General features: G+C 37.0%; 6 protein-coding genes and 1 long non-coding RNA gene across 8 annotated transcripts in view; 4 read left to right on the forward strand and 3 right to left on the reverse strand.

The window, feature by feature from the left end:
• Positions 1–12,259: 12,259 nt before the first annotated feature.
• Positions 12,260–13,154, forward strand: LOC123669922. The gene is made up of 2 exons (XR_006745824.1): positions 12,260–12,474; positions 12,948–13,154. It is a non-coding gene; the product is annotated as an uncharacterized LOC123669922 (long non-coding RNA).
• Positions 13,155–21,422: 8,268 nt separating this feature from the next.
• Positions 21,423–33,706, reverse strand: LOC123670259 (retinal rod rhodopsin-sensitive cGMP 3',5'-cyclic phosphodiesterase subunit delta). Its single transcript, XM_045603768.1, has 5 exons — positions 33,398–33,706; positions 32,137–32,168; positions 28,540–28,691; positions 27,262–27,398; positions 21,423–21,576 (listed from the first exon to the last, which is right to left on the reverse strand). The coding sequence occupies exons 1-5, from the start codon at positions 33,466–33,468 to the stop codon at positions 21,495–21,497; spliced, it is 474 nt and encodes a 157-aa protein (XP_045459724.1). The 5' UTR covers positions 33,469–33,706; the 3' UTR covers positions 21,423–21,494.
• Positions 33,707–35,835: 2,129 nt separating this feature from the next.
• LOC123670260 (ubiquitin-protein ligase E3A) lies at positions 35,836–47,868 on the forward strand. The gene is made up of 16 exons (XM_045603770.1): positions 35,836–36,003; positions 36,223–36,436; positions 36,688–36,818; positions 37,254–37,405; positions 39,174–39,356; positions 39,724–39,836; positions 40,000–40,216; positions 40,337–40,506; positions 41,071–41,236; positions 41,465–41,599; positions 41,998–42,203; positions 44,820–45,001; positions 45,571–45,739; positions 45,931–46,098; positions 46,682–46,837; positions 47,426–47,868. Exons 1-16 carry the CDS (start codon positions 35,969–35,971, stop codon positions 47,762–47,764), a joined length of 2,736 nt encoding a protein of 911 aa, XP_045459726.1. The 5' UTR covers positions 35,836–35,968; the 3' UTR covers positions 47,765–47,868.
• Positions 47,869–51,175: 3,307 nt separating this feature from the next.
• On the reverse strand, positions 51,176–52,593 carry LOC123669923. Its single transcript, XM_045603440.1, has 2 exons — positions 52,426–52,593; positions 51,176–51,732 (listed from the first exon to the last, which is right to left on the reverse strand). Exons 1-2 carry the CDS (start codon positions 52,543–52,545, stop codon positions 51,349–51,351), a joined length of 504 nt encoding a protein of 167 aa, XP_045459396.1. The 5' UTR covers positions 52,546–52,593; the 3' UTR covers positions 51,176–51,348.
• A 1,056-nt stretch (positions 52,594–53,649) lies between these two features.
• LOC123669924 lies at positions 53,650–73,444 on the forward strand. Of its 2 annotated transcripts, XM_045603441.1 has the most exons (18): positions 53,650–53,877; positions 55,000–55,011; positions 59,327–59,336; positions 59,983–60,113; positions 60,227–60,332; positions 61,787–61,845; positions 64,430–64,641; positions 64,946–65,044; positions 65,611–65,715; positions 65,783–65,861; positions 67,086–67,303; positions 67,710–67,944; positions 68,107–68,208; positions 68,337–68,471; positions 68,733–69,056; positions 70,123–70,236; positions 70,998–71,144; positions 73,198–73,444. In XM_045603441.1, the coding sequence occupies exons 1-18, from the start codon at positions 53,650–53,652 to the stop codon at positions 73,390–73,392; spliced, it is 2,511 nt and encodes an 836-aa protein (XP_045459397.1). In that variant the 3' UTR covers positions 73,393–73,444. The 2 variants fall into 2 exon arrangements, 1 of the variants encoding a protein (XP_045459397.1); XR_006745825.1 differs by lacking the exons at positions 53,650–53,877; positions 55,000–55,011; positions 59,327–59,336; ... (11 more) ...; positions 70,998–71,144; positions 73,198–73,444 and adding an exon at positions 61,197–61,363 and having other exon boundaries at positions 64,430–64,459.
• A 5,582-nt stretch (positions 73,445–79,026) lies between these two features.
• Positions 79,027–120,779, forward strand: LOC123670262 (phosphatidylinositol 4-phosphate 3-kinase C2 domain-containing subunit alpha). The gene is made up of 32 exons (XM_045603771.1): positions 79,027–79,138; positions 87,608–87,731; positions 88,629–88,754; positions 88,833–89,400; positions 89,888–90,032; positions 91,090–91,268; positions 91,867–91,957; positions 92,310–92,453; positions 95,762–95,850; positions 96,176–96,413; positions 96,920–97,092; positions 97,234–97,441; positions 99,322–99,526; positions 99,872–100,075; positions 100,482–100,600; positions 101,138–101,316; positions 102,018–102,184; positions 103,674–103,807; positions 103,885–103,973; positions 104,284–104,457; positions 106,359–106,516; positions 107,299–107,386; positions 107,458–107,587; positions 107,842–107,997; positions 108,305–108,455; positions 109,121–109,277; positions 111,572–111,705; positions 115,167–115,274; positions 115,526–115,726; positions 118,579–118,772; positions 119,244–119,389; positions 119,899–120,779. The coding sequence occupies exons 1-32, from the start codon at positions 79,027–79,029 to the stop codon at positions 120,160–120,162; spliced, it is 5,355 nt and encodes a 1,784-aa protein (XP_045459727.1). The 3' UTR covers positions 120,163–120,779.
• A 3,892-nt stretch (positions 120,780–124,671) lies between these two features.
• Positions 124,672–125,796, reverse strand: part of LOC123669926 (lipase member H-A-like) — a 6,577-nt gene continuing 5,452 nt past the window's right edge. The window contains exon 6 of the mRNA XM_045603443.1: positions 124,672–125,039. Within this exon, the coding sequence (XP_045459399.1) occupies positions 124,693–125,039 (347 nt within the window). The 3' untranslated portion in view covers positions 124,672–124,692. The remainder of the gene's footprint in view (positions 125,040–125,796) is intronic.

Consider the following 125,796-nt stretch of genomic DNA (forward strand, 5'->3'; position numbering starts at 1 on the left):
CGGTATATATATGTATGTTCGGGGATAACTCCGTCGTTTATGAACCGATTTTGATAATTCTTTTTTTGTTGGAAAGAAGATATCCCTAGTTTGGTGCCATGATAAGGAAACCAGGATCTGATGATGGGATCCCAGAGAAATCGAGGGAAATTCTCGAAAATCCGCATAACTATTTACTGGGTGTACCGATTTTAATAATTTTTAATTTAATGGAGATCTGATTACAACTTTTGGAGTAATCTTTGACAATGCGTATTTGCTTTACTATTTTTTCGTCTACCTACGTTGTATTACTTGTCGATATAATTGAAGTCGGTTTTTCTTCGTTTGCCTGCAAACACAATTATTATTTTGTGTTCAGGTAATTTGTATTTTTTTTTAAGAAATACAAAATATTTAAATATTACAGACTCAGGGACTCAAGCTCTGGAGCAGAAAGAAACCAGCTACAATAATATATTTCGTTATAAATTTTATATAGAAAAGAAGCTGGTTAAACTCTTGCTAACCTACATTCTTTAATTACGTTTGTGGACTTTATTATATATCGAATAAGGTTTAATTTTATTTGAAATAAATCACAGTTGTAAAAGGCAATGTTTATCAATAATTATGTAGACAGTTAAAGGCAGTAGTCGCTGCTTCCACCTCCAGAGTTTTCATTAAGGAGCTATATTATATTCCCTTTAAGAAAATAGTAACTTACTAACATTTAGTTTAGCCACGCCCCTTGACAAAAAGAGTCACAACATCACATAGTACTTTTTTATAAGTATTTTTAGTATACTTTTACAGTTCAAAGCGATATGTCTGTACTTTTATCAAATTTATTCGGTTTTAACTTCCTTATCAATTTCTGATACATGTGTATAAGTAATATACAAGGTCCATCTTATTTTATTATAAGTTATGTAACATGTAAACAAAATAACGTCAGAATAAAGTTGTTAAGTTAGTCAAAGCACAACATTGTATTCGGAAAAAATAAATACACTTTATGTTATTGTTTTTACACGTAAGTACTAATAATATGCGTATTTAACAGTCAAGAATAAGATAATTATCATTTTAAACAATTATCTGACTCTTGTTTTGATTATATCTTTTACCAAAAATATAATAGCCCAGATGCGTAAAACAAACGCAAAACACTTTTACAGTTCAACAAAAAACAAAACTTAACATTAAATACAACACTCATTATACAAAACACCAATCGTGTAAGCAAATCATATGTAACGCTCGATAAACAATATTTATTCAGAGATCATTTTCGGGCACTCAAATAATAATATCTATATAAATATCACTAATGTCATATGTCTCGCTATCACGGGAATTATGAATGAAGCAGACTGAGATAAGGGGTTATATTGTAACCGTTAATGTGTTTTGTCAATTTGACCAGCTCGAGTGGAGCAGTAACATATAGGAAGACCATTAGGATGTCAATATGTCAGATACGGTCGACTTAACGCTAGAAACGCACTCTCGTTATCGGACGCAAGTTGCAACCGCAATAATAGGAATTGATACGCTGAGTATAGTGTCGTATCGGATGAGGAAGATTCGAACATTCACGTCTCTGTAATTGGAGTTTACTCCTTAAGTAACGACATAAGATACAAACACAATATGGGAAGTTCATCATTCATCATCATTTCAGCCTATCATAGTCCACTGCTAGACATAGGCCTCTACAAGCTCACGCCAAAAATGGCTTAAACTCATGTGTTTTACCCATAGTCACCACGCTGGGCACGCGGATTGGTGACCGCAGGGCTGGCTTTGTCGCACCGAAGACGCTGCTGCCCGTCTTCGGCCTGTGTGTATTACAAAGCAGTTCGACGGTTATCCCGGTCCATCAGTCGGCTTTTTAAGTTCCAAGGCGGTAGTGGAACTGTGTTATCCCTTAGTCGCCTCTTACGACACCCACAGGAAGAGAGAGGGTGGCTATATTATTTACTACCGTAGCCACACAGCGGATGATGGAAAGTTCAATTCTGTGAAACAATGAAACAGGAGTGAAGATATTGATGTAATAATATACCAGCGTTTACTGTACCGATACCACTAATAAGCATCAATTTAAGTTGCTCGAATCAACACTAATAAAGCATGTATGAGTAATATCAGGCTATATTATGCCTTATTTGCTGTTATTTTCTAAACACGTAATACGCTAAAACATAATTAGAACAAGATTTTTGTATCAAACTGTAATAAGCACAGTCTACTCGTATGTGAGTATTTTAATTGACGGATCTCTATCGTCTGTCTTTTCGTCGTAATGCCTTACATCATTCAGAGGCAGTCAGCGTATGTCGTATTCAATAGTCGCGTAATTCCAATTCAAATAATATGTTTCGAGCTTAACGCTTTATCAATACTTTTATACCAAAAATAGAATATCGCGAGCCTACGAGATGTTTGAATTAACATAGTATAAATTCTGTTTTGATATCGCACTCGAATATATTTTAATTGTTATATTACGAGAATGATGCTCAGTATATTTTTAGGTAAAAAAATATATTTGTACTATTTCGAATTGTTGTTATGTTTAGTGAACATCGGTTTTTTAATGTTTATTGCTTAATTTTTTTTAAACATTCCAGCTTTAGTATTATATGTCGTATGTTTAACTGAGGTAGGGTACAGCAGGAAATATCCTACGCTAAATCTGGAGAGCTGCTTCAACTGGTGTTGCTGGCGTCTATAAGCTACAGTAATTGCTTACCACCAGGTGAACCATACGATTGTTTGGCTTACGCATTATACGAAAGTCGATTTTTTTTAAAGTTAATAAATAATAAATGTATATATTTTACTGAAGCTAGATTTATTTACAACATAGCAAAAATAAAACAAAAAACGGATAAAAATATTTATTGCCTTACGTTATTTTCTTACATAGGTGACATTAATTTGCGCGAACGGCTCATAAACATAAGACCTATAAAAACACGATGAATGAACTCAGCGCGTCCGCAATTGATAAAACTTAATAGTGAGTTTGAATGGGATCGTGCATCTGCTGCGCCAGGTGCGCCCGCGACCCAACCGCTCAGGCGAAACTGCAAAGTTTTTGGGACCGATAACATCTTACAACCGGGCTCCGATTGAGCCCTAGCCGCTCAATGAACTGACTGTTATGCACCTGCGCTGTAATGCGACTATTTTGTCGCCGGAAATTGAGACTTCTTATAAAATTTCACATTCACATGTCTCAAAATAAATACCATCTAATTGCACTCGCCGCTTCACCGATCGTATATCCGTCATTCTTAAACACTATCTTAAAGCTACCGGTCTCAAACTATGTCGTCTAGGCTTAAGAAAGTAGGTAATAACATGGATCATATCGCTATTCTGATCTAGCCGCTGCGGTTATCACCGCCAATAGTCAGGTAAACGTCATTAAGACTGAATAATGGTCGCCGTGGAGCTGTACGGATAGCTTCGCGCACGGGTTACTATTTTTACGTGGCGTAAACTTAAATTAATTAGTAGCCGTCATTTAATCTATGGAGTGTAGGTGCGTTCCCACGCTGCGCCCGCGCGGCCGGAAACCGCCCCCTCCCGCGCCGCTAAGCCGAGCCCCGTTCCGTCGCTCACGCACGCTCCCTACGAACTCATCACACTATTCACACTCAGCAGCCGAACCGAACTAAAGGCACGTATGGCGAAATAGCTACCTATCTATTCACCGGCCGTAGGCTTTTGTTGATATTAGGCACACTACTTCCGTTCGAAAGATCCCATCCGCCCGCGTGCGTTACTTCGTTACCGTAGTTACATTGTCCAATGCACTCATTGACAGGGGTCCGGAAAGTATGAAATAATTCTTCGAATTATCGCTCCTTTGTAACGTCCTTCCGAAATCCGATTCACATTTCCTGTATCCGATTTTTTAGACTCGCAGTTTAAGTTTGGTCACGTACAAGCATCTGTCATCATCAATGAGTGATATCCGTGTGGGTCATATATTTAAATTAAGGATGTCTCACGTAAAAATAATTTGAAGATTATGGTTCTCGCATTATAAATCAAATATGGCGTGACATGGAAAATAATAAATATTCTTATTAGACGAACATAATTTACAAAAAAAGTACTTATGTGCATTAAAAGCTGACATAATAAAAAAGTAAAAAATAGTGAGTAAGTTATCTTTTCTAAAATAAATTTTTGTGTCATAATTATATATTTTCTTAAAACTACTTTTTTCGTATTTAATCGGTGTGTTGTATCAGTTTTTATTCTCATAAGAGATATTTAATAATACAACATGCGACTAGCTCTATCGAAAAATAGATTATTTTATAATGTTAACTAAACGATGTAGTGTGAAGTGTATGGGACACTTCCGAAAGAAAGTTCTGCAATATGCAAATATGTTGTTGTAGATTTCATAAAAAATACAAAAAAAAATTGATTTTAAGCATTTATACATCAGTGATGTTTTGAAGTAAACGCCAAAGTGTTCGCCATCGTTCCATTAAAATGCAATAAAACTCATTATTCAAATTACGTTAAAACCTCATATCATTAATCTTATTGGTTACGCTACGATTTCTAACTTAAGTGCTTATATTAGTTACTCATTTAGTTGGTTTATAAAGATAAAACAAATTGATATTAATCTTCGATAAATAGTTAACTTTATACTTCATACGAAAGGGTTTTAAAAGCTTTGTTATAATAGGCAAATACGAATAACTACTTATTTTAAGTTATGTGAGTTTTTACCCTTAAAAGTAGGTGTATAAATTTATTGTAGGCATTTGAAAAAAGGAATAAAAACACACGTTATCAAAAGTTCAAGTCTTGAAATGGTAAAAATGATGACTTCGTTATTAAAGCCACGGGAATACATAAGTTGTAAATAGTAAACAAATATTAAATATTGGTTATTAAGTTTAAGTGTGTTTTCATTTATAACATGGTAAAAGTTCCAAGTAAAGAGACAAGCACTTGAAGTGTTTTACCAGCGGGAAGTCCAACGGAAATCGGGAACGAGATCGACGCCGTGTGAACTGATCTTGCCAAAGTAAATATTGAGCATGCAACGTAAATACTGTTGAATTTTTCTTAGAATATTTTAAATATTGTTTATTTCTTCGAGTGATCAACACAAGTGGGCGTTTTTGTGTACATAATTTACCGTAAATCTTTAGTTATTACGGCAGATTATAAGACTGTAATATTAAAATTATAAAAATAACAAAGTTTAATCCACCTTTCTTCTTTGCTGCGATTAGTGGACGTAAAATCTACCAAAACATGGATGTAGGTAACGATGTTCTCTGATGTAAATAAGAGTGTTATGAGTGTTAAACTATTTATTTATCTCTGGCATCGTAACCTATAAACTGATAAAAGTTCTTTATTAAAGAAATTGTTTACTCAAGATATTTTATTTTATTTTATAGAAGGTCTCTTCTTATGATTTTCTTTTTTTGTAGTTGAATTAAATACATTGTTATAAAATCTGGTGTAATTGTTAACCTTATTCGCTTCACCACACTGCTCCAATGCGGGTTGTCGGATATATTCCCTGCTGTAAGTAACGATCGCTATCAGGTGTACATGATAACAACCGGGACTGACGGCTTAACGTGCTCTCCGAGGTACGGTGGGAAGACCCACGAGGACTGCACAAACGTCCAGACCACAGCAAACATTTGTATGACAAATACAAATGTTTTTCATGTGCGGCGATCGAACCCGCAACCGCCAGCGCGACAGCCACAAACCAATGCTGTGACCGTTGAGCCAACGCGTCGTCACTTAAATATGTATTTACGCTTATTCTAGTATCCTACAAATATTTGGTAATTGCGAAAGTTTGTGATGATAGATTGACTGTTTAACGCAAATCTTCTCAACTGATTGTAATGGAACTTGACACGTAGACAGCTAGAGCTACAGAAAACACATACCTATATATCATTTTTTATCCCTAAATTATCATGTAATTAAAAATCAGTTAGTTTATTACATTTATTTTATTTAAAAATGATTATGTAATGTAGTGCTAATTCGAATCACAGTCGGTTGTTTCAAATTTCAAGCTCACATTTGCTTTTTACAATGAAAAAGTAATTGTATTTAAACACTAGTTTCAAAAAGCAGTCTTCTATTAAAGATAAGATACTTGAAAGTAGTGACAACTAGTCCGGTAGCTATTTGGAATAAGTACATTAGAAGACTATTAAATAAACCATTGTGGCGATGATGTACCATTGATTGGCTATTATGGCTCAATTACCATACCAGTCTGGAACTAGAAAAGCGCGTCGATTGCTTATCAAAATATCAACGTGGTTATCGCAAGTATCTTGTAATAATCATTAACACTAATCGAAAAATTATTGTAATTTATTTCACTGCTCGTTCTTCTGTTAACTTTCCGAAGGTTACGTAAACGTGGAGAAATAGTATAAATAAAATATTCCAATTAAAAAAAAAATAATGTTAAAAAAATTATTTTCAAAAACTACAGCAATTACTTATTTATTTAATTATTATTTTTTATACGTGCATTTTTAGGTATTAGGATTTTTGATGCTTCCTTACTTACTATTTTTGGTTTCTAATTAACAAAAACCGCCTCACACACAATAACATTCGTAAAAAGAAACTCTGTGTCGGGGGTACAAAAAACACAAACTCACACAATCATTTATAAAGCTTACATAAGTTTATTATGCGTGGGGGTAAGTAGTATTCACGCGTGGGGTTCGAACTTGCGACCACTCATATCAGTAAGTTACTGTAACTGCTATGCAAACGTGTCATCATGAATTTGATTGATTACATAAAATACTTATATTGATTAATTATACAAAAAAAAAGTTAATTAAAAGAGTTTTAAACCAATAAATAATAACATATTCATTGATTATGAAACACAAATTTATAAACAATAAAATTTATTATCAGTTAAGTCATACATACAAATAAGTAATTAATTAAATTCAAGCTGCATTTATAATATAACTATTCGCCTCATAGAACTCAACTCGCTTAAAATAAAATAACGTCTAGAATCAGCCGTAAGATTTCGTTTATGTTTTTAGTTTTAATGTACCATTCATTACGCTGACATTGAAATAAAATTAATTACTATGCCGTATCTCTACTATTGATTGTATCAGTTTTATTAATTGCCATATTCGTAATGTTTTCACACAATTTTGTATCATTAATCTTGTAAAGTTTAATTGTTCGTTTATGGTCACATGGTATTTTAATTATTCTCTTTAAAATAAACTTACCTATCTGATTATCGGTATGTTGCATTTTTGTATGCGTCTTATGTTTCGTATGCGGTTTAACGGTCAAAAAAGGAGGTTACTCAACTCAATTATATATATATATATATACATCCAGATGTATATTGACGCCAAAAATGTATATGGATGTATATATATATATATATATATATACTAGCTGACCTGGCGAACTTTGTACCGCCTTCTTTATTTTTTTCTTAAATATAATAATTAATATATCAAAATAAAATATAGCCTATCTTTCAAGTTGGATCGAACTGCACATGGTGTGCGAATTTTATTATAATCGGTTAAGTGGTTTAGGAGTCCATTGAGGACAAACATTGTGACACGAGATTTATATATAATAAGATATACGGTCGAGTTGAGTAACCTCCTCCCTTTTTGGGAAGTCGGTTAAAAAAGTCCAAAACTATAATGCCGAATTCTGTATGTTAGGTTTTGGAATTAGATTTTGGACTACATTGTATAATCGTAATTGAAGCCAAGACTGTTTTTTTTTTTTTGTATATTGTTTTTGTTACATAGTATTACTAACTAAATATATAGAAAATATACTAATTCATGTCGTGCGATCTGATCTTGTTTGTCTATGCTTATTATTTTGGCTGTTATACACGAGTACTAAAATTATCAAAATTCAAATCTGATGAATTGGTGAGACAAACCTAGTGAAGTATAAAAATATAAAATTTGGTGGTAGTGTGTACGAAGCCGTGCAAAGAACGGAATGTATGGGCAGGTGTGCTCCAGCCCGACGATGATATGAACGTTGACATGGCGTTTGTAAAAATACTATTATTTTATTATATTCATTAATTATAACACAATTAAAAACTATATTACATAAGATATGTAATTAAGAAACATTACATACCTACTTAAACATTATCGCATAATATTTATTAGACAATTTAATTGTGCATAGGTATAGTTTTTTATTATATTTTAGCTTTAAAATGTTGAATATATTTTAAGTACTTGAAAACATAATGTAAACCGATGTTTAAACTTGGCACTATCTGATATCGATGCTACTTTTCATCTTTTGAACTATACGTCAGCCACCGTTATTTAAAAAAGTGCCTGATTTTCGTACATTTTGAGTTGCTTATAAATGTAAGACCGCCAGTTTTATTATGAAAATTACATTCATAGCATTCTTTTTTTTACTAATGTAGTATGTGAATTTTAATTAAATCATTATACATTTTTTATGAATAACGTTATAATTATGTTATTTATTTTAATTTTTAAATTTAGATGTACGAAATATTTAAACATTATTTTGTACGTATTAAAAGATGATGACACAATGTTATTTCTTACATAACTATTACAAAAACTATGTTTTTTATAAAATATAATATACATATATTTTAACAATTATTTTATGTTCGTTGATATACGTAGTTGCATTATAATATTTTACACTTTGTACGAAATATATATTAATATTCGACAAATATACTCTTAAGTATGTTCGGAAGATTGCCGGTGGTGGCTGAATGAGGATTGCGGATAACCGGTATGTTTGGCGCAAACTTGCGGAGGCCTATGTCCAACAGTGGACTGCGATATTCTGAAGTGAGTGATATTTTTAAGGAAAAAAAAAGTGTATAAGAAATCGTAATAGTTAACACTGTCAGTATCGGACTGCGCTTAACAAGACTTCAGTCACAAATCTGCCGATCTGAAGTAATTTAATCTTAGATAAGCATAATATATGACGTTAGAACAATAGTCAATAGCAATTTGGAGCCTGAGGGTTTTGTTTACTTAAGTGAAAAACTAAGTAAATAATTAAATTATGTTTTAAGTCGTATCCGCTTAAATCCACCGTGGGCAGATTTCGAGAACCACATGTCATTTCCTCTGGTACCATATGCGGGGTAGGGGCGGCCGAGACGTTCACAATACTCGCAAGAACACTTATACACGTAGACACGAAGGGGTGAATGCAAAAAATACGCCCGCACATTGCTTTGTATTAATTTGATTCGAAGCTGTACATAATTATACTGCTTTTATATGGTTTGTGTATAATTCAATTTGGCCAAATATGCAAACGTAGTTAAATATCCAAATTTTCGTATAGTTTTTGATTTTTGTGACTTCATTCATTCTTTAGGCTTATTAATTTCCAATGTCACCAAAAGAACACAAAAGGATTTTCCAATGCCTCGTTTAAATTGTCCGTATACTCGACTATTCGTTCCTTAGATTTTTTGTTTAGTTACCAATAATAGAATTTTTGAGCCATTTTGAGCCATTCAATTCAGTAAAAATAACAAAGCTCCGGGAATAGACGATATCCAAGGCGAGCTTATGAAGTATGCCGGAACTGATTTCAAGAAGGAGTTTCACCACCTGCTTCTCCAGATTTGGAATAATGAAAAAATGCCTGATGATTGTAATACATCTGTTATCTGTCCCCTACATAAGAAAGGCGACATATTGGAGTGTGATAATTACTGAGGCGTATCTCTCTTGAACAGTGGTTATAAAGTTTTTGCCAATATCCTTTTTAATAAACTAAAGCCATATGTAGAATCCAGCTTGGGGGAGTATCAGTGTGGGTTCCGTCCAAACAGGTCCACAGCAGACCAAATCTTCTCACTTAGGCAGATCCTTGAGAAAACGTTTGAATACAACGTGAACACTCACCATCTTTTCGTAGACTTTAAGGCTGTCTATGACAATGTGCACAGAGGTTTTCTGTACCAGGCTATAATGGAGATTGGCATTCCAACAAAGCTCGTGCGCCTGACGGAGATGACTCTTAGAAACTCTCAGAGCGTTGACAGAGTTCAAACAAGTGTATCAGAACCGTTCAGAACCAATGACGGCTTAAGACAGGGGGATGCGCTCTCGTGCCTACTGTTCAACATCGCTCTCGACAAGTGTATTCGCGACTCAAAGATCGAGACCAAAGGCACTATCTACCACAAATCCGTTCAAATTCTAGGGTATGCGGATGACCTCGATGTGATAGGAAGATCTGTACCTGCAATGGAGAGTGCATACCTTGCTCTTGAAAAATCAGCTGTGGAGGCCGGTCTCCAAATTAACATGGCTAAGACTAAGTACCTGAAAGCATCAAAAGACCAGCAAACCCTACTACAAGGAGTTAATATTGGCAATAACACCTTCGCTAGCGTCAATGATTTCGTATACCTGGGATCCTTAATAACCGATAACAACGATGTGTCTTCAGAAATAAGTAGAAGAATAATGGCGGCTAACAAGTGCAACTTCGGACTACTAAGATACTTACGTCCGAAACTCCTTTCAAGAAGCATAAAACTTCTCTTGTACAAAACCTTACTAAGGCCCATACTCACCCATGGTTCCGAATGTTGGGTGCTGAGCAAAAAAGACGAAAATTCCTTGTTGGTATTTGAGCGGAAAATACTAAGACGCATTTTCGGAGCTGTGATGGAAAATGAGAGATGGCGAACGCGTTAAAACCACGAGCTATACCAAATGTACGATGAGCCAAATATAATTAAGACCATAAAGATTGGACGCCTGCGTTGGGCAGGGCACGTGTTGCGAATGGACGAGGCCAACGTACCCAAGCGCCTTTTAGAAGGCCGACCGGAGGGCCGCAGAAGTCGAGGCAGGCCCAAGCTCAGATGGTTGGACGGCGTCGAACAAGACATCAAGATCTTGGGAATAACAAGTTGGAGAAGGAAAGCCTCTAACAGATCGGACTGGAGAGCTTTGCTGGACCAGGCTAAGGCCCACCCGCGGCTGTAATGCCTCAGATGATGATGAATAATAGAATTTTATTATTAATACCGATTTAAATGTTTAATTGATACACCGAATTGACACTATTATAAGTTGTCAGAAAACTAACATTTAACGGCACCATTCTGTTGACGAGAATACAGAAGCAAGATCAAATGATATAATTGAAAGTAGATATACTTGAATTGAAATACCAAATCTCCATTATGACCCTTATTGACAATGCAGTGCTAGGGCAGTAGGATCCTACTCATTTTTGTCCCAAGGAAACCTTGCAACAAGTGTAAGAACATTTTTACCCACAACGTTATAAACTTTAGTTACCCATAATGGGAATTGCTTTATGTAAACAGTCTCGCGATTATATGTACATTCATGATAAATATAAACATAAATATAATCGGTACAATAAACAATTAGATGCTCTATAAATAACAATAAATTAACTAGTCATAACAAGTCAAGGCATGATATCGTTGTTTTTAAAAACATTATCGACATAAAACAAGTACCTATTTAAATTTTACCTATTCTCTACGTTAAGTGTACAGACAAGGTTTGGCTATAAATTCTTTGAATCCGTATGATGTACAAGTATAATAACGTCAGCGGCAGTGCTGACCGAACGATTCATATCAATTCGTATAATTCGCAAAACAATAGCATTGTCAGTGATTGAGTACTATCGCGTTCGAAGCTAGGTTATGAGTTTATACGAGTCAAGAAGCCGAGCTGTCTATTTAGTACTTCACTCGTGACAGGAATAAACTTTATTATCATTATTGTAGCGACCATTAGAAATTACTGTCCTTTAACGAAAACTGTGGTATTTTAAAAACGATTTCACTATAGAGATAGTAATAAAAATTTATATACAAACCAATTATTAAAGAAAGTATTTAATATAGGTTACAGTATCTTCTTTGTGGAAACGATAAATAAAATAAAATAAAAGTGGTAACGGTCGTAGTAATTTAAATTCCTTTAAAACAAAAATTGTACTTGTAAAGTAGAGTACCTCGAGGTATTGGTGCTTACTTAAGCGTTAAGTGTAGTAGTGAAAAGCGAACGAATTGTTCCAGGACATTGCGAGGGCGAAGCACAAGCGCGAACATTAGCATTCAGCAGCATGCACACGCCGGAAGCCGCGCTCGGGAACATGGCTGCCCACTTACATCCAAGATGGCGGCGCACATACAATGAATCAATAATTAACAATAAACGATTTCATATTTCAAATCCATCGCGCCTTATAAACAAGATGTGATGTAAGCTGGGCCAAACGTGGACCGTTGCCTTCCGAATGCGCAGTAGCTATCCTTGAGTGTCCATAAGGGCCATGGAAACTCATCTTGCATCATTATTATTAAGGACCTGTTCGGTTTGATGGGAGGTCGTCGGAGGTACCTCTGTACGTGTAGGTAGCATTTTTATGTCTGATTGTCTTCGTTCTTTGAATTGATGGTAATCATTATAGTTTTAAATCATCTTGATCGATTGCTACTTTTAGTCAAAGATTTGCATATTTATTAATATCATAAACTTGAATTTATATCTTATTTTTTTATTCTTTAAATTACTTTAAAGACCTACCTTCATGTGTTATTATGTATTAATGATAATAACTCCTTTAATAATATTTTAAATTAGTAAAATTTAAAGATGTACATACTATGTATACATATTATGTATTATGAAGATACTGTTTGTCTCTACACCTAACTTCATACCTGATTTACTTTTTTGTGTCTGTCTAATATTAATACCCACTAGTACCTAAAAAATTAATGGTTCTAATTGAATGGTAATTTGTTAAATAGCGTTGCTTAATTTATTAAACGGTTAATTTTTTTTTAAATTTGTGTAAAATTTGTATAAAATTTGTTACAGAATTTTTCCTGACGTTACCTCTACACGACTAAATTGCAGTTTGCAAGAACAGTAAACCTTAGTTATATTTTTCAAACATAAAATGTATTGGCAAAATATACACAATGAACGATGTCCAGCAAGAAATGTTATAAAATGTTGCCCAGTGTTATCACGGAGCATAACGTGTTTTTCTTTAATATTTATTAGAAATTATTTGATGATTAATTTGTTTTACAATTTATTTATTTATTTATTCTTATAAAGGTACTTCAACGACTTATTCACTATTAACAATACAGGGTTCAAATACTTATAAAAATAAGTTACAAAAAAGAACTTTGTTTGTCTTTGTTGTCGTTACATCAATAACATATTAAAAAACAAAATCCAAAACCAAAGAAACAGCAAAAGCGCTTAATTAGAATAACTTAAGAATGTAGTCAACGAGTGCATTACAAAAGTTTGAATAAAAATAAAAACATAATACCGAAGATATAAAAAAAAAACAATAAAATGAGACATACGTAGCGTACGTATACGCATTGTTTTCATATTTTGTTTCCGCATTACTTAAATAACAGTCGCTTTTAAAAATATAGGTATGGGTAAGAAACAAGTAAGAAGCTTGACAAACATCAGTCCTTTATTTCTGTAACGTCTGTCAATAATTTGTTAACAATTAACAGACACTCCAAATAATTCATTATTACCAGACACAAAAATCGTTTACTCGAAACGGAGTTAAAATTAGAACGTTTTGTACAAATTTTGATGTGTAACAAAGTAATAAGTACATTAGGACTCTGAAAATATGTAGGTATTCAGGTAGATAGACAAAAGTCTTACAATACAAAAATTAAACAAATTTATGTACTTCTTACTTATTTTGTGCCCTGCGGTCACCAACCCGCCTGCCCAGCGTGGTGACTATGGGCAACACACATGAGTTCACGCATTTTTGGCGCGAACTTGTGGAGGCCTATGTCCAGCAGTGGACTGAAATAGGCTGGAATGATGTACTTCTTATTGGGAAGTGATAGCACGATGGTATGTTTCTGTTTCTCCAATATGTACTGCAAAGCTGTCCGTGATTCCTTTCTTACTAAGCTAAGATACCGGAGGTAATCGCAGCTACCCATGCGCGTCCAGTTTTTACAGGCACCCGCTAAACGCTCCATTGCGTCTCCTCCGAGCTTGTCACGACGTCCACTACCTTCGACAACGAATCATAAACATCAACTTTTTTGTAAGCACTCTTTTTGCTGAGCCTCGTGTTCCGCGCCGACGAGCTCAGATTTATTTTAACTTTTATTAACGATATTGTTTTAGACTCTATTCTAGATTTGGTTATGCTTCAGGATTAAGAAACTTTATAACCGTGCTTCCTGTCCTTATATTTTTTGTCCTATTATTTCTGTTTTATATTTACTGCACTGTATTATATAACTCTATGAATAGTCACTGTTGCTTTGTAGAAAACCTGCTTTATCTCATAGTTGTTAAGTTCACACAAAGAAAGGACCAAATAATAATTAGTATGTATGTATGTGTTAACATTATTGTTAGATTAATATCTATTCAGGCTATTATTATTTTCCACCCTTCAAATTGTGTTACTATGTATATAATTACATAGGTATATTATAAAAAAAAAACCTTATTTACTAGCTATACTTTTACGCATATTTGACTTGAATATTTGTTTTTTATTCTCGATGTTTACTTCTCTTTGCTCTATCCGTGTAACTATTATTTGGTCAAAAAACTTCGTCTCCGGCAAATAGTGACGTAGCGGTCGTGACGTTGGGTGGTTGCGGGAGGGGCGGAGGACGCTGACCCGCGGCCGATGCGCGCGCGCAACACACCCGCACTGATATCCTGGCACATTATATTTATTTCATTTTTTAAGGGAACTCTTTGCTTGCATAAGACACTAATCTTGTTCGATAATCGAATTTTTTAATAAAAGTAAAAGTAAAACCAACATTATATTGTACATTAAACACACAAAAATTTACAGATAACAACGTTAGTAAGAAAGTTTACAACGGGACAGTATACGTGTATACTTGTTTTATTAGTTATTAGTACAGCTTGCCAATACGCAAGAGTCCCTGTAGAAGTTAGTAAAGTTGTATAAAAAGGGCAATATCAGTGTAATAACACAGCTTAGCCTCTTACGAGCGGTATAAGCGGAAGTCATTAAAATATGAACTAAAATAGTTAAATTTACATACTTGTTTACTATAACTTATCTAAATCTTATTATCATTTTAGAAATTAATATCGACCAATGAGATAAATGACACCTAATTGATTTATTACTTCACCAGTTCCGCTACTACCTTGGAACTTATAAAGCCGACCGATGGCGGGATAACCACCCAACTGCTGGCTTTGCAATACACAGGTCGAAGACGGGCAGCAGCGTCTTCGGTGCGACAAAGCCAGCCCTGCGGTCACCAACCCGCCTGCCCAGCGTGGTGTCTATGGGCAAAACACATGAGTTCACGCTATTTTTGTCGTAAACTTGTGGAGGCCTATGTCCAGCAGTGGACTGTGATAGGCTATAATGATGATGAATGATGAATTGATTTATTATAGTTTTAAAATTCCAATGGCGATATTCCCAAGGAAGTAACAAAATGAAAACTTGGTGTTTGCCATTAGTTCACAATACTCATATAAATTTGATGCTAAATCTTATAAGTCACAAAAACCGTGCTAGACTTCTATGTCAAAAAAAAGCTGTGTAAATAGTCAAGTCACTGGTTAAATGTAATGCCGTCAAAAAACCTTGGGACACTTTTAGACAATGAAAGATTTAGAATTGGTTGGGAGCCCCACTGTCCTTTGAACACAGATGTCCGTGCGGTAACGAGCTTGATACTTTCGGACTACGCGGCCTTGCCTGCAATAAGAGTTGAGGTAAGTTTTCCCGCCACGGTTCCATAAATGAAACCATAAAAAGAGTTCTTGCCAGCATCGACGTTCCTACTCTTACCGAGCCTACTCGAATTAGTCGCGATGTTGGCAATAAACTTGTGTATTGACGTTGGTTCCCTTTGAAATCGTTGACACACTTGCTTAGTCTCATGTCAGGAAAACAGCCTCATAACAGGGAGCCGCTACAGAAAAAGCTGAAACGACTAAACGCCACAAATATTCGTCACTAATTCCAAATTCCATCTTTGCGCCGTATGCAGTCGAAACACTTGGATCTTGGAGTAGCAGTACTAGAATTTTTTCAAAAGAGGTAACCTCTTCTTATTGCCTCTACTGGTGACAAGAGGGCTGGTGCCTTTTTTGCCCAGAGAGTCGGTATAGCGATTCAACGGGGAAATGCTACCAGCTTTCTCAGCACTATTCCACGCGAGCATGATTTATATCGTGACTATCTGTAAACATAATTAGTTCTTTAGTTCTTAATTTGTGAATATGTATAATATTGTAAAACTCCGAAATAAATGTTTGAAGATAAAAAAAAACAAAGTTTGTAAAGTGATAACGAATTGTTGTTGTGTTGTACGTTTTAAATATTCATAAACCTTATTCACTTAATATAACCTGTATATATGTACCACCTGTATAATATCCGACAAATATGTGAAGTATATTAATTTCACGATGTCGCTTAGATATCGTTTACTTTCGAGTCTATTAGTGGAATAAATGAAATAAATTTTGTTACATCAAATAGCTTTATACACAGATAGAAAAAAATTCCAACGGTTTTTTAATCCCAGCACTTTCTCGCATTTCACTTTTCGAACACTACATCTCTATTAACGTCGCCAGCAATTTACATTAACTTTAATTAAAGTAGCGAGTAATCATGTTTTTATTTTAAACATGTTCAAAATTGCCTTTTAAGCTACATGGATCCAAATTCGATCAAGCCATTTACATGTCAACGAGGCAACAGTATTAATTATTCATCACTAATTAGCTGTTGGTGCGGCGCAGATCAGAGCTACTCCTGCCGGAAACAGGAAGAGGGCAATCAACATAGCTAAAAATATCACACATTTGGTGTTCATCCGGCAAGCTATACGCCACGTTGGCGTCACTAAGGCTAAATTTTCGTTCCTTATATTTTGTTTTATCTAGATTTATCGTTCCTGTAACGTGTTCTCCTTTTTGAGATGTTTTAGAGCTACAACTAGATTAGTAAAATATATATTTGTATAATACATAACAAAAAAACTGTTAGTCATGGTACGGGTTCAAAACAATAATTTACAGTAATTTTGTTATTATGTTAACCTATATGTTAATTTTACAGGAATGTAGAATGTAAATTTATGTAGAAGAACCCAATATTTGATGAAGCTTATTACGTATACAAAATAATCGTAAGTCACAATAGCCGTTACTTATTTTAGCTGTTAAACTTCATGATATCATACGGTCATGTAGCGGAACATTAACATTGAACATCACAAAAATAAAACTGTGATAGTCGAATAAATAAATGATCTTCATTCCTTTAAAAACTTCTCTAGTTTTGGGTGTCTTCTCTAAATGACATAGTTCTATGCTGTAAATCTCCAGTGCAATTGATTTACCTAAATGACGAAAAATTAGGTAATATTCAGATAAATTATGTAGGAACATAATTATCTTAGAACATTTTCTCACAATATTCATATTTTTCGGACCACCTGATAGTAGGCGTTAACCATAGCCCTTGCATGACTAGTAGCATCATTAAAAGCATGTTTCGTAAACGTGAATTTTAATCCGAGACCTTTCTGTTAAGATCCATATAACAAATAAAATTGTGTATTATCAAATCATATAAATAACTCTTAATCGGTTATTTTCTATGTTTCGATAAGACCGTTACAAAGTGTCTAAATTGAAGCGAAGCAGTCAAAACTTGACCGATGAAATGGAGCGATACGTGTAATGAGACATGTTATCGTTCTATTATTATGTGTAATAGATAGTAACCGATAACATCGACCTTCCTATCGAAAAAAGCGTTCGATATTTATCGGAATGTCATCGTAATAATTATTATTTATTGGACGGTCAGTATGGGTGACATTACGATTCCCGGCAAGTATGCGGCTAGCACTCGCCGGTACATAATTATATAATTTCTATTATTTATATGCGGAGCCGGTACGTGTGCCGCGCATCGAAATGACACGGCTTCCTTCGTCGGCCCTGTACGAAGAAATTCGATGGCGAGTTCTCGCTAGAGAGGATGTACGGCCCGCCGCCAATGATTTAATTCACAAAAAGTTCCTGTCGTGAACGTCCCTAGTTTTTCCTGCAGGTGACGTCTTACTAGTTACCACGCTCTCCGCTTCCTCTATGGTAATATTGATAAACGTGTCAGCGTACTAATAAGATTCAGCATCGAGTCACGACGTATCGATACCGTCGATAACTAGTACTAGTTCCGATCAATAGCTTAATAAATCTTATACATATATATTGTAGGTATCATAATAGTTTTACGTACCTCTACATCAAATCATTATTACACTTTTTATGACAACTACAATGTAAGTCATTCTTTTAATAATAAGTAAACAATTATACAACATTGGATTTGCAGATCGTAGTATACGGTATAACATTAAAAAAGTACAGTGTAAAATATATGAAAAATAATTAATAACCATTATTCGAGCAGAACGGTCACTTGGTATGAGAGGATAATCTCAGTACCAAAAAATGAGATTTTTTGCTACTTTTATTATATTTGTTGCTGAATTTGGCCAGTATGTAAATAGATTAAACCACAAATTTCTTGGATGAACCAAAAGATTTTGGATGTCTTCGTATATGGGAGAGGTATATGTTCACATATTGATAGTGAATGATAACTAAACATGACAAAATCATATTTTCTGAAATAAGACGATGACTGTGTCATAAATTTTCGTTCGCGTCAACACCGCTGTACGTCTCTGCTATCGGGATGGATGCGGTCACGTGGTGCGGTGCGCAGTGTGCACTGCGCACGCCGGTTGAGTGACGTTTCATTGTAATTAGTAAAAAGAGACAGAATGCTATTCTGTGTTCGTTGCATAGCACACCCATCGGTCGTCATGCTTCTGGCGGCCGTAAATTGAAAAGAAGAGCGCAACCATTAAGCCTACGTACCCCCACTACTGTAGTTGCACGACTTGTGTATAAGACCGTGGTATCAATTTTTTACTTTTAACAGTAGAGTACAGTAGGTAGTCTGTATTTCATTGTACTTACCATTTTAAGTATTTAAATCAATATTTAAAAAATAACGTTAAATACCGAATGCTAACCGACGAATTAAAGTTGTGACAAACTTTACAACTTTTTTTGACGTGACAACGTCTAATAAATCGATAAACGCCGGCGGCATACACGAAAAAGGATTACTCTTTGTAGCGTTACGTTCATTGTCCCGTTACGCTCAGTGATAGTATAATTATTAAATATAAATAGATACGTAGACGTATAGACCAATCGAGTGGAAGCCGTCCACTCGATTGGTCTATACGTCCGAGGAGACGTTTTGTTATAACGTTGTCACGTTGAACTATCGTCAGTAAACCAACTTTACAGACAACCAATTTCTTTTTACTTGGAATTCAAAGAAGACCTTAATTATCTTATCATCTCATCAACTAGAACAAAAAAAGTGTATTGGTTTAAATTTATAAGTCACTAAAATTTCTATCAATTCTCTGCTTATGTTGTTCATTCAATAAAATAGTACCTGGATGACCGAACTTAGCTCGGTAAGTTTTTTTTGGTAAATCTTGTGTTTTGGTCATTATAAGAAATAAATACAAACTTTTTTTAAATATACGAATTAGATACGTTGATAAAGGGTTCTCAATAAGTTTTTCTCACAAAAAAGAAAATTGAAAAAGAAAAGGCAAATTGGTAATTCTATCGATATTGTAGCAGTTTATCGTCCCCGAAACCCCCCACATACTAAATTTCATAACAATATTTGAAGCCGTCACGGAGATTCAGATTCATCATTACAGCCTATACAGCCCACTGCTGGACATAGACCTCCACAAGTTTACGCCAAAAATAACGTGAACTCATGCGTTTTGCCCATAGTCACCACGCTGGGCAGGCGGTTTGGTGACCGCAGAGCTGGCTTTGTCGCACCGAAGACGCTGCTGCCCGTCTACGGCCTGTGTATTTCAAAGCCAGCAGTTGGGTGGTTATCCAGCCACCGGTCGGCTTTCTAAGTTCCAAGGTGGTAGCGGAACTCAGAAGCAGAGATTCAGAGTATATCTATCTATATATATACACACACACACAAGAATTACTCGATTATTGATAGGTATTAGATATTAATAAACATAAAAAGTATTTACATCTGTTACATTTAATTTCTATTTCTCGAAGAAAATAAATCAAAATATTCATGAACTAAATAAATTTTTATTTAAACCAAATTATACACACAATTTAAATTTACAAAATGGAATTAACTTAACCATACGACCACGTACATTACGACTAAAATTATGAATTATTATGAATAAAAATATAGAAAATTATTTTAAAATTGAGAAATAAAAAAGGGACACAATAATACAAAAATAGTTTTTAATGTAAGATTAAAAGTGGAAAAGTGTTATTTCTTAACTTTAACATTGTATATAGAAATTACGCTTTATTAGCACAAGGTAATATTAATTGACGACATCGTGAATGATTGGAGTATTAAAATGTGCTGAATGATTCATGTTTTTAATTGTCGTATGAAAGTTGCATGTTTTGAAAGAAATATTTGACATTAATATCCTTCAATAAGCCGAGTTACCAACTCCTTTAGAAGAGGTTTTGTCCAACAGTTGGATATTTATAGCCAGTTACAGTAAAATGGTTATAGTGTCTTATATAGAAGTTGTACAAATGTGTACTAAGCCCACATATACAATTATATATACAACATGCGTATATAATATATAATCTACTAATCACTAATATAATTTACTAACATTCGAAAAAGTCTTTATTTGGACTTTACCTACAGCAAGTACACCAATTGAGCGCTGTACTTAATATGTTGATTTTGCCGACGATTTTAAAGTTAACAGATAATAGAAAAAAGATAAATAAAAAAAAAAAAACGAAAAAAAAAACCACAAAGTAGCAAAATTTGTTATTGAATACAAATGTTCAAGGGTTGAGATTAGCATATTTAATATGGTATTTTTATAATTATTACTACACCCTGTCAAAACTTTTATATTATCTATTAAAAGCTAAGAATATTTTTAAAAAAATTATAAAGATCGCAATATTATTTTTAAAATTACAATATACCCTCATAGAGCAATATATCCCATACACTCAATACTGACAGATGATTCCTTAAATATACATAAACACCAAAAATGCATATGAAGGGAATAGTACAACATTTTTTACACCAAGAGTGTGCATTACATTCAAAACATGACTAGACTTGTTTTCATTATAATATTAATATAGACATCAATATTATTAATTAAAACAATCAACTTGTGCCCGTTAAATGCATGTATTAAAACATTAAATCACTATATAAAATAAATGCTTATCATTTAACTGAGATTAAACGTAAAACAGTCGAACTCGTGACTTCGTTATCAAAATATCTCCGTCGAAGAATTTCGTTTCAATTACGACATTTCCACTGAAATGAAATAAAATAAAAAATGTTTTATTATGGTTACACTAAATGTAATAACGAGGGGTCAGATGCCTTGATGCATAAACAACCTATAAAAACCTCTGCCTACCCAAGTGAAATCAAAAATGTTAAGGAAACTGTACGGTCCAGCCGCACATAAACATCGCCCAATCAGCATTTTACACTAGTTGCAATTTATTCATCATTACAGCCTATACAGTCCACTGCTGGACATAGGCCTCCACAAGTTTACGCCACAAATAACGTGAACTCATGTGTTTTGCCCATAGTCACCACGCTGGGCAGGCGGGTTGGTCACCGCAGTACTGGCTTTGTCGCACCGAAGACGCTGCTGCCCGTCTTCGGCCTGTGTATTTTAAAGCCAGCAGTTGGATGGTTATCCCGCCATCGGTCGGCTTCTTAAGTTCCAAGGTGGTTGTGGAACCTTGTTATCCCTTAGTCGCCTCTTACGACACCCACGGGAAGAGAGGGGGTGGCTAAATTCTTTAGTGCCGTAGCCACACAGCACTGCAATTTATTAGCTACATAAAATCAGTTCACGTATCATCATCATACAGCGCGTTTGTGAATTCACTTATAGCAATTAAATATTACAAAATATATTTACATTTTTACTTTTATTTTTACACGTTATATTTATATCAGCAAATCAAGTGTAACATACAGAAACATTCAGATCTTTAATGTGATATTAATTATTATTTCACAGCTTAATTCTAGCGATTTACATTAACATAGTATTGTAGTAAGCGCCACCTACTGTCAGCCTTGTACGGTAGCTTAAGATCACTTTTTTTAAATGTAGACAGCAGGGGCGGCTCGTCCTAAAGAGCGCTGGTGCAGTGCACTCCTACTCCAAATATAATCACCTGTGTAATTTTAAATCCTATATTTCTTTATATTAAGGACTATACTATACTACATTAAATTATTTCTATTCTGATATGCCTATACAATAGTGTATTATATTACGTACATTTGGCATTAAGTTGTACGACTGAAGCGCCAGTGATTGCGTTAGAATGAAACGAAGTTTATTACGATTCCTAGCACTATATTCAATGAGTGCGAAAGAGACAGGAAGACACTAAGTAAAAGATTTTCAGTCGCTCAGCGCGACGTTTTAGTTCCGCCGGGCGTCTTGCGGGGACAGGCGGCTTGCGGGGTGTGTCAAGCGCTGCGGGGATAAGATGCGCTGTTGCCGTTCTTATGTATACAAACAAACGTGTCGGCTTTCTCAGTTATATAGCAGTTATTTATTTTTATTAGTCCAAAAAACCGACCACAAAGGTTTAAATACAGACATATAAAGTAAAGTACAAAGTGTATGTATGTACAATTAAGTCTACTTACTAAAACAGGTAACTTAACTATTCAATATAAAAAAGGGAAAATTCATTACAATAGAAACTTCAAAATACTGTAAAGCAATGTACGATCTAAACACTGAGCTCATTATACAGCTTATTTTTTTTTAGATATGTATAACGTCTCTTTCTATTTGCGAAAAACTGCAGTCTGTACAATGGACTATGTCTACCAAGATTACTTTTTATTCTGGGCAAACTAAATGTCTTACGGTTATATGTAAGCGGCAACCCTGCCTCTTCCTTACCATTTTATAGTAAGAAAGACGAGCTTCATATGTAAACAATTCTTTCTACTTGAAGTCTCCGTAAGCTAGATGGAAAAAGAAACCCCTTTTGGATTCTTTCAATTCTATCGGAATAAACTAGATAACCCGGGCTCCACACAACACTCAAGAAGGCTACGGACAATACAGATAGAAACTAGTATCGATAAATTGAAATTGTTGAACATTTTCATCTGTCTGTAAACTAGCCCCGATAATTTAGAAGCTTTGGTCGTAACGTTTTCAATATGTTTGCGAAAACTTAAAGTTGAATCTATTATAACGCCAAGATCCCTTATACAGTCAACTTCGGTAAGGTCTATATTGTTTATTTTGTAAGCGTAGTTAAACCGGTGTCTCTTATTTTTAGTATGAATTTTATATTGTAACATTTATCAATGTTTATAATTATCATTACAGCCTATACAGTCCACAGCTGGACATAGGCCTCCGCAAGTTTACGCCAAAAATAACGTGAACTCATGTGTTTTGCCATGCCATTAGTCAGTCACCACGCTGGGCAGGCGGGTTGGTGACCGCAGTACTGGCTTATTCGCACCGAAGACGCTGCTGCCCGTCTTCGGCCTGTGTATTTCAAAGCCAGCAGTTGGATGGTTATCCCGCCATCGGTCGGCATCTTAAGTTCCAAGGTGGTTGTGGAACCTTGTTATCCCTTAGTCGCTTCTTACGACACCCACGGGAAGAGAGGGGGTGGCTAAATTCTTTAGTGCCACACAGCATTTATCAATGTTTAAAGACATGCCATTTCTGATGCACCAGGAATTAACGGCATCTATGTCACTCTGTAGTGCACGTATATCATGCTAGCAGTTAATAAATCTTTAAATCGTCAGCAAACAGTTTCATTTTAGAATGTAAACAATGTGTTAAGTCTTTAATAAAAATTAAGAAGAGAGTGGGACCAAGATGCGAACCCCGTGGGACACCGGATGCTACTTATAAGTTACAAGTTGTAACGGTGTACGGTGTGCTTTTAAATAAGAAATAAAAATAATTTGTGCGCGACATTTTGTGTTAAAAATGGAACAAAACAGTGTATTTTTTATAAAAAATTGTGAAAAGACTCAAAATGTGCCTCGAACTGAAATTGTACTTACTACTTACTCAAACATGTAGTACGAAAACTAAATATTTTACGCTAGTTTTTAAATCCGAACAATATTTCGAAGACCTTTGGTTGTGTAGATGTGAAGAAGGCAATGACGCCGCGTTGGCGCAAAGGTCACAGCATGGATTAAAAATCGTCTTTAACTTAATAAAATAATAATAGGACACACATTGTAAATTATTATTATATAAGAACTACCAACACGCGTTGGCGCAACGGTCACAGCACTGGTTTGTGGCTGTTGCGCTGGCGGTTGCGGTTTCGATCCCCGCACATGATAAACATTTGTATTGGCCATACAGGTGTTTGCCGTGGTCTGGGTGTTTGTGCAGTCCTTGTGGGTCTCCCCACCGTGCCTCGGAGAATACGTTAAGCCATCGGTCCCGGTTGTTATCATGTAAACCTGATAGCGATCGTTACTCATAGTAGGGAATATATCCGCCAACCCGCATTGGAGCAGCGTGGTGGATTAAGCTCTGATCCTTCTCCTACATGGGGAAAGAGGCCTATGCCTCTATAGATCATGTATCTGGACGATCAGGATAAATTGAAGCATGCCAGATCCGGCAAGCTCTATCAGGACCAGGTCTGGTCCAGACAAGGATAGCCTGATGTAAAATATAATCAAGTATGGTAAGGCATACTGGATCTGGACCCAATCCGGTCCAGATAAAGACAACCTAATGTAAAATATAATCAAGTATGGTAAGGCATACTGGATCAGGACCCGGGAGTGATAGCGATCGTTACTCATAGTAGGGAATATATCCGCCAACCCGCATTGGAGTAGCGTGGTGGATTAAGCTCTGATCCTTCTCCTACATGGGGAAAGAGGCCTATGCCCAGTAGTGGGATATTACAGGCTAAAGCGAAGAAAGCAATAAATGATTTTGTTTTCCATATCTGGTGTTTGGAGCTGGCGAATCTGCATGGACGGAATAGAGTTTCTATACAAATAAATCAATGGTAAGCTCTAGTTTTTCGTGTATTTTTTTATGTGAATCTCTATCAAAAAATGTCACGAGCCGCCTCTGGTAGGCAGCACAGTTATTATTAAGTCACTGTTCGTTCTCATTGTGCGTGGAATGGAGAGGTGCAACAGTAAACAACGAGGATATAAGATGAATTTTTAAGAATTTGGAGACTAATTTAAAAAGACGTGTTTTTTATATATAAATGTAAGCTGATATTTTAATACAAAGATGTGACGTTGACACTTTCCACCTACCACAATGTGTGGGTACACGTTGTGGGTCTAGCCCTCGAGTTTTGATGTAGACTTATATTCCCAATTTGCACATATGGGGTTGTAGTTGACAATGAAAGATGCAAGATTCGCCTCCTCCGTCATCAGAGCTGGCGCAAGTAAGTCATTCTGGCTTCCAACTTTTAGATATGCCGCGCGCTATCTCACTACTTACGGAAACTCCATCTGTATCGCATCGGGAATCGAATCCAGATACAAATCCAGGGTATTTGACGGAAGCTGATCCAGTGTCGAACCAAAAGGATCGTGCTCTTGACGAGAACATCCTAGAAATTCTAGACGATGTACCTACATAAGAAACCATTTAAGGTAAAAATATACATAAAGACTGGCTGCTAGGTCGTAACAAATCCTCAAGCACTATCCTCTTAGGGAAGTTATTACTTGTAAAAAAAATTACAGATAAATATATTCGATTCCCGGTATTTTAAATCCGGAAGCAAAAGTGACAGTGCCTGAAATACTGACTCAAAGAGACACTACCATGTTACAAAAACAAAATTATTTGGAATTGCTGTGGTTGCGTTTTTCTTAAAGTTTCTGAACTTTTGAAACTTTTAGAGCCTTTGAGTATCAGATATATCAGGTCATGGGATCAAAGATAATCTGTAATATACGCCGCGTTGCTACTATCGATACAATTAAAAATAGTGTAAGATGGAGTCATTCGTCATTAGTCTTTGCTTTGATTTTATAATAGAGAAAATTATGACGAAGCAATATTGGGTTACATTCTAGTAAGCTGTACCTAATAAATTGATTATATTTTGTATTGAATGTCAGTTTATTTTCTACATTCTGTCACATTCATTTAAATATATATATATATATGTAGGCATTTCATTTTATGGAATGTACCTTTAAACATCCTACACTATGTTAGTGTAAATCGCTAGAATGAAGCTGTGAAACATGATATTTGATATAATGCACTAGTACAGATTGTAGCTTTAAAATAATTTGAAAAAAAAAACCAGTAAAACTGAATCAGTAACATTACTGTATTAATATCTTAATATATATTATATTACGCGTCGCGTTCTTTGTCCGCGATGAACTCCCTAAACTACTAAACCGATTTTAAACAAATTTGCACACCGTGTGCAGTTTGATTCAACTCGAAAGATAGGCTATATATTTTATTTAGATATAAATAATTATTATATTCACCAAAATAAAATAAAAGGCGGTACCTACGAAGTTCGTCAGACCAGCTATTTGTTTAGAAATATTTGGTTCTAAGTATATTATCTATAATTAAGTATTTAGTGATTTAAAAATACACAACTATAAGTGATATACTTGTATATGATGATATACTTGTATATGATGATATACATGAACTAATATTTTCAAAATCTTATATTTTTTATAGTCTAAGGTCTAAAGGCGTACCTACCCTCAACTGTTCGGTTTCTATTTGATCTACTAAATGAAGACTATATCACATTAAAACTGAGTAGGTACAGAATCAATTAAAATTGACAAATCAATTGATATTTAACACTACTCAGAGCAGTGAAGAATTGAACAGAATTAGGTCTATAGACCTTGTATTGATATTTATCATTGATAATTTATTACTCTAAAATGGGCAAAGAAAATAGAATATAAAGATTTTTTTTCCTAAAAGCTTACTTTAACACATTAGCTGGCATCATCTGTGACTCGGGTGCCGACTCTATGATAGACTGCCAGGTGTTGGTAGAATTAGGGATCACGTAGCCAAACTCGAAGAACCATTCCTCTAAACATCTTCCTTTGAATAATATTTTCTGAAATGTGGAAAAAAATAGGTTTTTAAATATAATTCTTTTGTGTAAAGCAATGAGGATTAACATGAGCTGTGCTAGAAATATTATCAGTATTTATAACAAGTCATCATCGGTATAAAGAGAAAGAGTTTACTAGTCGCGACACACTGATGTATTTTAGTACCTTTTAACTGTATTGAATACAAATAAGTATTTACTAGAACTTTATTACATATTGTTTCACATGCTAACACAGCATTTAAATGTTTGTAAACTATCCCTATGGATTTTATTTATGAAGTTTTTTGATAAAAAGACACACCATCAACAAAATTCGAAGACGCGGAACGGTCACAGCACTTGGTTTAAGTTTGTATTGACCATAAAGATGTTTGCCGTGGTTTGGACGTCCATGCTTGTGTATTGTGTATTTCCGGACCCCCAGCACGGGAGTTAATTCTAGTAAGGACCGTTGAATATCAGTAACCATTAATTTTTAAGAAATGTAGTGAAAATGAACAGAAATGCACAGAAAAACACAGCCAAATATCTGGGAATGCATTTGGTCAGAAGACTTACTTGGAACGATCATATCAAAGGAAAAAGAGGAACATGCGAAGAGAAAACTGGGAGATCTGTATTGGCTTATCTTATATATATAAAATTCGCGTGTCACAATGTTAGTTAAAATACACGTCCGAAACGGCTGAACCGATTTTTATGAAATTTTGTGTCAATATCGGGAGAATCGGCCAACATCTATTTTTCATATCTCTAAGTTATAAGAGGGGGGGGGGGGAGGATTAAGAGGGTTAATAACATACGGGTACAAAAAAGACTATACGAACACAAGAATAAACTGGTCACATATATAGGCTTAAGAGGCATAGGTTGACTTTTATTTAAAATACATACAAAATAAAAATAAAAAATAAAATAAAATATAATACTTGCGGCAAGACTCATTCATAGGAGTGGAGATCAGAGATTCATAAGATTTAAATCAATGGAGTTATCAATCCATAAAAGAAACGAATAGAATCTGAGAGAAATCTGATTATAGCAAATAGCTGATCGCAGATAGATTGATGATTAAAAAAAAAAATTAAAATATTTTCTTGTTAAGTTTATAACTTTTAATTTGTAATCAAGGTTTTCTAACCTGTTCCAAACGAAATTTGTCCATTGATTCTACCGAGCTGAAGTTCATCTCCCGAGACACAACTCTACACTTGAGAATACGTTTCGGCACTCGAGCCTCATGTTCCACATCCGGGTTTGACATGTCTTCATTGTGCTGCCACAGAACTTTACCTATAACATTTAAAATAAAAGAAAAACATAAACAATTAAAAATAATAAGTATTCATAATAATCCTTACTAATATTATAAATGTGAAGGTACGTTTGTTTGTTACGCTTTCAAGCAAAAACTACTTAACCGAACATCATGAAACTTTGTACACATATTCTTGGAGGTATTAGAAGTAACATAGGATACTTTTTGGAGCGAAGCCGCGGGTTAAAGCTAGTAATAAATAAATAAATCTACAGCGTACACAGAAATATGTCTGTTCCTAAGGTAAGCAACTTAATGCTTGTGTTGTAGGTTACAGCCAATCGATATATACACATTGTTTTTTATAAGCATACATTAAAATAATATTTAAAGAAATATTACTATTACACCCAGACTCAGGGCAGAAATCAAACCACCCGGAACAGAAAGTAGGGTCACTACAAACTGCGCTAATGGGCTAGTCAAAAAATGCATGTCAATGTTTTGGTTTTGTATTAAAAGTGATGGTTGCTCTAATGTTCATGCATATGATTCTATCTCGGGATAAATTAGATAAATTAATCTATATCAATTTATCTAATTCAATATTAAATCTAATCTAATTCAATAATTAAATCTAACTTATGCTGTTTTTTTTTTTTTTGATATACTTTTATTTCATATTTACTATTTGATTATTACATGTTGTGATTACCTTTAAAAAGAAATACAATTAAACTTCTGTAATCAGTTGTGTAAAATAATTCTTTTGTTTTTATTGTTGTAATTTCTGTTGGTTATCCTAATAAATAAATAAATAAATGTTTGTATAGGTCACAGGTTTGCATTATGTCAAAATCTTGACAAATGTTTGTTTAGGTCATACGTTTATATTATTAAAATCGAATTATTTTCCATCACAGAAGAACATCTCTGTTCATCTAAACTCAGATGCACAATTAACCGGCCACCTATCTAAATTGCGATATTTTTTTAAATGTTTTCAACTCAACTTGCACTTTGAGTGCTAGTCGCAACTTTATAAATTGGTATACCTACAATAAACAAAGCAATCGCACACTCTTTTTGTTTGATTTTGTACTTTTTATTCAACAATAATAAATTTAATCGTAATTTGATATTCCAGCTTCACATTTTGTAAGAGGGATACATTAGTTTTAAAATGTTGTGATGCCATTCCTTCAATTTAAATCAAGGGTACCGTGATTTCATTTAAACTAAAAAATGCCGCATGGACGCAGTTGGCACAACCAGGAATGTGGCACTTGCGGACACTAGGTTTAGCCAGTGTTCAGCAATGACCATGTTCATCTTGGAATTCTGATCTAAACCTGATTGACCATGTATGGAACCTCAAAAGATGGATTCGGAGTCGTACAACGAATCTTACAACTATGAGCCCCGATGCAAAATAGATCGTCTAGTGTGAAATTTTCTCTGTGAGATTTTTTTCTAACTTAATTATTTTTGTATATCTATGTTGTTCTACTATCGCATGTCGCGTTACTTATGCCATTTTTTACTTATGAACCAATAAACTATTTTAGCTTTTTAAATTTATACATATCCTGTTTTAAATTCGAAGAAGTTATAAGCAAAATCGTTCGTCTAATTGTTAATCGATGCAAAAGAGTTCGTCTATCGGTGATTACTCCTTCTTTGTATAATTATGTTGCATAATTTAAATTTTTAAAATTCTGTGTCATTTGTCAAGTGAGACAGTATAAATTCTGAAAATTTCAGTTTTTTCATTAGTTTTCAAATAACAATGGGTCGTGGCAAACCCGTGTGTGAAGAGCTTTGAAAGCGAATAGTTTGTGGGGTCGCTGCTGGCAAATCACGTTACCAAATATCTAAACACTTGACACTTCCCAGGTCTACAGTCCAATTTAGCATTCAGCACTATAAAAACAATAGAACGACTTCTTGTTTGAAGAAAACTGATCGACCACGCATCACAACTTCAGCAGAAAAGAGAATCCTACAGAAAATCATGAAAAATAATCGTCGTGCGCGAGCTGGAAATTCACGGTGCAATGGAAGGACATGATTCACAAAGACGTCTCAGTTGATACTTGCAAAAGAGTCCTAAAGAGAATGGGTTAAGGATTTTACACCGCTAAGAAGAAACCACTGACTGCTGTACAAAAGAATCATTTAAATTGGACTTCCGATCAGTGGCGTAGTATCATTTGGAGTGACGAGTCCAAATTTGAAGTGACAGTCGGCGATAAAAGGAAAAAAGTGATTCGGAACAAAAATAAGACATTTCATACTGATTGTCTCAAACGCAAAGTGAAGTTTCCGGCGTCTCTTATGATATGGGGCTGCATGTCTGCACAAGGTCTTGGTCGTGTGCAGTTTGTGGATGGTTCTATCAATTCTGCAAGGTATCAAAATCTTTTGGAAATTTACTGCCCTCTATTCCGTAACTCAAGCATCAAGATTCTTTCATTTTTCAACAGAATGGTGCTTCCTGCCATACTGCAAGGACAACAAAGACGTGGCTACTGGCGAAAAGCTAGGGATGCTTGCAATCGAATAGCCATCTAACAGTCCGGACTTGTCGCCGATCGAAACCCTATGGTGGAAAATGAAAAAAGTTCTCCGAAAAAATCCATCAAGATCGAAGAGCGACTTAAAGGCTAAACTCTTGGCTGTCTGGGAGTCAATTACTCCTGAGGAGTGTGCAGCGTTGGTTGCAACCATGCCTCTTGAGAGCAAAGGCGACACAACTAAGTGGTAGACGAAATATTTTGCGTGAGTGACAAGGGTAGACGAATACTTTTGCGTTGTTTTTTTGAATATTTTTTAAATTTATGTTATGTAAAGTCATGAAAGAATTTCAGTTATGTTAAAATAAACTTTAAAATGTTCTTCAAATAGTGGTTTACTTTTTATTAAATGTCTTAATTATTTTACCAATATTTACTTTCTATATTTTACGCTTTGCACTACTTTCCATACTAGACGAACTATTTTTGCATCGGGGCTCATATGTGAGTGGCAGAAGATTCCACAAAGTGACACCCAAGACAATGGACTGGCTTCCAAAGCGATTGCAGGTGTTCATTTAAGACATAGAAGGAAATGCACACTATTAAAATCAATAAATTATTTCACAATTTTATTTTAAATTAATATTTTACTGATTTTTTTTACCTTTTAAAAACTTCCAAATATTTAATTTGTTTTTGCAAAGTTTGTGAAATGTTATATTATAATAAACAAAATTAAATTCGCATAGAATTTTGAAGAAACCGAAAAAAGGTAGGTTGCTGTTTAATTGTACCACTTTATGGCTATAAACATTATAACAAACCAGCTTACAATCACAAACACCCAAAAGACGAAAAAAGCTTTGTGACAACCTTACTATTAACATTAAAATTAGTGGGTACATTTGCATTTTACTGTTATTATTTTTATGCTTTAATAATCTATGTTTGAAAAACTTACCACTGTCCACATCTCGTAGATTCATATAATTGCTGTAACAGAAATATTCAAAATCAAATTCAAAATTGACTTTATTCAAATAGGCCCGCCCCATGAACACTTTCGAATCATCATTTTACAAATTAAAACTTTAATGATATTATTATGTTTGTAAAAGTAAAGCTACCATCGAGTCGGAATGTAGATTCTGCAGAGAAGAATCAACAAGACACTTCACAGTTACTCTTTTGAAAATGATATATAAACTTTACACTAGTACAAAATTAGTAATATCTTGCATGAAATGAATACAGTAGCAACTATGTAATCCTGCACTGAATAATACACTTTATTTATTACATTATCATAAAGTAAGATAGAAATATTGATAAAACTATTATAAAAACTATAAAACAAAGAAAAAGATTTCATAGGTGTAAGTTTTAAACATTTCGTAAATTCATATTTTTTATTATTTATCAATAAAATATTTAGAGCATTTTTTAATAGCAAAAAGAGATGATCCCTATGGTTTTTGGTGACTTTTTTAGTAACTGTTTAACGATCGATTGATGTGTAGCAACAAGTGATATGTAGCTTAAATTGCTGTTAATTGTTACTGTTTTAATATACTGGTACATTATTTAAATCAGCTCTTAGTTATTATTAACTGATATCAAAAAAGGAGGAGGTTTACAATTCAACTATATATTGCTTAAGATTTGTTAAACAATGTCGATAATTGCTATTCTGGTCCCCTTTATATTAGATTGAGATTACACAAGAACTTTTTAAGTTATATTATAATAATACATGTTATAATTATGTGTAATTGACTGTTTTATTAACTACCTACGTTGCATTACTTGATCATAATTTTTGGTTTGTGAGCAAATGCAATTATCATTATTTAGCAACTCTTTAGGTGTAGCAATTTGAGTAGTTGGCTACCAACATGTGATTAATCGCTTGATTCACGCTCAATGAAGCATTTGAACACAAAGTGGAAATTAATTTAGCCGGATACCAGATACCGGAAATTCCGCCATTCATGTAGGCGGATAGCCAGATATTCGCCAAATATATACCTATAAAGAAACACATTATAATGGAACATTGCTGTTTAGATCCAGGTTGTTATCATAGGGACCTGAAAACACTGGCATAGTCACCACACATTATTGCAATATTTTGCTTCAGCCTGTAACATCCTCCTGCTGGGCATGGGCCTCTTTCCCCGTGTAGGAGAAAGACCAGTATGTACCAAGTATTGAAAGCTTACATTTGAAATCCATCAAGTATTGATTTTGTTCGTTCTTCAACAGATTGTTCAAGCGGCTGAAGCTCCGTCATTTTTCTAATACAAGGTAAAAAATTGTGAAAATATATGCCTAGAAATATGTTTGCTTACAGAATTTGGATAACGTAACTAAAACACTAAAGAACGAATTAAACCGTGCACAGAAGTTAATTTTTTAAAACAATAAAGTTACAGTATGTGTTTACAAAAACCTGATCTTAGCTACAATCTTGCTACAATCTCAGATTTTACAAACTTACAAACATAAGGTGAGACGGTGACACCTTGGTGACAACTGACACTTCATCGTGTGTTATTGTTTCCCAAAAATAGTTATCCCCACGACTAAAGTCAAAAACTCCTAAAACGGGTTAAGCCACTTTGAAAAGAATATTTTAAGAAAAAATAAAACAACAAACTAATAATAACTAGTTATAAGTAGTATTTTAGAATGTATTTTTTTAATATTCTTTACAGATATAATAAACTACTAAACGAAATAAGAAAATTAAAACAATATAATATATTTGCAGTATATTGTGTGAACAAACAATCAACAACAATGTAAGGTAACACAAGACAGTTATCGGGGGGAGGGGGGATGGTGATGGACTTCTTAGCATTAAATGATTTCATCGTGCGGGTGCCGGGTCCATCGTATGACAGAGGGAGAAACTCAGAGCAGTTCCTAGGACTTGCGACCTAGGTGAAGGTTTAAGGAGGCCCCCTTTGAGACACAAAATTAATTATTTGAAATAGTCTAGGATAAGCTACTAGCAGGATACAACAAGTACATCATGATAAGCCAGAGCCAAGACCTTAGCCGCGGTTGCTCCGGTCGTTTTATACACGTCAGAATGACTCGAGTAATAGAATGAGTGAGGGTAGGTGAGTATCGAACAATGCGCTAGGTGGCGCGATCGGTGCACCTGTTGTTTATAAATTCCTTACTAATTGCCTACGACAGCGCAGGTGCCGACAAATATAAAAAATAAACCAATAAAAAAATTCAATCACAACAAATACCTACTTATAAATTTGCTCATTATTTTATTAAAATACACACAATGAAACGAAAATAAAAACCACATCTTACTTGAAATTGATAATACTCGAAATAACTATTAAGCAAATAAACAAACTTGTCTGTTTAGTGCTGCTCTTTTTTGAGTTATTGAGTATCTTATTCAATACAGTATCTTTATGTACCATACTATGCTCATAAATTGAACTGATATGCTCTTGAGGAAACAAAATTCTTTAAACCTAACTCATATATAACTCATTACATCAAATACAATTCCGCTTTTTATTTACTTACAGCTAAAAAAAAATTAACGTTGTAGGATATGGATTACGCATTTTAAATAATGCAGTATTTGAATGCAATGTGAATGAAAAATAATGCTGCTTTCAAGTAGTGTTATATTCTTGTTGTTAGTAAGGTAGCCATTGCTCTTGGGTAAGGGTCAGAGATAGGATCACCAACGTGCTTGCAAAGCTTCTGGTATTGTAAGCGTCATTAACCTACGGTAATTCCTAACTATTAGGTGGCCATATACTTGTTTGTCGACTTAATTGTTTAAAAAAATTATTATAACATGACCGCTTACTTACTCCCAAAATTTGGAAAAAAATTGCTAAGCTAGAAACCCACTTTTAATTTCTCGCAACAGATAAAAACAAATAAATATTCTGTACTTTGAAAAGTTTGAAAGATATTTTCATTTCAGTGAATTTTAATATTTTAATTAAAAATATTACGTCATAAAAAATAAATAAATAATTTACGAGCCACTAACAATATCACTTAGGGCCTGTTTTACCAGAAGTGGAAAAAGCTATTTGACGGATAACGATACAAATAAAATTTTGTGATTAATATTTGCGAATAGAAATATCTCATAAATATAGTAGAATTCGATATTAAAAAAGAATAAGGAATAAAAAACTTTACTGTCAGATGCCGTCATCCGTCCAATTACCAATAGCTTGAATCAGGCCCTTATGTACACCTTACTGACTTTGATGAATAATATGACACAAAAAATGTTAAACAGAACGCAGTTATGAAATATATGCTTCCATTTACGGTAATTTGAAATTTATGAATTTTATTATGATGCAGTTTTATTATAACAAGATTAAAAAATTCTAAATTATTATAAAGAATTTGAGAAGTTTTTTATTTTGTTTACTAAATTATGTTTATTTTTTACTTTACTTTTATTATGTGTCATTGTCTTAGATTAAATATTCATCATTTTTGCGAAATATGAATTGCGTAAAACTACACGCAGTTACAAAATGGTTGACAGATTGTAAAATGAGAACAATTGGGGCTGTATGGATTATAGTCCTTTGCCTTTCCCTATTGGGGATAAACTTTAAAACAACTGAGAACAATTGGTATTTTTTTGTGTACCTGCCTAATTTGTTTTGTAAAAACATTGTTTTAAAATTTGAGCAAATAACGAATGTTTGGTCCAGTGTCATTACGTTATATATATTAGACGATTAGAAGCTATTAAGAACATATAATCATTTATTTCTATGAACTCAAAAAGCGAAACTGACGAAGCTTCAAGGTAAATAAATTTGTCATTTTTTATTTTCTTTATTTATTCAAAATCTTAAACGTTTCATACATATCGTAGTGACTTAATCAAAGTATGCCTATTAACATTGTTTATTTTATGCGTAGCTGATACAAATCATTCGAGGTTATGCATTACTTGCCAATTTTGATCTTTGTTGACAACGATCGCAAATCACACGAGACCTTGGCTTAAATTTTACTTTTTCAGGGGGAGCGAAGCATCATCGTCGAATAATAGTGCGACCCCAAATAATTCCAAGGATCATTCGTCAGTAGGTTTATGCGCCGGTTCAGGCTCGAGCAATCCTCACATTATGAAACGTGCGGCTGCGAGACAATTGATTGAGAGATATTTTTACCAGTTGCTAGATGGTTGCGGCAACCCTAACTGTGACAACAAATATTGTGCTTCAAGCGGAGAGGTCATCTTGGTCTTTTAAAATATTTTTTTTTATTATTAACAAGTAGAGTTAACTTAATTAGTGGGTTAATTTAATAAACAATTAAGAAACCATTTAAGATTGTATTGCAAACAGTATTTATTAGTTAAACTTAATGGCTTTAAATCATTTTACCCAAAGACCTATAACATCATAATGAATTAAGACTAGTCAAAATACATATTATAAACACTTATCGGATATAGGTTAAGAATATATGTGCATTATTTTAGGCAAGAAATTTAACACCAAATGAAGCAGCAGCGGAGGCAATCAAACTTTTCTATAAAGAAGCTCAATTGTGTGACACTCTTCCTAACAAAGTTCCGAGGACAGAAGCAAGTACATGTGATTCCAGCGCTAGGTAAGCTCAGCATTGCCTTATTTTAACAGTGTGATGACAGTAAAACATAGTGTTTTAAATTAAATATACTAATAAAAGGCTTTAATATAATTATCTTAAATTTAGTATAAATGTAAATTTGTAGTGTCTGTTTATGTCATAATTTAGTACCAGATTTATTGCACACGTTTGTATTTATATCTGGGTCTGGGTATCTGAGTCTGGGTGTAATATTCGTATTTATATATCTACATATGTAATATTTCTGTGTATATTTAGCTATAATAGTCGGTTGTTACCTATACAGAAGCATTAAGTTGCTTATCATGGGAGCAGACGTTTGTATGTATGCTATAAGATATTTATTTATTTATTTATTTAATATATGTTTATTTAAATTCAATATCAAGAATTTACTATTACAAGTAAAGTTATAAGAACACAATTTTGTTTCAGCACAAAAAATTCTAACGTAAAAGACAAATCTAGCGGAGAAAATAAGGAATCTGATTCGGCGTCGTGTAGCGTATCTGCATATAACAAGGCAGATAAACCTGAAACTAGTCATAATATATCGCACGGGGAAAGTGAAAAGGTTATTTATGATAGTAAGTATTCTATTAACACATACACACATACTTAACGTGTAATGTTTTCCTGGTAGAAAAACAAAATTAATTAATTTATGCTAATTTTAAAGTTGAAAAGTATGACGCATTTTTTATTAACCGACTTCCAAAAAAGGATGAGGTTCTCAATTCGACTGTAATTTTTTTTTTTATGTATGTTACATCAGAACTTCACCGGGTAGACCGATTTCAACAAACTTTTTTTAATCGAAAGGTGGTGTGTGTCAATTGGTCCCATTTAAATTTATTTGAGATCTAACAACTACTTTTTGAGTTATATCTAATAATGCATTTTTACTTGACACTTTTTTCATTGACCTACGTTGTATTATACCGCATAACTTTCTACTGGATGAACCGATTTTGATAATTCTTTTTTTGTTGAAAAGGAGATATCCCTAGTTTGGTACCATGATAAGGAAACCAGGATCTAATGAAGGGATCCCAAAGAAATCGAAGGAAACTCTTGAAAATCCGCAATAACTTTACTGGGTGTACCGATTTTAATAATTTTTAATTTAATCGAAAGCTGATGTTTATCATGTGGTCACATATAAATTGTATCGAGATCTGATAACTACTTTTTTGAGTAATCTTTGATAACGCGTAGTAACTTGACTATTTTTTCATTGATCTATGTTGTATTACTCGTCGATCTAATTGAAGTTGTTTTTTTTTTTTCGTTTGCGAGCAAACACAATTATTTAAATCTAATTTATATTGAATGCCTGCAAATATAATCTAATGGGGTCTCGAATGAAAGCGCATCACGTGCACATTACAAAATAATGTGTTCAATGAAAATCGGTTGAGCACTGAAAAAACTGTGGGGGTAAAAGTGGGGAAATTACCCAATATCTGCAGATATATGTGGTGGGGAGAAACAAAATCTACATTATAATAAGTGTACCTATAAAAAGTAGAGAGTAAAAATTAAATTAAAAATTTAAGAAATAAAGTCTCCAAACCTAACAATTCAATGACAAATAGTTAAAACTAACCTAACTTTACTAAGTAACATAGATGAATTTAAAAATAAAATTAAGAAATATAAAATTACTTCAAAATGTTGCGTTTCGGATACGACCGTCAACGACGTCTGCCCAAATAATAAGGCTCGGGTAAAAGTCTTAGGTAAGTTAGGTTATATGATTAGGTTATGTGATACTAATGAAAAAATAAATATTAGGTAATAAATTAATAGGAGCGGTCCCCCAACGCGATGTATTTTTTTTAGAATTATTAATACTCGTACATACTTGGTACTTTAAGATTGAGTTTCTTTAATTATTTTTTCCTTTTTAAAGGCAACTCAGGTTATTGTCGGGTTTTTTTTTTTTAATTTTTGATTTAATTTTTATGCTACAAAAGTATTAAAAAGTTCATCACAAATTTTTTTTAAATATTTTTTTTTTTTTTTGTAAATGTTTTTGTTATTGTTTTGCTCCCAATAAAGATTGCAAATTGGTTGTTTTAACTTTACATACCCTGTACCAACATATTTCACCGTCGTTTCACTTGGTAAATTTTATCTAGTAATAAAAATATATAAATTATTACCATTAAATCTTACACAGAACTAAATTATTCAACTTAATAATGGACAAATGGTATTTAATTTCAAGAAGTTAATCATATATTTAGTTGTTCTAATGAGCATAAGTGAATAATGTTTCAACTAGCATTATATTTTACAACTTGTTAGTTTTTAGTAGAAATAGAACAGTGATAAAATTCTACCTTCCAGATGGTTCTGTGTTAACTGAAGAACGTATATACGAATTATGTGACGAGTGCCTTCAAACGAAAAATCCTGAACCTTTAATAAGAGTGTTAGGTGAAGCTTTTACACAACCCACAATATTATCAAAATGTTTTCAAAGGAAAGTCAATCAAAGTGACACTGGAAATGCTGAGAAAAAAAAATTAGGTAAGTTTCTACTTGGTTTTATAATTAATTTGTATTAAATACAGGCATGCATTGAATGAAGACTTATTATTTTATAGTCAACGTAATAGTATAAAATGCCTTCTGACTCTGATTTTATGAATGCCTTCTACCCATAAAGTAAGAAGTTTAGTTTTTTAGTACAATGATTTCTTCTATTTCTCATATAACCAATGAAAGATTACTTATAAATCTCATAAAAAATGGTAGGAAATATGTGGAAGTAAAATTATTGTTATTTATCACTTTCAAAAACGAAAAATAAACCAACACTTAATTATAATTAACCTGTGTTATTGACCAATTGCCTTGGACTTTTATTAAAAATGAATTTTAAAATACATTTTAGGCAAAGAATCAAAAGCAATGTGTTCGAGTGATCCAGATAAAGATGTGGACAGTGTAATGGGACCTGGGTTAGATGTAGCATCATGTCAACGAGCATTGCAATACCTTACCAAAGTATGTTTATCTTATATATTATTTTTTTAAACATTAATGAGCACAAAAGCTTCGACCCTGACGATTAATGAAGAATTATTATTTTAAAATGAAAGATAAAAATAATTAAAAGTACTAACACAAAAAAAAACAAATAACTTACTATCAGTACTTAATTAAACAGGTGCCATCAGAATACTATAGCTCAGCGTTTGTGATAGCACTAACAACGCTAGCAGAAAACATAGAAATTGATCTCCGAATAGCAAAAAAAATGAGCATGGAAGATGTAGTTCACTGCTTTGTAATAGCATTTGAAGTGCCCGATTTGGGTTGCAATGACTATTTGGAAATTGCATTGCCAGCTCTGTGCCATGCCGCTCAACATTTGTCAATTAAAGGTAATGTAACTTGAAGTATAAGATTTAGAGCCCTTAATTTATAGCAACATCTGTGATCTGGCAACATAAGTTGGTCTTTAATATGTAAAATACATTACAATATTATTTTGTATGTTTTAGCTCAAGCTAAATTAGCACGTCTGTGGGGACAACACTGCAAAGAAAGCCTCCGTCATATTTTGGAAACCATTCAGCAGTTAATCACATTAAGAGTTATATCAACGAATTATTCTCGAAATTTCCAAGTTCAAGATGACGATAGTGTGACTATGGCTACGAAACTAATGAAGGTGATTTTTTTTTTATTTTTCATTATGTTACAAATTCTGAACTCAATTATCAGAATCAATAATTAATATTATAGTATCTTTCTTGTTAAACTAATTGAATAGCAAACAATAGGTTTTCAAATAAATTATGATGTTATTTTATTTTATTTTATTTTGTTTTATTTGGGAAACATACAATTTTATATTACATTATTATATTATGACTAATTACAATAACTGAAATCAATAAAGTTTCCACAATTAACTAATACATACTGCAGCACTATACATTGCGCACTGCATACAGCAAAATACATTGTTTTATGCATGGGATTACTTTTGTTGTAAGGGATTACAAACTTTTTTGCTTAATACTATTTGTGAACCTGGTAAAAATAAAATACAATTAATAATTACATTTGCTTAGAGAAATTTATGATATTAGTAATAAAGAATAATTTTGACTTCTATACTTAAATATAATATTGGAAGTGTTTTTTGTTTTAACCAATGATTGCATCAATTTACAAAATGTTCTATACGTTTTAAATTGTATATAAATAGATGTTTTCTTAATTATTACAGATAGTTTATTACGCAAACATGTTAGCTGGAGTGATAGAACCAAATTTACGAGAAGAGCCAATAGTGTTAACGAATCAGTTAGATCCTTTGGGTGACGCTCTGGATCATTTGTATCCCTTGTCATCGATGAAAAATTTTAAAGGAACACAGCAAGATGATCCCTTGGGTAAGGGCATTAATAACTGTTATGTTTAAGTTAATTATTTTAAAAATTATTGCCATCAACCATCAAATTTTAATAACTTTCTGAAAACCAAGGATCTTAAAGCAACTATTGCATATGTTTAAAAGATTTTAATGATATTTCAAATTTGAAATCGGCTTATATTTTATATATTTTCTTATTTACTTTTTATTCAGATCAATAACTAATTGAAATGTGTTTTTATTTTAGCTACGGAATTAGATATAAATGTATTAGACGTTAGGAAACCTTATTTGCCATTTGAGGAATTCTACAATGAACCTCTTAGTGATACTATAGAAATGGATATTGATTTAGCTAATTGTAAAACTGAACTAGCTAATGGTAAGTTTTATTTTAGATATATTTTACTTAACATCTGATTGTACCATTGACTATTAGTTTTGTTTATAGTATTGAATTTTTTTGTCAGTCTTCCATATCTAAATAGGATACTTAATGCCATCTAAATGCATATTTTGCAAGTCTTACAGAAGACTGCAGCCAAATGACTGTTCTCAAGTATTTTTGTTTTTGTAGTGGTAAGCTCTTGGATAGGGTTAGGGGTAGGATTTGGCAACGCACTTGTGATGCCTCTGGTGTTGCAAGCGTCTACAGGCTATGGTAGTTGCTTCACATTAGATGGGCTGTACATTTATTCACTATAATCAGACGTTAAAAACATTTTTTTTTTTTTTAAATATCATTGACTTTAGTAACTTATTAAGTTCTTTAACTTTCAGCTGGTAGAAAATTTTCTTTCCTGAAATATCCATTCGTTCTGACGCCCGCTACAAAGTCCCTCGGCCTGTACTACGAGAACCGCATCCGCATGTACTCGGAGCGGCGCGTGTCGTTGTTGCACGCCGTAGTGGGCGCCGCGCCGCCCATGCCCTTCCTGCGCCTCAAGGTGCGCCGCTCGCACATCATCGACGACGCTCTCGTCGAGGTACGTTCGCACCGCACTACCGCACTACCGCACTACCGCACTACCGCACCTAGGAACCGCATCCGCATGTACTCGGAGCGGCGCGTGTCGTTGTTGCACGCCGTAGTGGGCGCCGCGCCGCCCATGCCCTTCCTGCGCCTCAAGGTGCGCCGCTCGCACATCATCGACGACGCTCTCGTCGAGGTACGTTCGCACCGCACTACCGCACTACCGCACTACCGCACCTAGGAACCGCATCCGCATGTACTCGGAGCGGCGCGTGTCGTTGTTGCACGCCGTAGTGGGCGCCGCGCCGCCCATGCCCTTCCTGCGCCTCAAGGTGCGCCGCTCGCACATCATCGACGACGCTCTCGTCGAGGTACGTTCGCACCGCACTACCGCACTACCGCACTACCGCACCTAGGAACCGCATCCGCATGTACTCGGAGCGGCGCGTGTCGTTGTTGCACGCCGTAGTGGGCGCCGCGCCGCCCATGCCCTTCCTGCGCCTCAAGGTGCGCCGCTCGCACATCATCGACGACGCTCTCGTCGAGGTACGTTCGCACCGCACTACCGCACTACCGCACTACCGCACTACCGCACCTAGGAACCGCATCCGCATGTACTCGGAGCGGCGCGTGTCGTTGTTGCACGCCGTAGTGGGCGCCGCGCCGCCCATGCCCTTCCTGCGCCTCAAGGTGCGCCGCTCGCACATCATCGACGACGCTCTCGTCGAGGTACGTTCGCACCGCACTACCGCACTACCGCACTACCGCACTACCGCACCTAGGAACCGCATCCGCATGTACTCGGAGCGGCGCGTGTCGTTGTTGCACGCCGTAGTGGGCGCCGCGCCGCCCATGCCCTTCCTGCGCCTCAAGGTGCGCCGCTCGCACATCATCGACGACGCTCTCGTCGAGGTACGTTCGCACCGCACTACCGCACTACCGCACTACCGCACCTAGGAACCGCATCCGCATGTACTCGGAGCGGCGCGTGTCGTTGTTGCACGCCGTAGTGGGCGCCGCGCCGCCCATGCCCTTCCTGCGCCTCAAGGTGCGCCGCTCGCACATCATCGACGACGCTCTCGTCGAGGTACGTTCGCACCGCACTACCGCACTACCGCACTACCGCACTACCGCACCTAGGAACCGCATCCGCATGTACTCGGAGCGGCGCGTGTCGTTGTTGCACGCCGTAGTGGGCGCCGCGCCGCCCATGCCCTTCCTGCGCCTCAAGGTGCGCCGCTCGCACATCATCGACGACGCTCTCGTCGAGGTACGTTCGCACCGCACTACCGCACTACCGCACTACCGCACTACCGCACCTAGGAACCGCATCCGCATGTACTCGGAGCGGCGCGTGTCGTTGTTGCACGCCGTAGTGGGCGCCGCGCCGCCCATGCCCTTCCTGCGCCTCAAGGTGCGCCGCTCGCACATCATCGACGACGCTCTCGTCGAGGTACGTTCGCACCGCACTACCGCACTACCGCACTACCGCACCTAGGAACCGCATCCGCATGTACTCGGAGCGGCGCGTGTCGTTGTTGCACGCCGTAGTGGGCGCCGCGCCGCCCATGCCCTTCCTGCGCCTCAAGGTGCGCCGCTCGCACATCATCGACGACGCTCTCGTCGAGGTACGTTCGCACCGCACTACCGCACTACCGCACTACCGCACTACCGCACCTAGGAACCGCATCCGCATGTACTCGGAGCGGCGCGTGTCGTTGTTGCACGCCGTAGTGGGCGCCGCGCCGCCCATGCCCTTCCTGCGCCTCAAGGTGCGCCGCTCGCACATCATCGACGACGCTCTCGTCGAGGTACGTTCGCACCGCACTACCGCACTACCGCACTACCGCACCTAGGAACCGCATCCGCATGTACTCGGAGCGGCGCGTGTCGTTGTTGCACGCCGTAGTGGGCGCCGCGCCGCCCATGCCCTTCCTGCGCCTCAAGGTGCGCCGCTCGCACATCATCGACGACGCTCTCGTCGAGGTACGTTCGCACCGCGCTACCGCACTACCGCACTACCGCACCTAGGAACCGCATCCGCATGTACTCGGAGCGGCGCGTGTCGTTGTTGCACGCCGTAGTGGGCGCCGCGCCGCCCATGCCCTTCCTGCGCCTCAAGGTGCGCCGCTCGCACATCATCGACGACGCTCTCGTCGAGGTACGTTCGCACCGCACTACCGCACTACCGCACTACCGCACCTAGGAACCGCATCCGCATGTACTCGGAGCGGCGCGTGTCGTTGTTGCACGCCGTAGTGGGCGCCGCGCCGCCCATGCCCTTCCTGCGCCTCAAGGTGCGCCGCTCGCACATCATCGACGACGCTCTCGTCGAGGTACGTTCGCACCGCACTACCGCACTACCGCACTACCGCACCTAGGAACCGCATCCGCATGTACTCGGAACGGCACGTGAAGTGCGACAATAAAACGCTTCCTATGGATGACAGTTCCTTCTAATGTAGCCCAAATGAGTGTGTGGCCCTTATATCCATTTGTACTAACCACTATTTCTCTTAAAACCACCATTTCTCCCAAAGATACGAGCTTTTATATTATATGACCTTATTAAATAGTTCTTTCTTATTCCAAAACCACTAAAATGTAAAATATGACGATGTTATTTTAGCTGGAGATGATAGCCATGGAGCGTGCACTGGACCTCAAGAAGCAACTAGTGGTGGAGTTTGAAGGCGAGCAGGGAGTGGATGAAGGTGGCGTAAGCAAAGAGTTCTTCCAGTTGGTCGTCGAGCAGATCTTTAACGCGGACTACGGAATGTTCACGCACAGAGCCGACTCACAGACCGTCTGGTGAGTATTCATACAATGCTCCAATTTTGTTGCATAAATATTAAAGAGCCCTACTAATAGTTTGTCATTACATCACAATTGTAAATTTTTAAAGTTGGCTTTCAACTGTTTCAGTATGTAGAAACTGTCAAAAGCTTACATCGTGATTTGACTAATCGACTACTGAGTTTAGAGCGGATCTAACGGCACAGATCAGTAGGTTTTTAAATATTTGTAGAGGTAGTGGAAAACTAAGGTAGGGCACAGCAGGAAATGTTCTGCTCAAAATATGGAGCAGCCCGACTGAGGTAGGGTCGGCAACGCGTTTGCGATGCTTGTGGTGTTGCAAGGCGTTTATAAGCTGCGGTAATCGCTTATCATCAGGTGAACCGTACGCTTGATTGCCGACCTAGTTACGTAAAAAAAAAGTGAAAATCTGTTCAAACATTCGTATCCGACAATTGTACGGTATGGTGATGGTACAAGTAATACCTTTATTTAAGTCTACCAACATTGGACAAAATGGTGACAGTCTGAAAGTGTATTATTTCCTCTATTTTTATACAACTTTGGACTTTTTTTAATTCTAGGTTTAACCCCACATCGTTTGAAACGGAGGCTCAGTTCACACTCATCGGTATAGTTTTAGGACTAGCTATATATAACAATATTATATTAGCTGTTAATTTCCCCATGGTCGTGTATAGAAAGTTAATGGGGAGAAAAGGATCTTTCGAAGACTTGTCAGACTGGAATATGGTAAATTAATTTTTATATATTTCAAAATAGAATATTTTGTCTTTTTGAATGACCTTGATATCAAACATAAGTAACTAAAATATACAATTACTGTTTGTAGTAAATATATTTTAAGAATTTACATAATTAGTAGGATTATCGAAATTATTTATTGAATTTAATATAACTAACTGTTTACCTGTCTTTTCCAGACTTTATATAATGGTTTAAAGGACCTATTAGAGTATACAGGTAGTGATTTAGAAGAGGTATACTACCAAACGTTTAGGATATGTTACACAGATGTGTTCGGTAACAACATATTTCACGATCTGAAAGAGAATGGCGATGATATATTTGTAACTCAAGAAAATAAACAGGTGAGCTTGAAACAATAAGTAAATTTAATACGTTATGAGTTTTCAATGATGTAATGTTATCTAGCTATTCCAAAATATACTAAAGTTTTGTTTCATTTTCAATTTTTAAAATATGTAATTAATTCTGTTGCATATTCGTTTTTTATCTTTATAATAATAACTAATCAGTTTGATAAAGTTTGTTTTGCACTTGAAAATTAGTATTGTATAACAACATCAATATCATTTTTCAAGAATTTGTGTTTTGAACTTGCCAATCGTCTTTTAAAAAAATCCTTTATTGGCATCAAAAAAATTACAGAAATAGATCTGATGCATTTGAATTCCCTGTAAAAGAGCAAGGGGTTTCTACTTTTTACCCCACTCAAAATGAGGTGTTATATGTGTGTGACCAATGTCTGTCTGTGGCATCGTAGCTCTTTAAAGTTTCCTTACGGTGGTTCTTAGCATTTTTTTAGAGTATCAACTCTTTTTCCAAAATGAAGTAGAGCATAGTCAGCATAAAGTATAATATTATTCTGTAAAGGGTTTTATAATTTTTTAATTTTATAGTTATTGTTATCGTAATCTTAATCTTTTCTAGGAATTCGTGGACCTGTACGCAGATTTCCTACTAAACTCGTCGGTAGAGACTCAGTTCAAGGCTTTCCGGCGTGGTTTCGCGATGGTTACAGATGAGAGTCAGCTCGGTGCACTATTCCGCCCCGAGGAGGTCGAGATGCTTGTTTGCGGAAGCAAGGTTAGCCTAATTCCCCTATATGAGACGTTCTATGTTTGTTCCAGTAGCGGTTACCATGTGTTTTTTTTTACACAACTAGGTCTACAAACAAGCGTATGGCCCAACCCCACTGGTATGTGATTACCGTTGTTAACTGGTAAGTGGTTACCGTAGCCTATAGACTCTTGCAACTCCAGAACCATTTTAAGCCCGCTGCCGACCTTACCTTGATCTTAGTACGCACCGCAAAAATTTGGAATGCCCTTCCGGCTTCCGTTTTTCCAACTATAAGTATACTATGAGATACCATGTGTTACCGTGTGGACATATTCCTTTTTTTTTTTTGGTTCCATATTTTGGATTCCTCTGGCTAGAAAGCGATGTTTTTCCTATTTATAGTATTAAGTAACATAGGATATCAGACAGATTAAATAAAAATAGCTTTAAGGTTTTTTGTTATACATATTGCATTATAGGCTATAATTTAAGCATGTTTAATGTGAACATTATTAAAGTTTTGATATGGGATCTACGAATCAAAATATAGCAGGGGGTGTATTATTATTTAATGATAAAATTCAACAAAAATAAATTTTAATTACATTGCAGAACTTCGATTTCAACGAACTAGAAAAATCTACAGAATATGACGGAGGCTTCACCGCCGAATCACAGACTGTAAAAGACTTTTGGAGCATTGTTCACGGCTTATCACTAGAGGATAAGCGAAAGTTACTACAATTTACGACCGGTTCTGACAGAGTGCCGGTGGGTGGCTTGAGCCACTTAAAGCTAGTTATAGCCAGAAATGGACCGGACTGCGACCGGTTACCGGCTGCTCACACTTGCTTTAATGTCTTGCTGCTTCCCGAATACGACAGCAAAGAGAAACTACAAGATAGACTGATGAAAGCGATTAGTTACTCCAAAGGCTTCGGATTACTTTAACTTTCGTTTAAGCCCTGAACAAAACAGTAAATGCCTATTGTTGTAAAGCCACTTTTTGGCGGCTATGTATCATTAATGAATAAAGTTTGTTTTATTTATACAGATATATTTGTTTTATTCGATATTATTTCGGTCCTTTAATTAAGATAACCATTAAGACATTAGACAATAACATGACTTAGGATAATTATAAACAGGTAATAAAACTTTTAAGCGCCACGCCTCAACCCCATTCCCGTACCCTGTACGCTAAGGCATAAAGTAAACAAAAATAACTACGAAGAAAATAGTGTTGCCAAGAGTCGTTATCGAGTACCACACAGTGACTTGTTTTTGTTGGTTTTTATGCGGTAAATGACTACTTATATAATCTAGAAAGGTTTATTCTTTCAATATTTTTCTTTTGTTATCTTGCACTCGTTATATATACTTATAATAACATAATAAAAAACAAATATTACAAAAAATCGTAGTAAAGCACAACACTATTCTCTATCGTCATGACGTCACTGTCACAAATGGACGACTACGGGTTTTATCTATGCGTTGCCACAAACCTACCCCCCCTAGCCGCAAAATAATATGTAAAAAAAAATACTAATCGATAGATTTTCAATAGTTCAATTCAACTACGTTGTCCTTTTAAATTGCTCACCTTAAATTATTTAATTAAAAATCAAAAAAGTCGTTGAAAAATATTCATTATCAATAATTTTAAACTCCTATATCTTTTGATGTATACAATATTTTAAATTGCTCAAAGTGTTAACAAACTGCTCAAGTTGAATTTATAATTGCTCATATACAGTTTGGAACAGCTCCACTTTCCTTAATTTTTAAATAAATATATATAGGTTGAACAAATTTAACGTTTATATCTTAAGACTGGTGAGCGCTGCGCATGCGCATAGACAATGATGCGAAGCAAAAAACTAAAATATATTTATTTCAAAATCCGCGTGGCATTAAAAAAAAATTGTTCAGTTCGCAGAGTTACAAATAAATAAATTGCTAGAGTAAAAGTAGCCTAAGTTATTCTTTATTAGATAAGGTATCTGCCAGTGAAAGTCCCGTCAAAATCGGTCCAGCCATTTCAGAGATTAGGCGGAACAAACAGACAGATAGACAGACAAAAATTGTAAAAAAGGTTCTTTTGGTATATGTACAGTGTATACGTTGATATGCATTTAGTAAAAAGCGGTTTTTTTTATATTATAAACAGACATTCCAATTTTTTTTTTTGTATCACTTCAGCCTATCGCAGTCCACTGCTGGACACAGGCCTCAACAGTTCGCGCCAAAGATGGCGTGAACTCATGTGTTTGCCCATAGTCACCACCCTGGGCAGGCGGGTTGGTGACCACAGGGCTGGCTTTGTCGCACCGAAGACGCTGCTGCCCGTCTTCGGCCTGTGTATTTCAAAGCCAGCAGGTTGATGGTTATCCCGCCATCGATCGGCTTTTTAAGTTCCAAGGTGGTTTGAAACTGTGTTATCCCTTAGTCGCCTCTTACGACACCCATAGGAAGAGAGGGTGGCTATATTCTTCATTGTCGTAGCCACACAGCAAATATTTATTTGTATGTATAGATGTATAAATACTCCTTATACCTTACTCACCAACAGGAACACAACACTGCTTGAAAGCATTATTATTTAGCTATGATCTTCTGTAAGGTCGAGGTACTACCCCAGTCGGGCTGCTCCAATTTTTGAGCAGGAAATTTCCTGCTGTTCCCTACCTCAGTCAATGATGAGCAAAATGGATGAGCTAGGCTAAATGCTGGGGGCCTAACTCAGTCCTCCCTACGAGTCAGTCTCGCTATGAACTTGGAAATAATTGTGTTTGCTCGCAAACGAAAAAAAAAACCGACTTCAATTACATCGACGAGTAATACAACGTGGATCGACGAAAAAGTAGTCAAGTAACTACGCGTTATCAAAGATTACTCAAAAATTAGTTATCAGATCTCAATAAAATTTATATGTGACCACATGACAAACATCAGCTTTCGATTAAATTAATAATTATCAAAATCGATACACTCAGTAAAAAGTTATTGCGGATTTTCGAGAGTTTCCCTCGATTTCTCTAGGATCCCATCATCAGATCCTGGTTTTCTCATATCATGGTACTAAACTAGGGATATCTCCTTTCCAACAAAAAAAGAATTATTAAAATCGGTACATCCAGTAGAAAGTTATGCGGTATAATACAACGTAGGTCGACGAAAAAAGCGTCAAGTAAAAACGCATTATTAGATATAACTCGAAAAGTAGTTGTTAGATCTCAAATAAATTTAAATGGGACCAATTAGCACACACCACGTTTCGGTAAAAAAAATTTTGTCGAAATCGGTCCACACGGTCAAAAGTTCTGATGTAACATACATAAAAAAAAAGAAAATACAGTCGAATTGAGAACTTCCTCCTTTTTTGGAAGTCGGTTAAAAACGAACGATGTTGTTTAGAATTATGTTTACCTACTAAGGGAGTTGCTGTATTTCCTAATGGGCGCGTCCCCAGGTGGCGGATAGGAGAACGCCACTCGCCAGTGCTAGCGCGATCCTATCTCGACCCACTCAGATGGAGGTCTGATCACATGGGGCGGTTTTTAGTCACTAAGAGTCTGACGTACCCTCTCCGGTGCCCGCGCGCTGGTAGGATTATGGTTATCTTTTTTACACTGGAAAAAGCCCTTACGCACTAGCCCAGCCGCCCTTAGGCAACGGGAGTGTGGAGCTCCCAGCACAGCCAGAACAGAACACGCCAGACTACCCACTAAAAACCAGCGGTGCCCTCATCGTCGTAGTGGGACGTCACGGGGTCGCGTTAGTATGCAACAGTGTCAACCGTTTAGTTGTGTCCATAATGTCCGCAATGTCACAGCTGAACAAAGGCCTAAATCTACCAGAAGCCTAATCCACTACATTTATTCAATTTGTTTGACGGTATTTTCCCAGCCAAAACTATCAATTGTTATCAAATGTAATGTGAATTGTGATGGCCTACGTGAGATTTATCTATATTTTTAACTATTATTTATAATTTATACTAGCTGACTCGGCAAACGCTGTCTTGCCGCTAAACGCTATCTAAAAATAGGGGTTGGTGGTAGAAGGTTAAAAATTTAGAGTTGTATGTATTTTTCAACGCCAAATCATAATAAAATAAAAAATAAATAATTTATCTAAAAATTAAAAAAAAAATTAGGGGTGGACTACCCTTAACATTTAGGGAGATGAAAAATAGATGTTGTTCGATTCTCAGACCTACTCAATATGCACACAAAATTTTATGAGAATCGGTTAAGCCGTTTCGGAGGAGTTTAACTACAAACACCGCGACACGAGAATTTTATATATTAGATTTTTAAGCTAATCTTAAAACAAGTAAAACAAAACAACTTGAAATTTGCAGTAATGGTTTATTTAAAATATCATTTGATTATAATTTTATTCATATGAAGTACTTTCTTAGTTGGTATAGCTGACTCTTTACAAATTGCATAATTGAGTTTGAATCGAATTTTTGTCCCTGAAATTATTGTCTCTAAGAACCACAGCAAGTAAATAAGGTTTGTTGATTAATAAACGATATCATCTTTTGTACCTTGCTGTATAGGTTTGAATTCTCCTTTCTTATAATCTCTCTTTTTGCCTATTTTCTGTGACGCTACCTCAGAGTTTTTCGACGACATTTTTTTGCTTAGTTTAGGTTTCATAGATTTTTTTGTAGACACACTGGTAGATGTTCGTTTAGTTTTATTTGGTGATGGATACTTATTAGTTTTGGTACTTTCTTTTGGATCGTCTTGCATTTCAGATATAGTCACTCTAGCTGTTGTGGTCACATTATTTGAAGACAGCATGCTTTTTGCTTTTTGAATATTCTTTTTAATTTTAATTTGTTTCTTTTTAACTTTTGGTTGAAGTAGATGTGTGGGTGGTTCTTTTTCTTGAGCTACCATCTGAAAAAATACGATAAACCATTTTGTAACTAAAAATTCGCAACGTTTATTTGTAACAAAAAGAAAATAAATAATATATTTAACACTTTTTCCTTTTAACAGCAAACAGTTAGTTCGTCGAGTATTTATCGCCTAAAATATCATGATGATTGGTAAAAATGCTTGGGTTCGCTTACATCATAGATCTAAATTCTAAACCGCCTACTCATAAAATAAATACGAATTTTTTTGAGGATGGATTGATATTTATTATTCTTTCAGGCTAATTAAAACTTCTGGAAGTCTTTTTCTTCTTAATTTTGAAACTACATATTATGACTGTTAAAAAGTAAGTGATACAAAAAATCAAAATTTTGTATGGATTCGTTAGCTATTTAGCTAAACGCGCAGTCTCAGCTTATAATTAAAATTTGCATGCTGTAGGAATGTGTAATAACTGATAACAATGTACAAAATATAAAAGTGGTATACAGACAGCTAACAATTGTCAGCTACGATACATCCTTGCATCTTCTAGCAAAGGAATATGAAAGACTGATATTATTGATTAAATATCAAAATTTTACATTTTAAATGAATGAATCTGTACATCTTTGTTTGTATACGGGCTTACACAAGTTACACATAGAAATAAAGTAAATGGATTGAATCGTTTTGGTCGACTGTTGCCTTATTAGATAAATATTTCGTAACCTGTTCATAAAATAAATCGTCTGCGTCTTGACGATCGCAAAAATCCAACAACTTATTGCAAACGGCTCTAAGGTTTTTGATTCGCTGTCTTTTCTTTTTTCCTGCTGTACTTTGATCCATTTCATCTAAACGCAGTGTTCTAAAATTATATCACAATTATAAAATATCAAGACTAAGATATTCTCTGAACTAAATAACTAGTAGGTACCTATTTAAATTAATTTTTGCTCTCAAATAAATTAATTAGACCAATGAGTTTATAGTTATCAAGATAAGTACATACTTTATAATTTTAGGTTTGTTTATAAAATCATCCTTTTCGTCAACGTGCATAGACGTTTCCCAAATATTTTTGAAAAGTTTTCTGCGTTCAGCATAGCTTTCTTCCTGCGTCAATGGCTGGTCCATTTTGTTAAAATTATTTAAAATCTTCTATTGTTAAATGTTCTATTGTAAATGTATTAAATTATTATAGGACATTTTGTCTAGTTTTTTGTTACATTTTTAATTTTATAATTATTGGATTTCATTTGAAGCACTAATTATTTTATTTCCATATTTTGACATTTATATATTTTTCTTTTTGTATTTATGCTCTATACAAGCCATAAGATCTCGGCCTAACTTTTTTTTTACTTATTTGATGTTTAATCAGGTCTTTATAAATATTATTTCTATTTGTTAATTAAATATTTCAAATCGATGTCTTTTCAAATTTTAATCTTATCCTGAGATATTTATTATAACTAAAAGTGACAAATTATTAAAAATATTTTTTCATGTTAAGATTCCAATCAAAACTTCTCAATTACAGTATCTTAAGGACGTCGTAAGCGTAAGTAGGTAATAGTTAGAACTAAACAGCATAAACCTTTAATTTCTACTGCTTAGCTTCTATCATCTACCTACTTAATGCCTACGACCTCCCGCAACAGGTTGGATGCCGTGACGAACGGCTGATATTCTCTGCTTCAGTAAGGTTTAGTTGGCACACAGCGTTCAAAGAAATAACGCATTGTGTATAACTTTTACATTTTCTTTAATAGGTATTTTTTGTGAAAATAATGTTAACATCATTTAATATCCCTTTATTTAAAATAAAAGAACATGAACACATACAAACGAAATCTATTTTTTAATCCTCTTATATTATATTATACTTAATAGGTACATTGAAATCAATGCTATTAAATAAAATGTAATTAAATTTAAAGTGGTGCCAAAATGGTGAACACTTATGACCCGAATGCTTTGTGGATTGCGCTTAGCGAGCACAGCGACGGAAACCTATTTACAGTGTATCCAAAGCTGTTGGCTGAACTTCTTATACAGGAAGATGCTGCGAGACTTGAAGGAGACACAAGTGAAGCTGAGAGACTCGTTTTACCGAGCGACAAAGAATGGAGGCTCACACAGTATTTCAATTTGGTGGCTATGCAGAAGATCCTTGATGCTGACCTGCAAGTATTACCAATAATTAAAACATTCGAGATCACGTTTGCATTTCTTTTAAAAATAAATTAAGCTTATTAGTCTATAAATAATAGTAAATATCCATTAATTTTATGCCCGTCTTACAATTAGTAGACTTCTTTGTTATTGTTAGAAAATACGTTCGTGCGAATATTTAAAACCAGTGATATCTTGCGATACAATGAATCCAGTCGAGATACGTAACAATGAATGAAAATTTATGAAAATGTCTTTAACTAACGTATCTGATAAAATTTAGGAAACCTCAAAGATAAAAAATAAACCATAATTATATTTTAAGTGATAGTGTCATTAAATCTATCACATCTATTTAAGGACCCATCATTACCCGTAATTTGCTGAAAATATTTATAAGCAATTATTTTATAAAACCTTGAAAGTTAAATATTACAAAAAGGTCCATCTATATCTATCTACATCTATATTTCGCGAGATTTTTAAATATTTAAGTATATGAGATTACTACATTCTACGAGTTGTCTGAAAGACACGGGTAAATAGACGAAAGACTGCCCCGTCTAATTACTACGGAAATTGTAATTTGTCTTAAGCCTAATTTTTTTTGTGGTGAACAATACATTTTCATATGATGTACTTAAAGAAATGAATACATAAAATATATTCCTAGATCTAATAATACCTGCTCGATTGCCTACCCTAAAAGATTATTGTGGTAAAAATTTTCGGCGGATAGTTTTATAATAAGAAATCGATCAAATGATACTATTAAGGTACTAAGCGAAAATAAAATAAAAGTTAAAATGTTTTGTTTTATACATAAGCAGGCTCAATAGTTCAATAATAAGATAACAATATCGAGTGTTTCGCAACGAACTAACAAGTTAACATATTCAATTCAGTAATATTGCTGCGACCATGAACTTGTTCCAGTTATAACTTTCCACATATTGCCATTACGTGGATACATGAACGTAATTCGCATACGTCGCTCGATAGACGTCATAAGGACTTGTATTGATTTAAGTAAGTCATTATTATTATTTTAGTAAGTCTCTCTTTACGATATCACTGAACGAATGAGTACCTAATAAAAATTTATTGCCAAAAAGAATGTAACAGATAAATGACGATGTACTTGCATAATTGTGTTTGCTCGCAAACGAAAAAAAAAAAAAATCGAATTTAATTACATCGACAAGTAATACAACGTAAGTAGACAAAAAAACGTTCAAGTAAATACGCGCTATCAAAGATTACTCAAAAAGTAGTCATCATATTTAAATAAGACTACATGACAATCATTAGCTGTCAACTAAAATAAGAATCATCAAAATCGATAAACCCAGTGAAAAGTTATACGGTTTATTACAACGTAGATTAACGAAAAAATAATCAAGTAAATACGCATGATTAGATATAACTCTTACTACTACTTACTACGCACTCAGATCTCAGTTAAATTTAAATAGGACCAAATGACACGCAACACCTTTCAATTAAAACAAAATGCATCGAAATCGGTCGACCCAGTCAAAAGTTCTGATGTAACATACCTACATAAAAAAAATACAACCGAATTGAGAACCTCCTCCTTTTTGAAAGTCGGTTAAAAAATAAAATTGTTTAGTGCTGCTGTTTTACGTCCGTCGCGGAATTTCTACTGGAAAGATTTAAATTGTTTATCCAAAGTTTTGTTACTAATATACTTTGTCCTTATCTTAATAAGAATAGTTGCGGTAAATTCATTAATTGTTATTGTTTATTAAAGTTTTAAAATAAAATGATTTTTATACGCCCTATTTTCTAATTAATAATCCCTTAATATTCTATTGCATGCAAGCTACAGGACTAGATATTTATTTATATAGGTCTGACTAGACTGAGATTCCCAAAAAATATATATAAATGTTTTTGTCTGCATACAAGACATATTATGGAAAAAGACATCTATACGAATATTATATTATAATGGAAAGTTATGGATGGATTTTTCTTTTTTTTGCTTAAACGCACTTATCTCAAGAATAACTGGTTGGAATTGAAAAATTATTTTTGTCTTCAATGGTCCTCGCTAAATGGACTATTCAACACAAAAATAATGGTGTTTTGGCGAGCTGACGTGTTAGCAAGTTGAGTCGTGTCGTTAGTCGTGTTGGTGTGATGGCGTGTTGTCGTGTTGGCGTGTTGGCGTGTTGGCGTGTTGGCGTGTTTGCGTGTTGGCGAGTTGGTGTGTTGGCATATTTGCGTGTTGGCGGGTTGGCGAGTTGGCGTGTTGAGGTGTTGGCGTGTTAGCGTGATGGCACGTTGGCGTAATGGCATGTTTGCGTGTTGGTGAGTTGGCGAGTTGGCGTGTTAGCAAGTTGGCATGTTGGCGTGCTGGGATATTGGCGTGTTGGCCGCGTTATTTGGGTGTTTTGTGTTTTGTATATTTTAGGTAACTACTTCCAGAAAAGCCCCAGCCTTCATATTTAGTATCATTATTAGTAATATATGTATATTGCCTTCACACACTCAGACTCAGTACTCAAGAAATTTAATTGAGATCTGACAAGTACCTACGTACTTTTTGAGTTATATATCATAAGTCGTATTTATTTGACCATTTTTTCGTCGCATTACGTTGTATATACCCTACAAATTTTCAGTAGGTGTATCGATGTTGTTGATTCTTATTTCAATAAAAAAGCTGATGCTTGAATTGTCTTCCTATCTAAATTTGATCAAGATCTGTAGTGCTATTCTGTAAGAACATTTTCGTGTCACGACAGCGGAATCCGCGGTGAGATATCAAATTGGTATTCATTAAAACTCGACAGTCCCGTAGCGCCACACTTGTGAGTGCGGCGACGAGTCGAACCCTGTTGCGTGAGAACGTTGGCATTAATAATATGAATTCGGTATTCTGTAAGGGGATTTACCGCTTCATTCATCACAATTCGACACTTGATTCGACACTTGACTTCATGCACATAATCTAAAATAAAGCCATAAGAAAAGAATATCGATAAAACAAACACAGCTCTAGATTGCCGCTCTTCGATTCGACACTCACTTCACTTCACTTGTGCGTACCGAATGTTTACAGAATTCCAAACCAAGGTCAAGTGGGTTCGCTTTCGAAGTGAGCGCTGTCACTCAGGTGAAGCTCGATATCGAAATAGATATTTACAGAATAACCCTGCTGATGACCAGTTTTTGAATAATGTTTAACAACGCTTATTTACTTGACAACTTTTTCTTCTACCCATGTTGTATTACTTGTCGATGTAATTGAAGTCGGTTTTTTCTTCACACAACACAATTATTCATTACTCTACCCCAATTAACGAAAGTCATGTCTCGGACATGTGGACAATATCACGATACGGAGAATAGGATCTGAGCATTAGAAGAATTGCTAAGAAAACGGGAAAAAATATGGTTTATAAGAGCGTCCGTTGCGTGCGCTGCGTAAACGGTTAGAGCTTCCCAAAAATGATGTAAGGCGGAATTGATCACCATTAAAAGTTCTAAAAAAAGTTCGCGACAACACGTCTACCTTTTACGGTAGCAAGTTTTTTTTTTCCTAAAATAAAGCATGATTTGCGAAGGTGGTTTTATAGGCATGATATATACGAGTAGATTCTTATTCAAGTAAGTCCGTTATTCATCACAAGTGCTTTTTGAAAAAAATTGTTGAACATCATTTACATGCATGCATTTAGCCTATAATATCCCACTGCTGGGTATAGGCCTCTTTCTCCATGTAGAAGTATTGGAGCTTCATCATTTGAGTTTTTTTTAATAAAAATGATGCTATAAACTTTGTCTTTTAAAGCATTTAATTTGACCGCAAAATTTAGGAGATAATGTCAAAATCAAATGAAACGACTTCGCAGCGCGCCGCGCTTCGGTGTAAATAACCCGACTTTCACAGTATTGGTTGAAAATGTTTTATTACGATATTTCCTCAAATTAACATGGGTGAAACCTCAGGGCACTGCTAGTTTCATTATAAAATCAACAGAAGATTCACAAATACAAAGTTGCTGTACGTGTGGCGGAGTGGCAATGCTTCAGGTTTCTCTGGCAGATAAAATTTGTCATGAATGACTTCGCAATAGAAATAAGATCCAGAGTCTAACCAACACACTCTTCAAACAGAAAGAATATATGCTGAAATGTAATTGACATGTTTCTGTTTTGAGATGTCGTTTATAACCGCCCTAACTTGTGAGGAATGACTTTTCCTGCGGAAAGTTTAATATAAACATAGTTATTTTGAAGGGAACTGAGGTAGGGCACAGCAGGAATTTCCTGCTCAAAATATGGAGCAGCCCGACTGGGGTAGTACCTCGACCTTACAGAAGATCACAGCTAAATAATACTGCTTTCAAGCAGTATTGTGTTCCTGTTGGTGAGTAAGGTGACCAGAGCTCCTGATTGGGGATTTGGTCGGCAACGCGCTTGCGATGCTTCTGGTGTTGCAGGCATCTATAAGCTACGGTAATCTCTTACCATCAGGTGAAACGTACGCTTGTTTGCCGACCTAGTGATATAAAAAAAGGGAATTTCCAACTGACAGACAGACTTTTCTAAAATCCATTTAACTAATACTTCTTGCAACCTGCAAGTTTTTTACAAAATAAGTCCAGAGGAGTGATATTTCTAATTATAAAGATAATTGAATACTTTACTGTTTATTTCACACAAATAAAATGACAAAACTTTTTCAGCAGTATGAGCAGCCAGTTATTAAAAATAAAAAAATATATATTTGGTCAACGATCTAAGATGAGAGTAAATTATTTAATGTCATTTTTATATCATTTATAAAATCGATTAAAAATATATGTCGAGTGAAAGTCTTTTTTTCATATATTCATAACTAATTTATTACCGATTTTTTTCAGTGAAAAATTTTATATTTAAAGTTTTTATCATACAGGTAATAACGAGACGAGAACATCTGGTTATTTATTAATATGGATTGGAAGAAATAATTCTTTTGAATAATGTCTTACAATATTATTAATGGATAAAAGAAATGATTGATGAACTTCACAAAACAATATTGTAATTATAAATAGTAACAAATCCTACCATTGTTGTTTTGAGTTGTGATACATGAATAGTTTGGTTTAATTTAATTGTTGTAACCTACTTCCATCGTCATACGAGTTGTAGTGTATTTTTACTATTTAAAATAAGATTTTTACTCTTAAGTTTTTGTTTTTCATTTCTACGTTTGTAGCGCTGTATTTTATAGACATTTAATTTATAATTTTTTAAATAGTACTCATATAAATGAAAATCGTGTAAGTTATGGTAAGTCTATAGATTAAGACCTGTCGGGTAAAAAAAAAATTAACCTAAACTATCTAAGCTCAAAATTTGACCGTTTATCGGCGTAATTTTGTTACAAAATTAATTCGACCGGTCTTATGACTATGACTCCGGTCTAAAGACTAGCCAAAGTTATTAATTTCATATCAATTACAATTAAAAAAAATCAATATATAATATTGATAATATAATTATTATAACTTTCCTTCAATAATTGTGTTTGCTCGCAAACGAAAAAAAAAACCGACTTCAATTACATCGACAAGTAATACAACGTAGATCGACGAAAAAATAGTCAAGCAACTACGCGTTATCAAAGATTACTTAAAAAGTAGTTATCTCGATAAAATTTATATGTGGCTACATGATAAACATCAGCTTTCAATAAAATTAAATATTATCAAAATCGGTACACCCAGTAAAAAGTTATTGCGGATTTTCGAGAGTTTCCCTCGATTTCTCTGGGATCCCATCATCAGATCCTGGTTTCCTTATCACGGTACCAAACTAGGGATATCCCCTTTCCAACAAAAAAAGAATTATCAACATCGGTACATCCAGTAGAAAGTTATGCGGTATAATACAACGTAGGTCGACGAAAAAAGCGTCAAGTAAAAACGCATTATTAGATATAACTCGAAAATTAGTTGTTAGATCTCAAATAAATTTAAATGGGACCAATTGGCACACACCATCTTTCGATTAAAACAAAATTTGTCGAAATCTGAAAAAGTAATTAATAAAATACCTATTGCAGGGAAGAAGATGTCGTCAAAGATAACAAGACGATGGAAGAGCCAACTGAGGAATGGGCCCCTTGGAGCCTGGTGGAACCGTGCAAAAACGCAAAAGCACCACCCCCTGTTAGCGTCAAGTCTGCTCCGGGGCCAGTTTGGGATATTGAACAGGTAACTATGTATAAACTCGTATATTTAGTGGATGTTTTCTATGTACAGTGTGGAATTCGTGATCCAAATCGTAAATAAATAATTATGTCCTGTTTTAATTACTCTCTAATTAGGTTTTGAAAGCTGCTCGTCTGCTGTGCAAGCCTCCATTGCATGTAAATTTTGTGGACGAGCAAGAAATGAGATGTGTCTACTCTCTCATCTATGACGTATTCCGATGTAAGAAATAATATTAAATTTTTATTTTAAACATCGATCATTCATTAACATTTCAAATCATATTTAAGACCGATAATAAAATATATCCGTATTTTTAAACGCAATAATACAATTTAACAAACATCAGCTTTCTTACATCTGATTTATGAGTAGTACCGTAGCTTATAGACGTCTGCAACATCAGAAGCAACGCAAGCGCGTTGCCAACCCTATCCCCAATTACCCCCAAGTGCTCTGGTCAACGTACTCACCAACAGGAACACAACACTTGAAAGCAGTATTATTTAGCTGTGATCTTCTCTCTGTGGTACTAGCCCAGTTGGGCTGCTTCATATTTTGAGCAGGATGTTTTTTTTCTGTGCCCCTCTGTACTACCTCTGTTACTGTTCGCAAACGAAAAAAATACCGACTTCAATTACATTGACAAGTAATACAACGTAGGTAGATGAAAAAATAGTCAAGTATATGCGCGTTATCAAAGGTTACTAAAAAAGTAATCATCTTTTCTAGATTTATATGGGACCACAAGACAAGCATCAGCTTTCGATTAAAACAAGATTTATCAAAATCGGTACACCCAGCGATAAGTTATGCGATGTAATACAACGAAAGTTGACGAAAAAATAATCAAGTAAATACGTAATAGATATAGATACAGCTCGAAAAACATTTGTCAAATCTCAATTGAATTCAAATGGGACCTAATGACACGCACCACCTTTCGATTTAAAAAAATATCGAAATTGGTCCACCCAGTCAATTGCGAACCTCCTCTTTTATTGGGAGTCGGTTAAAAATATACTCTTGGCATTTACAGGCAATAAAAAAATATTTATCTACTACAATATGATGTAATATTTGCTTTAGTATTCAGTCATAAAGAGACTAGATTTATTTTTCTGTCGCGTTATTCGAATGTCATTCGTGACTTTCTTGTTCTAAATCACTAAACACGGTGATCGTAAAGCCCTTCATTCCCCCTTCATAAAGTATCTTATATGTGAGTTCCGGATAGGAACATTTCGATACAAGTGAGTGTCATGATAGTAAAGTCGGCGCGTGAACTGTAACTGCTGTGAATTACATCACGCGAAGTTGGAACTATTTTATGAGGCTCCACAAGCATTATTTAACTTTTATCACAGAACGCCTAACTGATTATGCCGTGATAAACACTCGCGTGTGTTTTAACTGTCTTATTCCAATGTAGCGAAATATTTGTTTATTGATGGGTTATTGTATTGGATATAATTAATAGCTTTCTACAAAAAAAAAGCTAAATAAACAGGTACTTAACGATTTCTACATTTGAACCCTGTGACCTCGTCATTAGTCAAAAATAATTATGTTTCGTAATATATTCAGTTTAAAATTTGAATTTGTAAAATGACGATTCAAAAGTGCTCTTGGGGCCAATTTGAATAAAGTTGTTTTTGATTTTGATTGCTTTTCAGATAAAACAATACTAGACCAAGCAATTGAAGACATTGGCTTTTTTGAGGATTTTCCGCAGGTAAAGTATTTTAATTTATTGATTTATTAAAGTGATAAGTAAAAAACATCCGTATGACGAACAACAAAATAAAAATGATATACATATAAATAGTATAAGACGAGAATAAACATGCGACCCTTAGCGAATCATCCACATATGTAAATCAAACCATTAAATTTATAAATATCATAACAGCAACACTATGTTGTACGTGTATGGTTGGCATGTGTGTATTTTAAGGGCGCCTATTTAAAACAAAAGCTCGTGTAAGGTTCGCGTTTTGTTCAGCATCTAGGTCAATCTCATTTACTCGGAAATGCGTGTAATACACATGATATTACGTAATAGTGTTATTTTCCATCAAAGACTTCACTTGATATTATAGCTTCTTGATATTGATATTTTTTTTACTTTTACGATTGTTAGTTTAAACTGTAATTCGTCTAGTTTTTTCCGTATTTTTTCGCTTAAAATATCCTAAAACTGACCTTCATTGCACAACTGTTAAAACTTAAAACCCGTTTAACGGAATACTCCTCGAAATTACACAAATTCGAATTCCATATTTGTTGATAAATTAAGTAGGCCTATTAAGCAATTTTCAATAGCTTTTAATATGAACCTTATAAATCATTTCCTTTAAACGTATCGCCTGACCTAATAACCTTCATACTTTATGTAGAATTTTTAGTTACTTTTTGGATTGTCTTTATTGCGCTCTTGAACTTGGGCATATATTGTTACATATATTGATATTTCTCAAGATTAAAGAAGGAATGTTATTACCGAATGGTAAAATCTTTGGTTTAGACAGATTCGACGAGTTCTAAAAAAAAGTATAGATCATCTAACTTACGAGCTACAACGTTCTCGTGACTGAAACCATTTCTTTTTCTTTGAGGACGCTCACGAAAACGAGCTACGTATTTATGAGGGTTTTTTTCGCAAGTAAACGGTTATTTTCGGCTACAATAGCATTAATATCAGATTGGACGGTTTTGACAAATAATATTACGTTTCGTCGTGTGAAAAGACATTTCGGTTTGAATGCGATTACGTTGATAAGGCGCCATAGCTGCTGCTGTAATTACTTGGAATAATAGCAACTATTATTCACCCAAGAATTTGCTATCAAGCAATAAAACTTCCAAGAAGTTTAATTAATACATAATACACGCGAATTAGAAAAGCTATTTAAATGTTAAAGGTCGTGGATGCAAATTCAGAGGCTCTAAGCTCTAGATATCTGCTAGGTACTACTTTTTTAATAATAATAATAATAAATTTTATATTTGACAATGTAAAGCAATTTACAAATTAAAGTCACGCATTCATGTTAGTGCCGTCCTCCATACGTACCAAGCTTAAAATGCGCTGTAAATGCACCTTCCCGAGTAGAAAAAAGGTCAGGCTCAACCAGATCATGTATCTGGACCGGATCAGGATAGAATAAGGCATGCCTGATCCGGCAAGCTCTATCAGGACCAGGTCCGGTCCAGACAAGGATAGCCTGATATAAAATATAATCAAGTATGGTAAGGCATAGTGGATCAGGACCAGGTCCGGTCCAGACAAGGATAGCCTGATGTAAAATATAATCAAGTATGGTAAGGCATACTGGATTAGGACCAGGTCCGGTCCAGACAAGGCTAGCCTGATGTAAAATCTTACCAAGTATGGTAAGGCATACTGGATCAGGACCTGGTCCGGTCCAGATCAGGATAGCCTGAAAGAAATGACGCGAACTGAGCCTGAATCGCGCTATTAATGTTTTTACGCGCACTTAGTATATATACAGCTATCAGGACAATCTAGCAGGGAGTATTCTACACAGGGGTATTTCTACACAGTGGAGCAGTCGTAAGTAATAGGAAATAGTAGTTAGTAGTTAATCATAAGAAGTTAATAAATAAAATTTAATTAATAATAATAATTAATTAATAACAAAAATAAATAAAAATAATTAATATGTAAAGTAAAAACATAAATAAATAATACATTGGAAAAAATAAACGGAAATAAATATTATAATAATTATGTTAATACATATTTATATCATTTCGCTTTTTTTTTTGTTAAACAATTTTTTCAAAAATATATATTCGTGTTTTTTAAAAGGACCGAACCGAACCCGCTGATCAGGATGAAATGAGATTTCCTGGTCAGGTCCAGATCAGGAAATCTCATCTCATCCTGATCAGGTCCAGACCAATCATCTGCGTTACATGCCTTATCTAGTCCTGATCAGGCATGCCTGGTCCGGTCCTTTTAAGGAAGACGAAAAAATTTCTACTCGGGTTTGTTTTAAGTTTATGAAATTATTTTTCTAATCTTGTATACAGATATAATAACAATTTTGCCACTCTTAGGAAATAACTTTTAGTGATTTTTTGGTTGTTGACATATTAATCGTTTGTGATGACCCCCACAGAGAGTGCCGATTTCTTGATAAAAACTTTCTCGTTTTTTCAAAAATATTAAAAAATATAATTGTGGTTCACTTGTTTCTCTTAGTAAAACATACCTACTGGTATTTGTGTCATTGTGACTAAAGTTTTTAGAAAGTGTTTTAAAATTGTGTCTTCGATTGATTCCTTTACAGTATGTAGTCCACCGCCATACTACGTGGTTATTCCTAATGGAGTTAGCAAGGCGTCGTTGGATGGCTAGAGCACGTGGGGAATTAGAGAGAGCTACGAAACTGCTCAACGAGGCGGGCTGTCCTTTCAAAGAAGTCGAAAATGCAGTTTGGGAACAGAGGATACACTTCGCCGCAGCCATCGCCAGGATACGCATAAAAAATAGGGCTTTCTCGTTAATATCTTTTAAGTTTAAAAAAATATTGTTTATATCCTTTTGTATAAAATAGAATAAAATCAAATTATTTGCAATTGCTTTTAGTTATATCGATTACGTTTTCTTAATCATCAAATTCCATTTTATTTCCAAGTCAGCTGAAGAAAAAACAGGTCTACGTCAAGAAAATGTTAATAAATTCAAGTCAACATGTTTATCTAGCAATGTGTTAGAATAAAATTATTGTGCTCTTAACATTTCTTTTAAAAGTTTTTCATCTAAACTGACATGTTGATTCTAAGATAATTAATATGTTTTTTAGATTGTCGGATCTCTTACCACCTCATTTACGAGAAGAGAGAATTTCTGCATGCGTCAATAAAGATACAGTTACTGGTTGGGTTAATACTTTTAAAGCCAAGTTAGTAAATAAACACTATATTAATATATTATATATATTGCCTAGCCCGTTGGCGCACTTTGTAGTGCTTTCTGCTCCGTGGGTTGTGGGTTCAATTCCCGCCTGAGTCTCGGTACAATATTTATATTTATTTATGTGTGTATTATTTCCATGTATTAAAAAATATTTAGCTATATCAGTCATTGTGTGTATTAGTTGCTTATCGTACGAGGAGACGACTGTGAGTATATGATATAAGATATTCATTATTATTATTTATTAAAAAAAATTAGTAATTCATAGAAATTAGAAAATTATATTATAAGATGAATTTACTGAATTATTGTGTTAAGATCGTCAGAATTAATTTAGTAAAATAACTTTGTAAAAAGGTTGAAAGCTCCTCTGAACAATGATTCGAGACCATTAATCACTGTCAAAGTAATCTAATAAATGTAAACATAAAAAAAAAAAAACTAAAAGTCAAAAGGTGGAGATATAACGTGAAACACATAAAACTATTTATATAAATTGCAATAAGGTATTAAAAAGTTTGGTTTCATTAAAATACTCGTAATTTTTTTCAGAAAAATAGCTTTGCTCATACAAAGACTTAATGATCTGGGTTACTCGTATAGTAATTCACGTCAGCTCTGCGCTGGAGAATACAGATTTGATCGAGTTTGTCCCAGGTACTTACATTTTATTTATTATTATTAAGCGATACAATTAAAAATTTAAAGTAAATATTATTTGTAGGTTTATAACTCTGCGACCACCAGACAACGTAAGTTTTGGACAACTAGATCTTGTAAAGGAAGGAATTATTGTTCTACAGGTAGATAGAAGTTACTATTATTTTACTTAAACTTTATTACATTGTGTACAATTACATCGACAAGTAATATTTGACGACGCGTTGGCGCAGCGGTCATAGCACTGGCTGTTACGATGGCGGCCGCGGGTTCGATTCCCGCTTACGACAGACATTTTTATCGACCATATAGATCTTGGGCGTTGTATTTGTGTATTGTGTGTATTTCCGGACCCCCAACACAGGAGTAAATCCTACTGGCGGATCCGTTGAGTGTGAAGCGTTTATTAATTCTAATTCTAATACAATTTAAGTAGGGTAAAAAAAATAACAAACGCCATAGTCTCCACTACGATTTTGAAGATTCTCCTTGATTTTTCTGGGATGCCATCATCAGATCCTGGTTTCCTTATCATGGTACCACTTTTGGGATATCTCCTTTTTAACAAAAAATAATCAGCGATATCGATTCATAAACGACAAAATTATCCACGAGCACACATAAGAATAATATAGGTATACTAGCTTCTGCGCGCGACTTCGTACGCGTGGAACAGAGGAGCGCGCAATATTTGATCAGTATTTTGCTGCGATGTTATTTTAAAATTGCGATATGTCCTGAGATACTCATTGAAATCGAATTATGTAAAAGGCTATTTTGTTTTAAATTAAATACTTGTGATAAATAACGTATTTATTAGGTAAGGATTAATATCATGTTTATAAAAACAACTTCGCAAATAATGCATTATTTTAGAACAAACTTGGTTAGCATAAAAAAGGTAATAGTGACCCAACCTTAAAAGATAGATATATACTGTCGCGGACTTTTTTTTAGAAATTTTAAAGGTGATTAATTCTTTCATACATGAATTTTGCAAAACTTCAACTGTTTTCACAGCGCACGCAGCCCAAGCTCTCAAAAGGAAAAAACAACCCCCGATTTTGAAACATTATTCATTGGTATTCCGCTCCTTTTCGTCTTACCGTGATGATATATAGCCTATAACCATCCTCGATAAATGGGCTATCTAACAATAAAATAATTTTTCAAATCGGACCAGTAGTTTCTGAGATTAGCGCATTCAAACAAACAAACTCTTCAGCTTTACAATATTAGTATAGATAGATATACGGTCGAATTAAGAAACCTTCTTCTTTTTTGAGGTCGGTTGAAAAAGCGTTTTAGAATTGAGTTTCATTAACGTTTACATTAGTTACGCTATCAGCTTAAATGTATACGGTCAGGAGCGCGAGTTCTGCGAAGGCGCGTCGACACTGTGTAGAGCGTTGCGCGCGAACGCGCTGCGCGGCGTCGTGGCGCAGACGCACGTGTCGTCGCCGCGCTGCTCCGCGTACCTCGCGGCGCAGCTCCGGGAGCTGGCGGCCGTGCTCAAGTCGGAGACCCCGGCGCTGCCGGTCACTCCCGAACTGGGGAAGCTGGTGGTTTTTGGGGCTGGTGATAAGTATGTTGTCTTTTTACTAAATAGTTATTCATTCATTCATCATCATTTTTTTTTTTTGTAATCTTACACAATATACAGATATATCCATACATACTTGAGTGGTCTAATTTAGTAAAATATATTGGTAGACAAGAACTCAAATCAATGATGTTAATTTTTGTTGAACGCTATCTCTAAGCTCTACTGTTTTACAAAGTCGTTTTTATTCCAACTCTTTTTAGATAGATAAACTTAGAACTCTTGGTAACAGTTAATGTAAAAATATAAAATAGTGTAGCATTGTTGCAGCAAGGTATGCTAAGTGTAAATTTACCAAAATTACTGGTATGTCTAAATCTTAAACGACAAGTTGAATTAAGTAGGCGTAAAACTTTATATACTTATAAGAATATAAATATAATTACAGAGTTGGCAGTTACGTGGGTGCCTTAAGAGATTTAGGTATAGATGCGTCAGAATTACCCCAATCGAGTTCTCCAGTTTGTGTAATAAGTGACCCAGTGCACGGTGATAACCCTACTGTCGCCAGCGCATTGGACGGAGTCGTGGCAGTCCTTGCTACTCCGCCTAACTCCTTCTCAGCTGTAACAGACCCCATTGACTTAGTGTGCGGGCGAGGAGGTGACCTGGCAATGCTTGAGGTAAATATTATCTCTTTACTAATATGAAGCATTTTGATTGATTGGTAAGTAACGAGAAAAAGATTGATTTTTAAATCATTAATTTGTTGGTGTAGTGCGTAAGGTTTTAAAATAATTGTAATATAAGTCATCGGCTTGTCTATAATAAAGATATTCTTACAGATTTTGACCGAATCTGAAATAGACTCTAATGGAAAGGCTCGCGTACAATCGATTTTGGAAGAACAAAAGAAAACACTAAAAGTTCTTTTGTCTAAACCTCAGGTATGGTAAAAAATTACTTCAACAATATTTTTTCTAATATTCATACGTTGCAAGATAAAATACTTGACCAAAATATTTGTAGTTGTAGCAATGAACAGATTCTTAAAGAATATTTCTGTATTCATTAGATTCAATTAATCTTGTACGAGACACATTCAGCTCTTGAAGCGGAGAACCAGGCACAAGTGACCCGAGCGGTAGCGGAGGCCAACAGACTCGCGAGAGAGAGACACGCATTGCTCAGAAAGAAGAATAAGGACCATGTGAGGAATAGTTTTTAACACTATTAACAAATGTTAAAATGAGTTAGTATTATATTTTAGACTCAGTTAAAATACCAAGAAGGTGCACATTTAACAGTGATAAGACTCAAGTATTATCCGTCCTGTTTTAAGTTTCCAATAAGGTATTTTGTCTCTTAACGCTATCAACCTATCCATAAGTCTACTGAAAAATGAACCGATCTTGATAAAGATTTTTTTTTGTATAATTTGTTACTATAACGGATATTATAATCTCAACAGACACCAAAACATAAAGAAGCTTCCGATAATCTCCAAGATAAATCTCCAGGGATAACTGATTCATGCTCCTCCCTGGACCACGGTTCACGGTCCGATCTCGATAAAGACGAGGAAGAAACCCGTCCCTCTAATAAAAGGCCAATGTCTTCACCACCAACAACAGCACGAACGGCATCCGACAATCATGAAACAGTGTTAAAGAAGCGAGCGGAAAGTGCCGATGTGGGATGGCGGCCCGGTAGCAAATCTCGTCCTATCCCTGAAATGCAAATTGCTGATGACCCTTTTCCACGGGATCCGGATAAGGACAGCCCTGATGTATTTGTGAGTAGCTTACCACAGCCAAAATATAAAAAAAAAAATGTGTGGTCACTGTAGTACCTAGTTCTAGGTAAGGATTTTAATCCTTTCTATTAGTTTATTTTTAGCCATATATTATTTACTAGCGACCCGCCCCGGGTTCGCACGGGTGCAATGCTGATATTAAATATAATACAGAATGTCTTTATTTATAGTGTGAAGTTAGCTTATAGCATGGTTATTATTAACATAATAACAACAACATTCAAATATGCGTCTTTAGATTACGAGTTGTTATAGAATGCGTTGAAGAAATAACGGTTCACTGCTCGTTACACGTAGGTGATAGCGTGATAATATGTAGCCTATATGTTGACCTGACTTCTTAATAATATTCGTGCCAAATTTGAAGTAAATCCATGCAGTACTTTTTGAGTGTATCCCGGATTCTAATAACCATATTTTTGGCTTCGGTATCGATTGTAGATCACACCACAAGTATTCTTTTAAAAAAAATATTCAATTTAAAGTTTTGACTTTCCTACCATTTTATTATATGTATAGATTTAATTGAAGAATTGTTCGGTTTTTTTTTGTTCCTCTTAAGGCTCATTGTAATCACCTGTAGGTGATTATAACATAGGTATAAGAATTGTTACTACTTCAGACGGGTGGGTTCCAGCGTTTTATTGTTAGTGATGTGATTTACGTTTATTTCAAATATAAATTTAAATGTATAAATAGAGCCAGTGGCATAGCTTGAGGGTTGCCGGGGGGCCATGGCCACTTCGGCCAACAAAAGCGAAGGTACAAAATCACCACGATTTTCTAAATTGCAAAAAAAAAAAATATACCAAATCGCGTCAACAATGTAGCACACATAAAAATGTAGTAGAATCGAGAACCTCCACTTTTTTTAAAGCCGGTTAGTGAACATAATTAAAACGTGCTTGTAATGAAGTGTGGTAATTTAATTTGGTAAAAGAAATTATATGAATTGGTAGGGGTGGCAAATTTATTGCTTAAGATGCCTTTATTGCTTAAGATTAATAGAGTTTTGCATTTCATTTAAGTTTATGCGTTGTGCCAGGTACCTGATTGCGATTTATTTGAAATTCAAACGTTACCTAACCTTGGCAATGGTCTGGATATCAATTACATTCTAGAAAGAGACGGGTGTTATTTGGGCCTTATTCAAAGAAAGGTAAGAATCTTTGTTTCTTTATTTAGTTTTGTTAAAAATGTAAAATTTTACTGGTAAATAAATAATAATTGGACTATTAATACAATATAATTTACCAATTATTTTTAATTTTAGTTTATTAAGTAGCTGATCTCCCAGTCATTGGTTTTGTTACTCTATCTGACACAATAATTTGACTGTTTGTGTTTGCACATTACTTCACTATTTTGTATTCAATATTTGGGGACCAACAAGAGAAAAAATTAACATCTTTGTAATAAAAAACACAATGTATTTAATAAATGCCAGTGGTCGAAAAATTATCCTATTTATTTCGCACATCAATCCCATACTGTCATGGAGTTCTGCTAAATATAAGTCCAGCTTAATTTTCCACACAATACAAATTTTGTAAATCGAGCTTAAAACTGTTTTTTACTTTAAAACTTTGCTCAAAATATGGAGCAGCCCGACTGGGGTAGTACCTCGACCTTACAGAAGATCACAGCTAAATAACACTGTTTTCAAGCAGTTATTGTGTTCCTGTTGGTGAGTAAGGTGACCAGAGCTCCTGGGGGGATTGGGGATTGGGTCGGCAACGCGCTTGCGATGGTTCTGGTGTTGAAGGCGTCTATAAGCTACGGTAATCGCTTACCATCAGGTGAGCCGTACGCTTGTTTGCCGACCTAGTGACATAAATAATAAAACTGTAAAGAGACACAATACAAATTTCGAAGTAAGACTCGTATGGTAGGATATAAACGGCGGTGGGTGTCGCTCAGGAGGTCACCCGCCTCGACGCTAAGTACATGATCACGGTGGCGGAGGAGCGCGGCCTGTTCGGCGGCGCGCCCGCGCAGCGCCGCAAGAGGGCCGAGCCGCCGCCCGCCGCGCCCCGGCCGAGGCGACGGCGCGCGAACACTTTCCAGGTCGTATACTAGCTAGCTAACAGCCGCTCATAATAGTTTTAATGGTATTCGTCTTTTTAAATATAGCATTAACGCTATGGATTATAAGTTTGTTAAAAATGACTGCGGTAAGTATTATAAATTACATTTAGACTTTAACAATAAAAAAAATTATGCCTATTTTAATATTTAAATGATCTGTACTAATAATTGTGTTTGCTCGCAAACGAAAAAAAACCGATTTCAATTAGATCGAAGAGTAATACAACGTAGATCGACGAAAAAATAGTCAAGTAACGAAGCGTTATCAAAGATTACTCAAAAAGTAGTTATCAGATCTCGATAAAATTTATATGTGACCACATGATAAACACCAGCTTTCGATTAAATTAAAAATTATTAAAATCGGTACACCCAGTAAAAAGTTATGCGGATTTTCGAGATTTTCCCAAGATTTCTCTGGGATCCCATCATCAAATCCTGGTTTCCTTATCATGGTACCAAACTAGGAATATCCCCTTTCCAACAAAAAAAGAATTATCAAAACCGGTACATCCAGTAGAAAGTTATGCGGTATAATACAACGTAGATCGACGAAAAAAGCGTCAAGTAAAAACGCATTATTAGATATAACTCGAAAAGTTATTGTTTGATCTCAAATAAATTTAAATGGGACCAAATGACACACATCACCTTTCGATTAAAGGAAAATTTGTCGAAATCGCTCCACCCAGTCAAAACTTCTGAAGTATCGTACATAAAAAAATACAGTCGAATTGAGAACCTCCTACTTTCTTGGAAGTCGGTTAAAAACAAAGTCGCTTTCTCTGTCCCTATGTATGCTTAAATCTTTAAAACTATGCAACAGATTTTGATGCGGTTTTTTTAATAGATAGAGTGATTGAAGAGGAAGGTTTATATGTATAATATATGGGTAATATAAAGAGGAACACTGATAGTTTTTGCAACCGTGCGAAGCCGGGGCGGGTCGCTAGTATTAAATGTATTGAAAAATAATTCCTATAAAAAATAACAACATATAAATTAAATTGAATAAATATGCATAACAAATGCAATAAATAATGTTTACTAAATATTATAAATGTTATTTATTTTACATCACTAGTCATGATGAATTGATAGATGTCAGAAAAGCAGTCTTAGAGCGGCCGGACTGTGGTGTAGCGGTGCGAGTAATCGCCTAAAACACCTACGGTTTGCGGTTCCTCCTCGGGATGGATATTTGTGTTTGTACAAATATGTTTTCCGGTTTCGATGTTTGTTCCTGTGGGTCTCCCACAGTGTCTCGGAGAGCATGTCAAGTTGTCGGTCCCAGTTACAATCATAAATACCTGATAGCTAAGCTCCAATCCTTCTCTTAAATGGAGAAAGAAGCCTATACCTAGCAGTGGGATGTTAGAGGCTGAATTCGATACTAGCTTTTATTATCAGATTGGACTAGAATAACATTGAGTCAAAATCCTACACCCAAATTACACTAGCGAATTATCCGTATACGTTGCTTTTTATACTTACCTCCCTGATACTTACCTTACTGAATTCTTAAACGCAAGTTTGCTGCTTTGAAAAATAATGTTGTAAAGGGCACGTTATAACGTTTCAATTGATATGTAATGTGTAGAATTTTTCGTTGGCACACATGGAACAATTTGTTGAAGTAATACTTCTTTATGCACGCTTAACTTGGGCAGTAAGCTGGTGGCGAGTGGCGAGAGCGTTACGAAAAGTGTGATCGGGTGTGGTGAACGGAGCAAGAGAGAGAGGTGCGAGCACACTAGTTTCTTTCTCTCATAATCAGTTACGTTTCTTATATCTAAGAAACAGTGCAGGCCTATTGCTAAAGAAGTTTTACTTCAGTCGTGTGGTCTAAAGCACACTCTTTTTTTCTGGTTTTTAAATATTTCATTTTGATTATTTACTGGAATATTGGCCACAGCCATACTGTATTTATATGGTAATAATTTTAATTGTCAATAAGAATGCCTTTGTACATGTTTTTATGAATTTTTTACTGTACAGTAAAGTGAAGAATAAATAATTATGCAATATACAGGTAGAGCGTGTCGCAGCTCCCACTTACGCGTCTATGTCTCGGTCGTCACGACGCAGTTCTGCGCCCGCCTGCCTGCTAGAGGCAGGCGAAGCGGGTGTGGATCTTGTGCGAGTTTGTTCGCGACACGCAAGGAGACACGCCGCCGCCGCCGCGTATACAGCCGCCGCGTGTACTTGCGATGCCAATCACAGGTGAGTGTCTTGTAAATGTTCGAAAGGTTGTCTTTGAAAAGTTGTCAGTCTTAACACAATGTAGTATCATCGCAAACTGATGCTTCACTAAAATATCCTGTAGTGTCCTATTGCAATGATTAACTAATTGATCCAGCGTGTCACATCACTGCTGGGCATAGCCCTCTTTCTCCATATAGGAGTAAATATGGAGTTGCCGTATAATTTCCTTACTACAAGCAATATCACTGTCAGGAGTTTATGATAACAACAGAGACCAACAGCTTCACGTGCTCTCAGAAGCAAAGTGGGGAGATCCACAAAGACACAGACTCAAGTAAAAAAACAAATGTTCGTAAAAATAAAAATATATGCTACGATCAGGAATCAAACCTGCAACAATTTACTGTAGAAGGATTGTCTTATTGCATTGCATTTGATGATCGATTGCTTAATTGATTTAGCCTGTAACACCCCCCCGAGTAGAAATTTTTTCGTCTACCTTAGAAGGACCGGACCAGGCATGCCTGATCAGGACTAAATAAGGCATGTAACGCAGATGATTGGTCTCTGGACCTGATCAGGATGAGATGAGATTTCCTGATCGGGTCCAGATCAGGAAATCGCATCTCATCCTGATCAGCCGGTTCGGTCCGGTCCTTTTAATAAACACGAATGTATATTCTTGAAAAAATTGTTTAACAAAATAAAGCGAATTGATTTTATAAATATGTTACTTAACATAATTATTATGATATTTATTTCCGTTTATTTTTTTCCAATTTATTATTTATTTGTGTTTTTACTTTAAATATTAATCACTTTTATTTATTTTTATGTTATTAATTAATTACTATTATTAATTAAATTGTATTTATTAACTTCTAATAATTAACTACTAATTAACTATTTCCTATTACTTACGAGTGCTCCACTGTGTAGAAATGGACTCCCTGCTAGACTGTCATGGTAACTGTTACATACAGTACATTAATAGCGCGATTCAGGCTCAGTTCGCGTAATTTCTTTCAGACTATCCTGATCTGGACCGGACCGGGTCCTGATCCAGTATGCCTTACCATACTTGATTATATTTTACATCAGGCTATCCTGATCTGGACCGGACCGGGCCCTGATCCAGTATGCCTTACGATACTTGATTATATTTTACATCAGGCTATCCTGATCTGGACCGGACCGGATCCTGATCCAGTATGCCTTACCATACTTGATTATATTTTACATCAGGCTATCCTTGTCTGGACCAGGACTGGTCCTGATAGAGCTTGCCGGATCTGGCATGCCTCATTCTATCCTGATCCGGTCCAGATACATGATCTGGTTGAACCTGACCTTTTTCCTAGTCGGGCCACTGCGGAGTATATGCCTCTTTCTCCATGTGGGAGAAGAAAGAAGCAGTTAGTTTGTAACCGACTTTGTAATGAGCCGCCTACTACAGGAGCGCGCCCCACGCACGGCGCCCGGCCGCCCGCGCGCCGCCCCCGCTCCCGTCACCCGCGCGTTGCCGCCGCCCGCTGCCGCTCGCCGTGCACGATCTGCGCCTGCGCAGGGATTCGCCGCTCGACATACCCGTCTAGCACCACTGTATTGTTTCTATTTATTTCACACTTCACGTTAAGATAATAAGTTTCTCGTACAAAAATTAAGATTAAAAATATACGAAATATAAGAAAATTTTGCTCAAAATTAATATATTATGTACATAAATTTCAGGTAAATTTAAAATAAATTGAAATTTATGTTTTTATAATGCCAAATAAAAATATCATTTGTATTTTTTTTTATTTCTAAGTCAAAAAAACAGTAATTTTGACTTAAATCTCCATATAAATAAATTTTGCGTATAATTATATGTATCTATTATGTATACTTTAATCTTAATAATGCCAAATAAATAAATCAAAGCTGTTGTGTCATTTTTATCACTATACTAGCTGACCCGGCGAACTTCGTATCGCCTAACACAAACTTTACCGTATGGTATTAAAGTTCAAATTGACTTTTAAGTATTATCACAAATCTTTTGTATGGGAGTATAGAAAAGTGTTGTTTTTAGACTTTTTCAGGAAATTTAAATTTTTTTTTGAATTTTTCTCTCCGTAAGAATCATCCTTGTACTTCAAGGAATATTTTAAAAAAAGAATTAGCGAAATCGGTCCAACCGTTCTCGAGTTTTGCGCTTAGCAACACATTCAGCGACTCATTTTTATATTATAGATGAGTGTTGCCGTCAACTTATTTTATTTTAACCTCTTGAACGCCAAAGTCACCTATACTTGACAAGCACTTGTGAGCCAGTGATGTTAACTTCGGGGTTTTCCCCCCAAATTTAGGGGGGAAAAGTGGGATGGGGTTTTTTTGGGGTGTCATATTTGTAGGGATATTTTTAGGAATATTTATAACTTAATTTTTTTTTATTTTTTATTTCAAAATAAGCAAAATAAAGGTGTAATAGAATATGCCCCCCCCCTTTTTTTATCGCAGAGGAACCCATTTACGGGTGATATCCAGGACGCCCGGGTAAGCAGTCCTAGACCGTATGTCGACTTCAGCACTTGGGGGTGCAGTACCGACCAATCAGTCCCTTCTGTTGCGTCGAATTTTTCACTATTATTTTGTGGAAGTTGTTGCTGTGATTTTATTTTAATATCTAAAATTGTAGTATTTATTCTATTTATTGCTCGAGAACAGGTTACAGACTAAGGGAATCCCACTTCTACTTCTACTTCTACTTCTTCTCCTTCTCCTTCTTCTTCTCCTTCTCCTTCTCCTCCTTCTCCTTTTCCTTCTCCTTCTCCTTCTCCTTCTCCTTCTCCTTCTCCTTCTCCTTCTCCTTCTCCTTCTCCTTCTCCTTCTCCTTCTCCTTCTCTTTCTCCTTTAGAATTAGAAATAATAATGCCAGTAAAATCCACCGACTCCATATAGAATACAGATACAACATCCGGTCGGAAAAAGAAAGAATATATGTTATTTACTTTAGCGGTCCCAGTTTGTCGCACGGTAAAAAAAATAATCTAGAGAGAAATTAAATGTTTAAGAGCCATTTCACAAAAATCGGTAACAATCCGCGAAATTGTAATATTTTGACGTCGTTAATCTCAGTGTTGGATGCAATAATGTAATTTATATTCTTGAAATATAATAAAGCAACCTTTGTTGTAGTCCATAGTCGGATCAAAATTTTGATTTATATTATGTGTATAAAATTATTAACCTTTTCATCAGCCTCCTCCCTGGGTAAAAGGTCGCAATCTATACTTTGAAGTCCTACTTTTCAATAACCTCTACGTTAAAACCATTTTTAAAAAATATCATAATATGCGGAATATAATTTTGTTGCGCACTATCTCAGATTTTTTTCCATTTGTATCTCTATTAAACGATAAAAAAAATTCAAGTTACGAATATTTTCCAAATAAGTACAATTTTAAAAGCGATATTTTTCTTAGAAAACTAAGAAATTTTAATGAACTATCTTCATCAAAGTAAACTTACATCATTAAGGAATACAAAAAAAAAAAAAAAAAATTAAAAGATGTAATCATTTTTATACATTTTATATTAAATAATAAAAAGATAGTATATATTACCACGCATTAAGCCCAGTAAATCAGTCGAGCGCTAGCGCTCTTAGAGGTAAGGTCCACGCCAAATTCTGCGGAGCCGTCTCTTTTGCTCACACGCGGCAAGCGCCTGTTGTTATAGCGGATAAACCGCATTTGATACTTTTATAATAAAATATAAATAAAATAAACATATTACGAAAATGACTGTAAACTAATATAATGATAATTTCTCTAAACAAATGTATAATTTAATTTTCTTTTCTCACATTATCAATACAAATAGGCATTTCAATCTGTTTGTCTTGTTATTTGTTAATTAATATGTTTGTCGGTGTCGATGTCATAAAATGCTATTTTATTCATATCGTATCGGTCTTTTGGTTGTCACACTATACTTACTAGCACAAAGATCGCGCGGCTCGTACGACTCGCGCGATGCGACCAAATTTACCTAAACTTGCAGAGCGTAAAATTGTGAAATGGCTCTTAACACGACGAATTTAAAGAAAAAAAAAAATTATAATTCAATTAAAGGATGATGATATTAAAAAGATAACAGATTAAAATTAATTTATTGCCAAGTTTAATAAAAGATGACAATTTTTTAATATTAAAATAAAAAAAATTATGTACATAAAAACTCGTAATAAAAAAAAAAACTATAGCATAGCTATCTAAGGTTCGACTTATTCCTGGCACATGTTTGGAGGTCAAAAAGGTCACTCAGCCGATCATGCTCCGAAGAACCACGTAGCATCGCCCGTAGAACCGCCTTGCACCACGTGGTTAGGCTCACGCAGCTCCCCACGATTTCAGGCGTCGTAAACAAGCGTCGCCACAGGTTCGGCAACAACAGAACCGGGAACGTTGAGCAAAATGTCTCGCCACGTGGTCACTCCAGAAGCATCCGGGACCGCTCGTGACCGCCTCGCCAAGGACACTGGAAGGTCACACCAGAAGGTGAGCCTTTCCGTAGCCAACCCCCAATGTCTCTGGGTTGATATGGAAATGGCCTACTAAAGCACAACCTAACATCATATAAAATCAACAACTAAAATGTCTTGAAACAATTTGAAATAGTACAATCATAACACAATCAACATACGAATTCACAATTTAACAAAAACTTATTCTACAGTAGTAGAACAATGACTCACCCAACAATTCACACCTTGAACCTTGGTCGTGGCTGGAAATGAAGGAAAAGAAAGAGTCACTCGCCACAAACTTATATGCTCATGAGCTAAACCCTACTCACCTAATCCATACCAATGGCCCCATACGCAAAACGACAATGCGTAGCAAAAGAAAAGAGCAATTACGCACCAAAACAAAGTTACAGTAACATTATATAAGTTACAGTTTGAAGATGTAAGGTAGGAAGTAGTGAAAGGGCTTAACTGCCTACTGAAATCAATCATTGGTTCAATAATTCGATTTTGTAAATAAATTTTTGTTTGGTATTTGTGTTTATATTTTTTCAAGAACACATTGTCAAAAGATGAGAGTGTATAGAAAAAGAGATGAGTGAGTAATAGCAAATAAAATATAAAGTGTAGATAGTGAATGAACTGAGAAAGTGGATACAAGGAGCACTAATTCGCCAGTTTTTGAGTAATTAACCTTTAATCGGCCAAAACAGAAAAAATCTAATGTCGATTTTCAAAGGTGAAATATCGATTCACTCAATCGATTCAGTACAACATATCGATTTAAAAATCGATATATTTGGTCCAACAAATCGATTCTTCGATTAATCGATTTCAGATCGCTATGCCCAATCTAAATCTGAAGTGTTAAGATCTAACAATTTTAAACAGTTGAGTTAAACAAAATTCAATCGTTTGTAATGTCATGAAAAGTAAAATAAATAAAGCGTTATCGGGAAGTTGCCTTTGGTAAGATAATCGCAAAACTTTTGGTATTCTTTATTAGATAGATACTGTTTGACAGATACCGCAGTGTTTGTGTCTGGTGTTAAAATATCTTGTGACCAAAACAGTGGATATTAATGTTATTTTCACGCTTTCTCTGGATTTATCTTGTAGATGATCCTTAAGAAGTAACTGATCATGTCGGACTACGATCTACAGTTTCAAGCCGACTTGGAAAAAGCGCAGGCTCTGAGTTTAGAAAGTCTGGCATTGGAGCAATTTCGCAGGCAGAAGCAACTATCTAGTTCAGGTAACTGACGTAATATTGTTTACACCTCGACTTCTAAGAGATAAGATGATCCAAGGTCTTCTTAAAATCATAATTTACCTTGGTATTAGTTTTTTTCGTATTCCTAAGTAGGTAAGTTAATGTATTAGTTAAGTGTCGAATTATTAGTATTGTATGTATGTTTGTTATTTGATCTAAAACGCTAACATTAAACATAAATATCGATATATATGATGGTTTAAAAATAAAAAATAAATTGTTATGTTATAAAAAAGTTAGTCAAATAAAAAATCGAAAATCAAATAACCGATGGAAGTTTGTTTGAGTCACAAATTATTTGTCACATTGAAAGGGGAATAAAATGTAATTGCATTGTTGAGATGTGCCCAATTGGGAACATTATAATTGATAACAAGGCTCAATCTGAAAGGAAGTTAAGTTCATTAACCCTTATATGGATTTGCTTATAAGAATTGAGAGCAAATTGTTTTGTTCCATTTCTTTGTGACGGTATAAACAGTGTTTATTTTATTTATAAAAATTACTTCTTGTTTGTGAAGGAGAAGTAATAATAAAAATGTATGATAAAGTTTAACCAAAGCTTGAAGATTTTTTAATTTATTGAAATAACAACTGAAGTAGGGTACAGCAGGAAATTTCCTCCTCAAAATATGACCAGAGCTCCTAAGGAAATTGGGCATAGGGTCAGCAACGCGGTTGCGATGCTTCTGGTGTTGTTGTCTATAAGCTACGGTAATCGCTTACCATCAGGTGAGCCATACGCTTATTTGCCAACATTGTTATATTAAAAATAAAAATTAATATTGATACTAATAATTTGACAAAAATAGTATAAATAGATGTATTTAGGCAAAAAAGATATTTTACTTTTTTATATTAATATTACTTTAAACTAAGTTTTTATAACTAATGATGTTTGATTCGAGTTTTAATTTCTAAACAGTTGATGTTTACTAATTGCATTCAATTTTAACAGTATTATTTTTTAAACAGTATCATTCTGTTCTTTTAAAAAGTTTAGTTTATAAATTTTATTATTTATTTTTATTGTTATAGTAGCTGTGCCCGCCACTTTGATCGCATTGAATTTAACAAAAAAGTTATTGTTCAGTTCGCAATAATAAAAGAAATAAATTTCTATAGTAAAAGTATTCTAAGTATATATTATATCATCCTTATTATATCAGCTATAATATATATAATAATTTTTGTCTATATATATATATATACATATATATATATATATATATATATATATATATACATATATATATATATATATATATATATATATACATCCTGCTAATAATTAGGCGTCCCACATGGGCCGAAATGCATCTAAACTGGCGTCCACCTCCTTTAGACGTCCGCATATCGGACGCCACTTTTTTAATCGATGTCCCATTAGTCCTTTTGGCTCTAGCTACCTGTACAACAAAAATCGCCGGAAGGCAAAAAATCGTTGAGACATTTGCATTTGTTTAACTAAAACTTCCGCGAAATTCCGCACCAACGGTGCAGCGCTAGTCTAGCGCGTATATCGACAGAGCGTATACTCTGCTAAAACTCTTCCGATACAACCGATTATTTGACGTCCTATTGCGACGTTGCCAAACTGACTGTATTTGAAGGTTTTGAAATATTCAATTAAGTCAAAACAAATCATTTAAAAACAGTTTGCCGAAGTTGCTACGCACGTGTCGCTGCTTATTTGACGCTCGGTTGCAAAATACTGCTTAAGTAGTAAAATAAAATAAAAGTACACTTAAAAGGAAAAAGTGAGGCTTTAACGAATTTACGAATTGAATTTACATATTAAACGGAAAAGTGACACTATTTTGTCATAAAAATAAAAATATTTTTATAAGTTAACTAGCTGACCCGGCAAACGTTGTCTTGCCGCTAAACGCTATTTTAAAATAGGGGTTGGTGGTAGAAGGGTGAAAACGTAGGGTTGTATGTATTTTTCAACGCCAATTCATAATAAAATAAAAAATAAAATAATTTATCTAAAAATTAAAAATTAAATTGAGGGGTGGACTACCCTTAACATTTAGGGGGATGAAAAATAGATGTTGTTTGATTCTCATACCTACCCAATATGCACAAAAAATTTCATGAGAATCGGTCAAGCCGTTTCGGAGGATATTATTTTTTCTTCTTCGCTGACGAATCTTATAGGTTAATTAAGTTTTATAGCCACAAATAGTTGTGCTGCCTGCTTTTACAAACAACATATTATTATCATTTTCAATATAAAAATGTCTCACGGCTAAAATATTTTTTGTACAGACTAAATAGTCTAACTACTTAACTCTATTTCACTAGAATGATTTACCTAAGTCGTCGTCTGGCAAATTTAAACGTCGTCAAACAATATTTAGGCAATAATAGAGAGGCAATAAGGCGAGGAGTTATCTCATTTAAAAAAAATTTAGCACTGCTACTCCAAGGTCCAAGTGTTTCGACTGCAAATGGCACAAAGATGTAATTTGAAATTAATGACGAATACTTGTGCCGTTTAGTCGTTTCAGCTTTTTCCGCTGTGGCTCCCGCTTTTAAGGCTGTTTCCTGATATGAGACGGAGCAAGTGTGTCAGCGCAGGTTGCGTCCCACAAAAGCGCCCGTCCCCTTTCCCAGGGAACCAACGTCAATCCATCAGGTCTCTTGCCATCATTGCGACTAATTCCAGTAGGCTCGATAAGAGCAGGAACGTCGATGGTGGCATGAGCTTTTTTATGGTATCGTTTAGGGAACCGTGGCGGGAAAACCTACCTGAACTCTTGTTACAGGAAAGACCGTGTAGTCCGAAAGAATCGACCTCTTTTCCGCACGGAGATCTGTGTTCAAAGCACAGTGGAGCTCCCAACCGGAGACCGAGAGCAATTCTAAAACTTTCATTGTCTAAAAGTGTCCCAAAGTTTTTTGACGGCATTGCGTGTAGCCTGGATTGGGTCAAAAGCCAGAACAGCTGCAAAAAAACTTCGTATCCTTAATAACAGTATGCGTCAAACTAACGTCCGTATATGTGTTACATATTGCGTAGCCCTTACCTTATATACGGACGCCGTAAACCTGTATACCTACTATTCGAACCACTACATATTCGACGTCCATGACCAAACCGTCACTAAACAAAAAACACAAATTTTCAGTAGGGGCGCTCAGTAACCAAATAAAAAATCATTGCAAACATGTATTAAATGTAACAGAACCTTTATTTTTTCAAATTCAAAGACTGCTACCCAGCCTGGCTTCCATGTGCATGCAAAAAAGTGTAGATAATGTATATTAACTTATAGAAATATTTTTATTTTTATGACAAAATAGTGTCACTTTTCCGTTTAATATGTAAATTCAATTCGTAAATTCGTTAAGCCTCACTTTTTCCTTTTAAGTGTACTTTTATTTTATTTTACTACTTAAGCAGTATATTGCAACCGAGCGTCAAATAAGCAGCGACACGTGCGTAGCAACTTCGGCAAACTGTTTTTAAATGATTTGTTTTGACTTAATTGAATATTTCAAAACCTTCAAATACAGTCAGTTTGGCAACGTCGCAATAGGACGTCAAATAATCGGTTGTATCGGAAGAGTTTTAGCAGAGTATACGCTCTGTCGATATACGCGCTAGACTAGCGCTGCACCGTTAGTGCGGAATTTCGCGGAAGTTTTAGTTATACAAATGCAAATGTCTCAACGATTTTTTGCCTTCCGGCGATTTTTGTTGTACAGGTAGCTAGAGCCAAAAGGACTAATGGGACATCGATTAAAAAAGTGGCGTCCGATATGCGGACGTCCAAAGGAGGTGGCCGCCAGTTTAGATGCATTTCGGCCCATGTGGGACGCCTAATTATTAGCAGGATGTATATATATATACATCCAGATACATTTTTGGCGTCAAGCACAAACTGCGTTATTACGACGTCCCTCAGTTATGCTTACATTTTATATGTTTTTTCTGCGAATGTTGCTTATTTTTTTCATTTTAAATTCCGTGGGTTATATCAATTTCTTTAAATTTCTTTTTTGAGAATATTCTGCTTACAGTTGTGCCCAACCATTTATGAACCCCTTTCATGATACTTATGTTATTGCTTCCTCCATATATCCATATAGCCTCACTTAATGCACCGATTATTTAGCGTCCTATATAAGTAATGATGAAATGAGTGAGAAGTAAGCTGAAATGCGACGTTGCCAGTTTTCTAGTAGGTGTGATCATCTATCGTTAACTTAAGAAATAATTCTATTACGCTCGTTGAAATTTTAACATGTAACGGTCATAGGAACACCTCAAATTTTTCATCTTATAATAGCTCTCTTAATGAGTTGCAACATATATTATATTTAGGCTTTTAACATTTTAATTATTGACGACGTAGCACATCATCAGAATAATAATATAATAAATAATTATTTATCGTTGTGTCCATTTGTTATAAGTATTCTTTGACGGTTCGCAGGTTATGTCCACTTTCCTGCGAACCGTCAAAGAATAATAATAAATAATGTTCCCTTATCCTGCCACGGTTACTTTCTGTACATTGAAGATATTTAAAAAAAGTGATACGGTCTATGAATACAGGTTACTGAATCGAACATTTTTTTTTATATGTTTGTATGTGTCGTTGTGTCTTCATCACGCCAAAACAGCTAAACGGATTTCAAGTAATTTTAGAACATGGGTAACTGGGCATCCAAGAATACGAGGATATTATTTTTTCTTCTTCGCTGACGAATCTTATAGGTTAATTAAGTTTTATAGCCACAAATAGTTATGCTGCCTGCTTTTACAAACAACATAATATCATATAATTTATTTCATTATATTTCATTTAAGCAAATTCACTAAAATAATCTCTATGAATTAAATTAAAATCATATTTGCAATAAAATGTTTAAATTTTTTAAAATTAATTTTAAAAAGTTACATTCAAAATTGCATTCTTATAAAAAAAAAATTGGAATTACGATATAATATGTACTTAAATTGATTGGCAATTGCTAAATACAATGAAAAGAAAATATTTAAAAAATTGATCATAAATTAAAATGATTAGATTAAAATAAATGAGAATCCTGTATAGGGTAAAGGCCACCTCCATGTTTCTTTTATTTGTTGTTTTCTTCTTTTGTGTATTTATGTCGTATTTTCTAGGAGGGTTGTAATCAAGAGAAAAACTTATTTCGCTTTTCTCTCCCGCGGTGACAAGCCATTTTGGGTGTTGAAATAGTAGAGGGGTTGGTTGCTAAATGCTTCATGTAATAGTTTGAGTTAATGTTCATAGAGTTTTGGTTTTTTCGAAACTTGTTTTTGGTGGCATTAATGTTGTAATTTGCATTTTGTCCTTTTTCAAAACTTGGTTCATATTATTTTTGCCATTATGGTTTGGAGAGATAGAATGTAGGTTCCTCTTGTTTGATGGTTGTTGATAATCATTTGGTTTGTATTGGTGTAATACTCATAGTATTCATTCTTCATAGTTTATCATATTTAATTATAGCCATTATATATTTACCTTCTGCCTTATATTTTAATATTTCAGTATGTAATTGTTTCCATTTCTCCAGAACTTTGAGTGGAGAAGTCTTCTTTAAAATATATGACACTATTTTCCATGTTTTTCTTATTTTGTAGTATAGTAATTTTTTCCCCATAGTAGTAAACATCACTGTTATTGGTCTTGGTTTTTCGCTGTTCCTTCCAAGTCGCTTCATAGATTCAATTTCATTTCGTTCACAATGTATATTCATGTTGCTTATTACATATATAATTTTACTTTCTAGCTCTTGATAAGTTTTCTCTCCTTCTTCAATGCTGAAAAAAAACCGAATTTTGCTATCTGTTGGGCCTTTCTATACGATCTAAAATATTTTCTTGAGTTTGTAATTTCTTATTTAACTGATTATATTTCAATTCAATTGTTTTAAAATTATCGTTGATAGTCTTCGTTATGTTTTTGGTAATATTCATTTCCATTTTTTCCATTTCTTTCTTTTGTTCCGCTAGATAAATTTGAATTAATTTTAAAATTTTAGTTATGCTTTCCATATTTTAGCTAGTCGCCGATAGATGTCGTTAGTTGTATAATCAGCTGTTATGAGATTGATAAACTTAGTTCATATAGTGTTTACTACTACTCATCGACAGAATGCGCTAGTTGGAGTTGGGTTATCGACTCAAATTTTATCCAAAGTTAGGTTATGTTGGTATGATTTTTGCAGTACTTACTATTTTTTAACCGACTTCCAAAAAAGAAGAAGGTTCTCAATTCGACTGTATTTTTTTATTTTTATTTTTTAATGTATGTTACATCAGAACTTTTGACCGTGTGGAGCGATTTCGACAAATTTTTTTTAATCGAAAGGTGGTGTGTGCCAATTGGTCCCATTTGAATTTATTTGAGATCAAACAATAACTTTTCGAGTTATATCTAATAATGCGTTTTTACTTGACGCTTTTTTCGTCGACCTACGTTGTATTATTATACCGCATAACTTTCTACTGGATGTACCGGTTTTAATAATTCTTTTTTTGTTGGAAAGGAGATATACCTAGCTTAGTACCATGATAAGGAAACTAGGATTTGATGACGGGATCCCAAAGAAATCGAGGGAAACTGTTGAAAATCCGCAATAACTTGTTACTGGGTGTACTGATTTTAATAATTTTTAATTTAATCACATATAAATTTTATTGAGATCTGATAACTATTTTTTGAGTAATCTTTGATAACGCGTAGTTACTTGACTATTTTTTGGTCGATCTACGTTGTATTACTCGTCGATGTAATTGAAGTCGGTTTTTTTCTCGTTTGCGAGCAAACACAATTATTTGGTTGTTTTGTCGTCCTTGTAACTTTTTCATTACTGTTTCTCTTATTTGTTGACTCTTTCCCGTTCTCACTGTTTTTCGTGGTTTTTACACTTGCATAGATTGTCCGTTAAGACACCTCTTTCTGCCTTGGTTTGGTTCTCTCTCTTCTCCTCGTTGGGTCTATTTTGGTTATTCCACTGTTATGAATTAAACATGAATTTGACACTTATCTTACAAAAAAAAAACTACTTGTGGATATCTCAAGTGAAAATAAAGTGATGGAGCATAACCCAAGTGAAAATTATTGTTTAGAGAGCCCTCTACTCTACCTCTACTCTAGGTAAATTTTTATTACCTATCAAACTTAATCTTTGTTGTGTGGTTACGGCATCAAATAATATAGCCACCCCCTCTCTTCCTGAATATTGATATCTCCGAGGCTTACATTTAGGAATTAGGTTCTATTTCGAAGTAATTTGGAGAGTAATGTCACACCCTGACTGACCAGATGATATTTTGCATTGGAACATTGACTTCTTCTTCGCAGATCCCTCCCTATGTGGAATATTTTTTGGACCTTTGCAGGTGACCTCCAATATAAACTCCAACTTCTAGACTTCATCAACGCTGGGCGAGTAACAAGCATGTTAACAAGTTGATCTTGAATATTAGATGTTAAGTGTATTTTATATTAAATAATTCCATGCGTCAATATTAATGAATATAGTAAAAACACAATTCTAAAATAATTATTACTCTAATGTTTTTACTCATTAGATTTGTAAGACATGTAGAACTCACCGTGTTTGTTTATAGCCGAGATAGAAATATTTTTTATATTATTATCAAGTCATCATTTTTCAGCCTATCCCAGTCCCCTGCGGGACATAGGCCTCCACAAAAATGGCATGAACTCATGTGTTAGTCGTGGTGACTATGGGCAAATGGCTGGGCAGGCGGGTTGGTGACCGCAGGGCTGGTTTTGTCGCACCGAAGACGCTGCTGCCCGTCTTCAGCCTGTGTATTCTAAAGCCAGCAGTTGGATGGTTATCCCGCCATCGATCGGCTTTTTCCAAGGTGGTAGTGGAACTGTCTATCCTTTATCGCCTCTTACGACACCCAAAGGAATATAGGGGGTGACTATATTCTTTATTGCCGTAGACACACAGCTAAAAAAAATCACATTATTATATATATAATCACTACGGACGGCGCCACGGTCGCTTAGACCGAATATAAAATCATCATATCAAGTTTCGATCTAGCGAGTACATCGTTCCATAGCTTAATTGGCTAAAGAACCGACATGGTAAGTCGGAGATGCAGGTTCGATCTCCGCTGGAACGGTCGATTTTTGATATGATATTAAAAAATTGTTTAGAATTTCCTGTGTGGGTAACACAAAAATAAATCGTACGAATTAAGTCGAACCAATTAATTAATTAATAAAGCAATAAACCACAATTGGTACCGCAATCTGAAGTCGCAGCGTTTATCTGATAGCGTTTAGCTTTGAAAAAATTGTCTTAGATATGAAGAGTAAAGATTATTTTGTTTAAAAGTAGAATAAAAATATGTTGTAAACTGTGTCATAGGTGTTTATATGTGTGTGTGTATGTATGTGTTATCGGATTAATATCATCTTGTAGATAATGGTCGGGAGTCGGGTAACGCCAGTGTGCGTCGTCGAGACGAAACCGAAGGTCCGCCTCCAGCTTTACCTCCGCCTCCTAGAAAGCCTCCACGGAGGACGTCGAGCTCGGAAAACTCTGGGTAACTTATATATTGTTTTTTACCGTCGTCCAAAAGCAGGTGGCATTATGTCGCAATTTATTGTTTTGTTAAATGTCAATAACTGTTTCTCAATAAATTCAACATCAGCGTTTGTTGTATTTTATTATGATAAGTGATGATAAAGTGTGGTATTGATTAGAACATTTTGCATTCTGCTTTGTTAATATTGATAGTATTATATTGTTGTGTATCTGGGTTCAAGGTTTACAAGAGACGGAAAGTGTGAGAGTGATATTGAAAGAAGAGTGAATGCAGGAAACAGGGTGAATGGAGCTTTGCACTCCTTTATGAGCAGTCGGAAGATATCTAACAAGGCTCGTTTGGCTGTGCATGAGGGGGTGTTGGTTCCGACACTCATGTACGGAAGTGAAAGTTGGGTATGGCAGAAGAAACATGAAAGCAGAAAAAATGCAGTTGAGATGAGAGCGTTAAGAAGTATGATAGGAGTTGAACTAAGTGACAGGATAAGAAATAGTGAGATAAGGAAACGTTGTGGTCTGAAAGAAGATGTAGTGAAAAAAATTGAGAAAGGTATGCTTAGATGGTTTGGCCATGTCGAGAGAATGAGTGAAGAACGATTGACAAAAAAAGTGTATAAGGCGAGTGTGAATGGAAGGGGTGGAAGGGGTAGACCTAGGCGGACGTTCCGAGACCAAATAAGTGAGGTCTTGAAAAAAGGCCAGGTCAAGAGTACCCTAAACCAAAGAGCATGTATGAAGGGAATAATCAAAGTGGACGAAGCGAAAGAAGTATATAAGGATCGTAGCAAGTGGAAAGAAGTGGTCTTTGCCTACCCCTATGTTATATTATTGTCGCATAATTAATATGTTTTTTTTTAATTTGCGTATTTGAACAAAGAATATTTTGTCCTTGCAGGTCAACTGGTACAAGCCCTACAAGAAACACTAGCAGCGACCTGATTTCATTTGCAAGTCCAACAAGTAAAACTCCACCAAAGAATTCTCATGCCTTCCTCAAGGAGTATATCGACCAAATTAGCAAGTAATATAGCAATTTATGATTTTTGTGTTGTATACAATGCGTTTTCTAATTTGTCTTATAAAATTTTTCTCACTTCAGGTTGGGTCAACAGACTGAAGATTTCACGTTAAATACTCCAGACGCGGCTACGATGAATAACCAATATAACCAGCGTCCGGGATATCCGTACAATGCCCCATACAATTACATTGCCCCTCCACCTTACTCAGGCATCCCTCCCTATCCCACCAATAATGCTTATGGAATGCCTACTCCTATGGGTAGTCCGATGTCCAATTACTCCTACTATCCACCGATTTTGACACAGCAAGACCAAACACCTAGGGCGGTTGTTGTCACCAATCCTCCATTGTATCCTCCGCCTTATACACAAACTCGAATGACAAATCCCGCACCATACCCCATATACAATCCTATACAAAATCCCTCACAACCTCCGCCGTACAATTACAATACAACTAATTTAATATCCAGGCCACCGAGGCCGGTTTCATTATACCCTCAAATAAATCAAATGCCGCAATATCCGCCTTACAGCGCGCAAATTACAAATGTTAACAATAACAATAGTGTGCAATCGGTTGTGAAGAATGAACCTCCAAGTGTTGACGGCAATTCAAGGAAGTTGTCTGAACTTAGTATCGGGGTAAGAATTTCACTATTTTAAAATATTTTTCTAGAGTATACATTACTATTTTAAATAATTTTAAGGATATAAATTTAAACTTATTAAAATAATGTTGTAATTAATCATTGTGACTTAATATTAGTTAGAGTAGGTTTTTAGAAACTTATAGTAAAATGGTTAAAAATTACAGAATACTCAAAACGCGACAAGATTAGAACTATATAGAAATAATACATATAAAAATAATAAATATATACCTATACTACACCGAGACTCAGGTGGACATCGAACCGACAACTCCCGGAACAGAAAGCAATACAAACTGTGCTAGAGGGCTAATCTAATATACATACTTAGGTTTTAGCCAAATATATCCGTGATATATTTTGGTATAGCAGTCGAAGTTGTAACCAATAGTAGCTATTAATATTTGCATATCAACTGAACAATTTATCAAAAAAAATTTTGTCTTATTAAAAATAATGTCCAGTAATATATTTTTCAGTCGAACGAGTCAAGCGACACAGTGGAAAGTTTACCACAGTCGGTGAACCTGATCGACTTTGGTCGGAAGTCGGCAGGGCAAGGTAGCGTAAGAGTCAGTGTGTTAGAAGCGTTTGATCCGCTACTAATTGAACAGAATCATTCTGGTGAGTGGTTTGTGTCTCATTTCCATTATTTGAAGCGTGATGGCAAATCAGTATGTTTACTATTTTATTTTTTAATACAGAAAAAAATATCGTTTTAGTTTTTTATATATACCATACTGTATGTTTTAAATTATACGACAAATTTGCCATCTAACTCATGGGGTCTTCTTTCTAATGTAACATATTGTAAAAAATTCAGTTGAAGTTTTCAAATCATGCCATTTATTATTGTGATCGGTTTTGTGTTGTTTTCTTTTCATTTTCACTTTAATTCAGAGTTTCTCACATTATTTTATATCTCATAAGTGCTAAGGTATTGCAGTTGTAATGTTTTTCTTTTTTTTTTGTAAATAATGTTTCAAGTTTGATCACGTAACTCATTTTTTTATCATTTAATAATTTTATACGTGGATTTAAACTTTAATTAAATTATGTTAACTTTAATTAATTGATTTATGATTGATTTTTTGCTGCTTAAATATTTTATTCACTAAAATATTAATTACTAATTACTTCTTGAAAATTGCATTAATTATTTTATAAAGTGACGCAGATGAGTTATACATCTCAATATTATTTTACACATCAATATTAATAAAGCTTAGTTTCTTTGAACGCTCTAATCTCAGGAACTACTGGTTCGAATTTTAAAAAATCTTTGTGTTGGATAGTCCATTTACCGAGGAAGAGTTATATATATACGAGGAAGGCTATATAATTTTTAGTGCGTTTTTTTCCTCCGCGTTAATAAGCGAGTGAAACCACGTGGCACAGCTAGTAGGTTTTAAATGTTTACGTGATTTTAGTGTCACATCTTAATATATATAAATCTCGTGTCACAATGTTTGTCCTCAATGGACTCCTAAAGTACTTAACCGATTTTAGTCAAATTTGCACACCGTGTGCAGTTTGATCCAACTTAAAAGATAGGCTATATTTTATTTTGATATATTATGTTATTATTATATTTCAAAAAAAAAATAAGGTGATACGAAGTTCGCCAGGTCAGCTAGTTTTACTATAAATTTAATAAACTTTACTTATATTGCTGTTACAGCGTACGCTCCGCCCTCGGCACCGAGCAGCGTGTACGAGGTATACGACCCGCTGGACTTCCTGTACGGTGAGACTCAGATGCGCGTGTACGCGTCTCTGAGTAGAGACAACGCACTGGTGCCTTCGCCGCCTCCTAAGAACATTCCCAGCGTACCGGCCGTAGCTAAACGACCCACTACGGTATGATTTTGTGAAATTTGTTGCGCTTTTAGGCCATAGTATGATAACTTATATGAGTTCAGATTAAAAATTAGTGTAGTCATTGTGAATATTGTATAATATAATTGGAACCACTGGTAGACTTTTTATATAAACTGTGTGGGTATGGGACTGTCTAATCTGAATTTGTTTTTCATTGTCCAATAAATACATCTGTCATAATATGTCTGGGAGTGTGAATTTCACATTGTTTACAATATTTCCTACAACATACGTAAGAATCGACCATTAGAAAATAAGTAAAGTTAGTATAATTTTTAGAAAGAGTTTGCTTTATGTATGTATATGTTCACTGCACACACTAATACTACTCTATTGTATATATTTTGTCTATCAGAAAATAAGTAAAATCTGGGAGACCTGGGATCTTGGACTAATATATTGCTAATCTCATAGATTAGTTAGAACATTACTATGCAATGCCCAAAGAAACAAGATCACAAGAGCATCACATTCTGTATTTTATCATTAGTACAAACACAATAAATAGGAGTTAAGTGTCGTGAAATAACTCCAAGTTATGAATACAAATATATTTTAAAGTTACCTTTTTTGACAGAATAAACTTTACGACTGCATAATTAAAACACAGACGAAGAATTATGACAGCGAGCACAAAGCATTTTTAAAAATGGTCCTCGATGTTAGAAGTAAGTATTTACCTCTGATGTATTCATTACATTTTTGTAGATGTTCTATGTTTAGGTGATCACCTCACTATTCTTACTATGCATAGGATCCTAGTATGATTGTGAAGATTCTACAAATTCTGTAATCTATGTTACCTTTTCTAACATAATAATAGGCGTATAGGCCTTTTGATGCGGTTGATAGCCTGCATTCCACTAGTTTTTCTTTTTTTTTCCGCCGCTCCTGGTTTTAATGTAGTCTGTGTGTGATATTTGTCTATATGTCAGTAACTCAGATGTTACTTAAAACACTGGAAATATGTCTACCCCAAGAATACTCACCCTATTTAATTATATTTTTTTTTTTTTGTAGAAAAATTCATATATACCGACGAGAAGACAAACCCAGGTCACGTGATAGCGGCGCGGTCGGGTGGCAAGTACCCACCCAACACTAGCATTAAGATTCTAGTCTACAACTCGCACACCGACGAACCCATCACCTTTACTTCCGATGGTGAGGCATTTTTTTTTAATTTATAGGTCAATAAATTTGGTAGGGGGTACATATAATATACCAAATGCCAAATATATATATGTGCCAAATCTTCTTAAAAGGGTACATCACCTAACGACACCACAACAAAGGCGACAAAGCCAGCCCTGCGGTCATCAAACGTGCAGGACCACTTTTTGTAAATTTTGTAGTATATAAAAAAAAAAGATACTTTCCAAAATCCAATTTCCAAAAAAAGAACAGTGAGGTCATTGTTTACGAAGACAGGGGGGAGGATCTTGGTTACTTAAGACCGAAATCCAAAACACCTTCATCCCCTGCATTGCCGACTGTCAGCGAACCCGCACCTAGTGGCTCGGAGCGCCTACAACAAAAGATCGAGAGCCAGAAGGTTGAACAACGCAAAGCAAGGGCCGCACCTGAGTCTAAGCCGAGCTCGATGTCATTGGCGACCTTTATCCAGGCAACCATCTCCCCGAAACAAGGTAAGCTCCCGCATCACCCCTCTCCCAAAAAGGCTGGACAGGGAGAGCGACTATCGGGGGCGCTGAGCGGGTTCACCAAAGACGACAGTCCGAGGCACCCGGAGGCGTCACTCGCCGCTCGAACTAGGGCCGATATGGGACAAGTAGAACCACCAAGACTTCGACCTGCGTCCACACCGTTTCAACATGCGAAGAACGCCCTAATCGAGTTCCTGGCCATAATAAAGGCAAACCGCGAGGTAAGCCTGGCCACCTGCAAAAAGATCATGCAGGCCTACCAGTACGATCACCAAAGGCTACTGGAGGTGGAACTCGAGGAAGCCGAAGCAGCCATATACAACAGCAAAACCCGACAAATACTCAAGGGCAAGATGTCGGGTAGGTATATGGCTGCATATAACATCACAGCAGGTTTCGTGAGCGCGGTCGAGTCTGAGGGGAGTGACGAGGAGTCTCAAACCTTCGACACACCTGAAGGGGACCCGGTGGTGGTAGTGGCCAGATGCACGAAAGTAATGCTGGGGGACCGGATGCTGCGAGTGGCGAAAACCATCTCGGGCGACCGGGAAGCCGGTTTACCGTCCGTGACCTGGGGGCTACCATCGCTGGAGTGGATAAACGGTGTACCGGGATGCGGTAAGACAACTCGCATAGTCAGGGACTTCGATGAGGACACGGAGGTCGTGATTACGACCACAGTCGAGGCGGCCAAAGACCTAAAAGAAAAACTGGCGCACCGCTATGGCAACAAGGCCAAGCAAAAGGTGCGCACTATGGCATCCGTGCTGGTAAATGGTTTCCGTGAGGGCTCAAAAATCAAACGCCTAACGGTGGACGAAGCCCTCATGATCCATTTCGGAGCCATAGTAATGGCCGCCCGACTATCGGGAGCAGAGAAGGTAGTCCTCATTGGAGATATAAATCAGCTGCCGTACATCGACAGGGAGAACCTGTTCGAAATGCGATACCGCAGACCAACCCTGTTAACAATCATCTCATGTGAGTTGTCATGCACGCATCGTAACCCCAAAGACGTCGCCTTTGCCATCAGTGAGGTTTACAAGACCGTGTACAGCTCAAGCACAAAGATCCGATCTTTGCAAGTGGAGAGCCTCACGGGCGCGCGCATTCCTGTAGGAAGGGACCGGACCTTGTACCTGGTCTTTACGCAAGAGGAGAAGAGATTGCTGACTGACCAGGGATACGGGTCCGGTGAGGGATCGCGCGTCTTAACCATCCATGAGGCGCAGGGCCAGACCTATGAGGACGTCATTGTCCTCCAGACGAAGACAAGGAGGCTCAAGATTCACAACAGCGTCTCGCACGCTGTAGTCGCGGTGACTAGGCACACCAACACCTGTGTCTATTACACCGACGACCGTGACGACGCAATTGGTCGCTTTGTGGCGAAGGCAGCGAAAACTTCTGAAAAAGACATCCTCGAGCACAGCCTCAGGATGGCGATTCACCACAGGGATGCCGCCGTCATTGAGGGTGTGCTCGAAATGTTAAAATTGTAGCACACCTTATTTAAATTGTAATTTAATGTAGGAAAAAACTTAGGAGTAAGTAATAAAAAAAAAAAAAAAACACTAAGGTTAAGTGTATATTGTAAGTAGGCTAAGTAGGCCATAAGTGTACATATACGTTAACTAGACAATAAGTGTACATATATTATGGATAGCAAGTAAGTGTATATATAAACATAGATAATAATAATTATTATAATAGTGACAACAATAATTAAAGTAAGGCGCAATATAATTCTATATCTTTTTGCATGTAAGATATCAATTAAGTTTAGCATAATTTTGGTCGGTGGACTCACGTCTGCATTAGGGATACTAAGACAGAATAATTAGGTCTCTTAATGTAAGCTGCAGTAGTGTAACAAGTAAACGATCAGTAATAAAACTAAAAATCGGAATAACAAAAGCATGGGCACTTTAAGCCGGTGGACATAACTTTATTTATAAAAAAAAAAAAAAAACTTAAAAATTTATATGATATCAGTAAAGATTATAGTTAAATAATATAGGTCTTTGTCGCACCGAAGATGCTGCTGCCCGTCTTCGGCCTGTGTATTTGAAAGCCAGCAGATGGATGGTTATCCCGCCATCGGTCGGCTTTTTAAGTTCCAAGGTGATAGTGGAACTGTGTTATTAGTCGCCTCTTATAACACCCAAGGGAAGAGAGGGTACATCACCTAACGACACCACAACAAAGGCGACAAAGCCAGCCCTGCGGTCATCAAACGTGCAGGACCACTTTTTGTAAATTTTGTAGTATAAAAAAAGATACTTTCCAAAATATTTTAGATAGCTATGAATTTTGATTAAACTTGATTTGGTTATTTTTGTTTTGGATGCAATGTCGGATTAATAGAACTAAATATCAGATAAAAGTATAACTTAATATTTTTATAAAAATATACGAGTATATAAATATTAGCTGATATCGCAAACATTGTTTTTTCCATATATGTTATTAACCCCCTTTGATTTCCCCCTCCCTTATATCTTAGGGGTATGAAAAATAGGTGTATTCTACCCGATATGGACACAAAATTTCATTAAAATCGGTCTAGTCGTTTCGGAGGAGTATTGTAATTAACATTGTGACACGAGAATTTTATATATAAGATAGTAAAAAGGATTTTAAATTCCAAACGAATTTTCAAAACTCGATTAGTAGCTCTTTAAATAACTTCGTTTGAATAAACTTTAAAATATTCTTTATTATATTAAATAAAGATTATTGTTTGTAATAACAAATTTTCAAATAACCTAGGAATATTTGTTAATTTAATTTTTTTTCTTTCAGTTGAGTCGACGATAGAACACGTAATATTAACAATAGTATGTTCCCTTGATGAAGATATAAGAGAGGATATGTCTGAATATATGTTAAGGGTAAGATATATATTATGGTAAATATACTTTTATATGTACAATATAAACACTTAATAAGTAATAAATATAAAACATTTAATAAGTGAACATTCTTTGTCAACCTACCATACACCCCATACATTTCTGGGAGTAATGAGAATAAATTAAAAGGTCTTTCTGCTCTAAGTTCTGTTTGTAACTGCCTATATTATAATACATACAATATACTACGTTATTGACAAATATAATAAGAATATAAAGTGACAAATGCAGTATACTATACATATATAAAAAGAATTATTACAAAATATTGCCTATTAATAATATTGTATAATTTCTTTTACAGGTTTGGGGAGCAAAAGAATACCTAACACCGGGCAGTTCGCTAAGTGAATACGATTATATTCGCGAATGTGTTCGCTTAGAGAAGGATGTGAGATTGGTTTTATGTGAAGGAAAGGATACTTCTATGGCAAGAACTGAGCGGGATGATGCAAGGGATGCTCATCTTACTTTAGATGATTTGATTCCATCCCAAGGAGCCACCCCTATGTTGTCGTTTGATAATCTATCTATTTTACTTGGTGAGTTGTGTTTGAGATTTTACAAGTAAACAAACAAACAAACAAGACTTTGGTATACATTTTTCAATCATTTTAGTGCTTGAAGATGTTTGCTCGCTACTTTTCGTTTCGTTCGTTTCGAGAGGAACAATCAAGTATGCTTTATACCTTTATCTTTACTGCCATATAAAAATAAGGTTCGACAAAACGTTGGAAATTAATCTTGGTGTGGTATATTTAAATAAACGCTATATGTCTCTATATTAATTCATTTTAATACATAAATCATGTCGATGTTGAAAATTTTCAATAACTACTGAAAATAATAAAAACATCAAACACTTAAAATTTCTCAATTTTTTTCCCTTTGAAATTAATTTGTGTGTAATTTAAATTCATACGTGTGAAGTGTGTGATGCATGTGATTCGTGTCGTGAGTGTGACGATTGTGACGCGTTTGTTGCGTGGGACGTGTGTGACAAGTGTGACGCGTGTGACGCGTGCAATGAACGTGTGTGCCGCCGCAGAGACGCTGGAGGGCGAGCTATCGCGCGCGATGGGCGTGCTGAGCGCGGAGGGCGCGGCGTCGCCCAGCGCCGTGTTCCAGGCCGTGAAGGCCATCTGCGCGCTGGCCGGCGGCGTGGAGACGCTGCACGTCACGCACACGCTCAACGCCTTCGCGCAGGCCTGCAACTCGCAGGTGGGCCCTCTGGACTTAACTCGTCACGAGTCCCCAAAGATTAAAATCGTAGTAATTAAACTCAGTGTGTACATGTATATTATTCATTCATCTTTTACACTGCCCACTGAGTTACTGATTCGATATTCTCACGTGGGGCAGATTACGAGCACGGTTCGCCCCGAAATCCAGTCGGAGAACGGGCCGTACTGTTCGGTGTCCTTGCGCGCGGCGAACGCGCGCGAGGCGCTGGCGCAGCAGTGTGCGCGTGTGCGGGACGCCGTGCGGGCGCTGCTGGCGCTCTACACGCGCGCGCGCCTGCTGGACTTCCGGCTGCAGGACGCGCCCGGCGCCGCGCCCCACCCCGCCAGTGAGTAGTGGCAGCAGTAGTGGTGTGTAGAGGCGCTCTACACGCGCGCGCGCCTGCTGGACTTCCGGCTGCAGGACGCGCCCGGCGCCGCGCCCCACCCCGCCAGTGAGTAGTGGCAGCAGTAGTGGTGTGTAGAGGCGCTCTACACGCGCGCGCGCCTGCTGGACTTCCGGCTGCAGGACGCGCCCGGCGCCGCGCCCCACCCCGCCAGTGAGTAGTGGCAGCAGTAGTGGTGTGTAGAGGCGCTCTACACGCGCGCGCGCCTGCTGGACTTCCGGCTGCAGGACGCGCCCGGCGCCGCGCCCCACCCCGCCAGTGAGTAGTGGCAGCAGTAGTGGTGTGTAGAGGCGCTCTACACGCGCGCGCGCCTGCTGGACTTCCGGCTGCAGGACGCGCCCGGCGCCGCGCCCCACCCCGCCAGTGAGTAGTGGCAGCAGTAGTGGTGTGTAGAGGCGCTCTACACGCGCGCGCGCCTGCTGGACTTCCGGCTGCAGGACGCGCCCGGCGCCGCGCCCCACCCCGCCAGTGAGTAGTGGCAGCAGTAGTGGTGTGTAGAGGCGCTCTACACGCGCGCGCGCCTGCTGGACTTCCGGCTGCAGGACGCGCCCGGCGCCGCGCCCCACCCCGCCAGTGAGTAGTGGCAGCAGTAGTGGTGTGTAGAGGCGCTCTACACGCGCGCGCGCCTGCTGGACTTCCGGCTGCAGGACGCGCCCGGCGCCGCGCCCCACCCCGCCAGTGAGTAGTGGCAGCAGTAGTGGTGTGTAGAGGCGCTCTACACGCGCGCGCGCCTGCTGGACTTCCGGCTGCAGGACGCGCCCGGCGCCGCGCCCCACCCCGCCAGTGAGTAGTGGCAGCAGTAGTGGTGTGTAGAGGCGCTCTACACGCGCGCGCGCCTGCTGGACTTCCGGCTGCAGGACGCGCCCGGCGCCGCGCCCCACCCCGCCAGTGAGTAGTGGCAGCAGTAGTGGTGTGTAGAGGCGCTCTACACGCGCGCGCGCCTGCTGGACTTCCGGCTGCAGGACGCGCCCGGCGCCGCGCCCCACCCCGCCAGTGAGTAGTGGCAGCAGTAGTGGTGTGTAGAGGCGCTCTACACGCGCGCGCGCCTGCTGGACTTCCGGCTGCAGGACGCGCCCGGCGCCGCGCCCCACCCCGCCAGTGAGTAGTGGCAGCAGTAGTGGTGTGTAGAGGCGCTCTACACGCGCGCGCGCCTGCTGGACTTCCGGCTGCAGGACGCGCCCGGCGCCGCGCCCCACCCCGCCAGTGAGTAGTGGCAGCAGTAGTGGTGTGTAGAGGCGCTCTACACGCGCGCGCGCCTGCTGGACTTCCGGCTGCAGGACGCGCCCGGCGCCGCGCCCCACCCCGCCAGTGAGTAGTGGCAGCAGTAGTGGTGTGTAGAGGCGCTCTACACGCGCGCGCGCCTGCTGGACTTCCGGCTGCAGGACGCGCCCGGCGCCGCGCCCCACCCCGCCAGTGAGTAGTGGCAGCAGTAGTGGTGTGTAGAGGCGCTCTACACGCGCGCGCGCCTGCTGGACTTCCGGCTGCAGGACGCGCCCGGCGCCGCGCCCCACCCCGCCAGTGAGTAGTGGCAGCAGTAGTGGTGTGTAGAGGCGCTCTACACGCGCGCGCGCCTGCTGGACTTCCGGCTGCAGGACGCGCCCGGCGCCGCGCCCCACCCCGCCAGTGAGTAGTGGCAGCAGTAGTGGTGTGTAGAGGCGATGTGTAGAATCGCCGAATAATGACATATTTTGTATCTGTCAGCATGTCTCCAAAGTTAAGTTTAATATTCTTTATTTTTCATTGTTAATATTTATAATCGAAATTATTATTTGAAAATTCATTAATTATTACAACACAAGAAAAATAATATATATTGTTAACAGAAGCAGTTCCGGCCCATTCAGTAACTGAAACATTACTGTTCTGCATCGAAGCGGTCCACAGTCTGCCGCTATGCTGGACGCACGACGAGTACCTGTTCGACGTGCAGGCGTACTATGGCACACGACCGTTGAAAACGTTACACATAACTCATGTGTCAAAGATCGAATGTGGCGGATTTTATCCGAGAATCATTTTTGATACTTGGTGAGATTTTTTTCTATAGGTATTTAAATTTGTAATGTTTGTTAACATTTAACAATACTATTTAAAAGATAGAAAAAATAAATTTTAGGCAACAAAAATCAAATATATAATGCCGCAGAGCAATAAAATAATTAGACATAAATAAGCAAAATTTCGTTCGCTCTTCACCACTTTGTTTACAAGGTTTCTTTACTTTCTAATTTCAAAAATGGAAGAAAATCACGTCATGTAACTTATTTATCAACCTATAAAATTTTCTAATTTTAATGGTTTTGTCAAGTATTTGGAGAATTTTTACTTTAATGAATAATGAGTATCTGTTGCACCCATTATATTATAATATAGGATAAATCTCGAAGACGTACCAATCAACACGTTACCCCGTGAAACTCGACTCGTCCTAACATTGTACGGTCGCACACAACGCCCTGACGACCAGTTGCTAGCAGACCAGCAGAGCAGTCAGAAAGAGGCTGAGAAAAATAGCGACGTGCAGTTCGAACAAGTGGAACTAGGCTGGACTTCTATACAATTGTTCGACTATGATGGGTATGTTTCGTGATGTGTTATGAAAACTATATTATGAAATGAGTCGGGGTTCTGATATGGGTTAATATTTTATGTACAAATTTTAATTATATAATCTCATATTACAATGTTAGTTACAATACTCCTCCGAAACTGCTGGACCGATTTTTATGAAATTTTGTGTTTATATTTTGTTATTATATTATTTTTCATAGATCAAGTTATAAGGGGGGATTAAGGAGGTTTATAATATATGTGGCCAAGCAACGTTTTGTGGGCAACGAGTGTTCGGCCCACCTAATCGTAAGCGCTCCATAGCCAGTAGACTACTGCAACTCAGTTGATCAGGGGGCGTGGCTAAGCCAAGTGATAGAGCTGGCCCCCATCGTGTTAGCTCGAATAGGCTACAACAGTGCTTGTGGTGCAGCATGCTGTCGGCGGGGCACTACGTGCTGCCGCTGTGGCCGGCGCGCTGCGACCGCCGCATCGGGCCCGCGCCGCACCCGCTGCACGCGCCGCCCGCGCCCCACCCCGTCGTCAACATCGGTGACTATCTCACGCCCACTCCACCCCCACTCTCTATACACTACGTGCTGCCGCTGTGGCCGGCGCGCTGTGACCGCCGCATCGGGCCCGCGCCGCACCCGCTGCACGCGCCGCTCGCGCCCCACCCCGTCGTCAACATCGGTGACTATCTCACGCCCACTCCATCCCCACTCTCTATACACTACGTGCTGCCGCTGTGGCCGGCGCGCTGCGACCGCCGCATCGGGCCCGCGCCGCACCCGCTGCACGCGCCGCCCGCGCCCCACCCCGTCGTCAACATCGGTGACTATCTCACGCCCACTCCATCCCCACTCTCTATACACTACACCACATTGGTGACTCTCACTTCCATTTCACCCCCACTCCATCTCCATTCTCTATACACTATAAGACATTAGTGACTATATCACCCCCTTCCAACCCACTCCCCTTTTTCCCCTTTTTTCTCCTCTTTTACGCTCTACCACAGCGTTCCCGTTGTGTAGTTATGACCACTATAAGTTTCCATTAACTCAAATTCAAACAACTTATTTGCAGAAATTCCAATTTACACCCAGACAGGTGTTAGATGGACAAATGTAGATGAAGAAAGCCAAAAATTGTTTTCATCCGAAGATTTACCAAAGTTCGATTCCTTGGACGGGAACACTCAACTGCAATTATTGCACCTCATAGAACAAGGAGCGTATCAAAGAATGCCTACGGAATGTCGAGAGGTGAGATTACAAACAAAAAGATTCTCGCAGATTCACTCGGGTAGAATTGTCAATCTTATTCAGATTGTTTTACTTTCATGACATTGTTCTATGATTGGGAAGTAATTTCCTTTTACTTAATTTACGATTACGTTTCTTTAAAAATGTTTCAAATCACTCTTTTTTCGCTCCAAAATGTACCTCTAGATCCTAAGATTATCTCTTACTAACATACAACCAACGTCTCCCATCGTATCATATAGATGTAAATATTAAATAAAGTGACATGTCTCCACATACCCTGTGGGAGAAACCTCAGTACCTGGTGCACACACTTGAGCCTATCGCTTGTCCACTGCTGGACATAGGCCTCCACAAGTTCGCATCAAAAATGGCGAGAACTCTTATATGTTGCCCATAGATACCACGCTGGGTAGGCGGGTTGGTGACCGCAGGGCTGGCTTTGTCGCACCGAAGACGCTGCTGCCCGTCTACGGCCTGTGTATTTTAAAGCTAGCGGTTGGATGGTTATCCTGCCATCGGTCGGCTTTATAAGTTTCAAGGCGGTAGTGGAACTGTGTTGTTATCCCTTAGTTCGACACTCACGGGAAGAGAGGGCGTGGCTATGTCCTGGGCGTGGCTATAATTCTGTACTGCCGTAACCACACAGCCAACCTGGTGCATACCTTGTAAGTGGTAAATAAAGCGCGACGCGTCCTCAGGTGCTGTGGGAGAAGCGCCAGTACCTGGTGCAGCTACCGAGCGCGCTGCCGCTGGTGCTGCTGGCCGCCACGTCGTGGAGCGGCGAGCAGCGCGCGCAGCTGGTGGCGCTGCTGCGGCGCTGGGCGCGGCCCTCGCCGCTCAACGCCATGCACCTGCTGCTGCCCTGGTACCGCACCCTCTCTTATACTTCTACTTGTGCCTTACGCTTTCACCCGCCTCCATTTTTAACCGACTTCAAAAAAGTATACAATACAATACAATACAAATACTCTTTATTGTACACTATCAGAGAAAAATTTTACACCGTAAAAGAAAATATAGACATGTACAAAAGGCGGTCTTATCGCTAAAAGAGCGATCTCTTCCAGACAACCTCTAGCATGAAAAGGACATGACTAAAGAATTAGACGGCATGGAGGTGTACATACATAATATATACATATAATATGTAAATATACATACACATATATACACATATACATACACACATGCATATATATATACATATACATACATACACATACACACATAGATACACATATACATACACATATATATATATATCAAATATATATAAACATAACATATAAAGAATATGAAAATACGAATATACATACGACAGAAGAGGGGAAGGACCGGCTAAAGTCATTGTCAGTAATATTTGTAGTAAATTAAATTTATAAACTTATAATGTGACTCATAAGTTTAAATAGTGTTTCTTTAAGTAACTTTTAAAAGTGTCTAGTGATTGTGCCCGCCTTATATTTACGGGTAAGTATATGTTTTTTTATGTATGTTCGGGGATGGTAGCTTCACTTTTACAAAAATAATAATTTATTTTTAAAGTTTTGATTTGTAAAATGACGATTCGAAAGTGCTCTTAGAGCCTATTTGAATAAAGCTATTTTTGATTTTGATTTTGATAACTCCGTCGTTTATGAACCGATTTTGATAATCCTTTTTTTTTTTTTGAAAGAAGATATCCCTAGTTTGGTACCATGATAAGAAAACCAGGATCTGATGATGGGATCCCAGAGAAATCGAGGAAAACTTTTGAAAATCCGGATAACTTTTTACTGGGTGTACCGATTTTAATGATTTTTAATGTAATCGAAAGCCGATGTTTATCATGTGGTCGCATTTAAATTTCATCGAGATCTGATTACAACTTTTGGAGTAATCTTTGATAATGCGTATTTACTTGACTATTTTCTCGTCTACCTACGTTGTATTACTTGTCGATATAATTGAAATCGGTTTTTCTTCGTTTGCCTGCAAATACAATTATTATAACTTAAAAAAAAGAAAAAGAAATTCTATGACGTAGAAGAAAACTTGTAGAAAAAAGATGAATAGCGTCGGTAAAGCTGTTGTTAAGGTATATAAGGTAAATAAGGTAATGCTACTAAGGGAAAGAGGGTTTCGTTTTTATATACATTGATAGACTTTATTTGCTTTACACATTTAGGTATTTTTGCGTGGTTACTTTACAAATACGTCATCTCAGTAAATCATATTGGTTCTGTAACATACATATAATAATGTTAAAATAAGCTTGAAATTCAAATAAAATATTTTATTTTCGTATTTTTTTTTTCTCAATCTAAGTCTAAATTGAATGACAGTCGTTTTTCATTATTTTATTTTTTTTCCAGCTTCCCAGATGCAGCAGTTCGTGAGCTGGCCGCGGAAATAGCAGATGGAATGTCGGACGATGAACTTATTCGCGTGTTACCGCAGCTAGCTCAAGCACTGCGGTACGAAACTTACGAGGCTAGCCCACTCGCTGGTAAGAATATTTTAACAGGATAGTATTGATAAATTTTCATGAGCGACCACTAGAGTTACAGATTTTTTTTTCTCTAGCAATGTTATTGTCGCGAGCGCTGGCCTCCCCCGCCGTGGCTCACAAATTATTTTGGCTTCTAGTCCATTCACTGCCAAATGTACCACTTGTAAGTATTAGTATTTTATTAATTTAATTTATCTTTAATTCTACTTTAAAATATATCGACTTTTCTTTTTGAATTTGTTAAATTATTCTATAGTTGTTGTTTATTATTATGTCACGTAACAGCCAAGTGCTCTTATGCAGTATATGAGTTTTATATAATCTTAATATATAGTCTTTATTTGTTTAAATTGTTTCTAAAACACTTTCACAACACACGGTTTAGCCCGTAGAGTAAAATAAGTAATTAAACTTTTAAGCTTTACAATATTACAATAGTATTAGGATAGTACAAAATGTCATACATTTTCCAGGCACCACATGAAGACTTCCTAGGTATTAGTTTGGAAGATAATGCTAATGATAACTCAGAAGTGGACGCGTGTATGACAGCAACCTGGCGGTATCGATTGCTCTTACGAGCTCTTTTAGCGGTCTGCGGAGAGAACCTCAACAAGACATTGTTACAACAACAGTTATTGGTTAAGGTTAGATATAAATCTTTAACATTTTTCATCACTTCAGTCTATCGCAGTCCACTGCTGGACATAGGCCTCTCTAGTCGTGGGTCGTAACGTCTTTTATGTGTAATCGGTTATACGTAGTTTCGTGGATACGCGTAACTAGTTTCGAAACTGCTTATTTTTCGTAACTAGTTATTTTTGTATACAGCATCAGTTACTACGTTATATTACTTTTGTTTGTATTATGGTTATGAAGTAGTTATATGTTATAAATTGTAACACATACGAATGCCGTTACGTACGTTAATATTGATGGATAGTATAAGCAAATTAACTTCATACTTTATCCAGGCTGGCTTACCACTGGCTGCAAAAAGTGTTATTTAAATTAATTTTTTGATTTTTGTATAGATATAATAATCGATGCAGGCGTATTTAGAAGTTCGTTTGATTTTATTTACAGCTTTTAATTATTTTTCGAGATACATACATTATAATTAAAAATACAACAAAAACCCACACTTTATACTTCAACGTGAGACTATAACAAGTAAATTCGAAAATATGTAAAAAGAAACACGACCGAAATTAAAATTTCTTTAAAAAACTGTACATAATAAAATAAACTTAAGCTCATAGTGATTGCGTACAAAATCGCATGAGCATATTCGAAAACAAAGATGCACCTATGGTACTTATAGCCATCTCTTTTTATCCTACGCGTAAGCGTATCTGCGTATTGTGTTACGTTATTAGGCAAAACGCTTATGCGCCGGTCGTTGTGTCAAGTTTTTGATAAAACTGCGTACGTAAAAAAACTACGTACGTAAAATAATCGTTACATTCGTATCGGCGAAACTACGTACATGGTTATTAGCTTCGTAACTAGTTACTGAAACCGATTACGTTAAATAACGCCCAACGCTAGGCCTCTCCAAGGTTGCGCTATATGTCCCGGTTTTCCGCAATCCTCCATCCATCCACCACCGGCGATCTTGCGTAGATCGTCGGTTTAGCGGTCGTCCTACTCTGCGTTTGCTAAGACGCGGTGTCCACTCCAGGACACGTCTGCTCCGACGGCCATCGGTCCCGCGACACAAGTGACCGGCCCGCTGCCACTTCAACTTGCTAATGCTGGGGACTATGTTACTCTCGTTCTCTTGCGGATTGTTTCATTTCTAATATGTACAATTTTATTTTTGTGTTACCCACACATTAGGAATTCTAAATATTTTTGAATATCATATCAAAAATTGACCGCTTCAGCGGGGTTCGAACCCGCGTCTCCGACTGACCGTGTCGGCGCTCTAGCCAATTAAGCTATGGAACGATGTACCCGCTAGAGCGAAATTTTTGATATGATGATTTTTATTTTCGATTTAAGCGAACCGTGGCGCCGTCTATAGTGAGTTCTTTACAGAGACCAGTCGAAGACGCGGGTTCGAACCCCGCTGGAGCGGTCAATTTTTGATATGATATTCAAAAATGTTTCATTTCTGATCCTAACTTTGAGAGAGACCCTAAGCATGGCCCGTTCCATTGCACGTTGAGCGACTTTAAACTTCGAAAAAAAAAAGAAAGAGGCCTATGGCCATCAGCCGGTTGATACAGGCTGACGTTTGCCTGAGCGGGCTGACTCCTCGTGTTTTGCAGAGCGTGTCGGAGGCGGCGCTGGCGGTGAAGGGCGCCAAGGAGGCGCTGCGGGTGCGCCTTGTTAATGCTGGGGACTCTCTCGGTTACTCTCGTTCTCTTGCGGATTGTTTCATTTCTGATCCTAATTTTGAGAGAGACCCTAAGCATGGCCCGTTCCATTGCACGTTGAGCGACTTTAAACTTAGAAAAAAAAAAGAAAGAGCCCTATGGCCAGCGGCGGGTTGATACAGGCTGACGTTTGCCTGAGCGAGCTAACTCCTCGTGTTTTGCAGAGCGTGTCGGAGGCGGCGCTGGCGGTGAAGGGCGCCAAGGAGGCGCTGCGGGCGCGCGCGCTGCTGGCGGGCGGCGAGCGCCTCGCCGCGCTGCTGCGCCGGCGCCCCGCCGCGCTGCCCTTCGCGCTGCACCGCGAGGTGCACGACGTCGACGTCAAGTACGTGCCGCTGCACTGCCGTACTCGGCTCCTCACAACTTGACACTTCACTGCACGACCACTGATTACCGACTGGGGTAGTACCTCGACCTTACAGAAGATCACAGCTAAATAATACTGTTTTCAAGCAGTATTGTGTTCCTGTTGGTGAGTAAGGTGACCAGAGCTCCTGGGGGGATTGGGGATTGGGTCGGCAACGCGCTTGCGATGCTTCTGGTGTTGCAGGCGTCTATAAGCTACGGTAATCGCTTACCATCAGGTGAGCCGTACGCTTGTTTGTTGACCTAGTGACAAAAAAAAAAAAAAATAACTCCCTACAACTAACACCGAAATCCGTAAAACGAACACTCAACTCAGTACATTGGACATTAAGCTCCGCAACAAACGATCAACTCTGTACAACTGACACTCACGTCCACATAATGGACTCTCAACTCTGTACAATGAATACTAAGCTCAGTATATGGTACTCTTAAATCCACACATGTACACAAAACTCCACAAATTTACATTAATCTTCGCTCAGTAGACACTAAAATCTGCATCCAAACATCAATCCAGTTCAAAAATTAACATACAAACATTAAACTGGATACATTGATTACTAAACTCAATACATCAAAAACTCAACCAAACAATAAACTTTATACATTTAAAATCGTACTTGATCTTGCACAACTAACACAAACTAAACACTAACACTAACTTTGAATGAACACCATTTCTGTTCAACGCCCCTGAAATGTTTCTATAATTGTTTCAAAAAATCTTAAAATTAACAGGTCCTGTACATACTTCTCATCGAACACCCTTCCACTCAAAATCAACTTCATCGGCGTTGACAATGCTGTTGTGCCAGCCATGTTTAAAGTAAGAACTTATTTACTGCGATTTATTTAATTTTCTATAACGTGTTTGTAATTTATTTTATTATTTCTCAGATCGGCGATGACTTAAGACAAGATTCATTAGTACTACAAGTTATCAAAATAATGGACAGTTTATGGTTAAAAGCAGGCTTAGACTTACGAATGGTCACATTTGAGGCGTTACCGACTAGCAGTAAAAGAGGTAAGATGAAATATAAACTTTTTTTATTAAAAATTACTGTCACACTGTTGCCTTTGATTCACTTACTCGTTAAAAGATGGTGCAATAACTTGAAGTCTCCAACATTATGCACTTAAGAATCAAACTAATATAAATTTCCTGATAACAGACCATGAATCTCGAAATAATTTCGTAAACGCCAGGTTTATATCGTGATCGTTACAGTTAATGTCAAAAATTGCTGTGACATATATATAATATTATATATTTTTTAGGTATGATTGAAATAGTATCAGAAGCTGAAACCCTTCGTGCAATACAAACGGAGTGGGGTTTGACTGGTTCGTTTAAGGACAAACCAATAGCAGAGTGGCTAGCCAAACACAACCCCTCGGAACTGGAGTACCAGAGAGCCAGGGACAATTTTACAGGTATTCATTTGTTTACGAATACTATTATGCTTGACGCTTGAAGATGTAGTAAACAACAGAATGATATTATTCTATTTTAAATTAATACAGTTTGGTATTAATATCTCTTTAACATCAACTACTATTTACTGTAACTTTGTGTGAGCCGTCAGGAATGTAGCGTATTTTATCGTGTTAGTTTCAGATTATATTCTAAATTTTGTAACTGCAATGGTTAAAGCAAAAGTTGTAATTATATCTAGTTTATAGAGATATTTTAAATAAACTTTATATTTCAATATCAGTCTAAAATTAATTAATATTTTAGCGTCATGTGCGGGATACAGCGTAGCGACCTATTTGCTCGGCATCTGTGATAGACATAACGACAATATTATGCTCAAGACATCAGGACATCTCTTCCATATAGATTTTGGCAAGTTCCTCGGAGATGCGCAGATGTTTGGAAACTTTAAGAGGTAAGGTAACTTTTTATAGTACACATTTTAACTGAATAACACTAATAACTAGCTGCGCCACGCGGTTTCACCCGGGGAGTTTCCGATCCCGTGGGCATGTCTGGAGAAAGAGAAACAAACATACAGTCATCCTCACAAACTTTCGCATTTATGATATTAGTAGGATAAATGGTAGAATACTATACGCGCATAGTCCAAAAAAAGGAATTTAAAAAATATTATTGTTCAGTTTACAGTTACAAAATATATAAATAATCCTTAATACATCAGCCAAAATCAGTCCAGCCATTTGGGAGATTAGCTGGAACAAACATATACATCCGCATTTAGTAAAAAGCGGTTACTTTAATATTACAAACCGACACTCAAATTTTATTTACCTGTTTAGATTATGTACATGCTAATTTTAGTCCATTATAATTGATTTCAGTGGGTTGCTTATAATTTTGGACATGTCAATGTAGAATTTTGCATTTTTAGCCTTGAAAGAGAAAGTAATACTACGCTTAATATCACACTGTGGAAATGAGAATCATGTCTTGGGATTCACTTTGCTGCACATATTTCAATTTATTTGTTGTAATGCAACATGACTGATGAAGTCTTCTTGAAAACTTTTACTAAACCTTCAAGCAATGTTAGTCAATAATTTATATGGTCTCCAGAGACCGAGCTCCGTTCGTCCTGACTAACGACATGGTTTACGTGATCAACGGAGGAGAGCGGCCGACGCAGAGGTTCCAGCATTTTGTAGAGTTGTGCTGTATGGCCTTCAATATTGTTCGAGCGCACCACGACCATATATTGGACCTGTTCGCTTTGGTGAGATACTATATTTTTAAGAATTTTTAATTGACATTAGGGCAGTTTCTTTTGACCAGTTTAGAGTCTAAATTTGAATGCAATTTTTTTTTTTTGGAAAATAAGGGATAAAGTAAAGGATATTAAAAGGGTAGCCTTGCTGATTTGTTTACAGCCTAAGTCATGCCGCAAATTAGGAGGACAGGATACTTACGAAAAAAATCGAAAGGAAGGAATAATTTTCTTTGTCGTGTGGGGTACTGCGGTATAATAATTGGAGTTTACTCCTAAAGAATCGATTTTCATACAAGGCATATATGCTGCGTGGATACGGCATTAAAGAATATAGCCACCCCCTCTCTTCCCGTGGGTGTAGTAAGAGGCGACTTAGGGATAACACAGTTCCACTACCACCTTGGAACTTATAAAGCCGACCGATGGCGGTATACTAACCAACTGCTAGCTTTGAAATACACAGGCCGTAGACGGGCAGCAGCGTCTTCGGTGCGACAAAGCCAGCCCTGCGGTCACCAACCCGCCTGCCCAGCGCGGTGACTATGGGTAACACACATGAGTTCACGCCATTTTTGGCGCGAACTTGTGGAGGCCTATGTCCAGCAGTGGACTGCAATAGGCTGAAGTGATGATGATGATGATAAGACTCCCGATATGAAAAAAATATGACGAGTAAAATCTACTGACCAAATGACCTCGTTACGTTTTTGTAACCTATTGAGTTCCGATCGATGGTGTTATTTGATTCGTTTATTTACCATTTGATATGGTATTAATTTGTTTCTTAGACTAGTAAGCCTTTTTTGGGCCTATTTACTCAGTCGATCTGAAGGAGTAACTCCAGTCGTGCGTTGGAGCTGACACACACACTTTTTTTTCTATGTTTCTATTACAGGCGGATTTTTTGCATGTATACGTTTATCGTGGTTGTTGTTGATACTTTATGATATGATTAATATTGGTATTGTCATCGTAAAATTAATTATTTTCTTAACATGCAAAAAGGAAATTTAATATTCAGGATGTCCCAGAACTCAACGTCAAGCCGAAACGAGGTGACAGGATGGATTGTAACCATCATGAGAAAAATCAGAAAAAAAAATCTATCCCATGCAATTTGAAAATTATGGGCATTTAAGAAAAACGGGAAATTTGGTCAAACAATGAAAAAATGGTTCCATTTTTTCGGTTATTGTGGTTAATTTTTATTATTTTTGTTCATTTAAACTTTGGAACCGTAACCTTAAATAACATTTCTAGAACTACAGTCAAAAATAATAACACAATTGCCCCAAGTTTTCTAGAATTAAGACTATTTGTTAAACTATGAATTTAAAATTTTCAAAATTTGTCGACTTTGAAAGCGGCGGACAACACGGCGGACACAAGCGGATACGGAAAGGCGCGGAGTAGACGAATGAGCGAAACGTACTAACTGTTGTCAGACTGGTAGCGTAGCGACGCATCTCCGTGTCACTGCGTGGCGTCACTATCTGTCTCGCTCGCTCATGGCAAACATGTCCACTAACCATTCCTCTCATCATTTTATCGTAAAATTAAGAACCTACCAAGAGCCTGTGCGAATAAAAAAACATTTGAACTGAGTAAAATGGGTTAGCAAAAATCGGGTTACTTGAGGTTTTTATTTTTTTACTCGTTTTTTTTTTAGAATGAAATCAATAAGTATTGTACCATTTTACAACCCTGATTAAATGCGCAAACTTTGATTGGCACTTGCCTAGTCACTTTAGTACATTTTTTTTAAAGGAGGGCCTTTCAAATTCGACAAATTTTGAAAATTTTAAATTCATAGTTTAATAGATAGTCTTAATTCTAGAAAACTTGGGGCAACTGTGTTATTATTTTTGAATGTAGTTCTATAAATGTTATCTAAGGTTACTGTTCCAAAGTTTAAATGAACAAAAATAATAAAAATTAACCACAATAACCGAAAAATGGTTACAGTTTGACTAAATTTCTAGGTTTTTCTTAAATGCCCATATTTTTTAAACTGCATGGGATAGATTTTTGTTCTGATTTTTCTCATGATGGTTACAATCAATCCTGTCACCCCGTTTCGGCTTGACGTTGAGTTCTGGGACACCTGTGTATCTCATACTCAACGTTCCAAGTAATATGAAAGTCCCGAGTTCGGGGGGCTTAGGGACGGCAAAGACTAACGCCCAGACAATATCAATATTTGTAATGTGTGGAGATCAAATTCGCAACTGCTAGTGCAGCAGTCAACGCTTTGGCCACAGCGTCGACCCGTATATCTAAACGATGTCTCGTCCCCGCAGATGGCGATGTCCGGCGTGCCGGGCGTGTCGAGCGCGGCGGCGGGCTACGTGCGCGGCGCGCTGCTGCCGGCCGCCAGCAACGCGGAGGCCGCCGCCGCCTTCGCGCGCCTCATACACTCCTCGCTCAAGAGCAAGTACGTTCGCTTAGTTAGCCGACACACTGGGCGCGCCGGGCGTGTCGAGCGCGGCGGCGGGCTACGTGCGCGGCGCGCTGCTGCCGGCCGCCAGCAACGCGGAGGCCGCCGCCGCCTTCGCGCGCCTCATACACTCCTCGCTCAAGAGCAAGTACGTTCGCTTAGTTAGCCGACACACTGGGCGCGCCGGGCGTGTCGAGCGCGGCGGCGGGCTACGTGCGCGGCGCGCTGCTGCCGGCCGCCAGCAACGCGGAGGCCGCCGCCGCCTTCGCGCGCCTCATACACTCCTCGCTCAAGAGCAAGTACGTTCGCTTAGTTAGCCGACACACTGGGCGCGCCGGGCGTGTCGAGCGCGGCGGCGGGCTACGTGCGCGGCGCGCTGCTGCCGGCCGCCAGCAACGCGGAGGCCGCCGCCGCCTTCGCGCGCCTCATACACTCCTCGCTCAAGAGCAAGTACGTTCGCTTAGTTAGCCGACACACTGGGCGCGCCGGGCGTGTCGAGCGCGGCGGCGGGCTACGTGCGCGGCGCGCTGCTGCCGGCCGCCAGCAACGCGGAGGCCGCCGCCGCCTTCGCGCGCCTCATACACTCCTCGCTCAAGAGCAAGTACGTTCGCTTAGTTAGCCGACACACTGGGCGCGCCGGGCGTGTCGAGCGCGGCGGCGGGCTACGTGCGCGGCGCGCTGCTGCCGGCCGCCAGCAACGCGGAGGCCGCCGCCGCCTTCGCGCGCCTCATACACTCCTCGCTCAAGAGCAAGTACGTTCGCTTAGTTAGCCGACACACTGGGCGCGCCGGGCGTGTCGAGCGCGGCGGCGGGCTACGTGCGCGGCGCGCTGCTGCCGGCCGCCAGCAACGCGGAGGCCGCCGCCGCCTTCGCGCGCCTCATACACTCCTCGCTCAAGAGCAAGTACGTTCGCTTAGTTAGCCGACACACTGGGCGCGCCGGGCGTGTCGAGCGCGGCGGCGGGCTACGTGCGCGGCGCGCTGCTGCCGGCCGCCAGCAACGCGGAGGCCGCCGCCGCCTTCGCGCGCCTCATACACTCCTCGCTCAAGAGCAAGTACGTTCGCTTAGTTAGCCGACACACTGGGCGCGCCGGGCGTGTCGAGCGCGGCGGCGGGCTACGTGCGCGGCGCGCTGCTGCCGGCCGCCAGCAACGCGGAGGCCGCCGCCGCCTTCGCGCGCCTCATACACTCCTCGCTCAAGAGCAAGTACGTTCGCTTAGTTAGCCGACACACTGGGCGCGCCGGGCGTGTCGAGCGCGGCGGCGGGCTACGTGCGCGGCGCGCTGCTGCCGGCCGCCAGCAACGCGGAGGCCGCCGCCGCCTTCGCGCGCCTCATACACTCCTCGCTCAAGAGCAAGTACGTTCGCTTAGTTAGCCGACACACTGGGCGCGCCGGGCGTGTCGAGCGCGGCGGCGGGCTACGTGCGCGGCGCGCTGCTGCCGGCCGCCAGCAACGCGGAGGCCGCCGCCGCCTTCGCGCGCCTCATACACTCCTCGCTCAAGAGCAAGTACGTTCGCTTAGTTAGCCGACACACTGGGCGCGCCGGGCGTGTCGAGCGCGGCGGCGGGCTACGTGCGCGGCGCGCTGCTGCCGGCCGCCAGCAACGCGGAGGCCGCCGCCGCCTTCGCGCGCCTCATACACTCCTCGCTCAAGAGCAAGTACGTTCGCTTAGTTAGCCGACACACTGGGCGCGCCGGGCGTGTCGAGCGCGGCGGCGGGCTACGTGCGCGGCGCGCTGCTGCCGGCCGCCAGCAACGCGGAGGCCGCCGCCGCCTTCGCGCGCCTCATACACTCCTCGCTCAAGAGCAAGTACGTTCGCTTAGTTAGCCGACACACTGGGCGCGCCGGGCGTGTCGAGCGCGGCGGCGGGCTACGTGCGCGGCGCGCTGCTGCCGGCCGCCAGCAACGCGGAGGCCGCCGCCGCCTTCGCGCGCCTCATACACTCCTCGCTCAAGAGCAAGTACGTTCGCTTAGTTAGCCGACACACTGGGCGCGCCGGGCGTGTCGAGCGCGGCGGCGGGCTACGTGCGCGGCGCGCTGCTGCCGGCCGCCAGCAACGCGGAGGCCGCCGCCGCCTTCGCGCGCCTCATACACTCCTCGCTCAAGAGCAAGTACGTTCGCTTAGTTAGCCGACACACTGGGCGCGCCGGGCGTGTCGAGCGCGGCGGCGGGCTACGTGCGCGGCGCGCTGCTGCCGGCCGCCAGCAACGCGGAGGCCGCCGCCGCCTTCGCGCGCCTCATACACTCCTCGCTCAAGAGCAAGTACGTTCGCTTAGTTAGCCGACACACTGGGCGCGCCGGGCGTGTCGAGCGCGGCGGCGGGCTACGTGCGCGGCGCGCTGCTGCCGGCCGCCAGCAACGCGGAGGCCGCCGCCGCCTTCGCGCGCCTCATACACTCCTCGCTCAAGAGCAAGTACGTTCGCTTAGTTAGCCGACACACTGGGCGCGCCGGGCGTGTCGAGCGCGGCGGCGGGCTACGTGCGCGGCGCGCTGCTGCCGGCCGCCAGCAACGCGGAGGCCGCCGCCGCCTTCGCGCGCCTCATACACTCCTCGCTCAAGAGCAAGTACGTTCGCTTAGTTAGCCGACACACTGGGCGCGCCGGGCGTGTCGAGCGCGGCGGCGGGCTACGTGCGCGGCGCGCTGCTGCCGGCCGCCAGCAACGCGGAGGCCGCCGCCGCCTTCGCGCGCCTCATACACTCCTCGCTCAAGAGCAAGTACGTTCGCTTAGTTAGCCGACACACTGGGCGCGCCGGGCGTGTCGAGCGCGGCGGCGGGCTACGTGCGTAATAATTTGAATTTTTAACACAATTGGAAACCATACAACAAGAAATTAAGATATTTTACTGAGGTAGGGCACAACACAAAATATTTTGCTTAACTAAATATGAACCAGCCAGACTGGGTAAGTAACTAAACAACTTACAGAAGATCATATTCGGAACTCCTTTAATTTTCCTTGTAACTGAGGTAGGGCACAGCAGGAAATTTCCTATTCAATTCACGGAACAGCCCGACTGGAGAAATACTTTGACCTTACCGAAGATCACAGCTAAATAATACTGCTTTCAAGCAGTGTTGTGTTCCTGTTGGTGAGTAAGGTGACCAGAGCCCTGGGGGGAATTGGGGGGAATAGCCGACCCTATGATCGGCAACGCGCTTGCGATGCTTTTGGTGTTGCAGGGTCTATAGACTACACTAATCGCTTACCATCAGGTGAGCCATACGCTTGTTTACCGACCTACCTATAAAACAGACCATCAGGAGTAGGATTGGCAACGCGTTTGTAATGCTCTTAATATTGCAAACTACGGCATCCACTTACCATCGGACTGACTACGATTGCTTACCATCTCGGTGTATAAAATAAGGATTGCTACTTGATTTATTGATCACATATTTTGACGATAGAAAGTTCCCATCTGGAAATATGTATTTCATGTTTTGAAGTTTGTTCCAGGTTCACGCCCATCAACTTCTTCCTGCACAACCTGGCGCAGCTGCGCGCCAGCGGCGACCAGGGCTGCAGCTCGTCTGAGCTACTGTCTTTCATGCCGAGGACCTACACGTGAGTCAATACATATATTACTTTCCTCAGTCTCATAGGATTCGGTAGGTTGTCATAAAAAAATCGAGACTTGAAACTAAAAATGTTCACAGAACACAATGTGTATAAGAAATAAAAGATGGTTTTAACGGCGATTTTTCCCGTTAAAAATTGATTAAGAGCGACTGCTTCGATTTCTGTTATTGTCAACCCATATAGTGCTTTACTTTTTAAAAAATAGTTAAAACTAAGTCGTTTTTGTCTGTGTATAGAATGGCTCAAGAAGGTCGCCTAGTGCGAGTGGAGTGCCTCAGCTACGAGAAGCGCTATGACCCTGAAAAGCACTACGTATACGCGCTACGCGTCTACAGACAGGGTCAGGCCACGCCCTCTGTCCTCTACCGGTCATACAAACACTTTACGGAACTCTACCAGAAAATATGTCTGCATTTTCCCCTTGCGAAGGTTCATAGGTAAGTCACTATTATACAAAATAGATATGAGTTGGACTACCACTATTAAGTAACATTATTCTAGACGTATTTACATGTAACATATAAGAGGCATGACCCGCCCTCTTTATCCTATCATTCGTAAGATCTTTGCAGAAAATATGTTTGCATTTCCCAATCGAAAGGATATTACTATACGCGCTGTAGTAGTGTTATAATGTGATTAGTGTAGGAAACTTGTCATAAGAGACATTATTTTTCTTTCTGTGAAAACAGTTTTGTTACATTTAATTTATTTTTAAAGCATTAGCTATTAATAAAGTTAACTAGTAACTAACTAAAATCAAAGAGAACTGTTAATTTTCTCAGTTATTGATATAGACAAAGGTTTAATAAGTAGGTAAATGAGTCCAGATTTTCTTTCAGAATTTTCGTTTGATAAGAAATCCTAAAAATAAAATTAAAAAATCTGATTCATTTCGTTCTTTTAACCCATTTCAGCAATAAATACTAGATGACAATAGACTTTACTACTTAGAGATTAGGATTAGGCTGGAAACCTGGAAATTAGAGCATAAAAATAAACACGTATTCTTTTGGAATACTTTTATTGATCGTGTTTATTATACCAATCCTCCCCAGCAAGATTTCGTGTGAGGAGAACTTAATACGCCTAATTTATAAAACTTTAGAAAAATAGAGTACAAATAAATGATATTTAATAACTAAAATATGTTGTCAAATAAAAAATGGAACATTATAAAATTGATAATAATTTTATGTTAACCTTAAAATCAGTCAATGAGAATTTAAACTTAAAGTTAAAATGTGTAAAATAAAATGACATATTACATATTACGCTTCACTATTATCTTGACTTACAGTAGATTTGTTAAAATTATAGTTTAAATCGAGATGTTTTTGCTTAGTCGCAGTTTTGCCAACATTTGCAGGCCGTTGCAATTGTTGACGATGCTGTGATACCATATCCCAACTTCCTGTATCGCCTGCTGGCTGTGCAAATGTGATATTTTCGGTGTTATCACGTGCGATTGGTTTTCCTTCCGTAGCGCTGTATGGAGGTGGTCCGCTGCTTTTGCTTATAGAACTTTCGAGAGTATTTGTCGAATATGCTGCTGGTGTTTGCGTTAGTGGGTTCGTCGTGCCAGGCATAGAGGGAGGCACGGGCGCTTGCTTTAGAGGGTTGGCCTGTTCTATCGGTTTACTCATGTCCTGTGATGTTCCAGCTTGTCCCTTTTTCTCTACTTTTTTTCGTAGTTTTTCCTGTTTTTGTTGCTCCTGCGCTGTTAATTTATCTTGTTTCTGTTGTTCTTGCGCCGCTTTCTTGTCCCTTTTCTGTTGTTCTTGAGCTGCTAATTTATCGCGTTTAGCTTGCTGCCGTGCTGCTAATTTATCCTTTTTAAGTTGTTCTTGCGCAGCTTTGTCTCTCTTTTTCTGCTCCTGCGCGGCCAACCTATCTCGTTTTTTCTGTTCGGCTAAACGTTTCTTTTCCAAATTCTTTTGCTCTCTTATTTGACTTTTTGTCAATTGAACATTATTATTCGTTTGCTGCAAATTGGGTGCACTATTTCTAATGTTTGTTGTTTCGTTTTGCGGTCTTGAAAGATCATTTGTGCTCTTTGAAGGTTTTACTAACGGTGCTTGCTGCAAATTTGGCAATTTGACCATAGCCGGTGTGATTGTTTTTGTTGGCTCTCTATAAGTAACTTTGTCTGAAAATGTTAATTATATTTGTTTATAAGACTTAATTTATTATAGTAGATAAATATTACCATATTAGATATAGAAAACCGTACCAATAAATTCATTGTGACTCTTATACGCTCCGATGAGTTCTATTCCGGAAGATACGTGAATATTATCACTCGCTGTCACATTGTTTTGAGAAAAATTGACAGAAGCTCGGAATCCAAGAAAGCTCAGCATTGTTACAATACATGAATTCTCACCAAAAAGCTAACGTATATCTATATAGTTTACGATGATCTAGAAAAGAAAAGATCATGTCAGAAACAAATATGCTAATGATACACATAATTAAATATTTCCTATCGCTATCGATGAGGACACACTTATCATATTTACTTATTGAAATATTGCTTGTATGGTTGTGGATATAGCTATTAACAATGTGTTACCACAGACACAATGTTAGCACCAAATTTTGATTTTGTCACTATTCAAATATCCTATACATATCCTGTACTATCACTATTAATATTCACATTAGTTTTATTTACCACCGTCTCTCCAAAACTGAATCAATACTTGTTTCCTGAGATTAGATAGTAAATTATATCGATGTTGCAGCGAGTAATTTTCTAATCTTATCGTAAATTATTTTACTTGATCCTCGTCCATTGGGTGTTTTAAATTGATATCTGATTAAATTATTTAAGATATTTAATTTCTAATAAATTGGAAATTGCGTAGCGATTTATCTTTAATTTTGTATTACTAGAATGATTGAAATATAGAATAGAAAAAGTATAGTAATTAATTAATTTATAGTTTTAATTAGAGAAGAATATAATATAATAATAATATAATGCAAAATAAACCAAAAGATATATTTAAAAAAAATGCTGTCCAAAGTCACTATTCCACGCGGACGAAGTCGTGGGTACAGCTAGTATATTAATATATAATATATAATTCATTTAATTTGGTTTGCTACTTAACATTGCGCGAGATACACTTGAAAATTCATGCAAATTTATAACCTAATTTTCTTCTTCTTCTTTTGAATTCTAGCTTCCTCTAGCATTTCATGCAACATCCGAGTAATTGAATTTTCATTAAAAACACAACACATTGACTCATTATATTGACACAGTCATGTAAATTTTCAGCCTACCCTCTGGTTTGTACGTGGGTAGATCGAACACTCGCCAAGTTGCGGAGAGAAGGTTTAGTGACGTTCAAGCTTTTCTGACGTCTTTATTCAGTTTAGCGGACGAGATAGCGCACTCAGATCTCGTGTACACGTTCTTCCATCCGCTACTACGAGATCAGCAGGATGTGGAGCCTCAGAGGCAGAAAAAAGGTAAGCATGTATTGTTATTCACACTCCTTTAATAATACCGTAATGCTAAAGGTTTGTTCCCTACTGGTTTTAAAGTAAAAAATCTCAAACACTTCGCAAAACAGTTGCAGTGTTTTGTGCTGTATATGTATCTCATCTTCTGCTTCATATCTTGTACCGAAATTCCATTGTTTTTTTAGCATAGTTAGTAATAACTTATTGAAGAACTTTGTTGCATCGATAACGTACGCATTTTAATTAACTTATTAGAATATCTGCTAATTTTAACTGTGATACAAATATCACAAGTGTTTAGAATTTACTCAAAAAAAAAAAAATCTAGTTTTGAAAACAAATTGTATTGCTAAAATATTATTCTGTCACATATTAAAATGTATTAGTAGGCAATAGCAGTAATGTAAAATTTTTCAACCCTAAATAATATTTACGTGTTTTGTTGTGTCTGACTACTGCATCGATGTTGTTTTCCAGGGGAATCAGTGGAGGCAGAGAGCAGCGGATCGGGCTCGCTGAAGTTATCAGTTCAGTATACAGGGGGAGTGCTATCTGTACTCATTCTCCACGCTCAGTCGCTAGCTGCCACCCCCCAGGGTTTGCCGCCCAACCCCTATGTCAAGGTAATCTCATGGTGGAACTGACAAACTTTTTTCTTAAAAATTGACGTAGCGGTAACCATAGCCAACGCCTGCCACACCACAAGCGCCGCAAGCCTGTTGCCGACCCCCGACCCTCCCAGGAGCTCTGGCCACCTTACCACAACACTAACTAAACACAACACTACTTGAGAAAGTCTTATCGTAATATTTATGATAAAAATGTTTGGGTTTAGTGGTGCCGTATTTCATGCAATACATAACAATAACTGCAGAGTTTTTGATACTTCTCTGCAGAATCTGCACACGGAATCGATGGTGTTAGCTATAAATAATTTATTGAAAACGTATTATATATAATTTTAATTTTTAAATGACGATTAAGTAGTGATTTTGGTCGACTTTAGTACGCTTTAATTATTATCCTATATTAAGCTACTCTGTCTCTTAATAGCTCTCTAAATAGTAAACTTATAAGTATTTATGATCTTAAATAAATAGTTGAAGATTTGTTTTTCCGTTTCCTTTTCCAGGTTTATCTAGTACCAGACCCTACCAAAGAAACAAAACGTAAGACGCGCGTATTAAAAAGAAACTCGCATCCCTCGTTCATGGAGATGCTCGAATATCGCCTCCCACTCGAAGTTGTCAAGAATAGGAGCTTACAGGCGACCGTGTGGAACTACGACCCACTACAGGAGAATCAGTTTCTAGGAGGTATCATCATTCCCCTGGGATCCTTAAATCTGAAGCAGGAGACAGTCGCCTGGTATCCCCTGGAATACATACCCCGGTAGCTAATACTCACCCGCTCCGCTATTTGGAGTACGGATGTACCGATCAGGTGACCGACTGATTATACTATTCGAAATCCGTAATGAACTTTTAACCACATAATCGATTGATAACACAACTATGCAGTAAACTATAATGTTCAACTATAAGCCTGTATGTTTAGTAGTTTTTTTACAAAATTAATTAAAGAAGTGTACCTTACGGCGTTATGGAGGTTTGATCCTCGTGTTATAAGCGCAAAGTAATACTTAATTGCGCTTGACGCAAATGAATTTAGACAAATTTTTGGTAGCATGTAGTTAGATGAAAAATGCATAGCATCAAACATTTACAGATTTTTGTCATGGATCAAATGAATGGAACTTATTATTTTTTATTTGTTTTAATGAAATTAAATATAATCTCTTTATTTTTACAGCATTTAATACTTATGAAATTATAAAATTAATTTTTTTATTGACACATGCTTAATTACACAAATTAATCTAATTGTTTATTTCTATTTTATATAAACTATCCTCCTATCAATCGTGAGTAATCATAACCATATTCGTTCTATTGTAGTAATTACTATAGCCAATCGCGTTACTTCTTTCACTATAAATGGCTGTCGGATTTAGAAAACAAAAAAAAAAAAAACATAGTCTGATCCACGAAAGTAGAGCCTAAATAAATATTAAGATGGTAACATTTAAATAAAACGTCACTAATGTCATTGAATGTTAATGCAATCAATCAAGTTTGATACAGTTTAACAGTGTTGCCAGATGGGGCGATTTGTCGCGAATTAGGCGATTTTTTTCATGGATACGCTCCTTTTTTTAAGTTTGGGCGACAAGTCGCAAATTAGGCTCTTTTTAATCCTCAGCGTTGGCAACAAGTTAAAAGTACAAAAACCGTTACAAAAAATATTGTTTTTTTTTAATGTCCCTATAAGCTTCCTTTAATTTTGAAATTGAGTCAATATATTTTATCTGTATCTTTTATTTTATCTTTTGTATCTTGGGACATCATGTAAGTTAATAACATTTTAAATAAATAATTTTTAATTTCGAGTCTGTTATGATAGACTGTCATGAAAAAAAATGACTGACAGATCCTAGTGTATATTCAAACTTTCATTGGGCGACTGCTAAGAATATTTTGCGACTTTCGATCATAGATGGGATGACTTGAATCAAAACTTTCTGGCAAGCCTGCAGTTTAACATTAAATGTTTGTGTTGTTTTAGGTTAAGGAGTAACAATGAAAGTCTGAATGTTTTGTCTATCTTTAAATTAAATTGAAACTATTACACATAATCTTCTCTGTGTATTCTCCGCTCTACTTGACACTGGCGGAATCAACCGTGCTCTTCTGGCACGACTGAAAGCCCTTAAACCTGAAACACTTACATAATTTCATTATTTATTTATGCAAATTAATCGTGCTATGTAGTTATATTTATGCTATGGAAACTTATTAAATCAAATTTATTATTAATTTATTCCATTCAAATTTGTTTCGGAAGTAGGTACTTAAATATCCTTAATTTTAGATAGCTTGTTGTAATCTAAAGAAGAGATACAGACTACACGTTTAAAAAATACACTAGTTTTCAAGTATCAAACGTAAGTTAGTGTTCGGTATAATTTGAGAATACCATATAAAAAATTTATGACATTCAATATGCGTGTTTGGGTTTTAATTTCGTGTTTCAGACTATGGTTATGAAATATCATAAAAGAAGAAATTATTTCTGTCACAATATTCCGGTCACGTGACTGAATCAAACGTTGGTCTTCATATAATACGTATGTAATATATACATATGTACTCTATTTATTATTATACTATTTTTATAATAGCAAAACCCTAGTACGATGTCCGTCTTAGGTGTTGTAATTAATTGGTAGCGATTTTACGAGAATTAAAAACTACATTACTTAACATAGTGATCATAGCTGGCCTCTACTGATTTTTTAAGATTGGGTTTATTGTATTTAGTCTTGAAAACTAACAGCACTAATAACAGTACCTAGCAATAGAATTAAACAAAATTTGGCTAATGAAAGGTCTTCGCGTATAACAACTAGTACATAAATAACACATGTGCGTACAGAATGATTGCACGTCGAGATTGTTATGTAACATTTTTGTAAACAATGAATATAAATCAACAAAACAATGAAAAGAAATCCTGTTTCACTACTCGTCTTCTGGCACACCTAAACACACCTGTCACACTAAATAAATCAATATTGTCCAGTCTACATTAATTGTTAAAAGTTTCTATTCCTGCAGGAAATCATCTTGACAATAATTTGTGGATGCCAAAGGTAGTTGAATAAGTATAATATCTAACTGATTTTGAAGGTATAATGAAATTGTATTTGAAAAGTAGCTCCTAGCTAGTTTGTATAATGGAAGCAGACGAAGTCATGCTGATTAATTCAATTAGTTGGTAGGAGAGTGGGGCAGCTTTAACCACAAAAACCTACAAATTTTATACACGCAGCAACTCCAATACCTAATATTATTAATTTGTAACATATTTTTCTGTAAGATACGGAAATAAAGGGTTTTTGAATTTCATACTTTTTGCTGCAAATTGTATTAATGATTTTGTACTAAGAAAGGGAGGATAGGATGAGGTAAATTCACGTTAGTAAAATGTCTTATTTGTAACTTAAGCCTAGGACAACCATGCGCTCATTAGAAAAAAAAACAGATTTAAAAATTATACAAATAAAAAAAATTGTAGTACATAAGTTAAGTTTGAAAATTTGAGAGTCTTTTCTCCACGATAACTTGTCATTCGACTCAAATACGCGAAAGGTGCGAAAATCTAAAAAAATACTTCACCTACGCGAAGTCTTATCCCCAAAGTAAATATCCTAAATCATGTGTCAATCTTTTAAGAAGGAGATATCATCATATTTATGAAGTCTTTAAAATTTATAATTATATTTTGAGATGGTAAAAATATCAGTTATCGTAATGGCTGTTGCTTTGTTTGTGAATAATACTATATACAGTGTCTATTGTGTGTTTGTTCCTACATATAATAATTTCGCTTCTATTAATAAAGACGGCCTTAAAAGCACAATTTAATTGTTACATATCACTTCAACTAATCGGCTCTAAACACATTCCAAAATGTTTTATATTTTTGTATGAATTTATCACTTTGGAAAATATTTTATAATCTGTGGTGCTTTCTAGTTTGCTTCTTATGAATGTTTAATCTGTGTTTTTGATGGAGATTGTCTATTAAATTTTGATGAATGTTTTTTTGAGATCTGAAATGAATGGTTAGTATTTTTAAACGGTGTATTTCGATAGTGTATCTATGTTTAGCCAAACTATATCACGTATGCTGTGTTATCTTATTTAATAATATTATTTAGGAAACATATTTATTAGATATTAAATATTTTCTGTAACGATTAACGGTATTAATTTTAATTTTCATTTGAATTACATAAACAGTAGTATTTTTTGTCTGCCGCTTTTTATAGTAACTGTGGCGTTGTCTATTTCAATAACCTCGTGGCTTCCAGTATTTGCTCAAATTTATAAAAAGAGCAGTTAGTTTTGCGGTAGAATTAATGTTTGTGGCTCCTGTATATAACGTTTAGATAGATTTTGTACGTAATAGCGTGAAATCTTTTCCTAACGGTAACATAATAAACTATATGTTGTATATTATTTGTATTGAAGTTTAATAAATATGTGCGATGCATTATTGCCGTGGTTTCATTTGTTTTTGGTAATATTTTATAAGCTATATATAGTGACGGTACTGACCTATCACAAGCTGAGAACATTTTATATTATTTTATAGATAGATGTATTACGCAAATTACTACAATCGTCTGCAGTAAGCGTGGAGATGATAAATCTCTTAATACTTTTGGAACGAAGTTCTTTACGGCAGGCTTGACATTTGGCTGGGCGACCGAACTGAAAAAATGTGATACTAAAACCGTAAGAAAAATATATAACGGAAGTGACGTAATATCAGTCACACGACTATATAATATGACGTTTGTAAAACTTAAATATTACTAGTAAACTTTTTAAAAATTATTAAATGATTTTATACTGTCGACAAAAATAAATAGACATGTTTTTTTTTTTTATTTCCCTTAATAGTTTGTATTGTTATTTTGTTTGATTTATTTTATTTTACGGTATTTGTTATTTTTTAAAATACTAAATTTCCTGAATACTTTTATGTACTTAATTAAAAACCAATCAACAAATAAAAAAAAAAAAAAATCAAGAAATCGAAAATATATATAAAATCCAAATTTTTTTTCGAATTTTGTTGCTTCTATACTATCCGAAGGAACTTCATTCCTACCTAGTGTCCCATGACACCACATAATTTTTTTTTATAGGATAAGAACCTTCGTCCACCAATATATATTTTTAGGGCTATACAACATACAACACTTCCTTTTCCTTTTGAGTAACTACAGTTAGAAGCTGTTACTAGAAAATAGTAAAGAGTAATAAAAAAAAAGTGATAAACGACTAAATTTATTTCATATAACCATATCTTCATCTGGCGCTACCTTTAATAAATAATTGTTAACATCATATTGTCGCTTTTTTAAGCCCTTTTCACCCATATAGTAAGGAAAAATATCTAAAGTAGGTACGTAATAAATACCATGGCGACTAAAATTGGTTTTAGGGCCAAGAACATTAATTTCTAAGTGCCCATGGTAGCACTGGCCATGTCTTGCATGTGGTACGGAGTCACATTTGACCCCAAGAAATTTGTCTTTGGCGTAATTAGATATAAGCCAGTAGACGGCTGAACGCACGTGACTGCAGAGTTGGAAGCACGGCAGGAGGTAGTCTTGCATTGTTGACGGTTGGAATTCGCCTGTAATCAAAACAAACAACGGTATTTATTTATTTATTTCATTTGGACAAACAGTAGTTGCTACATTATAATTTTCACATAAAAACTATAGGTACTACAATTAAGCTTAAATGCGCAACATTTTAAGTTGTCACAACATGCACAAAAAAAAATGTAACACTAATATTATTAAAATATTATATCTTCAAATTGAAATACAGATGAGTATAATTAAAAATAGATTTAGTAAGTTAAAAAACAAACATAAACAGCAAATACAAAAATCATAAGTAATTAATCCCTCAGCAATCCTAAGACAACTTTTTTGAAGGCAGGTAATTTATCATTAAAAATTACCAATTGATACGATTTAGCCTGTATACATCCCACTGCTAGGCACAGGCCTCGGGCTAGGGCCTATGCCTTGCGGGTTGGTGGGATATATTTCCATTGTATGTAACGATAACTATATCAGGTGTATATGATAATTGGTTGGGAATTCATATTTATTATGAGAAAATTCTTGTTTATCGTCAGATACATAAATATTATTTTATGCTTGTAGTCCCCCAATGCTAGTTTAAATTACAAGATAGCACTCCTAGTGTGACGATATATCACAACACTAATGGTAGTGTCTAATATAATAGTAATTTACAATGTGTGTACATTCATTCTTCTAATTCTCATATGTAGTAAAAAATTATAATATCATTATATCATTATTTTACTAAGTAAAAGATGATTTTTATTTGCAAGAATTGCTGACACTGATAAA

This window comes from Melitaea cinxia, chromosome 4, assembly GCF_905220565.1.
Source record: "Melitaea cinxia chromosome 4, ilMelCinx1.1, whole genome shotgun sequence".
In the NCBI taxonomy this organism is placed as follows: domain Eukaryota; kingdom Metazoa; phylum Arthropoda; class Insecta; order Lepidoptera; family Nymphalidae; genus Melitaea; species Melitaea cinxia.

Excerpts from the sequence above, each read along its gene's own strand:
- LOC123670259 (XM_045603768.1), bottom strand. The coding sequence starts at position 33,468 with ATGACGGAGCTTCAGCCGCTTGAACAATCTGTTGAAGAACGAACAAAA. Across the intron at positions 32,169-33,397 it reads ATACTTGATGGATTTCAAAT|CAATTATATGAATCTACGAG; the intron begins GTAAGCTTTCAA and ends TTTCTGTTACAG. Across the intron at positions 21,577-27,261 it reads ATGCCAGCTAATGTGTTAAA|TGGAAATGTCGTAATTGAAA; the intron begins GTAAGCTTTTAG and ends ATTTCATTTCAG.
- LOC123670260 (XM_045603770.1), top strand. The coding sequence starts at position 35,969 with ATGAACTCAAAAAGCGAAACTGACGAAGCTTCAAG. Across the intron at positions 41,237-41,464 it reads ACAGCAAGATGATCCCTTGG|CTACGGAATTAGATATAAAT; the intron begins GTAAGGGCATTA and ends TTTTTATTTTAG. Across the intron at positions 41,600-41,997 it reads TAAAACTGAACTAGCTAATG|CTGGTAGAAAATTTTCTTTC; the intron begins GTAAGTTTTATT and ends TTTAACTTTCAG.
- LOC123669923 (XM_045603440.1), bottom strand. The coding sequence starts at position 52,545 with ATGGATCAAAGTACAGCAGGAAAAAAGAAAAGACAGCGAATCAAAAAC. Across the intron at positions 51,733-52,425 it reads ACGATTTATTTTATGAACAG|ATGGTAGCTCAAGAAAAAGA; the intron begins GTTACGAAATAT and ends GTATTTTTTCAG.
- LOC123669924 (XM_045603441.1), top strand. The coding sequence starts at position 53,650 with ATGGTGAACACTTATGACCCGAATGCTTTGTGGATTGCGCTTAGCGAG. Across the intron at positions 67,304-67,709 it reads GTTTTTGGGGCTGGTGATAA|AGTTGGCAGTTACGTGGGTG; the intron begins GTATGTTGTCTT and ends ATATAATTACAG. Across the intron at positions 69,057-70,122 it reads AGGACAGCCCTGATGTATTT|GTACCTGATTGCGATTTATT; the intron begins GTGAGTAGCTTA and ends GCGTTGTGCCAG.
- LOC123670262 (XM_045603771.1), top strand. The coding sequence starts at position 79,027 with ATGTCGGACTACGATCTACAGTTTCAAGCCGACTTGGAAAAAGCGCAG. Across the intron at positions 95,851-96,175 it reads TGTCTGAATATATGTTAAGG|GTTTGGGGAGCAAAAGAATA; the intron begins GTAAGATATATA and ends TTTCTTTTACAG. Across the intron at positions 100,601-101,137 it reads CCACCCCGTCGTCAACATCG|AAATTCCAATTTACACCCAG; the intron begins GTGACTATCTCA and ends ACTTATTTGCAG.